The following is a 121896-nucleotide window of genomic DNA, read 5'->3' on the forward strand; positions in this document are numbered from 1 at the left end:
GTTGTTATTGTTTTTGCATAAACTGGCAGTTATAAATCTGGGGACAGCCAATGTGCACCCGAACCAGAGAGTAGTTGAATTCACAAGCATATACAGTAGCAAGTACCTACTTCAACTTACAAAAATGATTATTATTATAGTTATGTATTTATAAATTGTTATTATTAAATTATGATGATGAAGATTATTATTATTATTATTTGCATTATTGTGTAGGTCTATTGCCAGGTTTCCTCATTGTAGCTTTTTCACAGAAAAAGAGCACAACTGCATGCATGTCCAGTAAATGGCTGGCCTAATAGCAGTCTCCCTGCAAAGTATTGCAGTCACTTTTCTTTGTTTCTTTTTCTGCTTTTAATTTATTGGTGGATGATAATGTATAACAAGGACATGAAAAGTGATTCCAAACATCTGAATCAAGAATCAGAAATCAATTTAAAACTGTATAAAGAGATAGATGAGTGTCTTCCAAAATTACTGGAAGGCTTAAAGGAAAACTTTTCAAATACATCTGTTTCGCGAGGTCACAGATTTGGTACGGGAAAAAAAAATGGTGCTAGATTGAGCTGCAGCAGCCAACAGCTAGAGCAGCCAGGCAGCCCTTGAGAAACAGAGATTTATGTGAAAAATGGCCAGAGTGGCCATTGGCATAATGATGGCATAATGAAAATCAGCCCAATGAAAATAGGGTCCCCTCTATCCACATCGAGATGCCCACTCAAATTACAGTAAAAATGGTTGAGTGTCCTGTGTGTAGTACGACGCACGTAAGCAGGTGTGTAGCCATTATGTACTGGTTTCTGCTACCTGAAAAATACTCATTTGATATACACCACGCCAGTATATTATATATTGTATTATTCATTTGTTTTGTAGGTTAATTGGTTAATATCAGTAGAGCTTCGCTCCTCAATGAATGTCAGTTCCCACATCTATCTTAAAATCGTATTATTGTATACAGTTTGTGTAGTTGTGATAGTGATTAAGGAATCCCATCTGCATTCCCAGAAGAACTCAAGAAGCCAACCCACACTCCCTGCCCATATTTATAGATGTCCCATTCACATGTGCAGACCTGACATGGCCTGGCAGAGAGGCAACCAAATTGTATCACCACAACTGGCACCATTGACTCACTGTCTGTCACGGCCAACCTTCCACCATTTTTATTGTGTACTGGGGATCCGCCTTTTCCCATTAGCCTCTCCACTAATGATCAGCACAGAGACAGCTACACATGTTCCCCTCTCTCCCTCCGGACTGCACTTGCAGATAGCAGCCTAGCCTGTCAGCTTAGCCACACATCAAACAGGAGCAGCTTGTCAGGGACAGTTTAGCTTAGCTCTGTAGATCTGGACTTCATGGGAAAATGAGAGGGCAGAAAGCCCAACATGTAGTTGAAGACCTTGTGAGATTGAAGGGTTTGTGAGTCTAACTCTAACCTATTTCATCTTAAATATAAATAGAGTTAAGTTGCTATGATAGTTGCAAATACCTGTTCCACCCACACATACACCTGTTACTGTATTGTTGATGTTAATTTCATATCATGAGTAACCAAGTCAACAGCTTCAGCTGCTCTGACTCATCTGGATGGCCTGTGCTCCCACCAATGTAGCACATAGCTGAGTGACACAGGTGATTTGCTAACGGGTATGGGTTGGTGAATAGCAAATAATACATGTTTGTTGCATTGTTAGAACCAACATTTTAACCTATTAATGCATTAATTTTACTATTACCTCTATACTGTACTGCACATCTAACTAGTACCTCTATACTGTACTACACATCTAACTAGTACCTCTATACTATACTAGTACCTCTATACTGTACTAGTACCTCTATACTGTACTAGTACCTCTATACTATACTAGTACCTCTATACTGTACTACACATCTAACTAGTACCTCTATACTATACTAGTACCTCTATACTGTACTTACTGAGGGAGGCCCTCACAGGCTGATCTAGGTTTTTTCAGTTCAGTATTGACATAATGTGTGTGTAAGTACTGTATGTCTATACATCCGTATGCATTTCTGACTGTGTTAATTTTTAAACCTCTCAGTACATAAACAAGCATTCAATACATCTGTGTTTGTCTGTGTTTGCATGGATGTTGTTCAGGATGCAGCAAACGGCAAACACATTCTAAATATTTTCTCTGAGTCCAAATGAATCAGGCAAATACTCCCCACTTCTGTTCCATCCTTATCTAAGAACACCAAAAAAACATAATTTATTGAGAAATTATGTATTCATCTGATAGCTTGCAAAAACCTGTGTTAACTTTATGACGACATGGGTGGCAGATTGAACTTGTCCGAATGTGTCTGGTCGTGAGTGACTGTCCCTGTAGATGTGTTCCCATTATTGCCATCAACTAAAACAAAGCAAGCACAAGACAGAGAGAGACTAGCAATTTTTTTTCTTGATGTAACCCTGGTGTAACCTCATGGTATAAACTCATGGATGAACTGTATGGAGGCGAAAACTGAGAGCAGAAATGAAAAATTAACTTGGCCAAGAATTAGGATAATAATAATAATAATAATAATAATAATAATAATAAATACATTTAATTTATATAGCACTTTTCAAGACACTCAGTGATGCTTCCTGAAAGCAAATGCAGGCCCCAGTATATTTACTCCTGCTGTTTGTACTGTTTTGTATGTGTAAGATTTATGGTACCATGATTTATGGTAACATTTCCTAAAACCTTCATTTCCCCTCATCAGATTGGGACTTCTGTCTAAATCAACTTCAAGCCACATCCCTAATTTACTGTTTTCTCCCATAGCCACACACACACACACACACACACACACACACACACACACACACACACACACACACCACCACCACCACACCACCACCACATACACACACACACACACACACACACACACACACACACACACACACACACACACACACACACACACACACACACACACACATACACATCCTCATATCTCTGTTATCAGGGAGGGGGCCATAAAGACTTTTAAGGACCCTGATGAGTTGTTCAAGACAGCATGAAATGTGCCATAACCAGCCATCACCAAGTACTGGCAGTGGCAAGACCGTCGTATTTACGCTCTAAGCTGGCTGCTTATACGTACCATAGGAATTATTAGATTAGTCACATTAGAAGACAGGTAAGTTATTGCTGGTTCTTTGGAGGAGTGTGTGTGTAGAGAACAGGTAGTGGTTGGAAGAGGCTTGAAAGGAGAAGAGGGAGTATTGGCTGCATGTGTCCAAAAAGATGAATGGGAACCAATGCCCCCATCATGATAAATGTTCATTAGCTCAGTCATTTTGAGTGTGCTGCCAAGTAGAGGCTCATATTCTCAGCAACACCCTCACTCAATGAAATACTAGATCAGCTATCAGCTATGCATTCACAAACAGAAAATAAGTCATTTGTTTTGTTACAATGCATCACAGCTCACATGAAACAAATGTGTTGTCCAAGGAAAAAAAGTAAATATTCATCGACAGATGTATTCTCTCTCAATATCTATCTATGTTTAAGATAGAATGTGGGAAATCAATTACAAGCAGACAGTGTGGAACATCTTTAAAAGGTCTGCTGTCTTTGTTTTCCCTCTATAATTCTTCTGTAAACAAAACAATCACACTGTTGTTAGTGGCGAGATTTTAGGTGCTAATCAGAGGCACCACCACCAGCTGTTGGGGCTGTGCAGCTCCGAGTCATTACCCTGCTAGTGCATGCTTCCTCACTCTGGGCTGTAGCGGAACTGGCTAATGAAAAGAATGTAGCCACCGGTTTTCATTTTCTGGTAATTATTGTGTAAACTGGTCCATGCACTGTAAGGTGTAAGAACACATATGAATCAAAATAATATATAGCCTATACATATCTCTATATGAAACACATACATAGTGAAACACTCCTTGTACTCTCTATATAAAGTCTCACACTTTTGAGAGTCAAAGTGCTGAGTCATTAACAAAACAAAGCCCAAACTGAAAAAGTTAATTATCTGTCTTACAGTTGTCATTTACACATATAGCACGTCTTTATAACATATTGTTATACACATGACAAACATTCTATTATGACATAATCAGACATTGTACAGTACCAGTTTCAAAAAAGGTCATTGGTCGTGATATTGATGAGTTCCTGTGACGAGACCCAGTTAGCAGTCTATTTTTATTGTCATGTATAAATGGTAATTACACAAATTACAAAGTGTTTCATCAATAGTTGAAATCTGTAGTTGTTATGAAGTGACTGCATATTTCAGTTGACTGCAATAATATCTTTCAGCTACAACAGTAACTGCTCTATTGTAGTGCTGCGAATTTGAAGGTGATTATTTTGAATGTTTCATGTAGCACAATAGTTATATGGGTAGGCCAATATTCTATTTTTTGTATGGGTTAGCGTTTAGAACTTCACAAAAAATGTAGATCTAATTTCACAAGATGTGTGTTAGCATTACTAATAAGACTGTACTTCCACTTGAGCTCAATAGGAAATAGGTATATCCATGGCATGCTAATGTAAATAGGAAATAGGTATATCCATTGCATGCTAATGTAAATAGGAAATAGGTATATCCATGGCATGCTAATGTAAATAGGAAATAGGTATATCCATGGCATGTTAATGTAAATAGGAAATAGGTATATCCATCGCATAATGTTCTTTCTTCATTCACTGTTCCATCTTGCTCTCCTTCTCGGTTCCTATTTCCCCTCTTCACTCACTCTGTACACACTATGTGCACACACGCCCACATCCATCTCCTGCCACACCCCTGGGCAAACCAGCCCTCCAGCTCCCGCCTGCTTGGGTGTAAGGTATTGAAATGGGTAATTTTTTAATTAAATACAATATTAATTACTGCGAGCATCATTAACGATATGTGAGATTTGACTAATTAGTGTAATAGTTTTGGAGTCACGCTCATTAAATATGAAAATTGCTGTGTGAGGACGGATCGGCAGCATAATCAATCTTGTGCAGACAGAGAGGAAATGATTTAGAGAATAGCTTTTTATTTTACAATTATCTTCCACTACAACCTGACAAGTGGCATGGCACTGGGACGAGCAGGGCCTGGAGAATAGGAGCCTCACAGTGCAACATTGGAGGGGCTCCACGGTGAGCGCTGGGTGAGCATAGCGTCTTTTGACACCCTGCTTTCAAATGTAATCTGTGGCTCTTAACCAGACGAGACACACAAGACACAGGTCAGACGCTTCTCAAAGATGGGACGGTTCATGTTTGGGTGAACGGCTCTCAGATTGTGCGACTAAAGGATGAGGGATATATGAGTTCTATGCCTTATTACAGAGTTCTATGCCTTATTACAGAGTTCTATACCTCACATTACAGAGTTCTATGCCTTACATTACAGTTCTATGCCTTACAGAGTTCTATGCCTTACATTCTGACCCTAATCAGTTAAACATGGCAACAGGTCTTACACTAGGCAACAACTGGCCTCACTGCCTTGAGTAATAGTTGCAATTGTCAGAAATTCATATTTTTTCCCATCATACCTGGCAGCGGTATGAAAATATATGTCCAGTGTGTATTCGTATTTGAGTACATGAAGTAAGCCTCCAATACTAGACAGGCATTGTCCTAGCATTTAGTAATCAACCAAATTGCAGTCTGTAGGCCTAATATCCTATGTTTAACATTTCAATTAATAGAAATCTAATAACTTTACATTTAAATAAGTTAACTTTAAACAAAGATTTGTGCTCATGGTGGTGCAGTTGTTTTGGGTTCAACTCCTGAATTACGTAAGTCTTTGTAAGTCTCTTTGGATATAAACATTTGCAAATTGCCTTTTTACCTTCGTAAATGGAAATGATTATGAAAACTATATATATATATATATATATATATATATGCATGCATTGCACACACACACACACACACACACACACACACACACACACACACACACACACATACACATACACACACACACACACACACACACACACATGCATGCAAATACACAAAACCTGCAAACAGGATAGAGAGTGCAGTTTGTTGTGTGGTATGTGTTATGTTTGAATTACTGACCTGTGAGGCAAGATCCCCCTGGTAGACTCTGAACACTTTTACTAGCCCTGTGTGTCCACCAGTGTCCAAGCTGAGACAATAAACATGTTTACCATGGCCTCCTCCCTGCCCAGGTGGGCCATCACATTTGGCTCAGGACAGGTTCATTGTCACCAGCACAGGAAATGTTTGTATGAAATAAGTCTGTGTGTGTACATTGTTGTGGTATTTGGATGCTGAGAGTGAGCTAAGCCGGAATGAGCCACAGACTCGAATGCAAATGGCACAAAAAGGCAAATAATGACTAAATGATTGCTGTTCAAATTAAGCCATTGGCCAGATACCGTGGTTTCTAAAAATATTATTGTGAAATATGAAAAAAAACGGCACAGTCTTTAACTAAAGTGGTCTTTTGCACATTTAACTAAAGACGTAAGATATAAACCTTGCATTCTTGTAGTTTGTACTCAAATGAAGTACACTGAAAAACTTGTCAGCTAAGCAAAACAAATAAAAACACATTGAAAGTATTTACCTTGTGATACAGAAATACTATTTCAGATACAGCATGAGTACAATACAATAAACATCAGTAAGTGCTACCCTCTCTCTGAAATCTGGTAACTCACATACCTGTTCCAACGGAGGAAAAAATGGCAAAAGCCATTATAGTTGAAAAGGAGCATGGTTGGAATGTTTAAAGCAACCTTGTCAAGATTCTCTGCGAATGAGAGTTATTGAGCAAATGCCAGAAGAATCGGAGGTGCTTACCTTTCATCAGCATTCACAACATTACCCAGGAATTATTTTCTTGATAACCAAATGTCCAAAGGAAAGGAAGAGGGGGAAATGGTGGGGGTGTGGGATGTGTGAGTATTCATTAGTCACAGTACACTGTTTAGACATTGTTTTAATAGATTTTAAGCAGAAGCCTTTTGCATTATGTACGGTAGTCTTTGGTCAGAGTTTTGCCAAAAGTTTTTTTTGTGACATTGGTTGATATACCAATAAAGTCTGATTAATCTGTTTCACAAACTATTGAAGTGCTGGCTTCATTTATGGAGAGTTCTTGCATTCAGTTCTGCAAGCTATGGTATGCAGATTTCTGCTGAAATGTGTCTGATTTTGCCAAACTGTCTTTGTCTGTTATTGTTATTCAAATAAATAGTATTGCTTACATTTTAATTCAGTTGGAATGTGCATGTCATTGATTTTTTGCAACTTCACATGAAGAATTTGATTTCTGACTTTGTTGTAAAATTGTATAGATCAAATATTTTTTTTCAGGCGGAGTATGAGTGCAAGAAATATGTTTGAAAAACAAAAGGAAAAAACTATTTAGTAAAATAATATGAGGCGGCTTTAGTCAGATTTAACATATTTCGTCTACTCTAACACTGACATATCTGCTGGCGTGCTTGTCCAAGCTTTAACTTTTCTCTCCCATCCTTGATCTTTAATTTCAAAGTGCTGAGTAAAAAGTGCTGAACAGCAATGTCTTTGTCCTTTCCCATAAAGCTCACAGGAGTGGCACTGTGTCTCATTTGTGACCTTGTATCCTTCCAGGCACCTTTGTGTTCTCTGTACATATAAACAGCCCCCCCACCCCACCACCACCCATCCCTCAGTTTAAATATATGCAATAATATTATCTCTGGCCTCGCTGAATACCGGGTCTCTGTATTATTTTAATGGGCATGCAGCGTCAAGCTTGGCTGGGTGATGGCCAATACTTTATCACATTTTACTTTTTTCTTTTATAGGGTCTCTGTCTTTTTAAAATGATTGCACCTGTTTTGATCTGATTAATTTTTTGCAAGCACAAACAATTACTTTTCATCTTTATCAGTTAAAGGAATCACCCCTTTTATGGGTATCATTTATAACAAGGAGACAGCTACCTGTTTATTAGAATTTCAAGCAGCATATCGCCAGCCAGATCTCTTGGGCTTTGTATTTACATTTCAACTTTAGCTAAACAAGCATGACAAACACACACACACACACACACACACACACACACACACACACACACACACACACACACACACACACACACACACACACACACACACACACACACACACACACACACACACATACATACACAATGTGAGAGACCTCATTTGAATACCCACTTTATTTGTCCAGACAGGGCAGACATATGCAGAAGTTGCCAGAGCACTAGCACCTGGCCCTGCTGGGGGCTGTGTGTGTTTTTTTTTTTTGGGGTCTTCAAATGCTCAAGCAGAGTTTTTTTTTTTCAGAAGTTTTAAAATGTTAGACTACACCTTAGTATCCATCACACAGGAAGAGGAAGAAGAGAGAGAGAGAGAGAAGACAGAGTCCAGCGAGGGGAGGACGAGAGAGAGAGAGTGGACAGGATCCCAGCCAGTAATATCATGACACTGAAGTCCTGGGTATAGGCTACATGCCCATTTGCATGTGCCACAGTCAGGGCCACTATCTGACAACTCAACAGCTGTTAATTATGAGGTAGCCTGTGGAGAGGGAGACAGCAGAGCTGAATATGCAAAGCAGAGCCCAGCGGCCAGTGTCTGTCCAACATGGCTATCGAAGTCCCAACCTCCCAGACCCATCGGATCAAGTGCAACAAGGTTTGCCTGAAACATCAATCATCCACCCAGAGTGCAGCACCTGGGAAACAGGATGTAGACTCGGCTATCCTGACAGCGGAGGGTTTTTTTTTCACATCTAATCTTTTGCTTGTTGTTTCCCATGAAAGGCAGTGGTACTCAAATATAACACCATGCACTATGCAATGTGATATTCATTTATAAATACTGAATTTTAATTTGTTCCAAAGTTATTAAAAACATTGATGCCCTTGTCTTATGTATTAACACTAGTAGCCAAAGACCTCAAATGTTGTATTATGCTTTTGGGTTTTTCTGAAGGCCTGGCTTGAAACATCATGTGATCACAAAGGTGGGGGTTTCATGTAAATTGTTTTGAACATAATGCACTGTCATTTCCCACATTGAAATGTAACCAACGTCTTTGCTTCAAACATCTACAGTTTGACAGGGTTACATGTCCTAGTTTCTAAACTGACCAATGTATCATTTATCTCAACAGAATATGATGGCTAGACCCCATGCACAGCTCACAGTGAATTACATAATGCAATATTATGTACCAAATAATGCATAACACAAAGTACAAAACACAAAGACATAAATAATATTTAGTGGTGTATTTTTCAGTTAACTATCATCTGTCACATAAACAATCTGGGAGAGTTGTCCAAATCTTTCTCTCTCACACACACACTCTCTCTCTCATTCTTACTTTATACTTCTCCATTGGTGTTCCAAAAGGGCTATTGTTTGATCGCATTCTCTTTTCAATCTCAGGTCATTCTAATGACTCAGGTCAATGACTCAAACTCTTCTGTGCTCATGTGGTCCATGCACTGATGCAGATGATATCCAGCTATTTTAGATATTTAAGCATGCATGACGGGCTATTCTGACGGCATTCTACCTTCAACAGAACATTGTAACTCACCTCTTCTCTCTGAAAAATGCTGTGAGAAATCCAACGGTATGACTGATTAGCTGATCATTACTGAGTACATAGTTGGCTAGGCTTCGGACTCAAGCGTCTGCCAAACACCATAAACAGAAACATAGGCAATGCGGTGCAACCTCACTTAACACCAGGGGCATGAAGTATTACTACTATTTGTGAAGTCAAGAGTAAAGCTCCATCAACTTTCATGTGAGGGGAATAAATAATAACCACGCTGAGCATGTCAACTACTACAGCAATACTCTAGAAGCCAATCAAGGAATTGTAATTAATTTCCTCTTTTTGCAAGCTGAATCTGCATTCCTCCCCCCAAGAACTTTACATTTCTTTAAACTTTTAAATTTCATCATTAATAAAGTCAGACATTCAATTCTCCCTCATCTCTCTCTAGCTCTGGTTCTCCTCATTCAGCTATTTTTATAACATCTTTAGATACACGTCAGGCCATGTTTTTGTCTTTGCACTGAGGCGAGGCAAAGAGACTGGTATTGCTATTGTGGGTGTGAAGGAGGCGGGGTGAGAAAAAGTTAAAATGAATTTCATTAATCTAATTATCACTTCACACCACCGCTTAATTAGTACAAATTAATATTATTAATCATAATAATGACAAAAACTCATTCAATTACAGCTTCTGAATGGTTAGAGGGATGTGTTAGGTTTGATAATATATAATAAAAAAATTGCTGTGTGGCTAACACAAGGCTGGGCCAATGGTGGTGTGTATGATTATCTTACTAAATGACAGTGTATCAATCACCATGGCTTTATGCTCGATGAAAAAAAGAAGGAGGTGAGCCATCTTTGTTCCATTTTGTTTCCTGTCTTTTGCCCATGCATGAAAACCTTTGTTCTGAGGAAAGGGTGGAGACCTTTTTATTAAGACAGTGTCATAGCCTGTTTTTGACAGAAGCTAAACCGCCTTTGCATTTTTCTGTCTGAATTTGCTCTGCTCCATTCATGTGCTGGATTCCAATGCTGCAGTGCCCTTTCTTTCTTTGCTAGAACAAACATGGCCTGTTAAAAAGCCTGTAAAAGTCCCTCCAAAAGCCTGTCGTGTATAAAAGTGGTGTGTATATTTTATATGAATTTCAATATTATTGATTTTAAGAAATAAAGTCCCTCTTTTATCAAAGAAGCAATAACTTTCCATCAGGAAGTGCTATTATGTTTTGTACTAATGCATGGTGTTATTTACAGCTGTTTATTGCGAATTGCAAAATCAAACTAGAATCTCTTTGACACTCACAGTCTTTCTCTGTCTCTTGTCCCATTTCCATTACAACGTCTCTCTCTCTCTTTCTTTCGGTCCTCCCATATGCCCACCCCACTTGATTATTTATCCGCACATATGGATTTGTTAGGCTCCCTTCTGTTGTCATCTCCTCCGGGACCTCAGCACCTAACCCATCAGGAGAGCAGAGCTATGTCACCATTTGTCCCTGGTGGAGGAGCAGGTCGTGCCCCCCCCCCCCTGGCACCATGGCTGGCACCAATCCCCTGGTGTGGAGGAGGAGAAAGCTTTACTCATACATGTCTCCATCTTTATTCCAGTGTTGACTGGGCCTCAGCACCTGCTTTCCAACTGGACTTTTGATTTTACTCTGATCTGTTTAGGTCTGGACTAAGAACTGTGTACTGTACACTAAAGAAAATAAGCATAAACAGGTCTCAATAAGCTTTTCTAAAAGTGAAAGTGACACATTTAAGTGGAAGCTGCATCACACTGCAGAAATTCAAACAAAAAAGAACACAATAGCATAATAAATGTCATCAGACCTACCTACAGCAAAATCAAATTGGATGACTTTTTTTAAAATATAATGACTTAACTAACTTTCAATACTTTTTCATGATTGCAAAATGAGATTTTAAGGTATTTCATGACCAGGATTTCATGGGAACCCTGTAAATTAATGTATTGGAAATATATTCATACCACAATCATGCACTTTGGAATTGCAGTATCCACTGCACAACCTGTCTCCTGTATTCATCCTGTCTATTATGGAGCTAACACAAATACTTAAATAATTTAAATAAATTACAAATATTTTCTGGCAAATGGCAATGATCAAATGACTGAGCAATATTACATTTAACAAATGGAGGCATCATTGACATTGACACGTGTGTTTTGATGCTCTTTTCATATGACTGCACTGAATGGCAACCTGAGCATCCTCCATGAGACGGCAGCAGAGCAGCTGTCTTGGGCAGGAAGCATTTGCTTCTGGGCATTACTCCTCCTCATGACACAACCAACCCTCAATAACATGGTCCTTAACAGCAGCTCATGTGCAGCTCATGGCCTAAGTCGACAGCACGACCTCAGCAGAGGGGTCCATCAAAAAGCCGTGTCCACACTAAGACAGGTAAGTTTGAAAAAATTATTTTTTATAGCCTTTCTGTCCACACAAAAACAGTTTTGTTTTCCGTCTTCGACAAATTATACTTTTTGAAAACACTCTCTTAGGCATATCTATTTGAAAGCTCCAGGTTTGTGTTGCAGAGTAGACAGGAATAATAAAGTCTGTAAACTCTGACTATATGGTCACCACCATACTAGGTTGCTGTACATTGAAACACCAAAAACCTGGATATGGAATAGTATTAAACCGATGGTGCGGATGGAGATGGTTTTAATATAACATTTTCAGATCTCCTCATCCTAGACATAGACCTGTTTTCAGATCTCCTCAGCCTTGTGTGAACATAGACATAGACGTGTTTTCAGATCTCCTCAGCCTTGTGTGAACATAGACATAGACGTGTTTTCAGATCTCCTCAGCCTTGTGTGAACATAGACATAGACGTGTTTTCAGATCTCCTCAGTGTGAACATAGACATAGACGTGTTTTCAGATCTCCTCAGCCTTGTGTGAACAAAGACATAGACGTGTTTTCAGATCTCCTCAGTGTGAACATAGACATAGACGTGTTTTCAGATCTCCTCAGCCTTGTGTGAACATAGACATACAGTAGACGTAGTAAGAGAGGGGTCCTAAGAGCACAACAGTAGGCCAAAACCACACAGACTCATAAAACACCTTTCTGGTCTCACATTTTCTCACATTAGATGCACACGCAGGGAGAGAAGGAGGGAGGGATAGAGAGAGAGAGAGAGAGGGATTTCACCATGGTTATACATTGCCATATACAACACCCATGCATAACGTTCATGAATAGGAGTTAAGAAACGGCATAAAGTTGGAATAAAACCATCTGGAGCTGATATCAGTTGTGAACGTGAACCCTGTTTCCACCTTTCATCTCTCCTAGTAGACTATACCCTCCCTTTTATTAGTGTGCTGCAGCTGTGCAGTTTGCCTGTCATTGTTGAAATAAATAACCTCTCACTACAATCAGTGTGGGATATCTTCACTAAAATTATCACCCAGCAGATAGCTCACTCATGATCTTCTACATTAAATATCCAGAAAAGTGATTTAGTGGAAAGGCCAAGAAAGGGATAAAAATGAGCGTGGAGCAAAGTTGAGGACGTGTAAGACAGTTGTGCCCTCTACTGGTAAGAATACCTAACCCACATTTCTTCTATGAAGGAACTGAGTTGAAAGGTGGGTGTAGGGTATGCCGAAATGGATGCTTTTGACCCAGAGCTGCTACATCTGCCACTCAATGTGTATCGTCTGAATATTTTATGCTCTACTCGTATTTTGGTGAATGTTGTGTGTAGGTATGTTTGTGTGTGGCATATGGTTTACTGGAAGGGTGCAGCTGTGTGTGTGTGTGTGTGTGTGTGTGTGTGTGTGTGTGTGTGTGTGTGTGTGTGTGTGTGTGGCAAGATTTCTGTGTGTGTGTGTGTGTGTGTGTGTGTGTGTGTGTGTGTGTGTGTGAGAGAGAGAGATCAACAAATGTGTTGTGTAGCTATACTGGAACCCTGGTTATACTTCTTTTGGCAAATGTGCATATCCCTCAGTATCTGGAAATGATTGTTGAATTACAGCTGCAGTGTGACCATTTGAAGATGATATTATGTTGAGTACAGTACAGGAAGTGAGACAGTTTCATCTTTTTAGCCACTGTCCTACCACTGTGTCTACACCACCACCCCCACCCCCGCCTTTCCTGCACCCCAGTGATGTGTCGTTACATGCTCCGCTAGTCCCTCTTCCATGACAGACTGTTACTTCCTGGAGCGGAAACACATTTGATTGTTAACATCTGGGCCATTACAATTGCAAACCAGGGCTCTGTACATCAATCAGAAAGTGATTTCAAAACAAAGAGACCTTCCTCCGATCAATCCGTGGAGAAGTGGGGGCATTACATGCTCCTGTAATCCTGGCTAATTAGTGGGATAATGGGAGAGAGATTTATGAATCGGGTTTGAGAGGCGCGGAGGTGTGAGGGGTGAGCTCAAATTAGCAAGGATGCACTCCAGACTTCAGAGCTGCAATAAATCCTCCGAGCTCTCCCTTTCTTCTTTTCATACTGTTGTTTTTCAGATCAACTTTTCACTTTACAGTATAACATTATCCCCCACCCCAACTGGGTATAAATGTGGAGTACCGGCATCACAAAAGGTTGGGTACCTTGACTCTATCTAGTGAATAGGAAGTCGCTCGTGCTGATTATCAAGTTTGATTAGGCCAACTCATTGAAAGAAATTTGCATGTTTACCAGACCCCCACCCCCACTCCCACCCTCACCCCCACCCTATTCCCAGCTCAGCAGATCCGAATGACAGGGGGTCAGTGCTGAACGTTGTAAATTTGGGCAGCCACTGTGAACCCTGGATGGGGGAGGGGGCGCTAACATATGGGTGCTTCTCAGATGGTTGGGCAGATGGAGAAAGCAGCAGTGCCCTCGTCCCTGTTCCTGGGGCTTATTATGTTTATCTAGCATCACTAATAGAGCGCTAACTGAGGGCTGCTGTGCTGTGGGTGGGATTGAGAAGGTTTGTGTGTGTGTGTGTGACTGCGTCAAGGTAGCTTATGACAGACTAGCATGTACGTATTTATTTATTTTTTCATTTATTTATTTATTTATTTATTCATTTATTTATTTATCAAACCTTTACATGTCTGGAAACCATTCCAGTCATTCTGCAGATTTAGTCCAACTATGAACTCTAGATAAGGCCTTTTCTCCAAAAACCTAAAGGGGAAACCACTAAAAACTTGACACATTTGATTGTATGTTTAACATGCCCCATCAAATAAACCAGTAGAATAAAACGCAAAATAATAAAAAAAATAAAACAGGCAGGTGTAAGTCTCCTGAGTCTAAAATAGCGAGCACCTGTCTACCGGTCCACTCTCCTTATTAGGGGTCTATAAGTCCATAAGCCAGAGCCGTAGCTGCAAGGTGCCATATTTGTGATGTGTTTACCTGAGTCTTGGTGGTGACAGAATGCAAATGAGCGCCGCCTCCCTGCAGTGTCCAGTCACTGAGGCGCCCTCAGATGGACAGGTCAGCAGGAGGTCATCCAGGCCTCCTTCTGTGGACCCCACTGTATTCCACAAACAAAAACGAAAGCTGGGCACTGTTTTTTGGCACTGTGCATTTTTACTCACTTTTGCGAAACATTACTGGCTGAGGGGGAAGAAAATGAAGGAATATAGAAACAAAGTGAGGAATGTGTATAGGAAAGAAATTATGTTATAAAACACACAGTAAATCAGTCTCATTCTATGACCAAGCAGGTCATGATATCCTCCTGACCTTCTGTTGAAAGTGCCCTCACTGAATTAATAGACTGCACATCATGCGAATGTGTTTGAGTAGACTTGTATGTGTTTGTGTGTGTGTGTGTGTGTGTGTGTGTGTGTGTGTGTGTGTGTGTGCGCGCGCGTGCGTGTTTGTTAGTGTCCCCGGAGTCCGCTGATGCCCTGTGGTCTGGTGCTCCAGCTCTCTCAGTGGACCCCTTCAGCCCCCCGACCTTGCATGGCAGTGGGAGGACATCTCCCATGAAAGCGCCGCACTTCGATAAGGCCGTTTCTTTTCTCTCAGCATCTCTTTAATGTCAGCTCTGAAATATGAAGTCATTAGGCGATATTAAAACAGTGCTGACAAACTAATTAACAGAAGACATTATACGGGATGGGCTCGATTAATCCGCTTTAATTGCTCTTTTAAATGGGGAGCCCAATTAAAATTAATAAAGATTTACTGGTGATCATGTAGAGCTATGCCAGGAAGTGGCTGTCTGAAGGGCAGGCAAAAGTCAGATCTCTTCACCACTCAAGTTCCATACCCTTCTCCTGAGCCTGGTGTCCCACGGCTCAGCTAACCAACCCTGCATGGGTTGCACGGTCAGTCACTCAACCCAAGTCACACTTTCTGTCTGCGCCGTCAAAATCAGTCAAAATTCCAGCTCCTCTCTACTTCAATCTGTTTCAACCTCCTTTCATAGTTTTTTTTTTATTTTCCTAAACATAACCAGATTTCCAGAAGTGTGGCAATTGTGTTTTTAATATCAAAATTCTATCAGAACTGTTGGTGCTATCATATCCAGTATATACACATTACATTAAATATATATTGAAAATATATTTAATGTGGATCAAATGTTTAAAAATAATAATAATACATAAAATAACAATTAGCATTTCAGAAAATACAACCAGTTGATTATTAGAATTAACATTTATAGAGAGAGATATCATTTGTAATCAGGCCTACTGTATATCTACATGAGATTTCTTTTCAATGTTCTTTATTGATAAGGCACACATGTTTAAACTTACAAGGAAAACACTGCCAATCATCCGCAATGTTACCTGAGTGTAAAAACTATTTAGAGTACTACACATTTTTCATGTTTGTATTTATATTAAACTCAATTTTATGTAGATACAGATTATTTTATGAACATGTATCTGTTACATGTATACCTACAATTTACAATACATTTCCTGTATACATTGTGAAATTTGGAAAATACACATATATATATAACAATGATCCCATTTTTAGAGAGACAAACTGAGCTGTTTAAACATACTTTATGTGCACTGCACCATTTATGGCATCTCCGTGTTAATGAGGACCTCTTGTGGTCAACAGGCAGAACCAAAGAATGGCACCTGACATTTTTACCAAATTAGATGTACCATTTCAAACAGCCAATTAAACATGTAGATAGAAAAACCTGCTCTCTGCCATTGACATATTTTTGAAACAGTCATAACATTTCAATTATTACATGGAGAACATCGTCCTCCAAAGATGACGATGATGATGGTGTTAAAGAGAAACTGTTTTTGGCCATAAATGAATGTGTAAAACTTTATTTGCTCATTTCACTGATTCAACACACAATAAAAATTATTTCACTTACTGCAGTAATTTTCCAAACTCAACCGCTAAAATTGAGACCAAATCTAAGAGAGTGCAACAGAAGAGATTGCTTTTTGTGGTTAGAGAATAGCAGTAACCAAATGTTCAGTTTGCTAAATAGGATCCATTTTGTAATGACTTTACAGAGATACTGACCTGCCACGGTAGCAGAGATCATGTATCACTCTAGAAAGATTGTTACATCACCACTTCTGTAATGGTGTTCCTTTCATGTAAATATGTTTTTTAAAAATCAATCCATGTAAAATAATGCTATAAGTGTGTTTTTTTTCCACAGTTCTGTTTGATCAGTTGTATAAGACCTACAGAGTGGTGCAATTGTAATAGGCAAATGCATACTGGTTAAACCTTTGCTTTGTTTTAGATTTACGTCCCTGTCTTTATAATTATGCATCAACTTCCACATAACCAATACACTTTTGAAACGTAAGATAAATGTTCAGACTCCTTAATCTATTACGTTTATAAAATCACATCCATCATAACAGTGTTCCACGTTCAAAATGTCAGCACAAATTAACTCTGCCAAACAACCTTGTACTACATGCAATGTTTAATTGAAAATTTAAATCAATTATGTCTTGTTTATCAATATAATTGAAAAGAAATGTCTGATAAATAATTACTGTGCAATTCAATTACCCTTTGGCAAAGCAAATTCAATTACTGCTTTCGTTTTCTTTAATTCCACTGTCTCCATTGTAATTTCTCAAGCACCATGGAGGGTTTCCCTTTGAATGAATCCATGTTGTTAAGGAAATAACTTGTTAAACCCTTTTCTTACAGACAGAATTACCAAGCTCATTAAATAAAAGACGTGTCACATAATCAAAACAGTTGTCACATCCTTCAGCCTCTAATTTTTGCTACATTATTTAGGGTCAAACTGGCTGTCATCAGTATAATTGCAATAAGAAATTGGACCTTCATGAAATGACAGGTTTGTGTGTGGCAATGCATCATAATGTAGATTATGCTAAATTCATCTCTGAGACATAAAGTAACATTTCTATTCCTATGAATGTAGATGTGGTCCCCTCAGTTGTGGTTCAGTGGGTGTGTGCACATGCATTTGGAGTGATGAGCTTTGGGCTGGATGCTCGGAGGAAAAAGTCACCGAAAGGAATTTTGCTTTCCTGGCACATCGTGTTATGAGGTCACACTGTGCATTAGTCAGTAGGCCTGAATGTATCGTTGTTGTTCTAAGACGTGTCAGGCGCTTGCCACGGCCACAGGCTGAACGCAGGCCTTAAAAATGTGAGTTGAATTGACCAAAGCCAAAGCACAATGCCTGCTGAATAGTTTGGTGGGTTTTTAACCGTTGGCTTTATGTTATGAATGAGTGGCACCTGAGAGGCCTGAGACAGAAAAAAAGCTTGTTGGTTCACAATTATTAAAGACACCCAACTCTCAATTCTAATCTATGCAAAAAATCTTTACCTAATGTTAAACCAAAAGCTGCAGATACAATATATGGCACAAAAACAATGATGACATCTTCATCTTCATCAATAGGTGAAGGGTATTTAAAAATATACAAGTAACATGGTAACTTAATTTAATTTACAACATTAATGTAATTTACAATCATGAAGAGATCTACGTACTTTACCTACTTAAAATATGAAAAATCCAGCACATCAAAGCACTGCTATAAAATGTTTCTATGGATTTCACAAAATAACTGTAAGCTTAAATTCCTATATAAGTCATTAGTTCTGCTTTACCATCTCAATGCAACATATGCAACAATGCAACATACGTACCATGAAAACTTTATATCATAATTACACATGTTTCTACATTGTAAGAATCCAATGTAATTTAAGCAATACTCTAAGTTAATTTAAAATGAAAATAAATTCCCATTGGTCATTACCACATGGTAATGTCGAAATGTCTTGTTTACAATTTTTTTACATTCATGTAGTCTAGCCACTTAATTTATCATCCGTAAATGAACACTTGACATTTGGTTAACAGAACAGAACAGAAAATAAGAAATGAATGAGGGACTTTTTAAAAGGAAAGATAGTGCCATTTCCTGATATGGGGTCATGTAGAATTTGGATTTTTTTTTTAAGTTGATGTCTGGATATAATTGTGTAGCACTTGCACTTGTGTAACACTTGACACAATGCTACCTTAAATATGGTAAAATCTTATATTTTCAATAATGTAATGTTTACTTAAATCTATTTTTTTCACCCAATACTTATCCATCCATCCATCTCATCTCATAATTGTAAGACATGATGTCTTAGAATTAATAAATTATCAAGTTCTTTACAGGTAGGTGGATGTTTTAAATTCTTCAGGAACCTCACTGTCCAGTTTACAGATGACCTTGTAGATGGCTTTTTTCCACGAGGGGTCTGAATCTTTGGCCAGCAAAACAGCAGTGAAAAACTCTTGAAGTGTGATCTCAGCTACTTCTAGGAATCGTTCAGGAACCTGTGAACAAAGATATAAAAATAGATGTATACACTGTGAGAATGACTATTTGTATTGACATTTAGGTACAAATCCATGAAAAATATTATGATAATTGCATAGCGGCACAATATCTGCATAACAACCTGCTTTAAAACTACATCTCCCTCCTGTATCTAGAGAAGCAATTAGTTTTATGTTATGAAAGTCAAAGAGAAAAATTAGCGATAAACTATCCTCAGTGAGAACAATTATCCCCCAATGGGTAGTTTAGGGCTATGCACCCAGGTTTTCATCCAATTTAACTGAAGAAGGCATTCAAAAGGGGCCGTGTCTATAACCACATCTCATCTAAATCAATATGTTAACCTTGAGCCCTTTGAAGTTTGGCACAATGAAGCAGCAGGATGACTGGGCCTTTTATACCTGATCATTGACATAGAGTGCTGAACTAACACTGCAGATCCCTTTATCACCATGTGCACTGTTTAATGCAATCACTTCAAACACAGCTAGCTCCTTTGGCCTTTGTTCTCTCTCCTGTATATAAAACAAATACTGCGTTAAAATCAATAGAAGGCTGCCGTGTAAGACCGCTTTGATTTTTTTTCTTTTTTTGCCTTTTTTGTTGGGATTATTGCCTTATACTAACAGTTAGAAATTAATTGTTAGGAAGTGTCAAGTTTCTTCCAAGGGTTTTTCTACAGGCACCAGACAACATAAACATGTATTTAGGATTGAATTGAGTTCAGGCAGCATGGGGGTGTGGAGAGCAGAAAATGGACCAATCCTAAACCTTCAGGTCTTGACGAATAGAAAACATTGCTGTTGTTGGTCGGGGGAGTGGGTCTATTTTCTTTCCCTTCGCCTCCACACAAAGAGACCCTGGGAAAGGAATGTCTTGGTCCGAAGGTAAAGAAAACTGTCTCAGCTCATTCCCACCGCCCGCCACCTCGCCCAGGGAATCTGCCACGTCTTTCTCAGCATTCCGCATCAGTAGCAATCCCTGATGCACCCAGGCATGGCAATGAGATAATCCTTAGTTGTTTCAGCAGGATTCTGCAGCTTCCTCTTCCCACAGTTTGATAAAGCGCCACTGCAGCTCTGGATAATGACTGCAGAAGGGCCACATAGCCACAGGTGCAGCGCAGCACAAAGGGTCAGACCAGGGACAGTGGTCACATGTAAGGGGTCCCGACTCATGCTGCTTTTTGACAATATAGCTGCCATTACTTCTGGTTTTACTTTAGGGACAATATTTTACTGATCTTCAACAGACTTCTAACTAATGTCTGCAAAATAAAACTCATTTGAGCAAAACTTCAATATGAAGAATTGGTAACAAAGAAGAAATAGCATTCTTCATACAACACTACACCTGATGCAAAAAACTGCCTAAAATGAAACAAAATGCATCGTAACAATGGAATATACTGTTCATTCTAGATAACTATTATAAAATAATAAGATTCTGTTCAACAACATTTATTTCTGCTGAGGAACTCGTCTCTGAGTGGATAATAATATTTCACATCACGTGTTCATGTGTATTTCACATCACGTGTATACATTAGGTGTGTCTCTAAATGTACAAGTGAAAAAGCCTGTGAAATACCTGGAAGTCGTTGGCTTTATTATAGTGCATGTTGAGAGCTCGGAAAAGCTCACAGTCTCGTGTGACGGACAGCCCCTTCACATCGTTCACACCATCAACGATGGCCTGTCGAGCAAACTTCTCCATTTGGATATAGTAGAACTCTCGGAAGTTACTGAACCACTTGATCAGCTGGGATGTGATGCAACGGTTGAACTGGGATACATAAAAAAAACAATAATTACAATATTACAAATGTTACAATAATTGGACTGGACTGAAGGCCCAGAGTGCTACATTCAAATAGCAATTTGACTGCCAACACATGTGCCATAACATAGCATTGTGGGGTCTATATGGTATTTCTAATTTGTAATTTATTTATTTCAAGACAGCGACAGCGCACAATAAGACATTAACCTTGTACAACAAGAAAATATGCATTGTGCCAGGTTTGCCAATTCATAAATTGTAAATTAAATTGTAAATGTGTTTAGTGCGTAACTATTTTTAATGTTTAGCTATGAAAATTAGTTATTGAAGGTTCACAAAAAATGCATTCACCTATTATCTAGCCAGTGTAATTTTTTTAAAACATCTGACCAAAAAGTCACAATCCCATCTTGACATTAGTCTTGTTGTTGTTGTATGTCTCATACAGAGGCATCTGACAACATAAAAAGATTAGAAAAGAAAAAAACTGCTGAGTCATCATCCGAGATTCTTCACCTTCTCTTCTGTGTTCAGTGAGGAAGCCCTATGGGCAGAAGGAGACTTCCCTCTCACTGGCTCCAACAGACAGAATGGAATCAGACATCGGGATTAGCCACCCTCTTTTGTCTAACTTTCCTGGGGTTAGCCGTGAACAAGGAAGAGACAAGGCCTGGGCCAGGCTCTCCCCACTGACCCCCACACCCCTAGGGGGTTAGTGTAATGCCATGGTCCCATCAGGAAGGGCATGGGTGGTGTGAAGCAGACAGGGGTGGGGGCAGGTTGTGGGCACCTCTTAGGGTCTGCTATTGCCTTAGTGGCTGCTGGTTGCGCTTCACCTAAATAGATCAGTGGAAATCATTGCTGCTTTTCACGGTTGCCAATCGGTCAACTATAAGCAATGAGGAAAAGGTATCCTTCTGAGAGATACAGTTTTATGTGACCTATTAGTCTTCTCGATACTGTATACACCTACAGTAGGCTATATAGTGTCAATAAACTCAGTGGTGTGGATGACACTGAAAACTATAAGGGTGAAATGTGTCCGATGAAATGAGTCCAATTCTACATATATAACTAATTTCCTGGGATTTTACTTTCAAAAGTTTCACATAATACTGCAATTTCATGTTTCTCAAAGCTAGCATTTGGCAGCTCAAAGCTGTTCAAGATGAAGTAATCTTTCCTGAAAAATGTCTAGATATATTTAGAAGTTTGATGCATATTTCCAGGCGTAATATTGTTTATCATTTTGATCATTTTCTCTCGTAACATTTCTACAGCATTAAGAGTTCCTCTGGATAGCAGACTGGGTCCTTCACACTTGAGAATCAGAAAAATCTGAGAGCTCATGGTATTTGCTCTGACACCCTCTCACAGACTAACTTCTACCCCTACCAAAATCTCAGGAGTCAATCACAACCACTTATCCAATATGGAGTGAGCTTTATACAATGACAGAAGAGCACCATTAAGGCAGTTTTGTACACAACCAATGGCTACACTGATTTCATCGAAACAGCAATTAAGGCATTTGACATCCTGAAGTTTGTGGGCGAGGCCAATTCAGGCTGCCGTCCAGGCTAGGTTGAAACACATCCCATAATCAAATCCAATGGTGTGTTACCAGACTCAAATTCTGATGGATTCGAGTCTGACTACTCCAGGCTACAAGACCAATGAATTCATTTGGAAATTGGTCTACACTGTTCTAGAAATATGAGCTACAATGCAAAATTGATCATTACAGTGCCACTTATGGGAGAAATGTCATGTTTCTGGACCTTATTAGCCTTGCTAACACCAGCAGCGGTAACGTCACCTGCTAATCAGTCAACCCGGATTCGATTCCCGAACCTGCCGTTGCGAGTCTGTGTCGCTAAATACTACTAATCAACTTTAACTTTAATTTTAATATAACATAAAATAAAGAAATGCTAACATGCGATAAACTAATCTCATTATACACTTGAATTTATTTCCATTTTTTTTTTTGTAGGCCAACTATTATTGATAGGCTGTGGCTGCCTACACAAGCCATTTTCCAATCCAAGACTTGAACTGGATCTTTAGTCCTTCTAGGCCTAATATAAATTGACATAATATGACACATAATTGTGTTTTATGACGATCCAATTACAAAGTCATTGTAAACAGTACACTAAGATATTCTGATGGATTCTGTCATTTTTCATGATAATTGCAAAGACATACTAACATTTATAGTTATCTTTCCAGCAATGGAAGCATTTCCTAGTACCTGCGTGCATGAGAAGGTACACTGCAAAGAGTCAATTTCTTCATTGTTTTTCAAAAGTCTTGATCTGTGTGTAGACTAACGTAGTGCATTTAAGTGTCCCGCAAGTCGGATCTCCTCCAAAAGTATACCAACAGGAGCTTTCAGCACTATGGCAAGCTCCCAGGGAAGCACCAAACCCACCGTGGGTGGCCTCAGTAGGCTATAGCCTAGCTTTGCATAATTCACAGGAAGTGGGTTACACTAGTTAGCCTATAGCTAGCCTATAGGGACTAACTGGTGTAATCCACTTCCTGTGAATTATGCTAAGATAGGCTAATGGTGTCAGGGTTATTGCACACACAGAGAAGATAAGGGTATGTATCTTCTTATGTAACTCTAGGGTAGATGGCAAATAAGTTAATTTCCTGAAAAGTTGGCAGCGTATTCCTGTAAGGAAGCAGACATTCCTGAGTAACACGAGGAGAGACCCACCAAGTCCATTTGTTTGATTTGATTTGATCGGGCACTCAAGAACAGAGTAGTGAGTCCTTATGGCAGATATGGTTAATATACAACATTCAGATGTGAATGGCTACTAGATAAGATGTACCGTTACTGGCCGTCCCACAGTGGGCGCTCAAGGTGATGTAGCCCAAGGGAGTGTAATTACAGTAACGTCAGAGACAGATATTTCCATAAATTCCACAAAAGTTAAACAGATAGATAGATAGTTCGATAGAAACATGGATAGATGCAAACACAGATAGATATAAAAATGGAACTGTGTGTGTAACATCTATGTGTGTACTGTATATAGCTTAAAAAGTTAACAAGTTTGTAAGTGCCGGTTCTGAAGCACAGTATGCTACAACACAGGATTAGCGTTAACGTGAGTCCATGTGGCCTTCCCTGTGATGACTACTAAGGATAAGAGTTAACGTGACTCCATGTGGCCTTCCCTGTGATGCCTACTAAGTTGCTCTTTCAGACATTGAAGCACCCCCTCATCTTTGTCCTTTACGTGGTGCAGCAGATCAAGAATCTGATGCGGTTTCTAAAAAAAAAAACAGTAAGTGTGTCCAGGTGTAAGTAGCATTGTTGTCTTCAGGACACCCAGGAGCTTGTGTCTGCTATACCATGCCATATATACCTGGTACAAATAGCACCGTTGGCTACTGACATATGGGTGCAAATAGAATCTGACTCCAAATGTATCCAGTACTTTCAGTATAGTATCTTACCTTTACATCAGGGAAGTATGTTTTTAGAACACTGGAGCTGGGATAACGTGTATAGAAGAACATCAGTTTAGCCTTCTTCAGATGATTGGGAGTCAAACCTTCCTGAATGTGTTCAAAGTTAAGGCTGTAAAATATACTAATTGTTTGACAGAGAAAACCAACCACTAGTACATGAAAAGGAAAATGACTATTAATGATTCTATTCAATCTCTGTATGTACTGTGAATGTAGGCCTATAAATATTCGAGCACGCAACTGAATTTTTAAAAACCACGTGGGATTGGCAATTTGACATGAAGATTAAATATTACAAACTCCAGTTAGAGGACCTGATAGAGAGAAGGATGTGCGTACATTAGAGAGAGCAAGACAAACGGAAACTTCTGCAGAAAGCAGATGCTGGGATTAACCAGTGATAACATTAACAGGAATAGAAAACGTAGCCATCAGGAAATAGTATAATGCATGGTGATAATAAGATGTCGTCATAGAAAGTGCAGTAATTCTTTGCCACTCAAAAATATTCTTTGCAGCTATAACACTACTTACCCTCATTATTGCTAATAGCTAATTGAACAATGTAGCAGTCAGCTATGTAGGGAAGTGGATTACACAAAAAGGCAGTGGCACATATGAGCGCAACTGGTCTGATTACTGATTCCATTGCTTCCGAATGTTTCTCCTATTCACATATTTAACTGCAACATATATACACCTGCAGTCATCCGCCGTTTTCATACAACCACCAGAATACATGACCAATCCCCTATGCATGAGTATGAAACAGTTTATCTTTCTACACTCCTGCGGCACTAAAGCTCTAAAAACTCAAACCTGTGTTAAGGTAGCTAAGACCCAACTACCCAAAGTACAGTATCTGTTTCAAGATGGTAAACCTTAGGTTAGGATCTCAAAAACCTCTATCCACCTCAAAAACTTATGGTACATGACCATGTTTCCAGAAACTTTCTTAAAGGATCTCCGTCTCCGACATGAACATAGGAGCTCGTGGAGTGTAGCGCTGTAGCTGCTTGACTGCTTTAGCTGTTGACACTAGCAACTCAAGTTTTTTTTTTTTTGGGGGGGGGTTGTAGCGACAGTGCTTGATGAATTTCGTACATTTCACTTTAACATTTCACTTTGGATGTTTTCCAAAATGTTAGTATTTGGTTGTTCTTGGTTTTCTTTGTTTGATGTGTCCATAATATCCATTTCATTTGGAGGTTTTATACTGCCTTATTTGTTCTTTTGTTTCTATAGTCTATTCTGATAAAAAACTGAATGTTTGAATTTCAGTCAGCTTAGTCTTTGTACAAGCTTAACTGAACCGTTTATACCAAAATAAATACATTTAAACAAAACTAAATATATTTTCAGCACTAAAATGTATTATCTGTTCATACCTGTTGCTGACTGACTTGTATTTAAATCACCGGTTGAGATTTAGGCGCCTTAGTTTGTTAGTCTATTTTCTTAAGATGTCCATATTAAACAAAAATATGATGAATGCTGTATCCCACTCCATAGAAAGATTTCCCTGTATAGAAGCACGCCTTAGTTATTAAGGTCTTTTGGTCCTGTGCTGGGCTGGAAAACCTTTACTTTGAAATGATGAATCGGAAATGAAAGATTGATGAGGACTTGTTCAAAGAGTTGCCTGGTTCTTTGTCTTGGGAACATAAAAAACACCTAAAACAAGATGTTTAACTACTTCCCTCACCAGTGTGATGGCCAGTGTTTTTTTCTCAATCTATCACACAAATTATTTTGAAGAGAATACAGGATTGCAGTAACGCAGTCCTATGGCATAGTTTCGGAGGTGTAGGCTGTTTTGAAATTCCTAAAGTAAATGCATGTGTACAACTTAAGACCAAATGTAATAAGAATAAGAATAAGAATATGCCCAATATAACACAGACAGTAACCTTTCACAGCAAGGTAAATTGAAAGCTCTCTTCAAAAAACAACATCACCTCAGTGATGTGCTACAGTAGGTTGGTAGGTACTCTGAGATGCACCTTTTCAAGTCAGAGAAAAAAGAGTGGGTTTCCTGAACAGAAACTATTGCTTTTTCTCGCTTTGAAAATTGCCTTTTGTTCCTGACAATTCTTATCAAAGCCTTGTATTCCTTTTTATTTGTCTTTTTCTGAACTTAAAGTCATTACTGGTCTCAGATTAAAGAATATGCTATAATTTTCTTTGGGGTTACCGAGATCAAAGTGAAAATTCTCCTTGAAGTCTGCGCTGGCTGATCTGCTCACCACTCTACTCAACAAGTCATTGTTCACCCAGGATGGAGAAAAACCTGAAGTTTGTTTGCCTGTTTTTATCCCTTGAAATATATAAAAGACCAGAAACAATTTGTCAGCATAAGAGGTGGACTAATATTCACCTATACAGAAACAGCAATATCTTATTAAAACTGCTGTGAAAACATGGGATGAGTTGTTATATATTGTTTCATAGTGAAATTTTGTGGTACATGGTACATAAAACTTAAATCTCTACCTGTGATATTCTGCTATCTATTGATTAGTAGCTATGAAGATCAAATTTAATTGGGACCCCACACAGTAAAACAGTAGGAGCCACGGATAATATAAATGAACTAATGCATATTAAAATATGATGCAAAAGTATCTGTGATCTGGAAATCTAATGTAATAACCAATTCAGTGAATAACACACCAGATGCGATTGCAAAGGATATACTGAGTGATATGTAGGAGCTCCTCTCTGTCATACTTTGAAGATCTCGACACTCCATTTTCACATGCGGGAGACACAGACCGTCCACCGACACTGAGCCCAGTACCCCTGGTCTGCTGTGCTGCCCGAGGTGACTGGACATCACTTTGGATCTCATGGATATACTCTCCCAAGGCAGGTCTTCGGAGTCCGGGGAGGCTCTGTCCAGAGAGGGTGGGAGGCACGTGAGGCCCCCAAGGTTACCATGGGGACCATACTTAAGGAGATGCTCTAGGATCTGGGTATCATGCAGGGGAGCGGCATAACCAAACTGAAATGGAGGCTGATGGAATGGATAGGGCTGTTTAATAGACTGACTGGTCGAGTTCAGTGGGCTGTTTGGGGACTTACGAACAACGAGAGATAGGGCCTCAGTTTGTTGCTCCGGGGTTTGTGGAGTTGAGCTCCTATAATACGGAAGAGGCCTTGGTTTGATGGTGGCTTCTTCTGTGTTAGATGGCACAAGGGGACTGCATGACATGTGAGTCCTCTTCACAGATCCTGCATTGTCTGGAGTGCAAGGATGGCACAACGATGATGGAGACGACTGACTCAGTAGAGTAGATGACAGCTTTTGGAACACAGTGTCAATGCTTTCATTCACAGCTCTAGACAGCTCATACTTAAGAGTCTCTTGCAGGTTCTTCCCATCCCTCTTGCTGCTCAGGCAGTTGATGTCCACCATGGCTTTTTCTCTCGGACAGCCTGCCATCCAGTCTGGCCTGTTTTCACATCCCTCACTAACACTCAAGCCATTTGTTACTTCACTGGCAGCTTTTGTTTGGATCAAACTGTTGCTATGATCAGCAATGTCAATGTCGCCAGTCTCGTCTTCTGCTCTGCTGTTCTCGGAGTCGTGTTGGTTGTAGACCTGAAAGAACTTGTCCTCGAGCTGCTGGAGGAGCCTCTGCATGCTCTGGAGCTGCTGCTTCAGCTTGTGACACTCCTGGTTCTTGCTGGTGCTGATGCTGCTGCTGCTGCCGCCTCTGCTGCCGGCCATGTTTGCTAGCATCTCGCTATCTGCGCTGCTCTCCTGGTGCTGAGGAAGTCTCTGTTTCCGCTTGTTCTCTTTGTTGAGCTCTTTTCTGTCCAGCTCGAGATCGGGGTCACCAATGTCCTCTTCTCCCTGGAGCCTAGAGTTGGGTGATCCTGCCATGCCCCGTATGATGTTCTCCACTCGAGCTCTCTTTGCTTGGAGATGGTCACTTAGGGGTCGCTCCACCTCAACGCTTGTGCTAATTGGAGGGTGGTGCTCTCGAAGGTCTGGGGGTTCCATGCTGTCTTTGGACACCATCATGCTTGTGTCGTCTAGGCCAGAGAGGGTGGCTGGAGGTGGTAGATAGAACATGTTTCCATTCATAGCTCTTTTGTTGTGGATGGTCTTGCGGAGCAGATGAGAAATGATGGAGTTGTTCGGATAGGCGGCCAGAGGATCCTCAAACATGTTACGGCAGCAGGAGGCCATCATCTCAGATTTGTCTTCTTTCAGACAGCCCTCACCAGGACTATGCATACTGTGGTCAGGAAGATTCATATTCAAAACGCCAGTGTTGCCACCAAGACAGAGAGCAGCAAAGGTGTTTATAAGTACGGTACTTGATGAAATGTATCTAAAACAAAAGAGAAAAAATGATTTCAGTAATAACATTGTAGCTATTCCCCCTTAAGTAGTTCACTATTTAGCTTGATTTGTAAATTAATTCATAAGACTGGTACAAACTATGATAATAGGCTTAATTCCATAGTTATTCTTACTGCATTTTTTCAGGTTCAGTTATTAAGTCATTAACAGACATGTTAAATAGTCTACATTTTATTAATTTAATTTAGTTTGCACAGCGTGCCACTCTGTCCAATCTTAAGTCTCATAGGTTTTGTACATCTTTTTTGCAGCTTATGGTAAGGTACGCTTTGACCCCAAAAAGCAATGTACAATTATATACGACTGTACAATTTAGAATGTGTTTCAAGGCACATACATATATTTCATCCAATTAACAAATCAATTACCCATATTCATTCCAAAATACTACAATTCTATAAGTGAATTTCTCTACCGCTCAGATACAGTAGAAAATGACTAATGTCATTCTAGATCCATCTAAATGTGGGACATTTACACTTTCTCCCACACTGAATCCTCTCTTCTACAACATGTGCCTGAATGGCAAACCCCAACATAATATGACTATTGCTATTATAAACGAGACAAATAATTTCTCATTGATTTGTAAACACGTTTAACGTATGTTGACTATGTTCTTATTAAAACATGTGTAGGTGGTTGTTTAGTAAAACTTTACGTCAAAGAGACCTCCAACGTCATTGCTCGAAATCTATATAATGTAGTTCCCTTCCTCTATCTTTTGTCATGCATGACTTCACATCAAAAGCACAGACCATTAAAAGACTCTTGACTCTGAATATGTCAGCAAAGCATATAAGGCAAACATAAGACAATAAAAACAATAAAATCAAGTCAAAGAACAAGACATTGTTAGAAGGTCAAATATAAAACAACATTCCAACTGATCTTTTCAAAGGTGACTTTATAGAGACTTGTAGCCTATGCCCAACATATATGTTTTTGTTTTTTCCCCCTGCAAACTGAAAAGCATAATCTGGCTATTGCACCAACCTTATTTAATTTTGACATCCTGGTTGTATCTCCCAAAATTAATAATTTAGCATATAATTCAAATCTGTTTATTGTTTAGAGCTACATAACAAATATTGCCACAAGGCATTTGGCTTGGAGCTGTGGTTAGGGTTCTGGGTGGTCACTTAGTTGTCACTGAGTTTTACATGTTAACCATAGGAACGCTCAGAACTAAAATCTTTAGTCTATGTAGTGATACAGCAGGTATTTATATAACATGAAACTGGCTTTAATAAACATAACTCACACACATATCCTAACACATAACTTAAATAGAGTCCAGAATAAAATTCACTTTAAATTTGTTGTCAATCTTTACTTTATCTGCACCTTGGCTATAACAACAAAACTGGACAGCCAAAAAAAAAACCAAGAAATATATGTTTGGTGCAAAATCTACCACTGTTACTACAAGAAACTGTAAATAAGAGTCTGAATCACTGTGCCTGTAACCTACTCCTTTAATCGGAACCTCCTCTTTAAATTTACATCACTTGACATATCTTCATACAGAACGAATGAATGATAATATATAGTGACAATATGTCAACAAGCATTACATATTTGCTTTGAGGCTTACCAATTTTCTCAATAATAGGCTAGAGCTGACTTATCCAAAACCTGCACCATAGCCTACATATTATACACCTTATTTACAATGACACTTGCTGACACCTACAAAAGCTAAACAGCAATTCTCTCACATTTTACTTCAGTATCCAATGTACCATAATCAGTATTTTCTCGTTTATCCTGTGTGATAATTTATTACAAAAATAGATGAGAAATACAACGTATACAACATATGAAGACCTATGACTAATAACATATTGTCAAGTTTTTGACACACAATTCTCCAAAAACTGGGCTAGGCACAGCTGAATATTGACCAAAGTCTGACAATATTAGCCTACTGACTACTATGTAGTGTATAGTTTCCGGTAAACAAAAACACAGAAAGATCTAAGGTTATCACTTTTCAATCTCTTTATCTTAGCTGGAATGTCAACCAAATGCAATTTGGTATAGCGACACTACCTTTGTAACGTGACGGCTTTTTATACTTAAACTAAGTTTAAAGATAATGTATTTACCAACAACTTGAATAAAAAAAAGCTGTACAGACTCAACCGGAAAAACTAGCATTAAGACAGCAGAATCCTAAGAGACATTTTGCACTATGATCTTTACAATAATAACGAAGTCGAATTATCATTAACAATAAACTCAATAAACGTTTCCTGTCTACCTTACCAAGGAAAGTGTGACATAAGAGCTTGACCATATCGGCCAACATGTTGTGAATTCTCACACTTACCTATCTATCTTGCAAGAGAGAGTTGAATAGAGAAGCGTCTAACCTGTTGCGCGGCTTGAGGCGCCGTGACTGACATCGAAAGCTATGTGCATGATGCTAACGTTACCTCTGAAAGTAATGAAGGGAAGAAGGTGTGGCTTTTGAGAACAAATCATCAGCTTCCCAGGGCTAAAAACGCTTGTTCGGGATGACTCACAGAACCAGGTGGAGCAGCCAAACAACTACCGCATGTACATCCTGACCATCATTAGTGGTGATTTAGTGACCTATTTATTTTTAGACCATGTCCCCATATAGTGAATCATACGACGGAGTATTAGGGCCACAAGAAAATTAAACTCTAAATTTCGAGAATAAAGTTGAAATATCATGTCGACTTTAATATTGACATTAAACTCGACATTTTGAGAATAAAGTTGACATAGGCTATCATATCGACTTTAATGTCTTCTTGGACATGTCTATCAACATTAGTTTGGAGAGAGAACGACCGACTTTAATGTCTTTTTGGACAAGTCCATCAAAATTAGTTTGGAGAGAGAACGACCGCTCCAAAGTAGCTGCTACTGAATCAGACAATCAGACTCAATCAGTTTGCGCACGACTCAACAAAATGCCTTGTGTAGCCTAAATCAGTGGTTCTTAAACTGGGGTCGCAAAAATATCGGATATTCAGTAGCCCTAGATGTATGCTTACAATTCCATGTTTCCATAATGTTCCTCCGAAAGTGAATGCTCTGTTAACGTAAACCTGCGCCTCTTGCAATGATGAGCTCAAAGATGCTGTATGTAGCTTACCAATGAGTGACAGGACACTATGCAGTCTTTTTTGCCACAGGAGCGCAGTTAGGCTATACATTGAATGAGTGCTAGTTATCCTTTGGATGTAATGAATCAGATTGTCAAAGGCTGCCATTGACATGAATGCCTTGGTGTTGCCTACCTATGAGATGACGTTTTCCGCCTCTGTTTCCAATGCCTATCTTGCAACATTTCGAAACCAAATTTCGCCAGTTGGAGAGAAGGGGGTCGTGACTTGGCCCATGTGTTCTGGGGGGATCACCAGACAAAAAGTGTATGAATCCCTAGCCTAGATAATTTTGTGAAATTGTATTTCAGAACCGGGTAACATGCTAACTAGTTTTGAATGTCAAGAATAGGCCTTAGACGGAATGTCGAGATTAAGTCTATCTGATATTTCAACGATATTCTCAAATTTCGAGTTTAATCTCGTCATGGCAAAAAGAAAATCTTCATGTGTGGCCCTAATACTCCTCGTATAGCCTAGGCCCAGACAAGGCCCGTGTATTCATGTTTAACAGCTGGCTATCTTTACGCTCTTCTTTTTGTTCAATTATTAACTAGGTTCCCATTAAGCTCATAAGATAAATGAAATAGGCCTAGGTAGCATCAAATGCCTATTTGTAAACAAAATTTCATCTTCTTCATACTATTATTATTACTACTATGTCTACTATCGTATAGGCATACCACGATTACTACAACTAGGCCTACTGTATTTATTACTGTTAGGCCTATTCATTTCATCATAACATTTACGCTATTTAGGTTCATTATTATTAATAGGGTATTGATATAGTTATGATGAAGTTAAAACCATACATTTTTTTCAACGAGATGAAAGCATGTCGTTATAGTGCCCCGTGCAGAGCCTTAAAATAGTGCCTCAATTTTCTCCGTTGTGTGATAGCCTACACTAAATCCATCAGTAAACGTTGTATTTTCTTTTTGTATTTTCTTTTAGCTTACTTGGTACACATCTGATGTTCAAAATAGATTGTTTTGTAACAAATGAAGATTATAATGTAATCTTTTAGCATCTTTTGTTATGCAGGCCTAAATGGTATGATTGTCAAAGTCAAAGTCAAAGTCAAAGTCAGCTTTATTGTCAATTTCTTCACATGTTCCAGACATACAAAGAGATCGAAATTACGTTTCTCACTATCCCAGGGTGAAGACAAGACATATTTTACCAATTTAAGTCCACAGACAAACATAACATTCAAGTAAACAAAAAGTAAGTGAATAAGTAAATAAGAGGGCACATATAATAATGAAAAAATAAGAGCAGCAAAATTTGGTTGAAGCAGCAAAATTTGGTTGAAACAGCAAAATTTGGTTGAAATTGTGCATAGACAGTCAATAAAATACTAGTGCAAAGTCAGGCCAATAAAAGGCTTGGGTAGTTCTGTTTGACCTAAGTAATAAAGAAAGTGGCATAGTGGTGCAAGTTATGTAAGAGCAGCAGAAGTATTGTGTTTTCAGGACAACAACACCCAGTTGTAAAGTGTACAAGTGTGCAAGTGTTCAAGTGTGCAAGTGGAGTAGTGCAGGCGGCCATTGTGGGTCCAATGTCCAGGATGTTATGTAGCTGAGGGTGGAGGGGGGAGAGGAAGGAGAGAGTTCAGCATCCTTACAGCTTGGTGTATGAAGCTGTTGGTGAGTCTGGTAGTGCGGGAGCGCAGGCTTCTGTACCTCTTCCCAGAGGGCAGTAGATCAAACAGATTGTGAGCGGGTGACTTGCATCACTCACAATTTTGGTCGCCTTGGGTGAGGGTGAGGTGGGTGGTGTAAATGTCCTTCAGAGGAGGGGGAGTGAAGCACCAATGATCCTTCCAGCTGTGTTCACTATGCGCTGCAGGGCTTTCCTGTTGTATTCAGTGCAGCTTCCGCCCCACACAGCGATACAGCTGGAGAGGATGCTCTCAATGGTGCCTCGGTAGAATGTGGTCATGATGGCTGGTGGAGCACTTGCTCGCCTGAGTTTCCGCAGGAAGTACAGGCTGCTGAGCTCTCTTCGCCAGTGATGCAGTGTTGGTGGTCCAGGAGAGGTCTTCACTGATGTGCACCCCCAGGAATTTGGTGCTGCTCGCTCTCTCCACCACAGCACCGTCCGATGGTCAGTGGCAGGTGTTGGGTGTGACCTCTCCGAAGTCAACAACAATCTCTTTGGTCTTGCTGACGCTTCAGCAGGAGGTTGTTGTCCCTGCACCACGTGGTCAGATGGTCGACCTCCAACCTGTATTGAGTCTCGTCCCCCTTGGTGATGAGACCCACCAGAGTTGTGTCGTCAGCAAATTTCACTATGTGATTGTTGCTGTAGGTTGCAGTGCAGTCATCGCGTCAGCAGGGTGAAGAGCAGCGAACTGAGCACGCGCAGCCTTGGGGCCCCTGTGCTCAGTGTGATGCTGCTTGAGGTATTGTTGCCAACACGCACTACTTGGGGCCTCTGACAGAGGAAGTCCAGTAGCCAGTTGCAGAGGTAGGTACTGAGTCCCAGTTTGTCAAGTTTGCAGATGAGTTGTTGTGGTATTATGGTGTTGAATCCAGAACTGAAGTCTATAAACAGCAATCTCACATATGAGTCTCTTTTTTCCAGGTGGGTGAGGGCTGGGTGGAGGGCAGAGCAGATTGCATCCTCTGTAGACCCGCTTGGCTCGGTATGCAAACTGGAAGGGGTCCAGGGTGGGGGGAGAATGGCTTTGATATGTGACATGACAAGCCGCTCAAAGCACTTCATGATGATGGGTGTCAGTGCCACAGGGTGGTAGTCATTGAAGCAGGATGGAGCAGTTTTCTTCGGCACAGGTATGATGGTGGCAGCTTTGAAACATGATGGGACGATGGCTTGCTTCAGGGAAGTGTTAAAGATGTCTGTGAAGACATCCTTAAGCTCCCCTGCGCAGTCCTTCAGCGCACGACCTGGGATGTTGTCTGGACCTGTTGCCTTACGGGTGTTGATAGCAGCAAGTGTCCTCTTCACGCTGTCGGCAGAGTGTGTGTGTGTGTGTGTGTGTGTGTGCATGCATGTGTGTCTGCATGTGTGGATGTGATTTGCCAGCACCTTGATGGGGCCCAAAGATCATGCCCCTGCCACCTCAGCTGACACTGAACTTATTACAGACTGGGGAGAGTTGCTGCCTGAAGGCCACCACAAATAGGCGGCGACAGTGTGGCACACTAGGCTTTTGATTACATTACAGTAGATTCCATCGGATTCCATTAGATTCCATTGGATTATATTAGATTCCATTGTTTTCAGTATAGCCCCTAAAAACTAGTATGTCATTTTACCGCCGCCACCAATCGTCGTCAATTACAATTCAGTTCTATTTTTGTCGGTGCCGCTCAATAAAATCCATTGTTTACCAAATGTTTGTCAGTAAAAAATGTTGCCGCTGATGTGCTTGGCAAGTGACCGTAGACTTATGTCTCCTATTTGCGGAGAACTTGACTCACTTCAGAGCCCGCTGCACCAAGGCCATCATCCCTGCAGAGACCAAACCTGCTTCCGAGAGGTCTTCCTGAAACCACTCAAGGTATTGCCCGCACTAGAGCTCAGCATGCAGAAGCTACCACTGACAGCTGAGACCAAGGATACTGCAGCTGGAGAACACCTGCTGTGTCTGCGTGTAACAGATGCCAGCTAGCTTAGCTGTGCTTGTGAAACGTTGGTAAACCTCACTCTAGTGATGGGGACGAGACCGGCTATGCCAAGTCCGAGGCAAGACCGAGTCTTTGAAGGGTCGAGACCGAGTCTGTTGGTTTTCAAATACAGTCGAGTCCGAGTCAAGACCGAGTCTTTGAGGAAGCAAGTCTGAGTCGAGAACGAGTCCTTTAGGAGTCGAGACCGAGTCAAGACTAAGACCATAAAAACATGTCAGTTTTCATATTCATGATTTAATATCACCCCAATTAATAATCAACAGTTAGGCCCAGGCTTGGAATTTCACCATTTTAGGGGCAAGGCCACTTGGCCTTCAGTTGGGCATATTTGGTCGGGGGCACAAAGGCCACATGTCAGGGCACCAAGGCCAAAGTTAACTATACAGTAGTAGGCTATAAAAATAATCAAAGTTGTATTTAGCCTATTCACAGCAGTAGACCTGCATCATGTATGAAACATTACAAAAACATGAAACATGACATATTACATAGAACTGTAAATCATCTGATCATCTAATATTTAGATGTCTAGGCTATATTTAATATCTATATTTATTTTATATGTGGCCTGTTATGAAATCATGTATTGGAAAATGTAAGCACAGCTCAGCTTTAAGAAACTCAAATAGCCTAGATGCATGCTTAGCATTTTTTGATCATTAAGACTCCTTTCACAAACTCTTACTCAGCTGTGTATCCTCTGATTTTAATATTTACCTATAGCTAGGCAATATTTGTAACATTTATTTTGCATTAGGCCTGTTATGAAATCATGTAGAACGATTTAAACACATTTTGAAACCTAAAGACCAAAGTTGGAGACATGAATGTAGACCTTCCTGCAAATTACATTTTAAATGTAATACTCGGCTTACTGTACAGGGGACTGCTTTACACCTTTGTGTTCGGTAAGGTCTGCTGTTTATTCTGATATATCGTTTAAAAGCTGAGAAAAATCATGTGATGTGATACATGTGTCTGTGTGATGAGTAGGCTTAGCGATCGCGAGTATTTCAATTGAGAAGAATGGGTGAATTTGGACGCACTTTCTGTCTTGCCATGTGCTGTCATTTTCTCCACTGTGTAAGACTGAATTAGTTTGCGCTGTGATGCTAAGATTATTTTGACAGGCCATAGGCTAAATAAAAATCGCTATTAAACGGGCAAAGCAGAATATTGAACGAAGGGGGCACCAAGGCCAATGCAAGGGGCAAAGATGTGGCCGCCGTGAAATTCCTACCCTACAGACGGCAGTATCTTTGCGGATGTCATTTTCGAGTAATGCCCGTCAACGTTAGCCTGACGAGCCAGACCCACATTAAAATGTAGTGTCTGGAAACTCACCGTTCGCAGTGCTCAGTCCGAGGGGCGGGATAATCAGTTGTCTTTCAAATTCCCTCTGCATGCAATAGGACAGCGGCAGCGCTATGAGTCCCATGCATTTCCCACCAGCAGAGCTAGTTGGCTAGTTCAAACGTTTGCCAACTTAATAAAAGCTTAACTCGTGTCACACTGTTTGCTAGCAGCAACATCCATCTTATTTGTTTTCAAGTAGCAGGGAATTCAAGCCAAACCGTTGCAACTCTGCCATCAATCATTATGTTAAGCCCACCTAACGACTCTATACACGATTTCATTGGCCTGATTAAGTTTCGATTTCTGGAGCCCACCAGCCAATGGAGAGTGGCTAGACTAGCCCTGGCAGCAAATGTAATTTGCTTCCGCTAGGGGCACGTCTAGATTTCTAGGCTACGTCAACATTGCATTTTATTATTATTTTTGTTATGTGTTGTGTGTTTTTTTTTAATATAAACATAAAAAAATGCGTTGGTCTCGAGGACTTTGAAATTACGAGTCCTTCTCCTCCCACTGTGGTCCGAGACCGAGTCTTTGAAGGAACAAGTCCGAGTCGAGTCCAAGAAAGCAGAAATCGACCGGACTCGAGTACTACATCACTGCCTCACTCCCCGACGCCTCAAGAGTGCTGCTGGCATGCGAGCCAGTAGCCTGGGCTATTGGCTCAATTGTTAGCGCGCTCACCTCCCAATCCAAGGTGCTGCTGTTTCGTGGGTTTGAGTCTGGGCGTGTGCAGGGCTGAATCGCGCAGGTTCAACACAACGCAGGTTACATGCGCTACATTTCTTTATATTTACATTTAGCAGATAATTTCTATCCAAAGTGACTTACAGTACATATGTCAATTATATTAGGAGGGCCATTGTCCCCAAAGCAATTCAGGGTTAAGTGCCTTGTTCAAGGGCACAACCATAGGGGCACAACGGTGGGAACCAGGAATTGAACCCACAACTTTTCAGCCTACTGCATGTTACCTTAGCTATTTAACCCTTGTATTACTCTCAAATCCGACATGCTTCATCCTTGGGGTCAATTTGACCCCAGCTTTGTGACAGGTACCTAACAAGAGTGTAATAACTACCATCAAAAGCCCTACAAAACAATCCCACACCCCTTTATGAACCTTGGAACCCTGGCAGGCAATATTGCCCATCCAGTGTCAGCAGCCCAAAGGCTTGCTGTTGCTTCACCTTTTGACTTATATAGTCCTGCCAAAATGACTTATGTAATATCTACTTGTATATGTAAAAACGATAATAACAATATGTTCTCATACTATTACAATAATGTGTCGAATATTCATGTATCTTATGTTTCATACAGCTGGGGTCAAACTGACCCCAAGGAACACCAATGTACAAAATATTTGTACATGACATTGAAAACATATTATTGTATACACATTTCATGCTTACTCTGTTGTACCCTTCAATTGAGGAAAAGTCATGAAACATGAAGCAAAAAAACAAAAGTGAACCATAACAGGAGGGGAGTTTTGAACATTCTAACAGAAGATTCTGTTCCGCAACAATGTAAGGTTCTAAAATTCAATGTTGAATTCAGTGAACCCAGAGCCGTATAAAGATAGATATCTTTATTACACGGCTCTTCATAGTGCTGCAGAATGCTCCATTCACTTGAATGGGCCTTCCCAACGTTCGGCGGTCTGATCACCGATGACAGTATCTTCCACTCAAAGTCAGTGGTCAAAGTTGCCATTGACAGACCAGAGGTTTACCGAATGGCTGCTGCTGGATATAGGGGCCCAATTTAACATGTTTGTCAAAATTTTTATTCATTCAGATTTGATTCAGTGGTTAATAGTACCCTTTTCTGAGATGCGAATGAGAAATTCATTCAAAATGTTTGGTTTACAGGGACTTTTACTGCATAACACAGTCTATGGATGTGCATGTGGATGTGCATTTCTGGTATCTGGTAGCAGGAGGGATCGAAGTCCTCTTGGTTCTTCATGGCAGTGAAATAGATGGAGACATTCAGATGTTCCGCGTTCACAAACAGGTCAGTGACCCAGCTCCAGCACACCGCAAGCCCAGTGTCATGACGACTCCGGGCTGAGGTTGACCATTCTGTTTACCCAGAGAAATTGTCCTGGTTCTTGGTTTGGAAGCAGGTCAACGTCACATCACAACGCAGCTTGAGTTTGTGGCATGGTGTTTACAGCGAAGATAACGACGACAATAATAACGTCTATTCAGAGGACATAATGTCTTGAAAGATTTTATTCATTTTATTTGTTTGTCTGTATTTTGTTTCTAACGTGTCTCAGTGAAACTAGTAAACATGATTGACTGAATAAACCATGACACAAAATGGCAGTGATACTATGGAGGAACTCTTAGGTTAAATGTTCATAACTGGGACTTATTTCTGTCCCTTTTAGATGATATTTCTAGAACTTCAAGAGCACCAGCCCTTTCAGCTCAAGACCTGCATGCTTCACACCCTCATTCACACCCGCCTGTTGACACCAGTACCAGGCCAAGCCAAACTAGGTCAGTAAGGCTACCAGTCCACAATCCATCCTCCGAGAAGCGCAACACACTTAAACCTGTGCCTATGACAATTTACCTTAATTTACAACGTTGACGTTTCTTAGTATCAGTTACAAGTAAGTAAGTATTTTTAAGTACTCATTTTAGATACTAGATGTTAGACAGACATTAAGTTGTCAATACAAATATTTCTGAAGTGTATAGCATTCTCAAGACTATAGAAAATCATCTCAAGTGGTCAAAACAATTAGGCCCCTATTTGTACAGGGCCCTAAATGTTTGATGTTGCTTACCAGGCACATGGTCCAAAAATGTCTCTTAATCAATCATGAGGGTGTGTTGGGTATACCACGCAATAAGCAAATCAGAGTGCCACCGCCCATTCCAGGTGAGTTTTTTTAATTACGTGACTTTTTTGCGGCGGCGCTTAAATTCTAGGAGAATATTGAGATTCAGGAAGATGACCCAGTGCAAGATGTCTATGAGTAATGTATAGGTTGCTCACACACACACACACACAATACACTCCCTCTCACAGCAACCTGGCCGGCTCTAGGCAGGGGCCACGGTGGGCTACGCGGGCTTTGTGTCATTGTGTCTTGCCCACCCAATTTATTTTATTCAGTTGTGCATCTGCGCAGTCTGCAGCCTCAAACCCAGCTTGGATGTACACGAGTTGGTGTTGAATGTAGTGGTAGCTAGCTGGTGCATAATTGTGCAGTAGGCCTATGTATGCGTGTTACATAAACCCTCCTCCTGATGCCACATGCCTTTTTTTTTCTTCTATAGATCTCTGTTTCTTTAAGTCACTGAGTACTGTCGGTACGAGAAAAAAAAAACGAAACCCCGACCGAGCTTGAGTTGCTGCAGTGCTACACTCTGGGGGCAGCTAGGGTGCTACGGTCACGGGCAAGAGAGACGAGGACCACAAGTGAGTCACGTTTCTTTCAGTTTATTAAAGGGTTGGGGGGAAAGGAGTGTGTGGGTGTGTCCCAGTGGCAGAGGCATCAAACGTTGGTGGGGACGAAGGGTCTGGGCTTACACGCCAGGAGCCTGGAAGTCCTGGGGAACACACACACACACAACAACAGGAGAGCAGAGGAACAGGGCAGGCAAAACAAGGCAGCAGCACAGACAAAGGCAAGGCAGAACTCGCAATAGTAAAGGTGGCAGGCATGCCGAGTTACCGCGGCAGGAGAGCAAAGGGGAGTCAAGCGGGTCCAGGTACAAAAGCAGGAGTAGCATGTCGACTTACAGGTGCAGGCTTTGCAGACGTTCTGACAAAGATGGACTGAAAAACAGGGCTTTAAATACAGGGGATGGTTAACAGGAAATGCAGTGCAGCTGGCAGGTCAACAAGAGAGCAAGGGTAGAGACAGGTGCGGCTAATCAGAGCAGAGACAGAGACTGGGAGTGGCGGATAATTGAGAGCAATGAAGGCTCGTTAACAGGCAGGGAGAGAGAGCTCACGACAGCTACACTCTGGGGGCAGCTACAGTGCTACACTCTAGGGGCATGATTTTAAAGATGAAGAGTGTAGCACTGTAGCGACCTGGCTGCTCTAGCTGTAAGCAGGGATGGGCAAAAATACATCAAAATGTATTTTAAAATAGAAAATCAAGTATCCTGATTTTAAATGTATCAAAATAAAATACATTAGTCACACCATGTATCTAAATAAAATACATATTTTTAAGATGTATTTTTGTTACTTTGAAAGAGGAAAGAGAGCATGATATCACATTGCAAACCTTCCATATCTGTCTATTTAATCTATTGCTTCATTAGTACACTGACTCTGTTGACTAAGTCACAGCCACAGCTAAATGACAGCCACAGCTTTTCTCTGCCTACGAGACGTGCCATAACCTGCAAACAGTCAACAGATCAATTATGCTGACCTGCCTGTTACTTCTCATGGACACAATTTGCTAATTGTGTATCAACACTCACTCAATAACAGTTATAATGTGATGTGTTAATCACAACATTTCTTCTCTAACAATTTGACAAACTAGTCTATTCAACTAGCCCGCTTGCTTACGAGACTCAGTGGCTGCACAGTGTGCACCCGCTTCCTTATTTGGGTCATAGTGCAGGCTAAGTCTAGGCTATGTGTAGGGTGTATTTCATACACAATTTGGCAACCCAGGAAATGTCAGACTAACAGAAAAATGATAGGATCAGTGATTTTAAAATGAATTTGATGGTCATGCAAATTCTAGGAGTTTCCCAGGAGAAATAACAAAACGGGAGCGCCGGGAGATGACCTTGAAATATGGAAAAAACCCAGGAAAAACGGGAGTGTTGGCAGGAATGGCTAGAACCGGCCCTGCACCAACCTCAAGTTTCTTGAGAGCTTTAATCATCATTTTCATGAGAACTTTCATAATCCAATGGAACCGGTTATGCAGTTGCCCCTTGATGGCAATTACACCGTTTAGGGCTTACACGGTTAGTTAAAAAAACAACTAAAAGGGTCATGAGCCTTTTTGATCAACAGCTTTACACAGTAACCTGACCCTCGCCAGATGAATTTCGTTCCGCTTAGCTCCGCCTAGCTTCACTCACATCCATCTGGGACCTCTTCCATTGAGAGTGATTTCTGCAACCGACTTTATGGTTCAGCCACTCAGGACGCAGGGCAGGAGTTTCATAGATGTGACGTAGTGGAGAAGCGACCGTGAGACTGTTATCAGCGTCACGGGTTGGCTTCGATGTGAGTGGTTGAAGTAGCACGTCAATAGATGACGGACAAGTGGCTTATTCAATCATATGCAAGCATTTTTTGATTAGGCCCAGCCTTCTGAAACACCATTCCAATGGATCGGTTCCAGATGGATGAGTGGAGCGAAATTCATCTGGCGAGGGTCAGGTTATTTACACAGCGCAATATTAAGCAATCTATGCACGCCTTGACAGTGTCAGTGACTTGTCTCCACTTTGTACCACAAAGTTCAGCTGTGACTTTTTCAGTGCATGATATAGTATTTAGGCTATGAGATGTAACAGTCAGCATAGTTGTTGACTGCGGTCAGTGTAGGCTACAGTATCTCTGATACAGTAGGCTATTACGCTATGAGATGTAACAGGATAAAAAGACAGATATGGAAACTTTGCAAAGTGATATCATGCTCCCTTTAAAGAGTATTTTTTTGTATTTTCAAAATACAAAAATACAGTATTTTATTTGAACACATGGCGTGGCTACTATATTTTGAAGTTTATTTTGATACACTTAAAATGACAGTATTTGATATTTTATTTTAAAACGCATTTTCATGTATTTTTGCCCATCCCTGTGCTTGTACTATCTTGTTAGCGAACCCGGGGTTTATTACAGAAGGCTAAAAGAACACTTATCAACTGTCCCCTACTAGCTCCTCTTGAAGGAAAGTCCGTATACCGGTCGGGTGCGTCGAGTATGTGGGACGTTTAAGGCATTACCTTCCGGCAATAAACGCCATGCTCCGTGTGAGATCTCAGTCTTCTGTGAGATTAACAGTCTTCTTTAATAAACTCCGGGTTCGTTAACTACGTTGTTGGTGCTTCATTTTATGTGTAGGGACCTTGAGCAAGCTACTGACGAGGTTTGATGCTGTTTTGAACAATATTACTGGTTAAAAAATGCTGTTTGGGAAGCGTTTTGCTCATGGCCCTTAGCTAATCCATTGTTTGCGATTTGGGGCTATAGCGTATATACCGGAGCATGCTCTGCAGCTGTTGATCAACAAAAAATACTGTCTCCACGGCCTATTTGATGTGTTTTAATTCAGAAAAACACCTTTGGGTCAATTTTCGCTGGAATTACACTTTAACTCAAAGCTTTAGGCTTATGTCCTTTTGATCAGCTAAAGACAACGAGTGGCAGACAGAGCATGTCATGATGTCACTTATAGGCTTCCAGAGATTGTTTTTGAGTCATATAGTTGCAAATTTAAGATGCATCATTCCACAAAATATTAGTATTGTGTTCTCTATCATCAAGTTATTCATTAGGCTAAACATAACAGCCTTAACTCAAAACAGTTGTTAGGCTTATGTCATGAGATAGATAGATAGATAGATAGATAGATACTACTACTCATTTTGATCTGTAAAAACGGATGCATGCAGCCATGCTTAAATTCTGCTCACTGCACATTTATTATAAAGTATTATAATATAATATTCAGTATTCATTGTTGTATGCTTGGCATAGGATGATGTTTTCTCCTATAATCCTATTTTTAAAGCAGGCTTACCTATGGGCATGTATTTGGGCTACAGGTTTTCTACAGAAATAGCATGTTTGAACGGGCACTGCACTAGTAACTATAAAAGATCCCTCCCTTACACCTGAGGCTATTGCACTAGGTGTAAGATAGTCCCAGTGGATAAGTGCAGGCTTTGTATTTTCACAAAAAAAGGGAAAATGTTAATTTACTGGTGAGTTTTGGGTGAAAATGGTATACATCTGCCCAACTGAATTCAGAAATATGATGTGTCAGAGCATGACAGCAACATCTTGCTCCCTGAATCTGTTCTGAATTCTAATTCTTAGATACTGAAGCCAGTTTTGCTGTACAAATGTTACTTCTTGCAAATCCAAAGGAAAGTGCAGGAATTCTCCTTCACAAAAACACTGAAGTCCTGAATGAAAACATTTTAAAAACAGAACTGTGAAAAGAATGCTGCATTGACGTATTAGGACAACATATTTATAGTGCTACTTTTAGATAAAGATAGCTTACTAGAAACATGAAGTAGAAAAGCATGTTCTGTGCAGCCCTAAAAACAATTAAGACATAAACCATATCACACAAATGGTTATAGATTACAATCTGTGGAGCAGGAAGAGCTTTCTGAAACCTGAACTCCTCTTTAACTCTGCCAATGTAAATATTTGCTCCTAATGTCAGTGAAAACATAAGATAAGACTGAGGTAAAATGTGCTTTATTAATTTAGAAGGAAATATTGGTGTCCACCACCCTCCCTCCTGTGTGTTAAAAGATGATACTTTGAGGATTTCTCCCTAATGCAAATGGTTGGTGTTGGCTTTCAAGCTCTTCAGGGCTTTTTTTTGTTTTGCACACTAATCAAGTTGTTATTGAGTGGATGGAGCAAGACTCCGCGGACCTGCAGCAGTCTGGTGACCAAGGAGCATGGTCATGCCCTGGGCTGAAAGCATCTGCTCCCATCTCTAGAGACCCACACTCAGCTGAGAGATAGAGGGGAGTGGAGAGGGTGGTGGAGTGCTATGGTGGGCAGACAGTGGGAAGCGATGAGCTTTTTTTGTGGGGGGGGTGAGAGACATATGAAGTGATATGGGCTTTTACGACGGTGCCCAATAAGATTTTAAGGGTCTGCAAAGTGAAGATTTTTATCGCTTCTTCTCTCCTTTCTCGAAGGGCATGTGTCTTGGGAGGTAGGTAATGCTTTTAGTGGAGAAACCCTAGAGCTCAAAGCGGGTTAGGAACAGGAAAACACGCAATTAACAGGAGCACCACAAGTGCCATCATTCTCTCAGACACTCAGAAAATGTACATTTGTGTAAAGATGTAGTCTTATTTGTTTGGGTTTTCAGTAAAACAAAAATCATTAAATAAAACATGAGGCAGTTATCACAGTTTGATTATGTCATGTCTGCATTGCATGCAAAGAGCCAGTGCAAATGTAGCTGTTTACTTGACCTTGTGAAGCAACATCACAGTAATATAAAAAGGAAAGGAAATCATTATTTAAATACATTTCTGAGGAAGAACAATATTAATCTAAGCTTTGCATCAATTATGAGAAGCCTGCATCCTATATGCTATAAATGACCGCAGGCAGTCAGTGCTGATGCTCTATTAGCTCTGTCCAATGCCATCTCTGCACCCTCTTTTGGCACACATGCTCTCCTTACCACAGCAAAGGTCAGTCCACCACACTAAGCATGTGTGTGGTTAAGCAGTCTTCTTTTTTAAGATCACTTTTCGCATGCCAACTTTCAACCCAACCACAGCCCCCGTCCTCAGAGTCACGGCCTGAAAAGGCCAGGACGTGGTGGCTTTTTGCCCCATCCCACCCCCCCACACCTTAACCTGGCCTACATAGAAGCCCCATCCTGAAGTCAGTTTCATCTATACTAGCCTGGCTGTGTGTGCCTAAAACTCTAAGTGGTTTCACAACCACAGCTTGGGGAGGTCACATTGACCTTACAGCTCATCGCTGGTTACTGGTTGTATGCTTCTTGGTTCAAATCAGCACAACGGAATTGGACCAATAAGTGTTTGGTGTGAACCATGTAATGGTTTCACTAAATAAGACCTAATTTTGCACTGAAGGTGTCACTTCAACTTTTAGGCCATCAAAATACTGAAATTAATTAAACTAGATGGTACATCGGTATCGGTTGTATTGTATCGGTACAAAATATGACCGCTGCTCAGTCCTGTTCATCCTCTCCCGCTTGTCAATTTGTCTCCATCTCCTACTCCACTCTTGCAACTTTTGTGTATGCTTGTATGTGCGTGCCGTGCCTATGTGTGTGTGTGTGTGTGCCTGTGTGTGTGTGTGTCTAATTGTGTGGATGTGGATGTGTGTGTGTGTGTGTGTGTGTGTGCATGCGTGTGTGTGTATGTCAATTTGTCTCCATCTCCTAGAGCCTGACCAATATGGGATTTTAAAGGCTGATAACCTACCGATTTCGATATTTGAGTTATTCAAAATCTGATAACCGATATATCGGCCGATAGTCATTTTTAATCAAATTTGTTAATAAAAGTTCTCCCATAACAAGGTTCTAATCAAGGTGGGGCATCATGTATTTGAATAGGCCTAATTATCTAGATTCCTAATTATATACAGTAATTTATTTGTTTACGAAATAAAAGAGTGTATAAAATACAAAGAATAAGAATAAAATAGGACTTTGTTCTGTGATAACCACATTGCCATAAACTACATTGTGAGCATACTTGCAGTGCTTGTTCAAACATGCTATTCCTGTAGAAAACCCATAGCCCAATTGCATGCCTGCAGGTAGGCATGCTTTAGAAATAAGATGATATGGAAAAGCATCATTCCAGCTAAGCATTCAATAAAGAACATTGAATATTATATTATAATACATTAGCCTTTAATAAATGTGCAGTGAGCAGAATTTAGTCATGGCTGCAAGTGACATTTTTTACACATCAAAATGATAAGCCTAACAGCAATTTTAAGTTATGTTTATTGTTAAGCCTATTAAATAACTTTATGATAGATAAGACAAACCATTTTGTGGAATGATGCATCATCATATGAAATTTGCAACAATGAGACTTAAAAACGGTCTCTGGTAGGCAGCATAAGTGACATCTGGCTCTGTCTGCCCATCGTTGTCTGTAGCTGTGGCATTCTGAAACGTCCTTACATTCGGGACCATTAGCATATCGCTTGTTTTTATTTGAGACCTTGCAGTCGGAATTGTGTTTATTCAAATTTCAATAGACACTGCATACCCGTGTTTGTTGGCGTGTTGTTGCAAAATCCGCGGAATCATTTTATGCAAGCAAACTGCATACAGGGAGCCTTAATTGTTGATGTCGGACATGATAATCATCCAAACATCTTGCATTTTGACCCGTGATGATTCAGTGCTGCCAAAACTCCGCTACCCCCTGAGTCTTTGGTCCCAAGTACCCTGGTCCTGCGCTGTGCTGTGTAAGAGGGGTAGTAGACCGGAAAAAGCCAATGTGTGCTACTTTTACTGATATATTTAACAATACATGCATTAGGCCTACTAATCCAAATGACGTCAAACTTGGCGCTGCACATAGTCTAGTGAGTGTTTGAGAATGAAAGCTCAGTTGCTCACATTTATTTTGTGTAGACCTTTTGTGGTTTTAATGCAACATTTTACAAAGCCACCAAGGGCTTTACAGGGCCACCAAGGACTGTGAGCAAGTCAACAGCAGAAAACCCTAATTAGCAAGCAGAAATGTCCTAGTCTGGTATTTAGGGTGCATTGTAGACAGGTGTCCTATATCTTCCATCAGCAAACCATCGCATTAGTGAACATTAGTGTTGTGGCTAACTAATCTAGCTCCTGTCAGTATGGTCAGAACACAATGGGAAGACAGTTGAAAGAGACAATTACAGTGCTGTTATAAATTTGCTCGTATAACCACATTTATGTTTCACAACTACACCAACAATCAAACTAGCCTCCATCACTCAACTTATGCAAACGTTAACGTTATTTTACCTATGGATATAACATTAAGCTGGTGAAAGATTAGTAGCCTACCTGCAGTAAAAACCAAGTATGTCCGATAAACATTCTCAGGTTTATTTCAGCTTCAAGAAGAAATACTAATCACGTTTTACCTGAAAATCCTCCTACCATGAATACACAAGACACAATGCTGTGAAACCGTAAGCTATCCATTGTAGTTTTTGGAAGTGAAGTAGAGTAATGAATGTGTCTTGCAGCAGAGCCATATACTGCTCTGTCTTGCTGTACCATCTGGTGGACCAACTACTTAATGCCAATACTGGAAATCAGAATATGAGTGTGTGTACATGTGTGTTTGTGTATGTGTTCATGTGTGTGTGCGCATATGTGTTTATGTGTGTGTTTGTGAGAGAGAGTGTGTGTAAGACAGTCCTGCATTGTAGCTCCTCTCATCATCCTCTACTAGCAACCCTTCACTCAACACCACCATCTACAGCCCGATGAGTGTACAGAAATGTACACAGAAATGTACACATAAATTAATTTATTTTATAACCCACCTTATTACAATCGACTTTGAGCACAATGAGCTATATGACGGGGAAGTTAAACTGTATCACCATATTTATTTATGGAGTTGTCCTGGCCAACTTATCTTGTCAAAAAAAGACCAAGTGTGAACATAGCATAAAGCCATTGCTACATAGCCTTTCAAATGAACGTGCTACTGGTGATACAGCACAACCCTATGTCTAATATGCTAACTGCAATTCATTCTGTAGGCTAAGGCATGTAGATATTTGACATCCTCTGTGACATCCCGGGAAATGTTAGGACAAATACAGCATAAATCCATACAATTCATCTAGAGAAAAATGTGTACTATGAGTCTGTTTAAGACGTGATGAAATGTTGTGAATGTCATTATAACATTGGGAAGCCGTGGTCTACTGGTTAGCGCTTCGGACTTGTAACTGGAGGGTTGCCGGTTCGAGGCACGGCTGAAGTGCCCTTGAGCAAGGGCCCTGGAGCTAACCCCTCACTGCTCCCCGAGCGCCACTGTCGATGCAGGCAGCTCACTGCGCCAGGATTAGTGTGTGCTGAGTGTGTTTCACTAATTCACAGATTGGGATAAATGCAGAGACCAAATTTTGCTCACGGGATCAAAAGAGTATATATACTTACTTATACTTATAATATCAAGGAAAACTTTCATCATATGAAGTGACAAGCAAACGGAAATGAATGACACAGTTTGACGTTGGTTTGTGTCTTCACATCTATAGCTAATGTTAAATTGTATGAAGGAGAGGCGGGTCCTCTGTCCTGTGAGAATGTCTAACCTCTAAAATGGGTGGACCTGACCTGACCCTTAATGTAGACGTTGAGCGAGGGTAGGTTCTGTAAATAGTTGTGGTATTGTGGGAATTAGTACATTCTGTGGTCATTGGTAGTACATTTTCCATTCTAAAATGTACTCAAGTCAAATGTGTCATCAACGTTGTTTTACTCATGTTTGTTGCCTGCTGAGTTATTGCTCTCTACAAATAACACAACACTCAAAAGCAGTGTTTGATATCAAATCTGTGTAAGGTTATTTAAATCATACTGTAACAAAGATTGAAAGGAAACAATGTGAGATTAACCTTAATCACAAGACTTCACCCAGACAATAGTTTCAACCTCAGGCTTGTGGCCTGAGGACCTGTATTCTGAGAAGACTGAGTTTCAACTAGAAACAAAACCCACAAAGGATTAGCTGCCAGACTCACAAGACAGGAAGCGGTTTTTATGTAGCTTAGAGATGCACTGCAGTGGACACACTAATCACACACTAGTTTTCTCAACAAGAGAAACTCATTCAGAGCACAGGACAATCACAAAACTGTTTCATTAGATTCATTTGGCAGAGATTTACTGCATAGAGACAGTGCTTGGGTGTTCAAACAGTTGTTATTTAGAGAACAATTTACAATGGAAACCTGTATTCATGCAACATTTGTATATCATAGACCATCAACACACTGTATATACATTACAGTGCTGTTAACATTTAATGTCTCTGGCTGAAGTATCAAGAGGCATCTTATAAATTGCACAAGATATAAATAAATAAAAGTTGCAAGTCAAATAAATTATAAATGCCAAAATTCCACAGAGAAACATCAATGATATTATTCTTCATAGTCCCTTTGTCTTTGGATGTGAAGGAAGCTTTAGTTGTGGTTCATAATAATGGTAACTGCAAGAAGACTAAAAGGGCTGCCCTCAATTTGTCCACTAGGAGGTGCTCATTCATCATCACAAATATTCTGTAGAAAACCAGGCAATCGAAAGCCTTGAAATCTAGACGCACCCTAGCGGCAGCAAATTACATTTGCTTCCAGGGCTAATCTAGCAACTCTCTGTTGGCTTGTGAGCTCGAAAAATTAAACTTCTATCAGGCCAATCAAATCGTGTAGTCGTTAGGCGGGCTTAACATAATGATTGATGGCAGAGTTGCAACGGTTTGGCTTGAATTCCCTGCTACTTGAAAACAAATAAGATGGATGTTGCACATTTTTTTAATTTGTTCACAGGGCAATACATGTTACTGTTACAGATGTGACATATTACTGTAATGTCAGTTTTTTTTTTTTACTCTTTATTTCTTACACTTTCTTAAAAAAATAGTCTATTCTTCAAGTCTTAAAAAGGATAACTTAGTTCTCAGAGAGGTTTCCTTGTTTAAATAAGGGGATACAAAGAGATTTTTTAAGATGCATTGCACATGCATATGGTTTCCATTAACAATCAATATCATTATTTCATCTTGGCTCCAAGTTCTTCCAATGTGTTGACCAATTAAATCCATATTGTTTAAGAAATTGTCATGTCTGACTTTGAAAACACAAGTTTGGATGCAAGCTGTGGATTACAAGAAACTGTTAGAAAGCAGTGGTACAATCATGGCCACATTTTTTGGAACCTAACTCAGTTAAAAGAATGGTTTGCCTTGTGCAAAGAGGACATTTAAAAACTATTTTATCATGTATTCAATCACACTCCAAATCAGGAAAAGTTGGGATGTTGTGTAAAATGCAAATAAAAACAGAATGTGATAATATAAGTCTCGTAAACCCATATTTAGCAGCAAAAAGGACATAGACATATCACATGTTGAAAATGAAAATTTTGACTATTTCAAGAGATTTGCAGATCATTACATTCTGTTTTTATTTTATTTTTAATTTGTTGTAGTACTTAGTCACTCAGCCTATTTAAATGGAGAAAAGTAGCCACTCAGTTTGGTATCATTGTGTGCACCATAATGAGCATTGAGCGGGGAGAGCTCATGAGAGTTGTCTTAGGGGATCAAAGGGAAAACTACAGACACACATGTTAAAGGTATAAAGGCTATCAGACCATCTCCAAGTGATTTGATGTCCCTGTGACTACACTTGCAAATATTTTTAGGTTTAAGGTCCATGGGACTGTAGCCATTCAACCTAGACATGGCTGCACTGCTGAAAGAAGCACATTAAAAACCCAGACTGAAACTGGCTAAAATGTATCAGTGTTTTGGACTCATGAGATGAAACCAGAGCTTCATCATCAGCTCTATGTTCACGGAAGAAGAAAATGTGATGTAACGGCTATTGTTTTAGCATACCTGTGGACCCTGTTGGATGTTGCACCTAGTGTCTAAGCATGCTAAATGCTGAAGGATTTATGCGTGTGTCAAAGTTGAATAAAGAGTTGCCCTGTTGGGCATGAACAAGATATTTGGAGTCAGAGTGAACACGAAATGAGCAGAACATACCAGAAAATGCCGTTACTTACGCTCCGCTGGAAATAAACAGGGTATTAACAAATTTGGCCACACTTGTATATCATTTTTTCCCTTCAAAAACCACCACAATCACTACCCCAGGTCCAGGGACATCACCCAGCTTGGAAAAAGTTCAAACGTAGCCCTGGTTAGGTTCTACTGCTGAGGAGCTTGAAGTTGATATGAATAATTCTTCTGAGGGTGCTAATGATCCAAAAGAGCCCAAGATGTTTATCTTGGGGCATCACCATTAACTGTCCAAACTGGGCCACACCACTGAGTGGAAGAAAGGATGGCACTTGATGTCGCTCACACCACCACCACCAGAGCCCAAACGATAGCCAGCATCAAACTGAAGGAGCTGTTGGGGCATTAAGATGTTAATTAACCTATGTGATACTGATGTGAGACTCTTCAGAATGTACTGTACTAGCAGGGAATAGGGTCAGGATGTACAGCAAGAGATTTATATGTAAGCCATGTTTGTGCAAGGGTCTGATAAATAGGTCTTACCTCCGTGAGCAGCGAGGCTGCCGCCGTACTTAGGTGGTCTGGGACGAGGAGCTGGGTGTGTGAGTCCACTCCTGTGGGGTGACACTGCCACAGCGGCTGTGGGCAAGAGGCATATGATGACCAATGTCACAGCAGTATTGGCCCATTTATGGTGGCTTTCATTTTTTACTTGCCCGTGATCAGGACAAAATGTCAGACATGCAGCTTCTGACATACTGATGGTTTTGTATGGTGTCAAATAATGACACCTTTAGTCATTAGACAGGCTGTTCCACCACAGTTTCTGTGCTATGGTGAGATTTCTGAGGGCCTGTTTCTCTAAGTTAACAAAAGGTGCTTTGAACTGTATGGAACATTGCTTTCTCCACATGAAAATACACTCTGACCAGTAGGTTTCATCAGATAAAGTGCGTATGTGTGAGGACAGCCTGCCTCAGAGCTAATGAAGGAATGTCATTCAAAGAAGCCAAAGAGGTTTACCATCCCAGTAAGAAGTTCGAAGAGCAAGGCCCCCAAACTCCACCAATCACATGCCTCTGTGATCTTAGCCATCCCACCTATCTCTGTGGATAACACACATGAAACACACATGAATCTAAACATCTCAGAGGCTTATTCAAAATTACCCACATACATGTTTCTGAAATAAAAATAAAAACTTAAAGAAAGAAACTGAAAATAAAACTTAAAAAAGAGAAAATGAGAACATTCTGTACTTGTCATACTGCAAGTCTACCACCAGATGGGAGCAGAAATCTGCTCCAGAGACCTGGGTGTCATCAGTAATCAGTGTCCACACCTTAAAAGTGCTCTAAGCGATGCCATGGTTTTTTTAGGCTAAAACATTTTATGTCACTTACGGCAAACATCACCTAACCAACTGCTAGCTGTCAGTGTCCTGAATACACTGTAAAAAAAACGCGATCTCTGTGGACAGCCCAGGCTCCAAAAATGGCAACAAAAACAACCTGGGCAAACCTAGCTCATGAAAACATAACAAACTGTTCCAGCAAATCACAGACGAGATGCACGTTTAGGAGAGTTTCAATTGCACGGGAGCAGCACGGGAGGGAGGGGGAGGAAGTTGCGAACTAGCTCTCTGTTTTGTTTGAAAGTCAACAGAAGTGACATTACCCAGCATCGCTTAGAGCACCTTTAAATAGCCCTGTTTCTGCCTATTCTGTTCTTGCTTGAGAGGTTGTGCAGTGCTATAGGTCATGGAGTGAGAAACTCGGGCTATTTCAGTTACTGTTGCCATTTTGAGTTTGACTTTGCCCCTCCAGGCGTCTTAAAATATATATAAATACATAACAACACCTATCGTGTTAACCTCCATCCAGCACATTTCCGTTATGTTTTAGAGTTGACCAATTGCCATGAACTAGTTTTTTTTATCCTTAAAGAGATATTACACTTTAAAAGACATTTGAAGAAGGTTCATTTAGAACCTTTGAAACAAGCTACTGTCCCTGATTGTGAAACTACAGTACCAGTATATCATCAAGGTTTAAACAGAATTATTACTTTGACTAAGGGGTAATAATAATAATAATAATAATACATTGTATTTGTTACACAGCGCCTTTCAAAGCACCCAAGGTTGCTTTTCAGAGTATAACACAATAAAATAAATGTCAGCACACAACATTTAAATCTTAAAAAGGCACATTGAAGTCTATAAGTTTTAAAAGGTGGGTTTTAAGAGCTGTTTTGAATTGTGACATGGCATTGAAATCATGGATGTGTGAGGGGAGTGAGTTCCACAGTTTGGGTGTAGTATAGGAGAAGGCCCGTATTCCCATTGTGGTGAGCCTGGCGTCACGTGACGTGTGGTGGTTAAGAGAGTCACATGTACAGAATGTTGGTTCTGTGTAGGTGCTGAACAAAAATCAGAACACAGAACATACAGTGCTGTTACCTGGAGCGCAGTACATTTGTTCCATTGCCTTTGGACAGATCACTGGCTGCACCTCACTCCATTGGCCAAAGTAAGTCAGGCAGACCTTACCTGTTCAAAACACATCACATTAATTTTCATTCTCAAGTAAGAACAGTCTCACAGGGCCAGACATATCTTACCATGTGCGACTATCATACTGCAATAAACAGCCACATTTAGCTCAACATTTTCGGGCAGGTTCATAACTGTGGTGCAGTCAATCAGAAGAAGATGAGTGGTATATTTGTCAATTTGTGTCAAGTTCTCGCTTGCACATCTTGCTTTTTGCCACAAAACCAAAATTTAGATGTAATTGTATGCAATCTGTAGACTAACATCTTTAAGGTCCACAATCACATTTGGCCCAAAGAGACACATAGCATCTTTCCCATATGAGGCCCATATAGTATATTTCAGCTAAGATTGACATAATCCACTAATCCATAAAATGTGCAATGAATATGCAGTAAAGCATACAAGCAACAATGTAGGAGAAGAGATACTCACTATGAGTACTGAGAAGGATATTGTTTGGGTTGAGGTCGCAGCAGATGATACCCTGTTCGTGAAGGCTCTCCAGCGCCATAAGGATCTGGGCTCCCCATGTACACACCTCAGCCTCAGGTAGACCCCAGTGTCCATGGGGGGACTTCATTCTGGGGACCTGCTTCTTGAACTGAGGTACATGGAACCAGCCATCCACCTCAATTTCAAGGTCTTCCATTTCATTTGGAGAATGGGTGTCCCTGGTGAGGCTAGAAGATGGAGAACCTAGGCCACTTTCATGTGCTGCTTTCTGAAGTTTCTCTCCGTCAACTGAACCCAGATCTCCCTTTCTCTCCTCCATTTGCTTTTGAAGCCTCTCCTCGGATACTTCTCCTGATACCCTAACAGCAGGGTCAGCCAAGTGCTGCATACTGAAATCATCGCTACTCAACACAATTTGAGAGCAAACATTTCCTGAGGATGATGTTTTATTGCACCTTGGATTAATGGCTTCGCCTTTTGTCTCTGAGTCCATTTCCCTGGAGAAAGAGGCAGGTTCAATAGCAGCAGTCGTTCCCACCTCGTCATTTGACGTCTGCCTCTGAGCTGTTGAAAGAGGGTGTTCCAAAGATGTCTGAACATTATCCACTGCATAATTACTTCCAGAGTGTAGTGGCGTCATACAAGCCCCACACTTGTGCAATGGATCAGAAGAGTTACAGGCGATACCAAGTTCTGAGCTGTACATGGGTTTGTCAGGTCCAGTGTCATTTATGGGAGGTTCTGAATGTATACTTGGTGATCGTTGTTGATCTGAGTGGGTACTGAGATGCATGGTGAAATTATGATTTTTTTCAGATGAGGATGTTGAAAGCTCACGTGGTGTCTTTGCATGCAATGACAACTCCCGGTTCAACTTCGCATCCAGTTTCTCCAACTTGGAAAGCTGCAAGCAGCCTGTCTCCTCACTGTAGGAGTGGGTTTGGCAGTTCTCCAGTCGTTGCTGAGCCTCATACCAGGACGCTGGCGAAGTCGTGACCGCAGGTCCTCCCTCTGTGGGTTGGGTTCTCCCGACCTTCTGACCATCATCTTGACCATATTCCGTACTGATAGCTGGTGATGTGTAGCTGTTTTTCAGTCCGATCCTGTGCTGACTACAGCACTCAGGATGCTCCTTCGCTGTCTGTCCCCTGAGTTTGTGCAGTTTAGAAAATAGTTTACCTCCTGTATAGAACATGAATAATAGTTAAGAATTACTCCTTCATCTGCACTATACTACTGTCATATTGTTATAAAGCGGTGGTAGCATAGTGGTTAAGGAGCTGGGCTAGCATGCAGTAGCCTAAAAAGATTGTGGGTTCAATTCCTGGCTTCCACCGTTGTGCCCTTGAGCACTTAACCCCAAATTACTCCGGGGACAATGTAATCCCTTGTAATGGAATAGACATAATGTAAGTCACTTTGGATGAAAAGTGTCTGTTAAATTAATACATGTAATAAAGTGTGTCTGTGTGATATAACATATCCACGTATAATATATCACACACCCACACTGTATTACATGTATTCATTTAGCAGACACTTTTTTTCCAAAGTGAAATATTATTTCCTGGGAAATATTATTTACTGGGTTTATATATAGTTTTTCATGATGACATTTAAAAGATAAAAAAAGCAAACAAACAAAAACATTAATGCAATCCAATTACAATACATGATTGCAGTAGAAAATCACACAGTGCAGTCACATTTTGTGATGTATAAAAGTAGTGTAGTGCTGGGTCATTTTGTGATACATAAAAGTAGTGTAGTGCTGGGTCATCACTGTTTCTCACCTTTCACATGGTCCAGGTGCAGATAGACTGCATCCTCACTTACGTAATACCTCAGAAGTTTCACCATACATGGAACATTCTGAGGGATGATAGTAGGCCTATCACGGCAATTTCCACTTGATTTGGGAAGGCTCTAAAAGGACAGAGATAGTAACTGAATTTAATATGTACTGTTATGTATGTCCACAGTATGACAATGTCTAGACAAGACAGCCACTACAAAGAGCTGGACCAGGCCTTGTATGAGCATTAAAGTATTTTCAGGTGGTCACAAAATAGAACTGGAATGGCTCTAGAATGCATACTTCTGCCAAGCCCCTGGACTGGATCTGTGACGGATTCTATCCCAAGGAGGTTATATTTTCTCCCCTGACTGTTTGCTTGGTTTGTTTATTTGTTAGAAGTACACAAAAACTACTGCCCTGATTTTCATGAAACTTGGTGAAAATATGTAGCATTTGGAGCAGATACAACTACAAGAAAGAACTACTTGTGGATGTTTAAAATATAAAATTACCTTTATCACAAATGTATCCTTGCAAACCAGACTCTGAACAGTCAGAACCTAGAAAAAGACAGACTTCAATAAAGAATGAATTGACAGGAGCTGGATATATTGGAACTATAATACTGTAGAGCTATATTTCTCCCAAAGGTAAGTTCTTCAAGTTGATACAGTACAAATCAGGCAGGAAGGCATATTTATGAACAACAGCTCTTCAGACTGATAGTGCAGTATTTAGTTTTAGGTTGTTGTTATCTCAAGAGTTGTTCACACAGCAGCAGTTATTGTATGATCCATGGACTCACAATGAACTTCACACTGAAGATGACATCTTATAAAATACAGACTTTTGCAAACCTTGTCAATGATGCCAACAACTTTATACATCTTTAGATCTTCCACCGGTGAGTTCAGGTGTCTGATTGGTCGGAACCTTAGGCTGCTGTAACCCTGCTAACCAATCCAGACACAAAAAGCATATTAACTAAGTTCTTTCACTGTATGTTTAATCTGCCATACATCCTCTGAAAAAATGAACCAAATATTATTTGTTAATAATTAATAGGCTATATTATTTCTGTAGACATTTCTTTTTTTCTGTAGAATTTTAATTTCTTCTGTAGGGTTTCTTTTGCTAATAAATAAATATGTGTCCTAATAAGTAAATATACTGTACGTGCGTTTATATTATTCATGCTGGTAGCTAGCCTAACATGCGGCAAAAAACCTTTGAGACAAATATGACTGATTAGACACCAGTGTGGCAACAGTGAGGGCAGCAGTATCAACTGAAGTATCAATTGAAGTGCATCCACCATACCATACCTCCATCTGAGATCCTCCCTTCTGATAGTTGTTTTGCAGGTGGGAGATGAAGATCTCTTCAGCTCTCTTCAGATACTGCGTGGTTTTACGCTTCACTGCCTCACGCTGTTCCTTATTTGGGTCTACTAAACACAGTATTTTGACAGTTAGTGTGAGAGAGCAGTTGATTGGTGTAAAGTTTTACTTTCAGTTTTCACGTGGTATCCAGCTAGATGCAGCACCTCCCAATTGTAAACTATTCCAAAAGTGTGAATGTTAGTGTAACATCTGTAGATATAACGAGTTTTTATAGGATTGGGTAAATATAGATATGCTGCGGTACAACCAGGGGGATGTTAATAATGTCATATGTGAAGTGGCTGTTACTAATTTAATTTGTTCTATTTCACGACATTGTAACCTGATAATTCGTGTGGGTTTGTAGAGTTTCCAGAGTCTCAGACGTGGTCAAAACGAAGACAGGTGACAATTCCGTTTTCCTCTTTTTTTTTTACAACCAAAACCCTGACAAGTCAACACTCCGTAACCAAGCGCACGCGCACTCTTTCCAACTCTAAACCAAAGATTGTTAAGGCGGAGCAAGATGTTTCATCAGGAACCACTTCCGGGAACCCGGATCGCACGAGGGGGGGTCAAAATCCCCCTTTATGCAGAGCAGAGGCAGCGACTGCTCCATTGAAGTCTATGGGCATAGCTCAGAATTTCACCACATATGCTAAGGTCTTGGTTCTATAGAGTTAGGAATGTGAATTTCGGGCACGTTTTCATGATCCTCAAACCCTTCTGAACATTTCAGGTACATTTTTAGCATTTTTGAGCATTCCAGTCTGGAGAAAATCAACCTTATATCAGGTGTGCGCCGGTTATTTATGCAGCTGCTGTTGGCCGGTTGCAACGTACGCTCGTCAATACGTCATCGACACGCCTCTTTATGCAGACAGGATTCGATCCCCATTTCGCGCCCATAGACATGAACTACGACGAAGTATCTTGCTCCGCCTTAACAATCTTTGTCTAAACTTCTCCCCAAAACCGTCCGGCGGGGAAAACAACCCCCCGGAACCAAAACACCCAACACCAATATATAGGAAACTCAAATCCTACTATGTTAATCATTCACCATTACATTAACAGAATAATGGAGGAAGACCAAACGAAATAAAATAAAATTACATTAAACAAAATAATAATAATAAAATCATTATTTACCATATGAATATGTTTAAGTATGTAATACCTTGTATTCCATTTAGCAGCAAATCAACTCCCTTCTTGTAGTAGTTGAATGCAGCCTCATAGTCCTCACTGACCTCTCGGTCCAGTGCCATACGAATTTGCCGGGCCGCATCCAGTAGGTAATCCCTTTTGGCCATGTCTAGCCAGTCTCAGCTCAGCAGACCTCCACGTGAAACTAGAAGCCTCAAAGGACCACCCTGAGAGATGGATCTGGGTGTCTGGAAGTCCCTCTAGATTTGACCGCATGTCCAAGGAGAAGCCATCCCAACATCAGCTTCTGGATACAGTTTCAGATGTCTACACAGAGGTACTGTAAAGGCCACAGGCTTTTGGCTGAAACAAAAGAAATTACAGGTTTTTTTCTGAATGCTTAAAGAGTAACAGTGATTCTTGAAGCACACTCTCTGAAACCATTAACATTTGCATTGCCAACACTTGCCAATACATTTGCCAAGTGTGTCAAGCTGAATGCACACTGTAATTTGATAATATGTTTTTCGCAAAACTGTAAACACAATATACTGCTTTATGCTCAGTATGTAATTTGATAACACACTTCCAGCTTGTGTGGATCTGTAGGCCCTATTTACAAACGTTATTTCAAAAGGCCATGTCTGTGCACAAAAAAGCAAACACCACAAGAGTGTTTTATTTATAGCCTGATAGTTGTGCTTTTGTGGTTAGAATTTCTGCAACTGCTAGGACACAAATAACTGGTTGTGGAAAAAAACATTGAAACTACTAACTCTAGGAGCTATATATCGGTTCTACTAAACCTTAAGAGCATTTTCTGCTTTTTTGTAAAAACAACTACAGTTCTCTTAATTTACAAAACTTAAAACCTGTTTCTTTTGGAATTCTAAAACACACTTTTTGAGCAATATATTATAGATAGGCCACAGATTTTTGTTGGTTTTATAAGTCAAAAGAGAGAGGACCAATGAACTACAGTTCTCAGTTCAAATAATCAAAAACATTTTTTCTTGTTCTGTGTGTCTTGGAGCTTTGACAAACTATTCGTTCTGTATTAAAGTAGAGCTCAGGATGAAAACAGATTGCAATTGTTTAATTCAAGTTCTAGATAGATTGCATTTAATTTCATTACGTTTCACTTGCTTACAAGTACTATCATCTTTAACATAGCAATCAAAATTGCTGCATATTCATTGTGCTTTGCTGATATTCACAGACATTCACAATTTTTTTTACATCCGCCCTGCATGTACTGGATGATTAGGAACTAAAATTTCAACTGAATCAATGAATTAATCAATCAATCAATCAGTCAGGAAACTTCTACAGACACAGATCCCTTACAGGCAATCATTGTTCACCCCACAAGAGAGCTCCAGTAAAGCACACGATGGCAGCTTTAATATAACACTTTTAAGCTTAGTTTTGTTATCTTCTCATCACTGGAAGTGACACTAACACTTTTACAGTATCATGTACAAAGGTCAGTTTGGTCAGCAGAATCTGATGGCACAGCAACAGGCTAACATGTCTAAGACAATCACATGCACAGTGCAATGAAACCATTTGACTTCTCTATTCCAGTTAAATCCACAAGATAGCATAGCATGCTTGTCACCTGCAACCACTTTCACAAAATACAGTACAAAATCCCTGTTATTATCACAGCCTAAGCCATATTCACTCAAATGTATCCAAATAGGAAACAGCTGAGATGGATTCTCACAATTCTGTTTAATACATTATGTTAATGCAGAACTGAAACCAAAAGCAAGCAGAGATTCACATTTGAAAAATGAAGCCCTCTAGCACCAATATTATACCAAACCGTGATCATATCAAAGGACAAGACATGGTGTTCCTCCCTGACAGAGACACACACGTACATAAGGACACATCAACCACAGAGACGGCACGATGCACAGTACCTCCTTTGAGTCACCCATCATCACCCATCACTGGTCCAACACCAACAGCCGTATTGGGAGGGGCTCACAGATGTGAGGGGTGGAGAGTGACGGCACAGTACCAAAGCCGATTGGCCGATGATGCCATCGCATCACCCTCAGATCTCACATTTAAAGATACAGAGCTTTGTTTTATAGCAATGAAGTCAGATTTATTTTGTACAAGTCGTATTAAATATGTTTATTTTCCCTTCTACATCCTCTATGATTTTGAGAACATTTTAAAGGAAATAGAATCTATTTCTGAACATCAGTGCCCATGAAGGGTAAGCTGCTATCGCATGGAGAACCAGCCTCTGAAATAACCACACAAAGAACAATATCCTCAGTGGAGGGTTGCAAGGGACTGTGTGGGGGCAGGGGAGAAAGGCAGCTGAGAAACCCCTGCAAGTGCACTGAACCACATGGTGTCAAATTACACTGGGGCCAGCTATCCCTCAGCCAATCAGAGAGTGGAAGAGGCATGATCCTGCTCATAGGGGACACTGTGTGGGGTGTGTTCCATGTGGTCCTTCAACACTGCTGGGGTCACGTACCCTCACCTCAATATAGTACTTACCTCAAAGACCCTAAACAGTAGTTAAACATATAGTCATAACATTTTATTTTAGATTAGATTCTTGGTCTACATTCTTGCAATTACCACATCTGATTTTCTTCGGGATTTTCTTAACGCTGTATTACTGCATCTGTTATATTTACCTTTCCCGGCGCAGTGAGCTGCCTGCTACAACAGTGGCGCTCGGGGAGCAGTGAGGGGTTAGGTGCCTTGCTCAAGGGCACTTCAGCTGCTCCTACTGGTCGGGGTTCGAACTGGCAACCCTCCGGTTACAAGTCCGAAGTGCTAACCAGTAGGCCACGGCTGCCCCTGTGCGTGTATCTCTCCCCGCCATTGACTTTATCTCCTTATTATCTTTCCCAGACAGACCCTAGTTCAATTTGTCCCCCATTAGCTATTTTAGATATCCAGTATATACAGGAACTGGTCTGTTACCTCATGCCTTGTGGCAAACAGGGCCTCCATAGAACACCTCAGTCCTACTGGCTGCAGTACTCCTTTTCCTGTAATATAGTTTAATTACAGGACCTACATTACTGAACAAACATAATTGACTAAGGAATTTTTAGAGGGCTGAAGAATGAAACGTGTGTGTGTGTGTGTGTGTCAAGTCAACTTTATTTATATAGCGCATTTCATACACAGAGGTCATTCAATGTGCTTTACATAAACAAAAGCAAACAGGAATAGCTGATAACAAACAGGAAGCTGATAGCTGTGTGTATGCCTAATATACACACAGGCAGCCGTGGCCCACTGGTTAGCACTCTGGACTTGTAACCGGAGGGTTGCCGGTTGCTCCCCGGTTGCTCCCCGAGCGCCGCCGTTGAAGCAGGCAGCTCACTGCGCCGGGATTAGTGTGTGCTTCACCTCACTGTGTGTTCACTGTGTGCTGTTTGTGTTTCACTAATTCACCGATTGGGTTAAATGCAGAGACCAAATTTCCCTCACGGGATCAAAAAAGTATATATACTTATACTTATACTTATATACAATATATTTCATTTTGAAGGGTATGTCTGAGCTTTCTTCTCCACATGCTTTTTGACTTTCCTCTTCCTCCCCTTGGTGCCTTTAGCTTTATTCAGGGCAGGCCTGGATCTTGTTAGGTGGTTCCCAGTTGGGCTGAGCTTGTAAGTGCCCTTTCCCACGTTGGAGATGGAGAGCAGGCCTAGAGCGGAGGTGGGTTTGCCATGAGTGTAGTGGGGGGAGTCCGCATAGAGGTTCGGCTGGGAGAAGGAGCGCATGGCAAGCGTGGATGGTGAACACTGAGATGTGGTGCCGCCTATCATGGGCAGGTGAACATGCTCACTGCTCAGGTTAGTGACCGAGTAGCGGCTGCTGTTGGACATGACGATGTGGTGCCAGGAGCTGAGTGGCGTGGCCGAGAAGTGCTGAGGCCCGTTGGAGTCGTCTTTGGCGCCCCCTGGTGACATGACCAGGGAGCTGTGGGGGGTGACAGCCTCCACTGCGCTCTGAAAGGTCTTTAGGATGCGCTCACTTTTCTGCTTCTCTTTCTTTTGCCGCGACTCCACCTTGCGAAGCTGTCGCCGATGGTCTCTCATCATTTGCTTCCTGGTGTCAGCCAAGCCTCTAAAGATCAAAACAGAAAGGAAAGGCTAAACTTTACAAAATTATCAGTCATATAAATATATATGATCTAAATTGTGGGGATATCTTCTGAAAGAATTACTTTTAAAAGTTTTTCAAACAAACAAACAAAAGTGTATTTAGGGGAGAGTGGGTGTAAACTAGTGGATGAGTGGGCCCAATCCATATCTTGGAAACCATCGACTATTTTTCTCATGTTACCATAAACTTATACCATATACTCCATATCTAGCTGCAGAGGAGACACTCATGTGGTTAGTGACAACCATATTGTTCAACCTTTCAAGGTTTTGCATATGTAATGTGGATGTAATTAGCCCCACATCATAAAGTAATATTTATCAGCTATCATGCCACATAACAGAAGAAGATCAGATACTGTAGGTGAGGAGCTCCATAGCCATGGTAGCCCTTGTTTTGTTTACCTACAATCCCAAAAAATAATGCATACAAATGTAGTCAATGTAGCACAAATATATAAAATTAGTAATAAAATATTGTTCATTGCTGGTTTAGCTCTGTGTGTGTCCATGAACCCAAGATTTCACAATGAAAAAAAAAACTACACTGAATTTATAGCCCAAGTGTAATGAAAACAAGTTGCATATTCTGATAATGTAAAATCATTCTGATAATGTCATTCTGATAATTTAAAAACTGACAATCCTGAGAGTCTAAGTTGTATTGTTTTGTTTCAACCTGGACCTCGGTTACCTGTGTGGTTACCATGACCATATAGGCCTAAAATGAACTTGAAGAAGATAGCAGTAGTAGTTGCTCATTAAAAAAACATACTTTACCTCAAAAAGTGACAGGCTGATGTAGTGTTGGCTTAAGTCAGTACTTCTTTCATGATGATTCTCTATAATATGCAAGTATCTACAACAATAGCTGAATCTCCAAAGAGCTGAACTGTCGATGAAGCTGCTCAAAAACAATTCATGTAAAGTAGCCTATGCCCACCTGTAATCCACCATGCCTGTTCTCTCTCTGTCCAGCCTCTGGATTAATTCCTCAATCTGGAACCGGTCCAAGGGAATGCTGGATTGCTATAAAAGAGTGATAAGTTGTACCCAGTTTACACACTTAATAAGTTAATTTTACTCTCTGATACTATTCAATTATGGTTTAAAAAAATGATATAGCATAGATATAAAATGTAGGCCCAGATACAGTAAAGAGGAACCTGAAATCAAAACTGAGCAACACTACCACAACTGCTGATAGAGCTGTATTCTGCCCTCCTCAGAGCAGAAGTGGGTAAAAAAATAAATAGACTTTTGATGTGGGTGTGCCTAATGTTGAAAGTTTAAATAACAGATGTTATTGGTTTCACCATGTGAGAATTGATCTGGTGTCAGCCAAGCTGGTGCCAGATCTAACGTCTAAAAAAGAAAACTCATGAATGGTGAATGTCTCCTCAACTCAACTCATATGAATCAATTATCAAATTACTTTTATTAAAAAAGTATGTTTTTTAATAACAATTCATGCAATGTGGTTAAAATTAAATTACAACTTTGATTATTGATTATTGTAGGTTACTGGGCACAAACCTGAACAGCCTTTCTGAAGTCTGACACAGGAACACGCATTGTTCCATCCTTGTCAATGTTCGGAAGAAGTCCCACAAACGCAGTTTACGCTGGTCAAGGTAATCCTTACGTAAAGAAATAAAACAAAGTACTCAGCTGTTTACTGAGATACTCACAGATATGGATTATGACAATATCTGAAAGTAAACTACATTGTTATAGGCTGTGTCCAATCCATCAATACTTTACTGAAATTATACCTGGATGACTTTCATTGGATCAAGACGTTTTGGGGGTTTCTTGGCTATAAAACCACCGACTCCCCCATATTGAACTTGAAGATTGGGGTGTTCATGACAGGTAAGGTCAAGTAGCTGCACAAAATGCTCATTCACCAGCACATTCTACATGAGAGCAAACAGAGGTCCAGGTTGAAACCAAACAATACAACTTAGACTCTCAGGATTGTCAGTTTTTACATTATGTCAGAATATGCAACTTGTTTTCATTACACTTCGGCTATAAATTCAGTGTAGTTTTTCTTTCATTGTGAAATCTTGGGTTCATGGACACACACAGAGCTAAACCAGCCATGAACAATATTTTATTAGTAATTTTATATATTTGTGCTACATTGACTACATTTGTATGGATTATTTTTTGGGATTGACCATTAAGTGGAACATTTTCTACACCCTCAAGGATTTTAGAAGATTGTGATGATGACATAGAAATGATAAGAGTAGACCTACACAAATATTGATCTCTTCTAGAGCACTTTTGGGTGTGTTCCTGACAACATGGATCAAAGCCAGTGCACCTTCCACTGTCAGGGAATTATATGCCAGCTGTAGATAGAATGTGCATGTGAGAACAACAAAAATAAACAGCTGATATGTTGTCTTTGTACTATTCTCAATAAAATATAGGGTTAACATGATTTGTTAATCAAATGCATTCTGTTTTTATTTATATTTTACAGTGTCCCAGCATGTTTGGAAACGAGGTTGTGCCACTCCTTGTGTTGCAATGGTGGATTGCCAGCTATAAAGCTGATCTTTATACAGCTCTGGAAAACATTAAGAGACCACTACGCATTTTTCTGATGTCATCCTACGGTTGCTGAGTGACATTCAAATGAGTTGACAGTCATATTCAAAATTAAGAGACCACAGCAAATTCGAATATGACCGTATTCAGTTCGAGTATGACCGAAGTCATTCGAATGTCACTCAGCAACTGTAGGATGACATCAGAAAAAATGTGCAGTGGTCTCTTCATTTTCTCCAGAGCTGTATATCCACGGATCATCATACTATCCCATGACTTCACTTGCATGCTATTTTTCTGTTGCGCCATCAACTCCCCACACCAGTAGCTCACAGCCCCCACTTCCAGGCACTCACCTGTAACACTCGGAGGGTTTCGTTGGCCTCCAGGCCCTTGCAGAACATGCCCACGCCCTCATTGGTGATGCGGTTGTTGTTGAGATTCAGATGCAGAAGGGTGTTATTGAATTTCAGGGCTTCTCCAAGAGCCAGAGCCCCTTCATTACCAAAGCCATTCCATGACAGGTCCAAGTACTTCAATGTCATATTCACCTGAACAGATCATCATGTTATGAAAAAGACTGTCATTATCTCGCATTGTATGGTAATTAAATGCGACAATATTTATGTTTTTAAGGTACAAAACATTAGTGATTACTGAGGTTCTTACTGAATTACTTTTACATTTTATGTGAGTGTGTGTGTGTGTGTGTGTGTGTGTGTGTGTGTGTGAGAGTGTGTGTCTTTGTGTGTGTGTGTGTGTGTATGTGTGTGTTTGTGTGAGTGTGTGTGTGTTTGTGTACAGTAATGTACTGTACAGTATTTGTATCTACACTACACACCTTGAGTCCTGCACAGAAAGCCACAGCTCCCTTCATTCGCAGATGATTCCAGCTGAGGTCTAGCGTCTCTAAACCTTCATTATTGGCTGTAGGTTTGAAATCAGATATCACAACTTAACAATGTTTTGGGCTCACTGGTATAGTTTGAAACTTAGGAGGTCTGTTGTATAACTAGAATTTCTCTCTCCTTCACCTAACATTTGGCCCAGATGATCTCCCCCACGCCCACCAAACTGATTGTGACTTAAATCCAGTTCTTTTACTCTGTAGTTATTCTGTTGAAACAAACAGCCATCACCCAAGATGTTATGATTAGCTATATGCTACATTAGCATTGGGCATGCTCTCTAACTTACCGCCAATGCATCAGAAAAGTATTTGGCGTCATCCTCAATGAATCCATTTCCTAGTTAGACAGTAGACAAAATATATTTTTATACTTTTCCTGAATTTTATTTGTTATTTTCTTTAGTATTTGGAATTCACCATTACCTGACAGTTTCAAGGATTTGATAGAAATGTTTTCCAGTAAGACTTTTGCCACACACTCAGCTCCAGCAGACTGAAGATGGTTTTTGGAGAGATCCTGAGGGAATCAGAAACACATTGCCTATTTCAATCTGGAGTGGCAAATGTGTTCCATTGAAAATAAAAGTTATGAAATTGAAGATGTAGAGTATTTGGTTGTCTCAAAATCATGCTATCCTGATGAAGCCATCAGGACAAAGGGATGTGGGTCGAACGGTATTTTAACCACTTGTGTTATCACTATATTTTACTTCTGTTGCTGAAATTACATACCTTCCCTCTGGCTCAGTTTATTCAATAAGCATTTGTGTTAACAAATTATTGCCTCAGATTTCTTTCAATGTAGAGATGAAGTTTAAAGACCCTAAAATGTACATGGAAGGTAGAACATGGGAGGTAGAGGAACTGATTATGAAAACTCCTTTGCAGCTTGAACAAACTCACCAGATTCTGGATGGTGAAATTTGCTCTGAGCATTTCCACAAGATACTGAGCCCCTTCAGCGAGGAGATGGTTGTCCGCCAGCTTTAGGGTTGTGATGTGCATATCAGTCTGCACATCACCAGAGAACATGAATTCCACGTTAAAGCAGAACATTTCATTCACGGGATGATGGATTTATTGTAGTGATCTCCTTCAAAAGATAAGCAAACTGTAAAAAGATATGTGAGATATATATCAATCAACAGGGAACCATTGAGTGACAAAGTATATTGAAAGATTGTGAATTCACCACAAGGGCTATAGCCAGTGATTTGGCCCCCAGGGGTCCCAGGCCATGGTGTGTGAGGTTTAGCCTATCTGAACCCAGGTGACGCAGGAAATAGGAGACAGGAACAACATCAACCAGTTTGCAGGCTTCCAAGTATAGTTCCTTGATTGGCATGTCCTTTTTGCTCTTTCTGACCTCTGTTGGGAGATGAAAGCATGAACGTTTACTAGTGTGTAGTCTGCATCCATAAGGTCTGATGATCTACTCCCCTGATAACCTACCTGTCAGAAAAGCCATATCTGTGCTGCATTTTTTTAATGTTTACATCTGTATGCAATGTTTTATGGAAAGTGTTACAGTAATTTCCTGTGTATTAGGCGCATTGTATATAAGCCGCAGGACAGTGTTTTATGCAAGTTAAAAGAAACAAAGCCATATTAATACCATATTACATGTCCCCCTGTATTAACCTCATAGCAGAAAAGTTTTTTGCAAAATCAATGTATAAGCCACGGTTAATAGTTGGGAAATTACAGTATATGCCATTTCACATGCTGAAATGCAAATCATGTATAAAGATTGTGTTTTTGTGTTTGTAGTCTTACCCTCCGTCTCCAGATCTGTGTCCCACTCATCATCATCCAGCTGGGAGGCTGGGGCTGAGGTGTCCCAATCTGTAAGGCTAAGGGAGTCCAATGACAAGCAGGCCTGGTTCATTTCCACTTGCTGCATTTCCATTATGTCACATTCATGTTTTTAAATGCAGAGTAACAGTCTCTTCTCAATGTCGTCCATCAGAATGAAGTGAATATATTCTTAGCAACCGTGACATGTGAAACCTAAGCTGCCTTTGTTGTCACACAACTTGTACTGACCAATGGGAAGAGCATCATAAAAAATTTACTCTACTGTAGGTGTTGGGTTAACCCACTGGATTATTTTTCATTTTCCTTATACTAATTCAGAAATGAGGCATTAACCATAAGTCCAAAAGTCTGACTGGACTATGCATACAGAAAAAAGCAACAGTAATTGTATGTTATACAGCAACACAAGTTACTATTACAAGTATGGCTACTACTAGAGGTCTGGCAAGACAGTTTTAGAAAAAAGGCAAAAATTAAGCTAGTAGGTTAACAGATAAGACTATGTCCTGTAGGACAGATAATAATAGTAGTAAGATTAGGCATACTATTTAAATAACAGTAAGATCTTAATGTATGGAATTTATTTGGCCTACTTATTCTAATATAAATTAATATTGCAAACAGCAATTGAATGAGCAATTTGGTCATGTAATTTAAGAATGTTTGGCAATGCAATGCACTAATCAATTTGAATGACTGAATTTTGAATAAAAAGCAGACATTTCATGCCTTAGCTCCCTGGTTAGGAATAGGCAGGCTGGCAGGCACTGACTCACACTCAGTGGGGAGATGAGGAGCAGGAAGAGGAGGGGCTCGACTGAAGGAAAGTCAAGCATGGACTGAAATGTCTGCACTGCAATTTTGCACTTTTGCACTTCAGCACTGGAAGCTTTACAACAATTATTAACATTTTAAAGACTTCAGTCTGGGATGTGTTTGTTCCCTGTGTCTTTCTTGCTCTATTAGCCATGTTTAGCCTGAATATAACCCCATCATGGATTGCGTTTGCCAAAAAGGCTTTGCAGGCCTTGATTGGGTCACGGCACAGACTCTATTTTTGTGTTTATTTTCATTTTATATGTACATTTTACTGTTATTTAGTACTGTTATTTTGATTACATCTTACCCAATTACTGATCGAACAGACATCTACTGTAGCTTGTGTGTCAGCAGTCAATGTACCACAACCCCACTGTTGACCTTTAGCCTTTCTGTAAATTAAGGACTTTTATTTTGACGATATCATGGCCGCTCTGTCCTGGCAGGGAAATGCTAATGCTATGATTCAGACACACCATGTTGGGAAGCGTTCTGTTCTATGCGCTATATCCATTAACTCTCGTTGTCATCAAAGTTTCAGGTAAAAACAATGGCCTGAAAAGACAACAGTGTTGATCTTTTTATCTATGTATGCATTACGGATTATTGTCATGTCAATAGTGTGACTATACTCAATGTCAATGTATGAAACAAGGAAGAAGCTTGCTATATTAACGTTAGCCTGTTTACTTGTTTATCCAGACGTGAATTTCAGTTGAATGCAGTACAAAAAGGATTGTGTTAGCAATCACTATTAACGTTAGTATTGTATCACTTCTAAGTAATTCAGTGACAGAATGAGAATACACACAGCGTATTCAGCCCTTAAGGCGAACTTTGCTACTGGTAGATATCTAGGCTATAGCAGGAATGCAGTTAACGCTTAGCTGAGACTGCCTAGCTTTATCTTGCGTCGTGGACTGCACAATGCACGTGGAATTGTTTTGAAAGGTAACTGTGTTGGATATTTCACAATACTCTACATAGGCATACTCATGATGCCAATTTATTGATAGTTTCTGCAAAGGTTTCAGATGCATGCTTAGAGTAGGTTCTATACATTGTTGTAACGTTAATGTCTGTAATTTTATTTGCCCCGGGTTGAAGCGTTGTGTCTAAAACAATGTGCTTAATGTGCTTGTTATCTCTGTGTGTTCCTGTTGATTTTCCAACAGAATCTTTGGTTAAGGCGGCTTCCTCTGTGCTCATGAATGGAAAAGAGACATGGGATACTGGCGGGCCGCGTCCACAGAAGTTGGCCAAATGTCAGTCTGTTGTGCTGGATGAGTGGCTAGGTCCAAGTGGTCTGATCCATAAAAACTCAGAGAAAACAATAGGCGATGATGAAAGTAAATGTCTTGAGGAGATGCAAGAGGAGATAATGGAGAAGAAAGCAACTCCAGTGGCCAGTGGGTGCATCCCCTGTCCCACCGATGAAGACATTTTTAGGGAGATACAGAACGAGGGGATTGGGCCAGAGACAGAAGCCAAAGTGCAGGAAGGTGTAGTTCAATCAAAAAGCCACATGTTGAACACCGACATGGTGGAGGGGGATGTGTCTCAGGAAGACGTGGAGCTGAAGGGAGAGGGGATTGGGCCAGAGACAGAAGCCAAAGTGCAGGAAGGTGTAGTTCAACCAAAAAGCCACGTGTTGAGCAGCAACATGGCGGAGGGAGGTGCGTCTCAGGAAGAGGGGATTGGGCCAGAGACAGAAGCCAAAGTGCAGGAAGGTGTAGTTCAACCAAAAAGCCACGTGTTGAGCAGCAACAAGGCGGAGGGAGATGCGTCTCAGGAAGACGTGGAGATGAAGGAAGAGGGGATTAGGCCAGCGATAGAAGCCAAAGTGCAGGAAGGTGTAGTTCAACCAAAAAGCCACATGTTGGCTGAGGGAGATGCGTCTCAGGAAGACATAAAGAGAGAGGATGGGGGAATGACACCACCAGTTGCTCAGGGAGGAGAGTCTGCCTCAACTAATGATAACCAAGACACTGGTGTAGAGGCTTATGTTGCTCAGGCAGATTTAGAAACGCATCCTCACACTGGGTCCAGTGATCCCCAGGGATGTCCCATTACGGACTGCCTGGTCATGGACCTGGGTGCCCTCCTTGCTGAGACCCAGACATGTGACAGTCTCCCACAGTTTAAGACTGAGTCCCAACCAGAGATGGATGGGTGGCATTTCCCAGTAGGGCATGGGTTGGCAGACATGGCACACCGCCCTTACTGGCAGTTCCCAGCCATGAGCTACTATCCAGCCCTACAGGAGAACACAGAGTTTAAAGGTGTGATGTGATCATGTGCCATCATGTAGTGGAAATATTTCTTCCTGTGGTAGTGAGCTGAACATGTCTCAAGTTAACTGTATCGGTAGAATGTTTTCACCACCAAGTTCACTATCTGCCTCACACTAAGGAACAAAAGGGTCTTTTATTGATAGGGCAGCTTTACAAAAAAACAAACAAACATATACTGTAGCTACTGATTCAGACACATGGTCTTTCGTAAAAAGTATATATGTCATATATATATGTATATATATATGTATGTATTTTATTTTCTCAGTACTTGCATACATCTCTGTTTAGTAATGTGGCGAGTATGGGAAGATCTGCCTGGACCCCAAGCTGAAGCAGCTGTACCTCAGATGATTGACCAAGACCCAGACACTTTGTTTAAGTTCTCCGTCATGTCCTACAATATCTTGGCTCAGGACCTACTGGAGGCAAACCCTGATCTCTACCTACACTGTTCAGATAAGGTGCTAGTCTGGAGCGCCCGTCTCAAGGGGATTATCCAGGAGATTCAAGCCTGGCGACCAGATGTGAGTAGAATGTTGTACAGCGTTTCTCTGTAGTATCCCGTGTTCCTACTGCAGTGAATAATAATGTAACATCATGTATACTGTATAGTATATACTACAGTTTTAGGAAATGGTTCTTGAAATAATATGTGAAACTTTCTTGAAAAAGTGATGTTCATTTTGTCACAGCTAGACTCTAAAGCTCAGTAATGCCGTTCATTGCTGACCTGGTACAGGATTGGAGTGGTGTAATGGAACAGTCCAAAATAATTTGGTTGTGTCTAGATTCTATGTTTGCAAGAGGCTCAGGAAGACCATTTCAAGCAACAGCTCCAACCTGTCCTCAGTGACATGGGTAAGTCCAGAACACTGGGCTATTCTGGAATGATGGAATCACAGTATTAAAAATGGACAATGTTCCACATTATGCAAGTTATTATTATTATTATTATTATTATTATTATGTGTAAATCTATGCTTCACACGACAATGTACCATCAAACTGAATTTGAAGATGATACCAGAACCAGCTGACTTTTATTGATAATTTATGCTATGAAGTATTTTCACCATCACTCAATAATGATTAGTCTGACTTCAGTATATAAAAAAAAAAAAAACATTAAAGATTAGCTGAATGTTTTCTGAGAGTTCAAATACTAAATCTGGTCCCAATTGTCTTGGGGTTTGAATATCATTGGCAAGGGTCGGCCCACCTCCAACTTAGAGGAAATACATAGATAGATTAGTTTTAAAAGCTGAACGTGTACTGTTAGATATTGCTACCGTAGTAATTTAATAAATCAAATAATAACTGCATCACCTGCATATAACATCTAGTCATTACTGCTTTATGACCAAATTGGATTAAGCTTTAAAAAGCTGCAAAAGCTGAAAAAAGAACACCACACAAGCATTTTACCTTTCAGAAAAATAAGTTGATATTGTTTTTCCTACTTCCAAAGGGTACAGCTGTGTGTACAAGCGACGGACAGGATCCAAGACAGATGGATGTGCTGTGTGCTACCAGAACAAGCGCTTCTCCCAGCTCTCTGTGAGTCTGCTGGAGCTGCGCAAGGAGAGATGTGAGCTGCTGGACCGCGACAATGTGGCTATTGTTTTACTGCTGCAGCCAATCACCTCTCAATGCCACGATGAGAGGGGCACCCCTATTTGTGTGGCCACTACCCACTTGCTGTTCAACCCCAGGAGAGGTGATATCAAGCTGGCCCAGCTGGTGCTGGTGCTGGCGGAAGTGGATAAAGTGGTGAAACGCTGCAAGATCATGGGCCGAGACTGTGAGGTGGTTCTCTGTGGAGACTTCAACTCCCTCCCCAATATGCCACTGTACCAGTTCATCAGCACTGGACAGCTCCATTACCATGGCTTACCAGCCTGGATGGTAAGCGTCCATTTAGTAACAAAGTTTTCTTCTGCTTTTTGCAGGTTTGCCTGATTTACTTTTGCTAAACTATATTATTATTAAAGAATAGTTATTATTATTTTGTATGTTCAGAAAGATCAGTGAACTGATATTTTCTGTATTCTTGGAATCTTTTACGGTCAGATATCCGGACAGGAGGACCTGTCACACCAAACTCATCCCAGAAGAGTTCTTGCTCCACTGTTGCCTAGCAGCCTCGGCATCAACGACAACTGCCAGTATGTAACTACGAGCATGGCTAAGCCACCACCGCCAGGTTAGAGTGCCTCTGTGTTTGTGTTTTTTTCTCTGTAGTGCTTTACCATGTCAGTGCAGGAGAGAATGTGTCTGTCTTGTGTGGTTTTAAAAGTTGTAGTATTGTGTTTGGCTAGAGGTTGATAGTGGAATTACAATTAGGCACGTTTTTATGGTTAATTTAATTTGTGTGAGTATTTTGGTGTTATCTTTCTTCTGCAGGAGAATTAAAGTACAATCATGACTACATGCTCAATCTACGGTACAGCCAGGCAGCTTGTGTGCGGCCAAAAGACCTGGAGCACATACCTGGAGTTACAGACAATGCACCTGGTAAACACACAAACCACTCAACAGTAACGTTTCCCAGACCCTCATTGTGGGTGGATGATTATAAATGTCGAAATGAGATTACCACCAGTTACCACCAACAGTAGTAACTCAATGTCATGTCCACCCATGACTTTAAAGACTCCCAATCACAAGGCAGAAAGTTGTGTTATAATCATAATCGTTGAGTTGTGTTATAATCATGGTCTCTTCCGTGGTGTTATCACAGATAATCAACTGAGTTGGTGTGAGTCTTTATTGCCAGTTACTTTTCTCCTCCTTTTTTTTTCTTCTAGATCAACATGAAAAGCAGCCATGTGCTCTAACGTAAGTATAAAATGTTTGAAAGTTCACCGACATCAGATATGTACCCTGAAACCAAAGATTCTGTAGAACATCAACTGTCTGTGCTGAAATGCTGAAACTTCATTTTCTGCTGCATTTTCAGGTTCCGAAACACAATCTGCCACTGTCTGAACTTGAATTCTGCCTATAGTCATATAATCACTGGAACAGACAGGCCTGAGGTGACGACAGTACACTCCAGTGCTGGAGCAACAGTCGATTATATCTTCTACACCGCAAGAAGTGAACATAGCCGAAGCCAAACAGGTCAGGCTGACTGCTCCAGGAGGAAAACTTTCATACTGAAAACCATGCTATTTTTTTAGTTTAAAAAAACAATTCTGTTCAAAGAATAACCATGTGTTTTATCAAGACATTGGAAATGGTTCAGAAGTTAAATGTCTGTTAACAGATTGATCATTATTTCTATTGCATTTTATGTTCACATAGACAAAGGAGCGCGTGGAGGCCTGGAGCTGATAGGAAGACTGTCTCTGCTGTCCGAGGCAGACCTGTGGTCTTTGAGAGGTCTGCCCAATGAGATCTTTACCTCTGACCATCTCAGCCTATTGGTCAAATTTCAGCTGCGCATCAGTCCACTCTGATGTCACACAGAGAGGGATTGTTATGTGACTGTGGTTGGCCATCAACACAGGAAATGTATAGATTAATGGCCTTAATGGACAATGGACATGCACCACATTTTATACGTCATGGCATCATGATGGGTTCTGCATATTTCCAGTTCAAGTCGGATGTTGAGACACATCCTGTTAAGATTTCATCACAGTCTGTCCATATGTTTGTGTTCAGGCTGCATTCAGAAATGTACATAATTTCAGCAAGAGACATTTTCGATCCAGTTCGATGGGTTTTTTTTTTTTTTCCTTTTAACACAATTTTAGAGTTGAGTTGAAAACTTCAGAATTTTATATTTGCAGAGGTTATTTGGAATATAGCTTAAGGAAATGTTGAATTGGCTCATCAATTTGATAACCATTATTACATCAATGGAGCAGACTTCTGATGCAGAATGTACATTCTAAACTTTTGCACTCCAAGGCATCAATGTCAATTTTGTTTAAAATATTTATATAATGAAGATACAGACTTTCTATTTCAGATTGTATGAACCTCATGAAAGCAATATTGAAGTGATTTTCTGACTTCTGAGCCACCCTGATGTTTTGCGGCAAAAGGATTTTCTTTGTTTTATCAATGGAAATAATTTGTTAATAAACATGTCATTTTCTAAGAAAACTGCACCATTCCTTTTGGACAGCCTAAGAGGATGATCGACTTTGAGGTTAGCTAGTAATTTATAACATCCAATGAGATACTTTCAGACATAATGTATGGCAAACACAGATCAGTAGACAAACCCTTGTGATAGTATATCAGTCGTGATATTAGTCACTCTATGATTGCTTATATCAGACATTGTCATTACTGGAGATTGTATCGTGGGAGATTATTAGATGCACTTCTTGTGCAGGTACAGGTGTACGTTTCAAATTCTTTCACATGTTTGGCTTAAACAGGGGAAAAAATGTAGTCAATAACAAAAAAACACATGTCAATTCAATATTACAATTCTATTTTGATCCACTACAGGAATCTTAACAGCACAGTGTGAAGACACTTCAATAGAATACAACTGAAAAACTGTCCAATGGAAAAACATTGTATAAAGTGGTTAAAATTAGTAAATCTGACTTTATTCATGTCTTCTAATAGCATCGCTCTTATGCTAGTCACAGGCTGGCAGGATGCTGTTGTCAGTCTGGTGCAATGTACTAGTTATAGGGACGGCAGAAAAACAACACAACGCATCAGATTGCTTCATGATACTTGTCTGCTCAAGGGCTAAGGTGGTCTCTAGTCTTTGGAGACGTATGACAGAGGAAAGGCATTTGTCATTATTATCTGAAGAAATACACAAACAATTACGTGAACAATTGTGCCACCATCTCACAGGAAATATGCTTTGAATGCTTTCCCCTACGCAAAGTGGCAAATGTTAACATTTCTGATTGTCCTTTTGTTAATTGACAATAATGTAACATTTTCCACATAGCAATAGGCTTAGAATCTAGTCATCGGTATATCTGTGGTGTAACGCAAATGTTAGAGCATGCAAAACCTCTCTGTGAGTATTCTTCTCTTCTTTTTGGTACTTTGGTAATTAATTTGATTAGTTGGTTTGAGTTGGCCGGTCACATCAACAATTCCCATGGAAAACAAATCCATGGAAATCATCCAGCCATGCAAAACTTTAAAAGGGTACTTAAAATAGCTGCTTAGTACATGGTAATAAACATTTTACCTTTAATCAGGGTTATTACAGGTATTGGATACCACTGAGTACTGTTGATAAAGGACTGAAAGTAAAATTTCAGATGGCATCATGAATTGGAATTCATTTTTGAGTCAGATTTCCCACTTCAAAGGTCTCCCAGAACAATTATTGTTGTACTTTACCCTTCCCCATTGGCACACAATCACGTACTTTGACCTGGGGCACCTCTGAAGTTCGAGATTTATCAAGGTTGGAGCTAGCATTCTATGTAGAGGTCTCACTGGACTGTAGTGGTGTAGCTCAGGTCAGAAGGGTTCATTCACATAAACATAACCCAAGTCCAAGGGAGCTACAATTTGTCAAGTCTCTTAACAACTGGATCTCAATTCATGTAGCCATGTAAAATGTATTTCAGCCATTTAAAATTGATATGTAATGAGCTCTACTAGCCAATAGGGGCGAATTCCTTGAACATCCTGGACGGAATCTGCCAAGCCCTAGATGAAATGGCAAGGGCGACTGGCTCATTATGTCACTACGATATACAGTGCGGAACTTAAACAGAGTCTAGTACATGAAACTTTTGAGTGCAGTAGACAGTGCACTGGAGAGAGGCAAAACATGTCCGATAACATTGACAGGTGTCTGCATGACTACATAGATCTGCAACAATGAGGCATATCTGGAATTCTGCTGTCTTGGCTTCCAACATGAGACCATATCACTGAAGGTGAATGTTGTGACAAGGATTCAAAGGCACTAGGTATGTGATATGGAAACATGTATCTCCAAAATGTCGGAAGCTTTCTAACAGGTCTAAAGGCTATAGGTACAATATGATGAGTAAAAAAGAATATAAGAGGTACAGAGAACGTTCATCATCGGACGTTCTGGACACTGTAGCATCATGCAGATGCTAGATTTTTTCCAGGGGACATCACCAGAGTACAGAACCTTCGGAAAAGCTTAAAGACAGCAAAACGTCACACTCATATGATAATCACTCAAACCCTGTGTACTTGAAAGACATGTCTTTTCTGTATCGTCTTAAAATTAGTCCCATGGTGGTCAGCATGTACGACCAAATACTCAGTTGATTGTTTAAAAAAACAATCCAACAGTTCTATCAACTGCACAATCAACTGTATAAGAGTAAAAAAAGTAGAAAAATCAGTGGTATCCACTTGTAGCAGAAGAAGCACATCCTCTCCAGATTACACCCTAATCTGGTATCCATTCATGTCAGATGGAGGTTTAGGTTCAAGAGTCTTCTTTTCCCCTGACGGCCTGCAACAAAGACATAACAACAACAAAAAAGTATTATGTTGAAGTTGATTTCATTATAAATATATAAAATCCCTCCTATGAAACAACAACAACAACACATTACATTTATATAGCATATCTGTTCAACATGCACTTAGTTCATTAAGCGCTCGATATGCGCTAACGATCTGTACAGTATAGTATTGTTTTATTTTCATTAGGCTGTTGATTAATTTGACATTGTTGTTTATTGATATTCTCCTTAATGTAGTCTTACCATGTTATTGTTATTATATTATTGATTACATGGATATTATTGTTTATTATTGCTATTTTCCCTCATTTCCATTGTTTATTTCATTAGGCTATTGATTAAATTGACATGGTTGTTTATTATTGCTATTCTCCTTATTATAGTCTGACCAACATCTTAATTTGTTCCCTGTTAAATTTTAAGTATTATATTGTTTTGTATTTGTATGTCGCTTTGGACAAAAGCACAATCATAACCATAACCATATAGCGCTTTTCACGACACTCAAAGCGCTTCACATTGAATAGGGAACCTCACTAACCACCACTAATGCGTAACACCCACATGGGTGATGCACGGCAGCCATACCGCTCACCACACACCAGCTTGAGGTGGATAGTGATGGAGTGAATGAGCCAATTACACTGGGGGATGATTAGGGGGCCAGATTGAATGAGCCAGATTGGGAATTTAGCCAGGACACCGGGAAATCCCCTACTCTTTGCGATAAGTGCCATGGGATCTTTAATGACCACAATGAGTCAGGACCTCGGTTTAACGTCTCATTACCGTGACTAGACAAGGAATATGAGTCAACTTATTTTTGTTATCGTCACAAGATTGTAAGATAAATGTAGAAGGTTCTTACTGAAGAACATGTCACTTATAGCTATAAGATAAATGTAGTAGGTTCTTACTGAAGAACATGTCAGTTATAGCTATAAGATAAATGTAGTAGGTTCTTACTGAAGAATGTGTCAGTTATAGCTATAAGATAAATTTAGTAGGTTCTTACTGAAGAACATGTCAGTTATTATTAGCTCCTCTTCATTTATTTGAATTATTTGTGCACACCATCCAGCTATAAGATAAATGTAGTAAGTCTTCTTCTACAATGTGTTGATTTTCAGAACGTAAAGGACGGGAAACAAAGGCCATTCATACACACAGAAATGTAGAGAGCTGATTGCTCCTCTTGGATTCTTTGCATTCCATGACGTGAATGCAGTACGGCTGTACATGAATTGACGCTGCTGTCCAAACAATTCTAAATACATTTCCAACTACTGACAGGGTTATTTCAAAAGCATAGTCAGACTATAGTTCCCAGGCCCTTTTAGACCACAAAAGACATTTGGGTACACAGTTTTGAAATCATCATAATATAAAAATGAAGTGAGTAATATAATAACTTCTTCCTATAAAACCCTGTGATGACCAGTATATTTAACATCCAATCATCTAGTACACAAATAGCAACTTGGAGAGGAATCAAATACATGATACATCAACGAGAGATTGCTGCCACAAAGGCTAATAGCACAAAGTGCCTGGGGAAAAGGGTAGCCACAAAACACTCCGCACTCAATTATTCTACCTAAAATACAGGATAAAATCTTCAATCCCCAATTCTAATAAATAAAATCTTTCGGTCCATATTGATGCAGCCCTTGAAATACTCCTGTTTATGGCTACTTCTGTAGTGTGCATTAGTTCTTATCATTGCAGACATTGCAACGTGAACATGAAGGGAAAAGGGCTGAGTCAGTGGCACCCTACCGTCTATCGCTGCGGCTGTTCCGGCGCATGGGGCTGCCCGGGTTGCGTAGTGGGGAGCCAGTGTCTTTCTTCCTGTCTTTGGTGGGGGAGGGGGGGATCGCCTTTCCAATCTGGGAAAACAGGATGCATTGTCATTAAAATACATATCACGCATCATCAGTGAAGCGATATCAATACGCAGTGCATGGGAGTAAGCGGTTTTATCAACTCTTCACTTCTCTTTGATGAATACCTTCAACAAATGTTTTTTTTCTTTGTCTAATGTAACTGAATGTTTGTCAAATTCATAAACACACTTCTTAAATAGAAAGCAAACAGTTGTTTGTACCTTTGCCCAAGTATCCTAAAATATGCTAACTAGCAAAACAGCTACATGTTCTTTACATGTTCTCAAAATTGGCCATGAATTTTATAAATCAGCTTCACTATTGTGTCACTTTTCAGGACCACACGAACAAGCAAACAAACAAAAAAAACATTACTGGAAAGGACATATCGGCATCTAAGCACATGACTTTTGCTAAATCACATGTGAGATACATGAAGTGGCCAGCAGATGTCCCCATCTACAGGGCCCTTAATGGACCAGTTGATAACAAAGAACACCTTTGAGTAAACCAACCTTTGAGTAAACCAATCAAAATGTCAGAGTTGTTTTGCTACATGGCTGGCTGTTTAAGAGTGAAAAAAGCACTGACGGCACACAAATAATTGAATTCTTATTGGTTCCCAAAGTGAGAAATGCTACCACAGGGCAGGAAAGCCAGCCCTTCACCTGAGGGTTTGACCTTGTGAAAAAAAACACAAACTCCTGCAGTCAGAAAGCACCTTAAGAGTAAAAATGCCCTTAGCAACTTGCCAACACTATGGACTCAAGCATATAAACTCCAACAAGGTCATTCATCCAAATTGAACACACTGTGAAATATCTGGTGAGGAGAGCACAATTCATACTCCTGACCGAAGCTCACCTTCAGCCTCATGTCACGCGTGTGTCTCTCCAGCTCCCTCCTCAGCTCCTCCTTGGACAGCTTGTCCACGTCCAGGACAGAATGCTTCCACTCAATCTGTTCCACACTATGAGGGTCATGTGACACATACTGACCAATCTTCACTTTACGCAGCGTGTGCCAGTAGCCTTGATATGCGCCCTGGAACTCCTGCACCAAGTCGGCCAACGTACGGAACTCCAGTGGTTTATACATGAGGTCCTCCCGTCGGCTGATGCCGAGCGCCCCAAAGCGTCCGCCGCTGTGGATGCCGAGCACGATGTGACGGAAGTGGCTTCCTGAGAACTGAGTTTTAAAGCTGAGAGGAAAGCGTTCCACCGTGGCCATACAGTTGGTGAGGTAACTGACAACACCTGGGTTAAGGACAACGTTTCTGTAGGTCATGGGGGGCATTCCAAGCAAATAGATACCTGACTCCATCCATTAAGTGATCTGTCTTCACATTCACTGTATGTTAGGCATGCTCTTGTTATTTTTGAAACAGAAAAACTAGAGCATCCTTTCATTAAAAAATAAACCAAGGGGTGCAAAGGTGATTTTTGAGGACTAAAGACAAACACCTCTTGCATTACAATCAGTGGAGATTTGGTGGTCATTTGTTATACTAGGCTGTATTGCTAAAATGTCCTAAAACATCAAACTTCCTTCTAAAGCAAGGGATTTCTGTGTGCCCATGTGTCTGTCAGTTTGTTCATATATAGATAGAAAAATAGATAGACAGATAGATAGAAACTTTATTCGATATTTTGGAAAACAACATAAATATCTGCTTCTCATGTGCATTCTTACAAAGATATCAAGGATAATGCATAAAGTTAAAAAGCTTATTTCCATTGCGGTCCTCAATGGGGTGGGGTGAAGGGGAGGGGACAAAGCAGAACTATGACGGCAATAAATATCACCTAACATGAGTGTGAAGTGTGTTTGGATGTTTAAATATCACCTAGCATGAGTGTGAAGTGTGTTTGGATGTTTACATTTTAAGTATATATACTCTTTTGATCCTGTGAGGGAAATTTGGTCTCTGCATTTATCCCAATCCGTGAATTAGTGAAACACACTGAGCACACAGGGGAAGCACACACTAATCTCACGGCTAATTCAGCGGCGCTCGGGGAGCAGTGAGGGGTTAGGTGCCTTGCTCAAGGGCACTTCAGCCGTTCCTACTGGTCAGGGTTCAAACCGGCAATCCTCCAGTTACAAGTCCGAAGCGCTAACCAGGAGGCCACGGCTGCCCCTAAATATCACCTAGCATGAGTGTGAAGTGTTTTGGATGTTTATGTTTATGGTATTTAGCAGCAGACACAGAAAGCGACATATAGTATATGAGGCCATCCTTAAAAATATTTTCGTTTGCCGTAACCCGACCGACCCTGTCAATTTAGAACCGACCCACATATTTATTATGACCGCCCAGCATGGCCAGCGGGCGGTCATATAGGTTTAGTCAGATTTTTTTTTTTTTCCCTAGGGTTTCATCTCAATATCTCCGTCTGACAAGGTCAAAACTGCACGAAATTAAAAGTGTAGGATCATTATGACACCCTCTGAATGCATGCCAAGTTTTGTGTACTTTCGTTCATGGGGGCCTTACAATAAAATAATTTATGTGTACATTTAGTGACGACACCAACAAGGATTCCCGGACACTGAAAGACCGGGTACACAAAACTTGGTGAGCATGTACCCCACATGGATAGCATGGAACCGCTATTTTTCGTTTTCATCTGCAGCCCCCCCATGGACTGGACCCCCGAAAGGAGGGTAGGGCAGACACAGTTCTCTGTGAATCTTTTATGGTATGTTGGTCTCAAGGGCCCACATCAACCTGGCTCATAATCACTCATTTGTGATTTGCCCCCCCCGGTAAAAAATGAAAATCAGTAGGATTAAAAGAAAGCCAAAATAAATATTCATCATCATCATCATGGCTGCATTTTCAGTATTGGCTAGAAGTAGTCGCTTGTCCACTAGATGGTATGATCGTTGCAGTGAGACGTAATTTTGTTGGAAGTTAAAAGTGGGTTGAAAAAAACAATGGACGCCTCATACAAGGACTGTAATTTACCGCGAGCTAACATCTAATAAGGATAGGACGATGTTCACATGAAGTGTAATTCCCATTTCTTCTTGAAGCCGAAATAAATCTGAGGATGTTTATCGGACATGCTTGGTTTTACTGCAGGTACGCTTAATCTTGTAATATCAATAAGGACCTAGGTAATGTTACCGTTAGCGCTGGTTGAGTGATGGAGGCATTTGATTAATTGCATTTGTAGAAAACTATAAATGCGGTTATACCAAGCAAATGTATAGCAGCACTGTTTGTATCTTTCGACTGTCATTTATTTACCAACGTTACACCGGTCTGATACAGTTTTGCCTATACATGCGTGAGACTGAGACGCCTGTTTATTTTGTTTTAAGTGCGTGCAGGGTGTGAGAGGGGGAATCGATGTGCTTTGATTACAGCTTGGTAGTTGTAGTCTGTGAAATTAAAAAAAGCACGTGTGTGTGAAGTATCCAAACAATGACACCTTCATTTCATTATGGCTGCTTTAGCAAAACACCTTAAGCTACTGTGTAGTGGGTCCCATTTAGAAGTGGCTACTTCATTCAAGGCTTTCCTTGACTCATGGAGCTGCGTGAATGTTATTACAACTTTTCGCCACGATATGACAGTTTAAGTCCGCTGATACTGTAAGGCGTAAAGCCATTGGTTTCCAAAGGAGATTTTATTTGTGTCGCTAGCATAGCCTATTGACAATTTATGTTGTCAATAGGCCTACCTTATAATCCTACCTGTAGCTTAGGGAAGCTAACAACTTTCTATTAGGATCTAGTTTGTTAGTTACCGCTTTGTCATAACTCCCCTGATGCATTTTTGCATTTAGAATAGCCAGAGCGCAGTATATCTCAATCGAAAATTTAAACAATATCGGTGCCTATGGACTAGGCTGGGTGAACCCAGCCTGATCTGCCCGCCATTTATTTTTTTTTTTTTTGATTTCTTAAAAGATTGAGCTTGGTCTGATGAAAGCCAGACTAGCCATGGACCTCAGTTACACAATGCAAGGGAACATGAATCAGCCTATATTTGCACCGAACAATAACGGACAAAAGCTCTTCAACTTTGGCCCGTTAAAATGTGTATGAACAGTCTAGCTTACGCATTTCATCAAGGCCCATTTGGACATGTCAGTTATTTGCACCACTGGTTAGATGTAAAACAGCATTTCGCTTCAGACTAGGCTACTGTTACTTAATTTGTGCATTAACAATAACGCTTCAGACTACTGTTACTTAATTTGTGCATTGACAATAAAGTATTACATGAACTAAAGATGACTAAAATCTTATGTAGAAGAAGAAACATTCACAAAAAATCCATCCATCCAAAATGACCTTTGTTTTTGATAGCTGTTGAAAACGGCATGGAACTGACAGAGATGTTTTGTTTATAAATACATAAAAAATAAATAAATAAATAACATTATGCTGATACCTTTTGCTTTTCCCAAATACAATGTAGCCTACAGGTGTAAGTGACCTTTCATCAATCCAGTTGCAATGGATGAACTGTGATGAACTGCCCTACTTGTGATTGTTTAGAGATTTTAAAGGTTTTATAACAATTCTACATCTTCTTTGGCTATTCTACAATCTATTCACCTTTTCAGCACCAGTAGGGTACTTTCTGTGCAGCCGCGACACACACACTCAGGCATGCCAAACAAGCATACACAAAAGTTTCAACAGTGGGGATGGAGTAAAATATGGAGACAAATTGAAGTGTGATTTATTTTCGCTGAACGGATGTACAGGACTGAGCCGGGCGGTCATATTTTGTACCGCTATGCGCGGTACATCTAGTTTTTTTCCCTTTAGTCCGACCGACTTGCCGGGTTGTAAACTTCATGCTAAGACCGACCGATTTTTTTTACTCTAAACAACCAATACAAATAAAATACTATTTATTTTAGTAGGCCTAAGTATTGTGAATATAAATTGCCTACATACAAACGTAGGCTCTCTTAAATAAAACCCTGTGGCGTCATCTGTACACCATTGGTTTACGATGTCACACTATGGCCTATACGCTTCGTTTCATTCACACAAACATCTCGATAACGCCATTACTTGGCACGAAGTTCTGGAAGAACTGTGCCCAGATCTTTTCCCATTCCTTCTCACCTCTAGTCTAACGGTGACCGTGTTGAAGAATTGAAATTGGTTGTGGTCTATTCAGTATTTCTCAAAATATGAGTCCGCAAGACTGATGGTCCGCGGAGTCGTGGAGTGAAATTAGGCCCGGTTCTTCGTCCTGATAATTTGCTGCGAAGTTGATAAAGATACCGCGGGCCGACAAAAAAAAAGAAAACAAACGTTTCTGCTATCGATGTCATTAAACATGGAGCCATACAATAAAGTGGTGGTATGAGCGCTCATTCAATGGTATGCCTGCGCGAGAGAAACTGAAAATAATCAATAACGTTGGTATCAAAGCTTCGCTTCAACCTGTTGAATGCTATTTAATTGTTTAACGACACTTGATAAAACGACGTTGATTTTTGGAACTTCCATAGAAACAGAGCAGAGACTGTATAATACACTATATAGCACTGAGTATTGTATAGTCAAATTTGAATATAACGTGGCCAAACGCTATTGTAGCCTTCTTTCTATCTGTTAAAGATCAACAGATCAGTGATTTAATGCCTATCTGCTCGCCAAAAAAAGCTGGTATTGTGTTTCCTGAATCCTTACATTCAGGCATTCAAATTAAACTTCATTAAAAAACATGTTTTTTTTTTTCTCCATACCAATGTATGATGCTTGCACGAGGGAAACATCCCAAAACAATAGCACCCATATAATTGTTGCTGTTTTGAGAAGTATTTCTTTTCTTATGCAAGCATCATGCAACCATGCAAAAGTAATGAAACTAATTATATCTTACATTACTAAAGCAGTCCTCTGATGTGCATGTCACAAAATATTTAAGTGAAAGTGCATGTATAACAATCTAGGCATAATAATGATTGTGATAATGATAATGACAATTTGATTTGGAGGGAGTGGGGTTGGGTACGTGTAGATGAGCCTTATGGCCCCAAAGTCTGCCATGACTGGGCCTCAGGTCAAAGAAGTTTGAGAAAGGCTGGTCTACATAACCTGCATCAGATTGAGGTTTGCAGTGATGCTTTGAAGGCACGGGTTGAGGACCCAGTCAGTTACATCACAATATGCACAATTGTTTAAATTCATACCTACGTAATCACCATGACCAAAATTGTACTTTTTTTTTTACTTTGAATCTTGAAAAAAAAAATATTGACCTACCTACCGACCCATTTTTTTATTTTTTTGGCTGTTACTGCAAACAAGAATAATTTTAAGGATGGCCTGAATGAGTTGGATATGACGTAAAAAGCCCATTCAAAGTGATTTGTCTGTGCACACATCATCATAAAGCTTAAGTCTAACTACAATATCATTGTAATTCCATTTATAGTCGAGTCTCTCTCCAAATGACCTACTTTCAGTGACGTTCCACGCCATACAAGTGATGTCATCTTTCAATATAGCATTATGTTAATGCTGTCAGAGGGTTTACAATATCCCTCAGAAATGGGTTTGTACAAACAAAAAGTCTAAATCTCACAAGTCTGTCTGATCACTTAATACTTTGTCTTTCTGACTTACATTATGGAACAGCAGGGTGCTGTATTTTACTAGCACAATCCATCAACAAAACTGCACAATTACAATTACTGCAGATCAATCTAAACTACATACAATTCATGAAAAAACCTTGTATGAGGTATGAAGGTTCCTAGGCGATGCCGTGGTGCTGCTGTTGTGGCGACCAGCTGATTTCTGGCATAGTTTTGTTTGTCTATTGTTTGTTTTTACTCAATGTTGTTGTTTTTAAGTCAGTGTTTCATGTTCTTTCATATCTGCATTTAAAAGTGAATGAACATACAGTACATTGTTGCTATGAACCCCCCAGACTTTTTACAGTACTAGCCCACTTTATTCATTGGAGTAACAAGGATGCCACCATGAGCTTCCTTGGCGTGGGCCGAGGCGTCTCTGCGGAAGCCCTACTACGGAAGTGTCTCTGGCCATCTACAGGATATCCTGCTGGAGCTCTCCAAACTCCAAATATAACCTAGGAGACGTGCATCAGAGAAGGCAACAGAAAACGAGCATTCACAGAAACAATGCTGAACAATGTTTCGATAAAGGCAAAAAAAACTGGTTAACCCTTAAAGGAGTACCGTCACACTGGTGTGACGGGAATGTTGAGAAATGAACGTTCTAAAGAATATCTGGGTTCATTGAATTCAACATAGAATTTTAGAACCTTCAATTGTTGCGGAACTTAGAACGTTCAAAAACCTACACCTTTAAGGGTTAAGTACAGAGGCAGCGTGTGCTAGGAACACTGCCACAAGCCAAGACAAAGCAAATGTGGTCATTCTGACCACATAGCAAGGAGTGTACAGCAAACCCTGTGCCACCACACCTGTCTCTAATTCATTAGGCTACCAGTCGCTGTGTCACCACACCTGTCTCTAATTCATTAGGCTACCAGTCGCTGTGCCACCACACCTGTCTCTAATTCATTAGGCTACCAGTCACTGGACACTAACCCCTGCAGCCAGTTGTCATGTCACTCTTGTATTGTCTTGTACCGCCTCTGCCATATCTTGTCGGACATGTGCTGTTTTTACACGTCCTGTTGTAGCCTATACGTTACTATGCCTGATTTCTTTGGAATTGCTACTCAGGGATAAATAATGTTTTGAATTGGAATTTAATTGTAAACACCAACAGACCAATTGACACAGATTGCTAGCATGCAAACTAATATTTCTGGCACGCTGTGAGAGCTGTTCTTCCATGGGTGTTCCATCTCAGACCACTGACATTCATAAGGTTGGTTTCCTGTACATAGATTAAGCCTAGTATTAGACTAAATGAAAACTTTCAACTCTATTGAAAAAAGCATTTAGTGAAGGACTAGACTTAATTCATGTGAAGGAAAGCCGTCCATGGTGCAAAGCCTGGATGGCTAGACAGCAGTAATGGTGTGTTATGGTGTGATCTGGTGTGTGATTGTGTGACTAAGTTAACAAAGTGGATTGACTTATTGATAAGATATCAAACTAAAGATATGTAGTGTAGTTGTCCATACGTTGGAGTGATGTTTAAAAATATATAGATTTTTACTAATATCACAATGCTTAGTATTTAACAGTTATACTTAATCTGACTAAAGCCTCATAGTCAGACAGCACCAAACCACAGTAACCTGCTCATCACTTTATTCAGTTGCACTCCAAACCTATATGATAAGGATACATTCCAAGGATCACAGCTTCCAGACATTTGATTGGTAGGGCTTCTCTGGTCATCTCCTTTGCGATATCCATCAACCTAGAAAGAAAGTTTGAAAAACACACCAATGAGGCTTTGTGTTTTAACCCCCAGGAGTATGGAGCTAGAGTCAGGAATGTTGGTGGTTCTGATAGGCTCTGCTATTTTTTTTTAAAAAAATGCAATTTAAATGCAATAACATAGAATGCTGCTAAATGGATTAAACATTGAGAATACTCTGTTCTTCCATAAACGTTCTGGAAGTTCCTGGGGTCTTCCAATTCCTGCTCCATCAACAGGCTGACCACTCTCTAATGGGCGGTCTGTAAAATGCCAGTCCAGTGAGACACACAGGCTATGGAGATAGCAGATGCCCTGTGTGGCGTTACCCTGAGACTTTTTCGGAACTGAAAAACAGATTTCAGCGAGCCAAAAAAACAACATGCCCTGTTTTTGTATAGACCTAGTTGAAAGCCCTCAACTATGACTTGATCTAGGTCTGGGTAGGGTGTCAGCAATGGTCTCTGTCCCCTAAAAGAACTCTAAGAAACCCATGTACAGAGTAAAGGTGAACACACACCTGACTGCAATGCATTCACCAGGGAACACCTTTTCATTTTAAATTTTATCTTGGCTTCACAGAACACTATTCAGTTAAGTCATAAGCAATCATCAACTCGTGAATCATTTTTAATTATCATACAGAAGAGTAATTAGCCTACATAAATTTGGTTAAATCAAGTAGGTCTACTGATATCTTCAAGCACTTCGATGAGAGGCAGCAGCCTCTATTTAATCCTTTACAAAAATGTAAAAAGGGGTGGGCTGATGTAACTGACAATGCTTTAGCTAAGGCCTGTATTGTAAGGCCAGGTATTGGGCAGACATTCACCAAAATAACAATGTCAACAGTAATACTAGCTGTTGTACTACCACGCCTAATGCAAAAAGTAGTCTGACTAGTTTTTCAATGTAAGAGCGTCTAAAGTCAGTTAGACACAGCTATCTTGTGACAAGATCAGCCTGCTACTCACATTTTCTAACACAACCATGACACAAGTGTGAAGAGACACTTAATAGTTCCGTCTTTTGAGATCACATTTCTGCGTACGGTAAATTATTTTACGCTGCTAAATGAAGCCTCACAGCTAGCTTGCAATGGAGCAGGCTAGTTCAGCAGTATACATTACCTCAGTTACTAAGCAGGGAATCCACTGCAATGGTGGAGCAAGCTAATTCAGCAGTATACATTACCTCAGTTACTAAGCAGGGAATCCACTACAATGGTAGAGCAGGCTAGTTCAGTAGTATACTATACATTACCTCAGCTACTAAGCAGAGAATCCACTGCAATGGAGCAGAACTCTCACTTCATGACACTCATCAGAATAAACCAGGATTTTATCTTTACCTCAGTGTTTCCCACAGAATTGAATTCTATTTGTGTTGGTTGGTTTGCAGAATTAACTTGAATGCAACATTTTTAAACAAATTAGCGCAGCGGGGTCATGATGCTAACCAGCTTTAATCACAATTTAGTACAACCTGTTAAATCATTGTGTGGTGGTCAATGTTGATATTGTGGTGGGCCGCCACAAATAAGTCAACGTCTGGGAAACACTGTACCTGTTTTGAATGAACCCCCCACCCCTTTTTTTTCTTTTGCAATATTTACAAATTCAAAAATATCAAAACAAAGACTCAGAACCATTTATAATTCTTAACCAATGTAATAGACCTATATCTGGTCATTCTAGTAATTCTGGCACAAAGCTCCCCATGCTGTTATTACTACCTGCAAAACTTCCCATTTCTTCTGTCTTTCTGAAATATAAAATCTCCAGAACTCTCAAGAACTTTCTCCTTGCTGTGAGTGGATTGGTTAAATCAGCTTTTATAGACTCCATGTAAGCTTGATATATATAAGTCTGATAACACAATTATACGCACTTACGCTGTGAGAGGCCTGCTTTTCTTGATTTCAAAGAACTGTGTTCCAGTGTGATTGTACCTGGAAAACACTGTTAAGTGTACAACAAAACACCAATGCTTTGAACAAAAGTGTTGATTGATATCTTAATGTGTAATTGCATGGTTTGCTAGACTTTAGGCAATAATTTGATACAGCAATGTTGATACTCTTTCACTAAAACAATATAGTATAATAACATGACCCAGTGACCTAGATTCTACCAGTTGTAACTTTGTATATGAAATATCCACCAATTTACAATTCCTACTTTAGGCGCTGGTAGTATACATTTTGCATGGATGCAAGCATGTCATGAAATATTCATATTTAGTAAATATTTCAGGGGTCACTAGTAGCCTGGTAACATCTTCACATCTTGGTAGCTTCATTTCTAGCCTTTAGTGCTATGCAGGCTAATCTCTGAAAAACAAGACTTTTAAACCAACATGTCAAGCATCATCTGGTGCTGTTTAATACAGCATTCTGATTATTGTAGACAAATATTGTAAAAATAAAACATGACAGTGTGACTACCACATGGCTATCCATTTACTTGACGCTATGCAGTATAATATTTCATCTAGTTAGAAGGATACTGCAAGTCCCTGATGTATCTCTGTATGGCTTCCAGGCGCTGGGGGATGCTGTTGGTTGGCTGGTATGTAGGCACGCTTGGTGTTGGAATCTGCCAAGTGAGCAGAAAGGCATGGCTGATGAGCTGCCCTACAATTCTTCACATTCAAAGCCCCTGGGCTTTTTTTTTTTTTTTCACAAGGAGTCAGACAAGGCTACCTGCTGAATATGGCCAAACTGTGCATAACAGAGCAATACAGTGACATACATACACATACTTTTGATTGCACAAACGTTCATATTAAAAAAACAACTAGATTTAGACCACTTCAGCTAGGCTCAGAGAATAAGGAATCTGTGTCAGATATAATCCGTTAAGCTACTGCTTTTAAAAGCTTAAAGACTTTACACTGTTAGAACTGTTAGAAAATGGACCTTCTATTTCCTCACTCTCAAAATAATATGGGAATTGTTTTTTTTTTTTTTTATCAGAGGGTGCCACAAATCCAAGTGCTTTTATAGAGTGAGTATTTTACTGAGTGATGCAGTAACCTATTTTTCCCATAAACAGTTACCTGTTGACTATATCAACTTGTGTTTATTTGTTAGAAATTGATGCTACTTCCTAACGTTCTATTCCATTTGGCTAACGGAATAATGTAATGTAAACAAAAACAAACCTACCTTAGGCAGGTCAATGGCTCCACGTATCCTCTTTGCCACTGCATCGCCGTCCGGGTGTATACGGGTAACGTGCCGCCACATTCGCTCCCAAGTCTCGTCATTAACTGGCAGTCCACTCCGGTTCACGAAAAATGGGACTCCTCCATCCCGTAAATCTTCGTCTCCCTCATCCTCTTGCTCTTCCTCTCTCTCCTCGTCACATCCCAAACTTGCCGTGGACCGCAACATTGTTCCCACTGTTCTGAACTGTTGTCTTGGTTCAAACTTGGCACAGAGGTGTCGCGCACTTTGCTACTTAACGTTAGTCCGTTGAATTCTGATGGACACTCCCGCAGCAGGTGACAGACGCCGACAGTTCATGACATTACCGATGTCGGTCAACCTGGAATCACGTCAACCACTGTTTATCAAGATGCAACGCCAAAGGCACGCACAAACTGAGTTATAAAGCAGTCTCGATGGTAGAGAAGTCTGGTTGACCATGCACCGCACAATGCCTTTATTTATGATGGCCTAGCAGACTCGGAACATGTTAACGAAGCCTTCTGACTTGGGAGCACTCAACGACCGAAGACACCTCGGTCTTGCTCTATTGTCTTCGTTTAATCCAAGATGCGTAGAAATCGCAAAAGGTTACGATTCTTGACATCCACAAAATGTTGACCGAGTAACGTTATCCTTAGCGAACGCCGCGTTAACGTGTGGCTCTAACGTTAACGTCAATGTGGGTTTCAAACTAACGTTAAGGCAAGGAGCGACTTCAACACATTTACGTTACGAAAGTAAACTAGTTCATATTCTTTTTTTAGTTAGCGTTAGCTATTAACATTAGAAGTCGTTGACTCCAAAGAGAATAAATTCAGTCCGACATAACGTTATAGGCTATCGTTAAATGTCCTCTTGGTTCACAGGCATTCAGGTTATAACCTACCGTTAGCCAACAGTTAGCTTATCAGCTAACTACAGAAAACAATTTGCTCAACTAAGTAGTCTAGAGCTCAATTTCACTAAAGCGATATTTCTGGCCACAGAACATCTTCCAATCGATAAATGCTCGCCGCGCACGATGAACCGACAATGCTGGCCACTGCCCATAGATGATTGAAAACAATGACTGAATGCCACAGATCACCCATACCCGGCATCTACCGTTAGCTAACGACAACTTCACGATATAAAATAGCAACTGATTAAAATACCTAATGTTACCAGCTAGTGAGGCGGTCCGTTATTGTCATAAATTAAATTCCCTTGCATTCTCTCCGTAACGCCCTTTCCTAATGTTAACTCAGATTATCTTCTTGTGACACCAAACTGTGCCGCTTATCAACCAATCCAGACTTTTTGGCCAAGCTTTACGCATTACATATTTCCTACATGTGCGCATGCTCAGTGACAGGCCAGCTTGTCCACCCTGTGGCTGAGTAGCCAACGCTACTGCATATGTGCCATGCCATATGGAATGCACTAAACAGACATTGCAGTTTTATATTGTCTGTATGCATACTCTGTTGTCTTCTGTACTATATATTGCGCTTATTTTATGTAGGTTACTGTATGCCAGTCATCTGAATATAAATTCCTAGGCTGGTATGTAGCCATTAGGACCTGAGATCTGAGTTGTTTTTTTAAGATGGCAGCAATGAACGACTTTATTCAGTTTGCGACCTAACATTGGTCTGCAAAACCAAAACCACAAGACCACTGCTCAGACTCATGGGCTCAAACACGTAGACTACATTTCATCCCTCAGCCCAAACACCAACAGTTTTACTTAATTAACTATTTTAAAATGATGCTGGCATTGGCACACAATGGAATTTAATTAGATGTATGTGGTAAGTTGACCTTTTTAACCAGCAGGTCTTTTCTGGGTTTGGTTTTCAGAATGCCATTCTGATGTCATACTGAGCATTTAGTTTGTTTCGTTTGTTATATGTTTGTTTATTCAGTAGAAAATGCATATTTTCACAAATGTGGTGCCAAATTATATCAACACATCTGTAGATCTTCTAGCCAAGCAGGAAAACTCCTGCTGGAAATTAACAATCCAAAGCTGTAAAAGGGTGACCGTCTCAAACAGCACTGTACTGTTGACCTCTAGTCTGGCCAGTGCCATCAAATCTGACAGAGGCTGTGATGGCACAGCTTGGAAAGGGTGCCTCTCCCACTGAAGGTTTTGCGATCCCTGCAGGTCAGGGGAAATACCATTTCAATTCTCCTGTTGGCCAGACGTGTGCACAATGCTCTAGGTTGGCAGAGAACACCAGAAACATTGCCAGTTAATTGGGACTGCTACAGCCAAACGCACATAGCCTATGCACTGAATCATTGCACTGCATCTTCCAGCTCCAAAATCCTCCTTGTGGTCAGTGTGTCAAGCTTGTTGAAAATTTCCACAGCATAGGCAAATCTGGTCCGCCACTGCTTGTCTGGAAAATGCTTGGCCAGATTAGGGTCTTCATTCTTGAGGTAGGCCATGACATCTTCTCTCAGCTCCCACACTCTGACTCTGCAGAACTTTTTCCATTGTGAACGAGCAGATGTTCATTCTCTATCCCCATTTCCTTCGACAGCTCAGTAAAGAGCCTTAAGTGTAGCGGTCACTTTTTTTTGTTAGATTCGCAACTACCACAAGCATATGAAAACCTGCCCTAGGTTATGCTGTAAGGCTTTTCTGGCTAAAGCTTTGCTGTGGATGACTCATTATACATTATATCTTCATAGTCACATTAATTTGAAGACCATGGAAACATGAGCCACTAACACAAACTAAACCCAGCCATACTCCTGTCCTGGCCACATCAGTGCAAATTCCAATACAGTTTAGCTTTCAAAATGATGTCCCCCACTCTAAAATATCCACCTGGTCACAGGATAGGATCCCCTCCTTGATATCATTGAGACTGACAGTGGATCACATAAATCATTACAAATTACGACTCTTCTCAGCAACACATTAAACATACATGTCCATTTGTCCAGCATAGAAGTTGACAATCATACATACTTCACTCAAAAACATGACACAGATTCCACCATTCACAGTCAAAACAATGTTGAGTGAACGCACCTTGCTGCATAATCCACATTAGTGACAAACCCAAGAGCCTGAGAAAGAAAGGTTTACTGTGGCTAAGAAAGAACAGTGGCAATTACACTCAACACTACATGTAATCTAGATAGTAGCACACTAGTCACCATCCAAAATGAGTGACCTACTTTTCCACTGTCAGAACACTGTTTCTTGATTCTTGAAGATTGTCTTTATTACATCTCATTATACGGGTATAAGAGAGTAAAATACTTGTGTTTTTTTGCTCCTCAAAAATAAATAATGAATGAATAGTATGTTGTGTGTGTGTTTGGGGGGTTGTAGTGCAAAGACTGACAGGCACAAAAACAAAAGTGGTGCTCAACAACGGTGGTCTCTGTCTGCCACATAGATAATAAGTGGTTGTGATTGGTTCCTAGGATTTGGATTATTTTGGCTATCGGTTTCAATGGGACACTGTCCAGATGGATCTGGCTGAGCAAATTCAAATGCACTCTATTCATCTGGTGCCAGCTTCCCTGTAAACTATAAAGTGAGCTAATTACCTATAGCCCCCAACCCCATATTGAGGAGCACACATCTTTCTTTTGGACTATTTATCATTCATGCCAAATAACATTCCACACATGTATTTTTTTCTTCATTCGAACAGATTTCTTACTTGCTTTTTTATTCAAACAGAAACAAAATCACCATTATTTACAACATTTGTACTAGGGCTGCTTATGGAAAATGCACAAATGAATTTAAAATGTGTAAACAGTTCAAAATAATACAGGTTAACATGATCTCCATCTGGTGCAACCTCTTGTAACTTAGTACCTTGGTGCTCCATAATCATCGGGCATGCGCTCTATGTTGTACCTGAATGGGAGACGGGGACAAGAGGCCATTTAATTCTCGCATTTAAGAATCTGTAACAATCCTAAAATTATCAGGTTATGCAGTAATGTCTTGTCAACTTAAACCACTTCCTGATATCCAGAAGATTTTTTAGATAAATTTGAGTTTTTGATCGTTGTGAAGAATGTCTAAATCACAAAACATTACAATGCCTTAATCTCAAGAGCCAATTGCATCACTTATATTATAGACTAGGACCATTTTCGCTAAAGAGAACTTCTGTCAGCAAATTTGTGGAAAATAAGCAGGCTATTCCTTGTAATTTTGGGGTACTGATGGTGAAGGGTGAAGTAACATAAGAAAATAGCCCCCCATGGGCAATAAGGTAAAAAAAAAAAAAAAAACCTAATAGATATCACCGTTTGATTACGTACTAGTCAATCAATTTTTTGTATTGCAGGTTTGGTCAAATTTGATGTGTAAAAATCTAATATGTATCTAATATGTGCTATGTACTAATTTGCATACATTTTAGAACAAAATGAAGACTGGATTAAGTCAGGTCCAAATTCAGATAATTCTATTTTTTGACAAATTAGAGTAAAATGTATTTAAAGTGGGAATTCTGAGGTGCATTCAAATTCCCAAACATAGGCGAACGTTTGCGAACAGTTTTCCGTTTGCCTTGGGTTTTCGGGGGAACGCTTGCAAACAATCGCAAACAGTCTGCGGAGGTAGTTCTCCGCGAACATAGGGTGGAACTGGATGTGAGCTTGATGAAGGTAACAATGCAATTACCGTTACAATGGAATGTTAACACCAAATTGTTCAAACTTAACTGTTCAAAGTAAACATGTTCACCACGAACATTCGCCACTGTTTGCCATATTTGAACGCACCTTTTAACACTCCAGAAATCTGACATCACACATGGTAGAATGCATCAATCCAAAGACTCCACAGAAATGTTTTGTTTGAGGTAAAAATGAACACTAACTTGTGATTGGAGATGTACATGATTGGAACACCAGGTATCTTACGGATCCTTCTTTTCAGGTCTTTGTCCACTGTTGCCACAATGTAACACTTATGCTAGAGCAGACGAAAAATAATTACCAAAATAATACTCCCTTTCGAGGCATCATGACATGAAAAGTGAATGTGAGCTATACATCGAGAAAAGGTACCTGTGTCACCCTTTGGACTAGGCAGTCATCGGCATATGTTCCTTTGTGTGCGCACGGTAAACGCTCAAAGCGTGGGTCCTTGGCTATTCTGCAGATATTCATTTAAGACAACAGTTGTGTTAATAATCTGTGTTGAAGTGGTAAACCAGCAAAAAACAAATGGTAGAATCTTTGTGACCTCAACATTTTGTATCTTTATTTCAACATCTCATACTTTGTCTCTCTGACTTAGTTATTTTATCTATGACGATCTGTTCTCTCTCTGTCTCACTCAACATCTATTCTAGCCATCCATCTCCTTACAACACACTTTCATTGCAGAGCCTATCCTCACTTTGTTTGAGTTTGCCTTGTGCATGAATTCCATACCTTAATGCCACTCTATACTTCATTCCCAGCTTTTCCAACTCCGCTAAAACACAATCTGTGATGCAAGGGATACCTAGCAAACAAACAAAATACATAGCAAAGCAAATGAGTTCACAAACCACACTTAAGCTTTTTAAACGTTTAAAGGTGCATAGAATCATTTAAGTAAACAATACTATTTAATATACATCTGGCAAATTGTATGTAAATCATAAACTGTAAACCACTTCCAAATATGTTCAATTTTCTTTAAGCACTTGTTACAACCTTGTGTTTATAACTGAAAATGATGGTCAAAAATCTCCATTATGGAACCATTGACATGGACCAATAATACAAATAATAGACTCTGACCACTGACATCAATATGTTTTGTATAGAGCTACCACAGGTTACTCTATTCAACCACAGGTGACAGTGTAGGTGACTCTATATAAAACATATTGATGTCAATGGGGCATTTTGCCCATGTTCAGGGTGGAAAATAAAAAAGAAAGATTTGCATAAGTCAAATCGGTGTTTTCAAAAATAAGGGATCATGGAGAATAAGGAAAAACATATTTAAAAAATCTTTTTACATTCCCACAAGGTGTTTGGGTGCTCTGAAAATGATAACCAAAATGATTTTTCAGACTTGTGAGGTCTTCTGTTCAGACCCTAAAGGGGGTTTATTTTCTGTTCATTGCTTTTTGTGAGAGTGTTTCTACTTATCTCAGTAAGGAAAATAAATCAAGAGCCTATGTTGAGTACAAATATGTCTTCTGAAGGCTTAAACAGAGCCCAGCCAAAAACTCCAATAAAATTTGTATTAACTTTGAGGGACAGCTATGACCATGCAGGATTATCCAGACCAAACGTGACGATTTTGCTACATACTATTCCTATGTATGTACCACCATGCAAAATTTGAGCCTCCTACATGGTTTAGTTCTTGTGCTGTAGGCTTGTGAACTTTGACAAAAAAAAAGAGGCTGGACAAAATCGACACCCCCTGTAAAACTGGCTGTATCTTGGAAAGTATTGATCTTACATAAGAGTAATTTTACAGTGTGTCTCCTGGGTAACATAGGTACACCTGGTAATTTTTTCAGAGTTTTTTGAGACCTAAGTGTGTGGGCCCTGGTTGAACTGACGTTGAATGACCCAGTTATAGTACTTGGTGTGGACAGGCCTCTATGATTATCAAACCCCAAGTGCTCATGTTAAACATACTGGGTTTAGACTCAGGTACTTACACTTTGCGTATAGGCAATCCATCATAGATTGCACTACATCCAATTTGGCCTTGATGGAAAAGTTAATAAAGTTGGTGTCCACAAGAATGTGATAAGGGGGACCTAGTTGTGTGTTGTACTGGAAGAACAGGCAGGATGGATACTTTGGCCTGGAGGAAAAAAAATGACATCATGGATTCAATATTTTTGCTTCCCTTGAATTTACCAAATTAATCTCCACAGAAACCATAACATATCTTTGGAGAAATTACTTACACCTCCTTTTCTTTCATTTCAGATGGGTCTTCTTTCTTTCTCACTTCTTTTTTTGATTTATCCTTATCTTTTCTGAAAATCACATAACAGAACAGTTTGAAATGAGTTAGCTTCTTGGGTAATTCTCTAATTAAGATTAAGAAAAAGACATTAAAGGCCACATCTATTTCAGCAACTGAAATTTGCCCATTTATTTACTCTCCGGTTTGCTGAATGAAGTAAGAAACTGCATGTTACCATGGCAGCAAGGAAGGCCCTGTTTACACTTTGCTTTGAAATGTTACTGTTCGCTTGTTAAGACCGGCATCATGGGCAAAACAGCTTTTTGCTTAGTAGCAAAACAAGCCGGTTTTCACAACTTGTAAACCTTGTCACCATCGCCTCCATTTTAGTGAGGGTAAAACAAAATCCCTTAACTTTAACAGAGTAATTACTGTAGCTGGGCAGCCAGATGATATAATCAAGGGGTAACGTTTAGGCTTCCGTGAAAAATAGGACTTTGTTAGTTTGAGGCAACAAGTGAGTAGTAGGATGACCATTTTCTCAAAGGCTACGCTGAATAGCAGGACAAAATATTTTATTTTACTGTCTATGGAGAAAAACGAGCCGTTGGACCTGGAAAGAGAATTATCAGCCCATTATTGCATAATGACTTAATAACCAAATTGGATCATGAATGGATGGCATGGATGGAGTCATATCGCTGTTTTTTTTCACCTGTGTCTATAATGCGTTAAAGTGTCCATCTGACCGCTTAACAGGGTTAATCCTTCACCTCATTCTGTACCCTGGATTAATTAGTTAAGTACTGAACCAAGGTTGCACTCCAAACCCCATCTGAATTTTCACAATCTAGGTATAACCTGTTTCATTTGACACAAGTTAAAACCATGGTTGAATAACCCTTGGTCCGTCCATGCTAATTGGCTTTTTTTTCCAATGTCCTTTAGAGACATGTCACTGTCACCACTGACCTAGTGCCAAGTGCACCCCATGCAGCCTTCAAAGCACTAGCGGTAATGCTGACTGACTGTTGAGTCACTTTGCATTACCTGTATTGGGCCAAAAAAGCTGCACTGGAACACACTGCAAAGACTACTATCCGGGGCCAACTTGCACGTGATTCTGTGCCTGTACATAATGCCAACATACAAAATGCAAACAAAACAGTGTTTGCTTACTGTTTTTACATGATTCTTGTTCACCACAAACAGTTTTGTAAATTATCTTCTTCTAACAAAGAATATGTTTGATAAGTTGCAAATGGCACCGGTGTTGTCAGTAGAGGTGGGAATCACAGAATAACTCAGGAATCGATACCATGACGATACTTTGCCCATGATAACGATAACACCCCAATACAGCAATTCTGCAATACTCAATACATTGTAATTTGAAAATCCAGTCATCTAGAGCCAAAACAAAACTACTAGGATCATATCTCCATAGGGGGATATCTGATGATTACACCACACTTGCAACAGGTAAACAAGCTAAACAGCCAATCAGAGCGACCCTTTTACCTTTACCAAAAGCTACAATGCGGCTGCAACCAAACTTATGGAGTTCTGCTGGTGTCAACAATACAGCACACACCACACCAATTTTGGGCCACAGACGCTAATGAACCATCTCAACGTTATCAGATGTCTGACCATGGTGTACACTGGCCTTAAAAGTTAGTTTCAGGTGGGGTTTCTGATATTTGCTTACTTAGTTGCTGGACCTGACAAGATCAAGTGTCACTGAAAATCACTAATTGTGTTGCTAATTTTAAATATTTTTTAATGGGTAATCATAGGTGTAGCACAGGTGAAGTGTTACTGTGACATAAATCCATAAACAGTTATAATGATATAAACTAAGTAATGTTATACTTACAATCGTGCATCCTTGAGACTGATCATTCTCTTCATTGTGGCAAACTTCTTTGTCTTCTTCTGTTTACCCTACAATAGAAAGTGAGTACAGTTGGACTTGTGCACATACAAAGAATCTAATTGCCTACCACCTTTAAACCAAAGACCAGGGTCCGACTAGGGTTACCATGTCTCTGAATTTTCTTAGTTCAAACCAAGTCACTGTAGCAATACCATGTCCTTCCATACCAAGGCCTCCACACACTGATTGATTATCCAAAAGGGTTGATTGGGGTTGTCAGTCCCTGTTTAGCTACCCACCTCTTGACATGCTTTGGACCACAGTCAACTCTGGTGTGAATGGCTATTGTGAAACTATTGTGTGTTATTGTTTTGCTAACTGTTATCCTCTCCCAGGTAGTTACCCAGGTCCTATCAGCTCTGTATGTGAGACAAAGAATCTGTATGTGAGCCATATCCTAGGGATGGACGACATTACATGGACTATTTTCTCCGCAACAGTCACATCAGTTTACAGCATTGAGAGCAAACACAAGTAAAACACAAGTACAAGTTGATCCTTATCAGAACTCTTCTTCCTTGTCTAACAGTTACAGTTTGAGCTCCACATTTCTTCATTCTTGCTCTGGCTCTAGCCTACAAGTGAACAACCAGCCTGGCAGCACATATGTAAACATGTCATCATGAAGATCAATAATATGACAAATTCTTCTCAAATCATGAGAAGGAATTCTACACACCCAAACCATATGCTAATTCCAGACAATCAATACTTTGCTTTAGAGGCGCAGAATGGAGGCTATTTCATTGGTTTCTGACCTAAAACACCAGCATTTCGCCAAATCGCTGGCTATACTGTAACGTGAATTACAGTTAAACTAGTCGAGTACAGTGTACTAACAATAGATTCGGAATATTTCAGAAATTGTTAAAAAGCTGTACAAAAAGGGGTAAAATCACCATTTTGTTGATAAGTCGGCGTGTTCTGTTCGGTCGGCGTGTTGTGTTGGGTCGACTTCTTTAAACGTCATCAACAATCGACATTCAGGTTGTGCGAACATCACTGCCACCTACTGGTCTCGAGTGTGGAGAAACGTATTCTTAAAAGGGCTTATAATAATATTTAAATAATATTTTTGTGAATTATATTGAATTTAATTTATATTGGGGAAAAAATACCTAATCAAAAACAATTATTTCTGTCAAAACCACATCTGTCACAGTTAGCCTCAGGCTAAACCTAACTGCTTACAGATCACAGCTGCTTGCACTATCACATTGCACTTTACATTGCTTGTCTTGTATTTTCTTGACTCCAGTGGGACTGCATTTCATACATACTGTATTGGTAATGTAATGCCTTTAAATGGATTGTGTATGTAGCCTAAGCTAAGAGTGGCTAGCTGACACAGAGCTTTGCAGTGAGTAGGCTAAACTATCTCCTTGACACCCAGAAATATATCTACTACTAGACATATAATAATGAAACAATCTGCAGGGCTAATGGAAATGTATTACATTTCTTTGTTTAATAAATTATTATTTCAGCAAATTAATTAAATAGCTAATGAATGGATTTGGTAAACCTTAGAGCCTGAGAACACATTAAACACTAACATACAGTTAGGAACAAAACTCATACCCCTGGCAAATATTGATTTAATGTTGGTTTTTGTCTTGACCAATATATTTGTTCTGACTGAAAATGACACTGTCACATGCCAAAAGGATTCAAGACAATATCAACATTTTAGAGTGGCCCAGCCAGTCGAGACCTCAATCCAAAAAAGTGAGCACAAGAACAGAGTTATGGCAAATAATCGTGCCTGCCTCAAAACCCAGATTACTGCTAAAAAGGTGCTGTCTACAATCATTGTGGAGACATGGAGAGGCTTGGTTATTATTATAAGAACTATTTTGAGAGCTGTGATGGCAAATAAAGATGTTTCCATTGATTATAAGGGTATGAATAATTTTGGACACGCCATTTTTCATTTAAAAAAAATAGCTTATTTTCCTGATCCCATGTTTCTACCATATTGTCTTGCAATCTTTTGGCATGTGGCAGTGTCATTGAACAGTCAGAACAAACATATTGGTCAAGAGAAAACCAACATTAGGCTAAATAAATGTACGCATATGAATACTTTTGTTCCTAACTGTATTTCAGATTAATAGTTTTGTATGGAAACATATATTCATATATATATCAGATGATATAATAATCTGAGTTTTGTCCAACCATGTTGTTTCTTTTCCTCTCTCCACTCTAGGCTATCTCCACTGTGGGATGCTGTTCATCTTTCCTTCTTCTCTCTGATGCAGAAACCCTCTGCATCTAGCCATTTGCACCACACTGTTATGCAACCTGTTATGAAACATCCTGTGTTCCATGTTCCTTACCTACGCCCATAATATTAACAAATCAGGTCTCGACTGTTTTCTGCTTCATAATTCTGCTTATTCTTATGAGAATATTATTTTTAATAGGCTACTGAATTGAATTGAATGAGGCCCCTAAAACGTTCACACATCTTGAACTGTGGGTGGCAGCAATTCGCATGAGAGGGTTAGTTCACTCTACCGGAAGTGTAGAAGGAGAAATTTGTGGTCTGACGTGCTCTGATACTCCGACTGTCAATAACAGAACGTAAGTAACTGGTAAATAATGTCTAGGTTAGAATAACTGTATGTGCATGATCTAATTACAATACACAGTTTGTCTCTTTTCTTAACATGCGACAATGTGCGTGAGAGAACAGCGATCTGGCTGATTTATGCCGCATCCACAACGTTGTTCAGCTAACGTTAACCCTAAAATGCAGTCAATGTTAGCGTCTTAGCCAACAGCGTTGACATTGATAGCTTGTGTCAATGATGGCTTAATACTGTTCACAAGAATGCAGACATTGCGGGCTACTTTGTGTCAAGTTGTTGTTGTTTTAGTGATGCCAATAACGTTGCATGTTTCGTTTCTGTGTCACTTAACGTGAGCTTTCAATTTACTCGGGCCCCTTGGGGTCATTTTGTGTTTCTTGTATGTTAACGTGAAAATTAACATTTGGCAACGGTGAGTGATTTCAAAATGTGTGTTAAATGTGGCGAGTAAAGTTATTTGTACCGTTTACGTTAGCTGTTCTTCTCCTGTCACAAGAACATGGTAGTTTGTCGTCTATAATGTTTGCTACAGAGTAATGTGTCAGCCATTGTGGTCGTAACGTTACGTGATTGTCGTTTCCACTAAATATTTTTCTAACGTGGAATCACCCCTTGTCTCTAGAACTATATACATTTCATATTATTGGCACATTTTTTTAGATATAACTTTACACGTTGTCGTCTTCATTCTTAGATTCAATCAAGCACACATGTGAAGCCAGGAAACATGAGCAAGAAAACCGGCTGGGAACTTTAATGATCACAGGCCAATCAGAAACATTAATTAAGTGGCAGAGCGTGTGGGCTGCGAAGACCGGAGGTCAAAGTTCAGACTGAAGATGGTCTGATGGACCGACGCTTTGTGCTGACCTTCATCTTCTGCTCTGTGTCCTGGGTGTTCTTCTGGGAAGTGCGCTGGAAGAAATCGAAGGGAACTCAGATAGAAGAATGGCTCCAAAAACACCGCTTGTCCGAGTACAAGCACTTATTTGAGGGTTAGTATGGAAATGGATTGAACTTCACTTACACTGTGATAGTAGGATTCTGCCATATATTATATAGTGATAATCATGCACCGTGATTCGACTTTTTTGCATGATAATGTTGTGGAATAGGCTGTGTGCAGGGTCCAAAAGTATCCCCCACTGATGAATAGAATAAAATAAACAAGCTCAGACAACATTGGCACAGTGATGAAATAGTCAAGTCAGGTCAAGTTCATTTATTCGTCTCCCTTGGGAGAAATTTGGTTTAGAGACAGTGTACTGCTGCAAACGACAGTAAGAGAGTAGGCCTACTGCACTTTCATCACTACAATAGAGAAGTAGATTGATGACATTTTGCAATTGACCCTGATTGTCCACTGTGGTACTACATGATTTGTTTGCTTGGTGATTGTGGTGGAGTGGAGTAAGCCAATGCCAAAGCCAAGCCAAGTTGGCTTGATCTGTTATTGATCCTTTGTAGAGTCTGTGGGATTCTCTTTGCAGTTTAGGCATCGTTTAGCAAGTATATATAATTCACAATGTAGTAAGAAATATTCCTTTCCATATGGTTAGTTAGTTAGTCATAACTAATTCCATACATTGATAATATCAGGCAGTCCTGGGTGATTTTACTGTGTATGCATATTGTTGCATGGTGTAGTATTTTTATTTATTTATTTTGACATGCGTGTAACAGAGTGGTTGTTAAGTGTAAATGCTAAGAAGCCTCTAAAACCAGTCAGAATTCAGCTGTCCCTGATGTGAGAATTGATGTTTCGGTGTGGATGTTATCCATATCAGTTTCCTTTTAAAACATGATTAATTAATGATTAATGAAGGCTATTTGAGTTCAGAATGGTGTAGGTCTAGTTCCAGCCTTTGATATGTTTTTGAGATTTGGCTTCCAGATTTTAAGTAAAACATCTCACAGTAGAGGTGAGAAACCTGGGAACGTTTTTTTTGTTTCCAGGCAATGACACTCATTTTTATTTAAACTCGTGTTTTGTAATGTCTTTGTGCTCTGTGTAGGAGTCCTTAACTTTCAGATCACCTGTTCGCTGGTCTGCTCTAAGCTTTTGTCTTAAACATTGAAGTTACAAACGGCTTTATGCTACCATAGTAACACGGACATTTTTGTGACTCTGTGGTACATTAGGGGACTCACCATGGTTATAAGAGTGTGTCTGCAGAAAGGCCTTTCCAGTATTAACTGTTGTGGTGATGACGTTATATCCGCCTATAAACTTGTAGAACTCGGTATTGTACTCCGATGTGTTTGATTTGATCCTGCTGTTATTGCTATTTGCATGTTTATCTATATGTTTATGTTATGTGTATGTATAGGTTAATGTATGTATATGTATACATATGTTTGTGTATGTATATGTTTATGTTTATGTATGTGCATGTAGATGTATATGTTAATGTATGTGTATGTGTATGTAGATGTACAGACACTGGAGGAGCTGAGTCTGAATGTGTTAACAAGGCTGGAGGAGGTCGTGCAAGAACAGCGACACTGGCGGGACATATCTGAAGCCCACATCCAGCTCCTCAGAGACTTTGCTTTTCAGGAGTGGCTCAGCTCCCAGAGTCTGGAGCACTACTACCACACGTGAGTACAGACCTCCACTCCAAAACTTGGGCCTCACTTCATTCAGGATGCAATACTTAAACAAGTTATCCAAGCAGATAGGCCTACTGTTTTTTTGTTTTTGTTTTTTTGAATTGACTTTGTTACCTCGTCAAGTTGACTAGAAATGAAGATGTCCAGTCACCGAGTCTCCTCCTTTTGATTTTTGTAGCTCGCTTAGCCCTCACTTAGGATAAAAACATCTGCCAAATTAATAAATCTAAAACTGATGATACACAAAGCAGCTCTTTGAGCAATGTTGCTGGGCAGTGTTCCTGAGTGTAGTTGTTCTGGCGCACACTCCGACTGATATTGGGCAACATTTTATTTTCTGAGAATCAACGTTTAACTTGTTATGTGGTGTTGTTGGACTCAATGGAATGCTTAATCAGAGAATCCTGCTCTGTAAATAGACTGGGGACAGGCAAGATCAATCATACATGACTGATATGTGTAAGGTAGAGCCAAAGGAACATTTGGGCAAACATTGGTGTACTGAGCAATCTGCTGTGTACCCTGAGGTAATCTATGTTTAGGTGTGACTGTATTAGCATTTTGCTCTTTCTTTTTCAACTGCACCATATGTTGTTATATATGTGGTATGATATGTTATGTTCTGTGTATACATATATTCTTCCAATCTTAGTGTGAAAGTGACCAAAGGCGTGTTGTACATTACAGCCAAAATTAAACAACTCATATTACAGATGGGGATTGATGGGGTTTTATTGATGCCATCAATTCCCTATCAGTTCCCTCTTTATCAATTTTCTGGGAAAGGTAGTCATTTTCAGCATCAACACAGTTGTTATTATCGCTGTCTGAATGCAGTGTACAATCACTGCCAAATAACATTTGAACATTTTAAAATAATTTGCCATGCTCCCTTTTTAAAGGGGTATAACTTGGAATTCCATAACTGCTAGATAAAGTAACAGCTCATCTTTAAAAAAATAAACATGTATGCCTAGTACCATCGTCTGCATTTAGTAGCCTACACTTGTTTACCCTTCAGCTCGTTCAGTTTTGCAAATCCAAAGTGTAAGGTCCAGTAAATGCATAGCCGAAATGCAACACCTTTTAGGTTTGGGCACATAAAACCTTTATTACTGCTTAAGAAAAACACTTTTAAAATAGTGTCGTGTATCCTACCATGGAGGCCATGACCGCACCTTAGAATAAAGTAAACCATGTAGAACTGTTTCAATTTCACTTTCTGTTCACTCTCAGAAAGAGGCTTTGACCATGGTCTGAAGAACATGCTGACATCGATAAGAGGAATTGATGAGGCGTATGATTCTGATATGTTGAAAAATGTAGAACCTGATCTACTTGATTTCTGATACTTGATTCCCAGCCTAAGATTAAATTCCATTCTACTTAGGTGTGGTTGCTCATTAAGTGCCTGCCCACAGCACAACTAGATTAGATTAGATTAGATTCAACTTTATATGTACAAGGACGTCAGTTAAATGAGTTAACGCAAAGATGTTTTAACTTAAGTTCATGGACAAATGAACAGTACTCTGTTAATGTGTAATATTCAGATAAGGGTTTGTACAGTCTGTATTGGCAGGATGGCTGAAGGCAATGTTGGTGTTTCTTCTGTCCACCTCTAGAGGGCAGCCTTAGGCTTTTCCTACTGTTGTCAGTCCAATGACTTTCAGCTGTAACAACTGCAGCACAGAGGGTCATTGCTGCAGTGAGCATTCTTTGGAGAAGGGATGTCACCCAGTGCTGCACAACGTTTACTGCAGTGCTGCATTGGCACGTAGCCTATAGCCACCTATAGCCACCACATTCTCCCTCTAACATGCCTTATTACCTATGCCCCAGCCTATGCCCCCTGCAGTAGTACTATGACTCTAGAAAATACATAGCTGACATAACAAAGCTGCATACGTTCAAAGCATTACAAAGCTGAGTGTTCTCATTTGCTGTGTTTGCACCTTCCCAGTCCCAATATAGTCTGGATGGGATATGATTATGTTAACACAGATGTAAAAGAGTGTGGGGTGGGGGGTGGTAATGTCAAGTAAAAGCTTTTTGTCTTTGAAAAGTGTAGAATGTTAATGTTCTGTTGTGAGAACACTATGCAACAATTTGCCACTTTTTGAAGTATGCGCTTATCAGGCAAGTATTTTTGATATCATCTTGAAATTCATTTTGATGGTGTTTTGTCATGTGAAGGTCAGATGTCACTTCCGCCAGCCATCTAGAATATGCTGTGTTCCGAAGTGGAACGCCACAAAAATGACAACATGACATTTCTGACTATGTCGCCATAAGACTCCAGTTACATGACATTGCTGCAATTTTGGAGACCATATGTGGCTTTTTTCTTTTTTAACCATATGTAAGATTGTGGCCAAAACTGGTACTGCAATCACTTTCAAATTGCTGTAGAGTGGTGTATCCCCTCCCCCTCCCCCCTGACTCAAGGTTGCCAACCCGGATGCCGAAACACTACTGACTTTGTGATTAGTAGATAGGTAGAGGGTGGCACATCAGGCCAAAACACAACATCAACATCAGTTGAGGGCTGCAACTTCACTTTTTAAATGACAATATCCTGGCCGGACTACTGTTGTCAGTGATATAAGTATTTGAAATGAACATGATGTCTAGTGACATATCAGTAGCCTGACGTTGTCATACTCAAATTCTAGTCAGAATATGAGTCTGATACTGCTCCATTGGGACGTAATTATGGGGCGTGCTTCAACCGATACAGGAGGGGAATGCCTCTGCACTCAATTGGATAGACCTAACCAATCAGAGCAACAAAATAGCTTACCGTGAGGTGTAGGAAGAAAACACACAAACCATCCTTCTGCTCCTATATCCCCTCCGTTTTAAAAATAATTCTGTTGAACAGTGATATGCTACAAACATGTTAAACAGCTGGGAAAGGCTGTCTCAAATCCCTCGAACAGGTGGTCAATCAGAGATTTCAAACGAACGAGGGAACATGTCGCAATGCAACAACGCTGTTTTCCCTTGATGAAAGTGAAACCACCAGTTTTCCCACATCTCAACTTTGGCCAAAGTTTTCAGAAATAATCGTTTTCAGTGATACAAACTCATTAAATAATATGAATTTTCCATATGGGGTCTTAAAAGCCATGTATCCTTCTAGCCACAGCGTTTTTGTTTCAAACATAAGCCTAATCTAAGCGTGCTCAGATGACGTGATAGACCAAGCGCTGTTGCTCACCTGTCCATCATCGTGATTTGATCTGATTTGATTGGTCCGCCTGATTTAGGGCGAGCATACTTGCCCCACAATGGAGCAATGCCAGACCGAACTTCCCGTGGGGCGGGACTAAGTTCGGAATGGCACCCAGGCTAACATATCAGGGCCATTTTATGATTAATTGAAATACATTTCTTACATACGGTTCCTTTAAAAAAAGTTGCACTGGTTCTTACCCTATTTAAGTCATGCCACTGTAGCCTTCCGTGTTTTGCCCTCTCTTGTCATTTGCTGTTTTAACAGCAAAAGTAATGGTGAATCAGTCACAGACATTTTGCATTGATCCTCTTTGTATGTGTGTGTGTGTTTAGGCTGAAAACATTGGGGTTGAATTCTCTTTGCATGTGTGTGTGTGTTTAGACTGAAAACACTGGGGTTGAATTCTCTTTGTTTATTATACGGCTCTTCACAATGCTAGTAGAATGCTCCATTGACTTGAATGGTATTTCCCAACGTTCTACGGTAAATTATTTATACCACTGCAAACATATAATTACCTGTCACTGGTAACGGGTTTTGTGTTTCTGAAGTCTTTCATATCACTTCGCAAGTAGCCCGGTCACTTTGTGCAATGGAACTTCATTCAAAAGTGAAAGCAACTGGCGTGTCGGGGTCCTGTTCGCCCTGTCGGGACTTATTTTCCGATAATGACCAGCGTTCTATACATTATCTGGCTGAAAACACTGGGTTGAATCTTTGTATCTTTGTATGTTTAGGCTGAAAACCCTGGGTTGCATCAATTTGGATGATTTGGCCCAGTTTGACAGCCAACTTCAGCTGTCTTTGGCCGCGTGGGGCTACTATTACGAGGACTACATCAAGTTGTCCACCGGCGTGAAGGTCCTCCAGGCCAGTAGAAATCACCGTGATCAGGATTACGAGATTCAGCTGGTCCGCAGCCTCGCTGAGAGGCGTCTCAACGAGAAGTGGTCCTTTGGTTAGTGTGTGCTGATTGTCAGCTTCCTTGAGGCAATGCAGTGTTAAAACGTGTATAAGTTATTTTACATTCATAACTTGCTGTTAGTACCTTACATTGGGGGTTGTGCGGAAATATTCTCGGGTTAGAGGCTTGGCCATAGCATTCACAACATAGAGATGCATAATATGTCCAAGAACAGAACATTTTCTTACCTCGATATAGCCACTCTCAGACTGCAATCACAGTTGAACTAATTAAGCCACGTACAAACAGATGGCAATTCGCTCATCAATACCTTACAATTTGAAAAATACCTATTTATGTCATTCATGATTTGATAAATGCCAAGCTTTGCGTGGAAATTACCATACACCTGCGTTGCCGAATGCCGTATGTTTTATTCCATACATTCATTTCGTAAATGAGGGCCACTGTGATGGAAAGATGAAACGCTGGGAAAATAAACTTGTGGGAAGAAATGCTGAGTAAAATAGCATCTTATTGTTAAATGATAATATAATGGATTTCATAAAAATGAGATTCATGTTGAATGAATAAATAACTTTTCTCTCTTTTTGCAGCAGGAGCTGTTATATTTGGCTGTACTGTTGCACTGTGCTTTCTTATTCGAGACCTCATGTTTTACGTGATTGGTGAGTGCACAAGCTTTGCACTGTGGCTGTGCATAGAAGAATAGTTTCATTATATCCATCTGTCTGTGTATCTCCCTGATGATGACTGAACCCACTTCACTCCTCCTCTCCTTCTCAGGTGGAATAACTGTGTCCATCATCGCATTTGTCTTCACCATTAAATTCCTGTGCGAGCTTGCTGCACGGGTGGTCAGCTTTCTCCAGAATGAGGACCCAGGACGTCGTGGTGATCGTAGCATCTACGATTATGTACGGGGCAACTACCTCGACCCGCGCTCTTGCAAAGTGGCGTGGGATTGGAAGGAGCCACAGGAAGTAGGGCAGACCATGACTTTCCGTGTGCAGGTGGGAGTTGTCTCCGTATTGTTTTGTCTCTCATACAGATATAGTAACATTGTTTTGGGGATTGGAAATGTTACCATGCCAACTGTTCATGGAGTGCAGTTGCAAAACTGCAATGACAGAGATAGCCTGCTTGATAAAGACATGATGCTTTATATGGTTTGTTTTGTGTGTTTTTTTAAGGCTGCCAGTGAGGAATTGTGGTTTAGAATTTAGCAAATAGGTCTAACATGCCTGTTACCATCCCAGTAGTAGACAAGCAGAATAATTTCAACCTTAATGTCATTTCAATCTTACGTTCAATCTTACGTGAGTCTTAATTAGGCCAGCAGCGGAGATCTTTTCTTTCTGTATCTTGTTTGTGACCTGCATAGATAATGCCCAGACTTTCTTGAGAGAGAAACTATTTCATGCAGTAACTATTTTAATTATTTCCAGTATTGTTTCTAGTGACTGAAATCTAATTTATTCAATATTTTGGATGGGATATTGCATCTCACAACAACTCTGATATAGCACACTAAGGAAATTGATTATTTATTTCTGTCTCCTTAGCTGTTTTATAAAAATGGCCAGCCATTCCCTGCTCACCGACCGGTTGGCCTGCGGGTGAACATCACTCACATGGAGTTGGCGTTGGACATTCCCGTCACACAGGAGGTGTTGCAGGAGCCCGAGGCCAACATCGTGAAGGTGGCTTTCACTGTACGCAAAGCAGGCCGCTATGAGGTCGCCGTTAAGTTGGGTGGCCTTAATGTGGCCTACAGCCCCTACTACAAGATCTTTCAACCAGGTGAGACAGTTTGGGTTCCTGGGTTGCTTAAGCATGCCTTTCAGTGGAAATTGAATTGTATACAAGCAAGTGAATGGTGATGTTGATAGTGGACTGCAATTTTGCTATCTGTTTCATTTCAACATGGTGGATCAGAACTCCTCATTGTGGCTCAGAGAGTTTTTTAAGTCATGAAATGTCCCACTGCTAGGGCCCCACTGCTATGCTAGAGTTTTTTTTTTACAATTTCTTTCACATTTCATCATACTTGATACTGCACTCATTTGTGTCCTTGGCAATACACCCACCAAGTGTGAAGTATACATATAAGTATACATATATATAATATATAATATATATATATATATATATATATATATATACATAAATACATACATACATAAATATATATATATATATACACATATATGTATATATACATATAAATATGCATACATGGTTATGGTTACGCTTTTGTCCAAAGCGATTTTGAACATCCAAACATACATACACATACAGACATTTCTGGTCTCTGATACTAGTCTCACACAGCATAGTGTTCCAGTCACTGGCACTACAAAGGCTTGTGAGAGTTAAAGCAGTGTCTATATCTCAAAGGGAGCAGAAACGACGGCAAAAATAAATAAATCATAATTGTACCATTGCTTCAGGACAATTATGTTGCATGTACGATTGTTTGAAATATTAAAAATTTGTTTTGTTTTTATGTTTTTCTCAGGAAATGTGGTTCCATCCAAAACAAAGATTGCATACCACTTTTCTACACTGGTGCTAACATTTGGCCAACAGCACACGCTTCAGATTGAGCCTCGAGATGAATACGGCAACCCTACCAGCAACTCTACGTCTCTTGTCGATGAAGTCAACTATAGTGTCCACATGCACTCAGTAAGACAAAAAATAAAGGCACCGTCACACAAATGTAATCGCCTGAGCAAACTAATAAAGTATTGGCTAACTTTTATAGAAATGAGCACATTCTCACAAGCTACTGTGTATTGTTATATACTGCACATGCACACATTCCGACTTAAACCTGATTTATGGTTCTGTGTGATCTAAGTCTCTATTCTCATCATTATGTCATGTCCGGCTTTCTTGCTATTCTGCCTGTCTCTGCTCCTCCCTCTCCACCTGTCTCTGCTCCTGCCTCTCCACCTGTCTCTGCTCCTGCCTCTCCGCCTGTGTGCAGTTGGGAACTACAGAAGACAACAGTGACGAGGAGTACTACAGTAAGTCGGTTGTGTCCAATAAGCAGCTCTGCCAGGTGCTTCTGCGTCTCACCCTGAGGAAGATGGGCTGCTTCAGAGCCCGCATCTCCTACAAGGACCAGCCACTCAGCAATGGAGAATTTGACATCATTGTGCTTAGTGGTGAGTCTGTGTTTGGTGGACTTGTGCTGCTGTGTTTATGTGCTGCTATTATGTAAAATGGATAATGTAATGAAGTATGTATAAGGGAGAATGTAATGTTTAAAGCATTGAACCTCATAGAGTAGTCCATGAGTTTTAGTAGACTTACACTTGATTGGGTGAGCATCAATTCCAGAATTCATTGACTAGACTTACTAAAAATGCATATATCTCCCTTTCCCCCTCACACCCACACAGAAAATGAGAAGAATTGTGTGGAGAAAAACGTGTCCACGCCAGGCATCAGCATCTACTTTGAGGCCTACCTGTACGGCACGGGGAACTATAACAGCTCCCACTGCCAGTTTCCTGCGTCCTCTCTGCTCGCGCCTCCGAGGCGGCCCTCCGTGGGCGACGAGGACGATGACCACGACTCCCCAGTGGAGGGCCAGCCCGAGAAGTTCAAGAAACCGAAAAAGGTTTACTGCTACATATCGCCAAAGGTACACAATCTTTATCGTCCCTCTTTCCAGACAGGGGAAATACCAGTGATAATATGTGATAGCAGATTGGAACATGCACATACAGTATACTGTAAGTAAATAAATAAGTATGGATTACAGTTTCATTTGACTGTTTCACTTTCAGCAACTCTCAGTGAAGGAGTTCTACCTGAAGATAATCCCATGGCGCCTGTTCACATTCCGAGTGTGCCCAGGAACGAAGGTAAATTCATTGTGTACATTAGTTTAATATTATGCCTTTGTAAGAGTGGCTGGTGAATGAGGTCCACTTTCAGGGGGATTGAATACATGTTAGTAGTATCTAGTAGAGTATGTTTACGCTCTTGAGTGGAAAGATGAGGCTTATGGGCACTCAAGATACCAGAGCAAAATGTTGTCTGTGTGCCTCTTTGTTTGAAATGGACAGGAGCGAACAGGTTTTTAAGAATAGGCACTGTTCCAGAGATAAAGACTTGTTTTATGTTTTGTGTAATGACTTTTGTTGTCAATCCAATTAGTTCACCTATCACGGCCCTGACCTCATCCACAAGTACTTGACATTGGTGGTGGACGACGGCATCCAGCCCCCGGTGGAGCTCAGCTGTAAAGACAGGAACATCATGGCAGCCACCTTCATCCGCTTCCTGCACAAGAACATCGGTGAGGCTCAGTATATAGGAGCCGAAAGGCCAGCAATGAAAATGTACACTTTGCATTTGTTAGCATAGTAACAAACACTATTGCTGTTGCTTGACAACTTGACAACACAAGCAGAGCAGCTACTATTCAAAGCAATTATTTATCACATTCTGTATCTGAAAGTCAGGCATGCTCCTTTGAATGCATGTATAATTGAGATACTTTCTTCTTTCCCCCCCAAAATGTGGACTAGGTGGCTCCGAGACTTTTCAAGACAAGGTGAGCTTCTTCCAGCGAGAGCTCCGACACATGCACTCCAAACGACCTCGCACGAAAACCTGCTTGAAGATCGTGCGCCAAACCATTCTTGATTCTGTAAGTTGGAGCCGTTGTGGATTTCAGTCTGAGTGATGGTGACTGTCTGACGGAAAGATCTGAGAAAATTCTTAATGTTTGAATGTTGTGCTATTCCTCTGCAGTCTCTGAAGGCCACCAGGAACTTCTCAGTGTCGGACTGGAGTAAGAACTTTGAGGTGGTTTTCCAGGATGAAGAAGGTTAGTTCATGTCTCTCTACAGTATCTCACACTCTCTCTGTGTTCGGTGTTCTTTGAGGTTTACTCTGTGTGTGTGTGTGTGTGTGTGTGTGTGTGTGTGTGTGTGTGTGTGTGTGTGTGTGTGTGTGTGTGTGTGTGTGTGTGTGTGTGTGTGTGTGTGTGTGTGTGTGTGTGTGTGTGTGTGTGTGTGTGTGTGTGTGTGTGTGTGCGCGTGTGCGTGTGTGCGTGTGCACTCTGATAGCCCTGGACTGGGGAGGTCCTCGTCGGGAATGGTTTGAGCTGATCTGCAAGAGTCTTTTTGACACCAACAATCAGCTTTTTACGCGCTTCAGTGACACCAACCAGGGACTGGTTGGTTGAAGTTTTTTCCCCCATATATATATTGTGGCTTTATCCTACAAAGCTAGTTCTCAGTGTAACTTTAAGATGTCATTTTAACAAGGCAAATACATTAGTATGTAACTCTGAATGTAGATAAATTAAGAAACCTCTCTAACTATTTTGCTTAATGTAAACTTACCAATTTTAAAAAACATTTTTTACCATTGTAATGTTTACATCCTGTAATATATTCCCATAAATACTACAACCATAACTATAGCCATACCTCTATCTCTGGTAGGTCCACCCCAACGCTGACCGCCCCACTCACCTCCGTCTGAAGGTGTATGAGTTTGCTGGACGTGTGGTTGGGAAGTGCCTGTATGAGTCAGCACTGGGCGGAGCTTATAAGCAGCTTGTGCGTGCTCGGTTCACGCGATCCTTCCTGGCACAGATCATTGGCCTGCGTATGAACTACAAGGTACACACACACACACACACACACACACACACACACACACACACACACACACACACACACACACACACACATTGATCATTGGCCTGTGTATGAACTACAAGGTACACACACATACACACACACACACACACACACCCAGATCATTGGCGTATGAACTACAAGGTACACACACATACACAACACTTATTACAAGGCAGTCATGTCATGATGTTTATTCTTTCTTGTCCTGATGAGTTTTTTTGACAAGCCATCGGGTGTTTTAAAACCTCTGACCGGTATGCCTCTGTGCAGTATTTTGAAACCGATGACCAAGAGTTCTACAAGACAAAGGTCTGCTTCATCCTGAACAACGACGTGAGTGAGATGGACCTGGTGTTTGCTGAGGAGAAGTACAGCAAGTCCGGACAGCTGGAGAAGGTGACCACCCTCCTCTCGTGTGTGTGTTTGTGTGTGTGTGTGGGTTTGTGTTTGTGTGTGCTGTACCCATGAGTCATATTGTGATATATTTATATATATTTGTTTGTTTGTTTTGGTCTGATCTGGCTTTACTGAAATTCCCCTCAGGTGGTGGAGCTGATTTCAGGAGGTGCCCAGATCACGGTCACCAACGAGAACAAGATCCATTACCTGAACCTACTGGCCCAGTACCGACTGGCCAGTCAGGTGCGAGACGAAGTGGAGCACTTTCTCAAGGGTGAGGGTCAGAGGCATTACAGCTTGCAGGAGAGCTCACTGATGAAGTTGCTACTGGTCCATGCTCAGTACTCAGTACAACAACTTGTTATTTACAGGTTTAAATGAACTGGTCCCAGAGAACCTTCTAGCCATATTTGATGAAAATGAGTTGGAGGTATGTTCACTTTTCTAACTGATATGTTGATTCTTCCACAATTTGGAAGTGCCGTTTAGCATTGTTTTGTGTTTGTGTATGTGTGTGGGTATGTGTGTGTGTGTGTGTGTGTGTGTGTGTAGTTGTTGATGTGTGGTACAGGTGACATTAATGTTCAGGACTTCAAAGCCCATGCGGTGATTGTTGGAGGCTCGTGGCACTTCAGAGAGAAGGTAAGTGTCATCCCATCTCTTCTGACTCATCTCTTACAGTAAGAACAAGATGTAACCTCAGGACTGCGGACATTGTGAGGGTATGATGGTGATTGTGATGCCAGTCTGAAGTGTGTGTGTGTGTGTGTGTGTGTGTGTGTGTGTGTGTGTGTGTGTGTGTGTGTGTGTATATTGCTCAGGTGATGAAGTGGTTCTGGGCAGTGGTGTCGTCCTTCACACAGGAGGAGTTGGCGCGGTTGCTGCAGTTCACCACTGGCTCCTCACAGCTGCCACCTGGTGGCTTCAATACGCTATGCCCATCCTTCCAGATCATCGCCGCACCCACACACAGCACACTGCCAACTGCACACACCTGGTGAGTGTGTGTCTCTCTCTCTCTCTCGCACACATACATACATTACTTACTTTACTCAAACATTTACATTCCTGGTGTCCATCTTTGTGCCCTTGAGCAAGGCACTTAACCCTCTAGGGAGAGTGGCCATTGCAATAACTGTAAGTGGCCTTGGGTAAAAGCGCCAGTGATAGTTATAGTGATAGTTTTAGGTCTTTCAAGAGGGGTCTAAAGACACATCTGTTCAGCATACACTTAATTAATTAAGTGGTTCTTATGAGTTATGGTTGGTATATTATGGTATTTGTTTATTTTCATGAGGCTATTGGGCTTATTCGCAAACACCGCCGTGGCCATATTGCATATTGTATCGTAGATTGAATCATTAATCATTGACATTATTGTTTTAGAACCTTACATTGTTTGCCAAACAGAACCTTCCGATAGAATGTTCAAAACTGTCCTGCTGAAGGATTACCCCTCTGACCTCTTCTCTTCCTTGTTTAGTTTCAACCAGCTGTGCCTCCCTACATACGATTCCTATGAGGAGCTGCACAAACTGCTGAAGCTGGCCATCAGTGAAGGGAGTGAAGGCTTTGGCATGCTGTGAACCCGCCTCACTTCCCCTCATGATGCCAACCAGGAAGTGGCAGAGTGTAGGCTGGAGTAGAGGACAAACTCCACACACTTAACCAATAGACAGTGCGGCTCGTGTATTCCAGTGAGACCTTACATACCTGTATCAGAAGAGGTTGCAGTATATCTGGAGGAAGTTTCCGGAAGCTCTGCGGCCCCAGCCAACAACGATATGTGTGTATAATGTAAATGAATTATGCTGATAATGCTGATTTCTTCCTTTTTATACTTACTATGACAAAACCCAAAAGCAGTGGCCCAACTAGAGTTTTATCGTAGACGCTTAAAGAAGGGTTAGGGTACATTTAGTAGCTGCTTAACTAGAGAGTAGTGATGACATTTTGCCATTCTAAACCTGGAGACTTTTAATACAGAGTAGCAGCCTCCAAACGGTGTGGGCCAAGCCACACATCCATAGCACTTTTGCCTTAACGGATCAGGTAAGGGTGTGTGTGAGCGAGTGTGAGATTGTGTGTGTGTGTGTGTGTGTGTGTGTGTGTGTGTGTGTGTGTGTGTGTGTGTGCATGTATATTATTGTGTACATCCATTGTATTTGTATGTATAATGTCAATATCTTTGACAAATCTGTGACTTTGTGTCTGTGCTCTCAATGAGGGATGTACCTTGTTTTTGTTGGTGGGGTTTTTTTTGTTTGTTTTTTGTCCTTTTTTATTTTTGCTATAATGGGCAAATAGTTCCAACCACATTTTCTTGGGGTGGATTGTTGCAATTAACCTCCAGTGATGGAAAATGGAGGGAGCAGCTGTTAAACTGCTGGCTAAATATGAACAGCTTCTATGGCTTTCATCCATAAGGGATGCAGTTCTGTGTGGTCTTTTTTTTTTATTTAAAGTTTTTATTTACCGTTTTGTTTTCGTGTTCTGCCTTATTTGAACATGGGCCTGTCTGTTGTTTATGGTCATGATTATGTTAAATCCTCTGTTGAAGCATAGACGTGTATTGCACAAATCTGAGTTGAGATAGCAAGATGACACTGAATGGAGTACAGTGTGATAGGTTCAGGAGTTCTAGGAGTTCCTCTGTGAGGGGGAGGAGCTGTGTGGGGAACTGATACTGTTTGGCCACAGGAACATTACAGGTCAAAACTTTAAGAGATGACTTAAAGGGTCCTCAGTTAATTACTTTTTCTTTTATATAATTCTTTTTGGCATATTTATTTCAGTGACCAAACTGTAAGTTGGGAAATATACAAGTGTTTGTTAATTCATGTATAACTCATCCATGTTGACATGGTGAGCCTGAAGCCTGCTGAATGTGTTTCTGTTTATTTACTTGCTTTATTTGCTTTGTTGACTTACTATGGTATTTTTATGGTTCTCCATAGTGTTTTATTTCGTTCAAAAGGGCAACGAGGTTATTTATGAATTCGTTATTTAAAGACAGATTCTGAAAAGGAAGGAAAGGAACGTAAGGAAATAAGCACCAATCCAAAGGTACTATATTCACATTCTGCAGTAGGAGTGCTTCAATGTCCTCAAGCTCTACTTTAATGTCGATTTTCAGTTTGGTTAATGAAACCTAAGAGTCGAGAGCAGTGTGGTCATATTTACTGTGGTATAGTATCCCAAAGGATTTGGCCACTATGAAATTTTTTTCCCATTTCCGGGAATGAGTTTGACCGTTTGAGTGTTGAAAACATTACTTTAAACTACTGCCCTCATCGCTTCAACATACTATGTTGAATATTGTTCCTTTTGCCTGTTTAAATAAGTGCACCTATGCTGTCTGAACTCCAGTGTTTAATTGATCTTAAAACCCATGGTTACAGGGTAGCACTTAAAGTATTTCTACCAGTCAAAAGTTCTCTTATCTTTATCAGAATAATGTTACCCGAGTTGGGTTTCAGGGTGGATCTCAGTTGATCAATTCAGTAACAGATGCCAGCTAATTCAAGAGTCTATCTGTGTGTATTACCTTTGGGCTGTTTTCAACATCAGTAAACGCGGTTGTCTGCTCTTTTAATTTGTGGGAGGGAGGTGGAAGGGAAGAGTTGGAACCCACCCAAACATTGAAGCAGGGTAGATTATCCAGCCGTCCTATGAAAAACGAAAGATGTGACCTTACAGTAAGTGTCGCCAACTGCAGTAAATGACATGCATAACTGTTGAAATCCTGCACTTGACTGACATTGGAAGTTGTCTTTTTCTGTGGCGCCAGGCCATTATGTGTTATGAGTGATATAATGTTTTGAGTTTTTTTTTAGTCAAAGTTTTGGCATTTTAAATTCTTGTGAATATTGTGTGATGGCTGTTTGCAGGCTTGAAGTGAGCTGTTTAAATTTGTTTATATTTTCTTTCTTAAATTTGAAATGGGAGATCGGTCAAGGTCATCACTGAATTCATGAATGTTTGTTTCCTCTTCACTGTTGTAAGCTTTGATGACGCCATCAACCTGTTGATTAAATGAAGAAATAAACCACGGCAGACACAACTTTTTCAGTGTTAGAATGTTATGCTGTTTGATCTCTTGTACTCTTGCTTGTGCATGATGGCTCTTTGATCATAGATTACTTGTAGATTACATGAAAAACAAGAGCAGGATTGACATTCTTATCTTGAGTATTTTCAGTGACAGAAGGCCAATTATAAAACAGAGCCATATCCATGTGTGTAGTTTATGGTATAAAGATTGTGTAGTAAGTTACACAATAATGCTCTACGACGTGGTTGGAATGAAGTATCAGGCCAAGTGGGAATCCCCCATGGGCAGCACATTTCTACTTGTGTTTTAAAGATGAGCACCGTGAATGGACCTGATTACCTGACCAGACATCACTCTCACTCCTCACTAGGACTCTGTAGTGTTCACGGGAATATTTCCTTTAGACAAAGCTGAACTTGGAACAGCACTGGGGTGTTACAGGACAGTAGTGATCACAGGAACTTTTCAGAGAACTTCAGCATTCTTAATTCAGCCACTAACTTCTCACTGTAGTCTCTGTAATGATCTTATTCTACATTATGCACTTCCACCAGGGGGCAGTAGAGCTACAGTAGAAGTAGCACTGCATTGGTACTCCTAGCAATTGGCCCTCTTTTACGTCATCTTATGACCCTGAAATGGGACTCCCAGCTATAACAAACCAGTCTATCCATGCTAAGGAGGCCAATTCTGTTGTCTCAGGCTCCCAGTAAATAATGTCATTCCCTGGATATAAACAAGTCGACTTGACGTGGCTTGACACTGTAGCTTTGAAGTTCTGTAGTGGATCTATGTAATGATTTTGGAACTCTTTCAAGTTCTGGTGATTACGGTAAAGATGTATATTGTCAAAAACCCCAGGTTGGAAATGATGCCCAAATGCTCCTCACATTGGTTAACAGTTTTTTTAAACAGTGTCTCAATCTGGACTTAACAAACCCCCCTCACACACACATCATATGACCAGTCTCTTCAACTAATTCAATTTCCGATGCCACTTGATGGGAAGTTTATTTTTACTCCGAGACTGAGATTGGGAGTCAAAGATGGGACTCTTTCCCAAAATGCTATCATCACTCTGAATCACTGCCATGATTCATAGTCTCCTTTACAAGATGTGAATCAACCAAGGAAAAATGGCTCAAAAGGAATGCAGAAAACACCATTCTTAGAGGGTCATGTCAACTGTGGTTCCATTACTCCTCTCCTCTTCTTTCCCTCACGTTGTATCCAAATACTTAACCACCAACTCACCCCTTCCTATTGACCTGGAGGACAACATAACAATAACAAGTACTAACGTTACGTAAGTATTAATGTTACGTAATAAGGACAATAATCTTTGTATTGTCTATTATTGGGCCTGGAAATTAACAGTTGATCAATTGATTGATCGGTTTATGTATTTCAGCATCTCTACAAATGCAGTGCTTGCCTCTCACATGTCTGCCTGATCACATTCACACCAGCATAAACAGAGTCTTTTTCATCTGAAAGCTTTAGATTGCAATACAAAAATGGATTACAGTCATTCTACAATTACAATTTTGTAATCATCAAATGATCATAAAATAAATGCAAAATCCAGAGCAGTGAATCAACATATTGGTATTTTTGCTGTTCTTTTAAAGTTATATCATTATAGTAGGCTTACGTCTGGAAAGCTTTTAACTGTGTATTACACCTTAAATGCATTCTGATCTGCATCAGGTTTCATGTCTACAGTATGTATGCATTCTTTAGATGTGCAGTATGAAGGCCAGTCTCAATAGACTGGTTAAGACCTTGAAGATTGAAATTATTTTCAACAGTTTCTAGCTGGATCTCAGCTTGGGTCCATTCGCAGCTGAATTTCATGTAAAAAAATATCTGACAAACATTTTTTTTCACCCACTGAGAGTACAATCCAGGTAAGGCTCTTCCGTTGCGACGTGTCCCATGTTTGTTGTGTAAACCAGATACCGGGGCCTCTAGAAGTGCTGGGGCCAAGGCAGGCGTCCTCCTGGCACTGACCTGTTTATTTGCATAATGATCCCTTTCTCAGATT

At 40.3% G+C, this 121896-nt stretch overlaps 7 protein-coding genes across 12 annotated transcripts; 2 read left to right on the forward strand and 5 right to left on the reverse strand.

Annotated features, from left to right (window-relative positions):
- Positions 1 to 18312: 18312 nt before the first annotated feature.
- On the reverse strand, positions 18313 to 29736 carry LOC125284426 (prospero homeobox protein 1-like). Its single transcript, XM_048228363.1, has 5 exons — positions 29714 to 29736; positions 27373 to 29020; positions 24663 to 24770; positions 20994 to 21188; positions 18313 to 19399 (listed from the first exon to the last, which is right to left on the reverse strand). The coding sequence occupies exons 1-5, from the start codon at positions 29734 to 29736 to the stop codon at positions 19232 to 19234; spliced, it is 2142 nt and encodes a 713-aa protein (XP_048084320.1). The 3' UTR covers positions 18313 to 19231.
- A 21631-nt stretch (positions 29737 to 51367) lies between these two features.
- Positions 51368 to 61018, reverse strand: rps6kl1 (ribosomal protein S6 kinase-like 1). Of its 5 annotated transcripts, none has more exons than XM_048228771.1 (11): positions 60964 to 61018; positions 59064 to 59395; positions 57827 to 57948; positions 57359 to 57454; positions 57014 to 57061; positions 56497 to 56629; positions 54683 to 55885; positions 54155 to 54244; positions 52717 to 52799; positions 52237 to 52332; positions 51368 to 52084 (listed from the first exon to the last, which is right to left on the reverse strand). In XM_048228771.1, the coding sequence occupies exons 2-11, from the start codon at positions 59197 to 59199 to the stop codon at positions 51974 to 51976; spliced, it is 2118 nt and encodes a 705-aa protein (XP_048084728.1). In that variant the 5' UTR covers positions 59200 to 59395; positions 60964 to 61018; the 3' UTR covers positions 51368 to 51973. The 5 variants fall into 5 exon arrangements, with proteins under 5 accessions (XP_048084728.1, XP_048084727.1, XP_048084726.1 ...); XM_048228770.1 differs by having other exon boundaries at positions 57359 to 57451; positions 57827 to 57951; XM_048228769.1 differs by having other exon boundaries at positions 57827 to 57951.
- Positions 61019 to 62562: 1544 nt separating this feature from the next.
- Positions 62563 to 68570, reverse strand: LOC125284427 (leucine-rich repeat-containing protein 74A). The gene is given in 14 exon segments (XM_048228365.1): positions 62563 to 63154; positions 64136 to 64221; positions 64729 to 64790; positions 64793 to 64832; positions 64968 to 65111; positions 65460 to 65555; positions 66114 to 66308; positions 66599 to 66684; positions 66792 to 66873; positions 66955 to 67004; positions 67091 to 67184; positions 67571 to 67678; positions 67860 to 68035; positions 68444 to 68570. Coding segments are annotated over 14 exon segments (1938 nt in total).
- A 1142-nt stretch (positions 68571 to 69712) lies between these two features.
- Positions 69713 to 75717, forward strand: angel1 (angel homolog 1 (Drosophila)). Of its 2 annotated transcripts, none has more exons than XM_048227330.1 (10): positions 69713 to 69845; positions 70480 to 71586; positions 71890 to 72125; positions 72390 to 72459; positions 73070 to 73506; positions 73672 to 73804; positions 74005 to 74115; positions 74409 to 74439; positions 74561 to 74724; positions 74908 to 75717. In XM_048227330.1, exons 1-10 carry the CDS (start codon positions 69782 to 69784, stop codon positions 75060 to 75062), a joined length of 2508 nt encoding a protein of 835 aa, XP_048083287.1. In that variant the 5' UTR covers positions 69713 to 69781; the 3' UTR covers positions 75063 to 75717. The 2 variants fall into 2 exon arrangements, with proteins under 2 accessions (XP_048083287.1, XP_048083288.1); XM_048227331.1 differs by lacking the exon at positions 69713 to 69845 and adding an exon at positions 69852 to 70255.
- A 320-nt stretch (positions 75718 to 76037) lies between these two features.
- vash1 (vasohibin 1) lies at positions 76038 to 92824 on the reverse strand. Its single transcript, XM_048227332.1, has 8 exons — positions 92660 to 92824; positions 91461 to 91842; positions 90800 to 90888; positions 90186 to 90242; positions 88217 to 88291; positions 80807 to 81188; positions 79836 to 79945; positions 76038 to 78043 (listed from the first exon to the last, which is right to left on the reverse strand). The coding sequence occupies exons 2-8, from the start codon at positions 91686 to 91688 to the stop codon at positions 77971 to 77973; spliced, it is 1014 nt and encodes a 337-aa protein (XP_048083289.1). The 5' UTR covers positions 91689 to 91842; positions 92660 to 92824; the 3' UTR covers positions 76038 to 77970.
- A 2330-nt stretch (positions 92825 to 95154) lies between these two features.
- On the reverse strand, positions 95155 to 101344 carry fcf1 (FCF1 rRNA-processing protein). Its single transcript, XM_048227959.1, has 8 exons — positions 101245 to 101344; positions 100286 to 100353; positions 98405 to 98476; positions 98150 to 98298; positions 96915 to 96987; positions 96546 to 96633; positions 96356 to 96450; positions 95155 to 95379 (listed from the first exon to the last, which is right to left on the reverse strand). Exons 1-8 carry the CDS (start codon positions 101245 to 101247, stop codon positions 95331 to 95333), a joined length of 597 nt encoding a protein of 198 aa, XP_048083916.1. The 5' UTR covers positions 101248 to 101344; the 3' UTR covers positions 95155 to 95330.
- A 1526-nt stretch (positions 101345 to 102870) lies between these two features.
- On the forward strand, positions 102871 to 119858 carry arel1 (apoptosis resistant E3 ubiquitin protein ligase 1). Its single transcript, XM_048228238.1, has 22 exons — positions 102871 to 102934; positions 103637 to 103937; positions 105375 to 105543; positions 109534 to 109754; positions 110318 to 110389; positions 110508 to 110734; positions 111287 to 111524; positions 112243 to 112412; positions 112717 to 112897; positions 113135 to 113379; positions 113525 to 113602; positions 113898 to 114039; positions 114272 to 114393; positions 114498 to 114573; positions 114815 to 114924; positions 115196 to 115375; positions 115667 to 115792; positions 115940 to 116069; positions 116167 to 116225; positions 116348 to 116437; positions 116617 to 116792; positions 117279 to 119858. The coding sequence occupies exons 2-22, from the start codon at positions 103790 to 103792 to the stop codon at positions 117379 to 117381; spliced, it is 3063 nt and encodes a 1020-aa protein (XP_048084195.1). The 5' UTR covers positions 102871 to 102934; positions 103637 to 103789; the 3' UTR covers positions 117382 to 119858.
- The last annotated feature ends 2038 nt before the right edge of the window (positions 119859 to 121896 follow it).

This window comes from Alosa alosa, chromosome 19, assembly GCF_017589495.1.
Source record: "Alosa alosa isolate M-15738 ecotype Scorff River chromosome 19, AALO_Geno_1.1, whole genome shotgun sequence".
Taxonomy (NCBI): domain Eukaryota; kingdom Metazoa; phylum Chordata; class Actinopteri; order Clupeiformes; family Clupeidae; genus Alosa; species Alosa alosa.

Bases quoted from the DNA above. Each gene is read 5' to 3' on its own strand.
- vash1 (XM_048227332.1), bottom strand. From the start codon at position 91,688: ATGTTGCGGTCCACGGCAAGTTTGGGATGTGACGAGGAGAGAGAGGAA. The intron at 90,889-91,460 runs GTAGGTTTGTTT...CTCACTTGGCAG, and splicing joins GAGCCATTGACCTGCCTAAG to ATTCCAACACCAAGCGTGCC. The intron at 88,292-90,185 runs GTAAGTGCGTAT...CTTTCTTTCTAG, and splicing joins AAAAGCAGGCCTCTCACAGC to GTTGATGGATATCGCAAAGG.
- arel1 (XM_048228238.1), top strand. From the start codon at position 103,790: ATGGACCGACGCTTTGTGCTGACCTTCATCTTCTGCTCTGTGTCCTGG. The intron at 114,394-114,497 runs GTAAGTTGGAGC...ATTCCTCTGCAG, and splicing joins GCCAAACCATTCTTGATTCT to TCTCTGAAGGCCACCAGGAA. The intron at 114,925-115,195 runs GTTGGTTGAAGT...TATCTCTGGTAG, and splicing joins GTGACACCAACCAGGGACTG to GTCCACCCCAACGCTGACCG.
- LOC125284426 (XM_048228363.1), bottom strand. From the start codon at position 29,736: ATGACGTTGGAGGTCTCTTTGAC. The intron at 24,771-27,372 runs ATATCCTTTGCA...AACTTTGAACAC, and splicing joins GCTCCTACATATCACTCAGT to ATTCAGGAAGGTTTGACTCC. The intron at 21,189-24,662 runs GTAAGATACTAT...TATGTATCCCAG, and splicing joins CATACTTCCCTGATGTAAAG to TTCAACCGTTGCATCACATC.
- angel1 (XM_048227330.1), top strand. From the start codon at position 69,782: ATGTTGGGAAGCGTTCTGTTCTATGCGCTATATCCATTAACTCTCGTT. The intron at 71,587-71,889 runs GTGTGATGTGAT...ATCTCTGTTTAG, and splicing joins GGAGAACACAGAGTTTAAAG to TAATGTGGCGAGTATGGGAA. The intron at 72,126-72,389 runs GTGAGTAGAATG...GGTTGTGTCTAG, and splicing joins TTCAAGCCTGGCGACCAGAT to ATTCTATGTTTGCAAGAGGC.
- rps6kl1 (XM_048228769.1), bottom strand. From the start codon at position 59,199: ATGGCCAAAAGGGATTACCTACTGGATGCGGCCCGGCAAATTCGTATG. The intron at 56,630-57,013 runs GTAATTTTATAT...CTGTCCTTTTAG, and splicing joins AGGATACATTTGTGATAAAG to AGCCTTCCCAAATCAAGTGG. The intron at 52,800-54,154 runs GTAACAGCACTG...TGTTATCCACAG, and splicing joins ACAAATGTACTGCGCTCCAG to AGATAGGTGGGATGGCTAAG.
- fcf1 (XM_048227959.1), bottom strand. The intron at 96,988-98,149 runs GTAAGTACCTGA...TTTGTTTGCTAG, and splicing joins GGATTGCCTATACGCAAAGT to GTATCCCTTGCATCACAGAT. The intron at 95,380-96,355 runs GTTAGTGTTCAT...TCTCCCATTCAG, and splicing joins ATGTACATCTCCAATCACAA to GTACAACATAGAGCGCATGC.